The sequence below is a fragment of the Pagrus major genome, chromosome 1, assembly GCF_040436345.1.
Source record: "Pagrus major chromosome 1, Pma_NU_1.0".
NCBI lineage: Eukaryota > Metazoa > Chordata > Actinopteri > Spariformes > Sparidae > Pagrus > Pagrus major.
In genome coordinates, this window is record NC_133215.1 from 15,409,796 (window position 1) to 15,552,551 (window position 142,756).

The window sequence follows — 142,756 nt, forward strand, 5'->3', positions numbered from 1 at the left end:
AATTCCTAATTTGTTCCCTAGTAACTACTCGAAATTTTGCATCTTTTATTGTAAAGTGTTGCCATTTATAATAATACAAGATGCTTTGGTGATGATGCCTTTACTTTCAATCATTTTATTTTTCCTCCTGATACCACTTATGTAAGCTTTTAAATGCAGGACTTTCAGTTGTAACAGACTATTTTTAGATCATAGAGAAGCATTGCTACCTTAACTTGAATTAAAGATCTATACTTAAACTTCTTCTTTCACGACATAACAGAGAAGCTGTCAGACTTTCTTTTCTTTCGCTCTTCCTGTTTTCTTTTTATGTTTCATCTAGGACATCTTCTTGTTTCCTTGCAGCCTGAGATGAGAGCTGTCTCCTCCTTTTCACATCGTGACATTTAAATTTCCAGCACAGACCTCTACCAGCAACAATTCAAGGACTAGTCCAGTCATCAACTTCAGCTCAATTTAGTGAGCAGGAAGCTGATACAGATGTTGTGTTGACGCAGATCTTCATCCATTGCCTGTATAGGAGGAGGGTCATTGAGTGCTTTCCCTCCGTGTCCTGATACTCAGTGCTCCTCATTTTGCAGGAAGGATGCTTCAGAATCCATCGTCCTCTCCTTCAGCTCTCCTCTTTACCTCCGAGAAAATACAACAATTAGACACAAAGCAACACAAAGCCTAGACAACCACTACATCACCTCTTCTGTCCTGAAACTAAATTCACTGTCTCATCTTGGCACAGATCAGAAGGTCTGTGTTGTAGATAATCACGACAAAGAGGTTTCTTCATGCCAGTGCAGTTGATGCCATCTCCTCTGGGTCCTGGTGAGAGGCGGCAACAACAGCTGTCACCTCTGTGGTGGCAGATGGCTCTCTAAGACCTGAGGACAGCCGGAACGATTTGCTTCAAGACGTCACTGTGATTCATTTGTATTCGCCCCTTGAATGGAAAAGCACTGAAACAGGAAATCTTGTGTGTTTTTGAAAAAGATTGACTTTGTTTTCACATTGTTATCATGAAGTGACTACATTACAAAGTAAGTAAAACGATGGCCTCTTTAATTTACCTTCAAAAACAAGAGATGTCAAACAACCTTTATCGGCTCAGTGAGTTTGGATTGTTTGACAGAACCCTTAAATTTGGATACAGCAGGTTTAAAGTTTTAAAGTCAGCTCTCTCATCTCCTGAAGATGAGATCAAAACAGGTTGAGTCACAGTAAGATCTTAGAGCGATAGCTCAATGAACTTCCCCTTAAATCCCTCCTCTAAAGTGTCTTAAGGAGATTGTACTCAGAACGGTAGTACATACACAGTTTCTACAGTATAGTTTCAGTAGAGGAAAGTATTCCAACATCTTTTTTTCAGGTAAAACAGCTGAAGTCATGAGATCAAAACTCTGTTTGATTTGAATGAGGAATTTCTTTAATTTATTTAATATACAAAGGATTTGTTTATGGTCATGTTTTCACCTTTGCCCATTTTTTTGGTTTGTTGGTTTTTCAGCATGATTACACAAAAACTAATGAATGGATTTCCACGAAACTTGGATGGAGGATGTGTCTCAGCCCAGAACAGACCCCATTAACTTTTGATTTGGACCCAGATAAAAGGACTGATCCAGGGATTATTTCTCACGTTCTTTGAGATTGGAAGACATTTTGATTAATTTCTCAGGGAATAATACATGAATCCTGATGAAAAAACAGGTTTATTTAGGCTGGCATCTTTGAGTGAGTACAATTTAATATGCATCGGAATAAAATTCTGGATCTAGCAGGTTTTAAATATGTTTTATTTGATATTGGATTAGACTTGAAGGGGACTGTTGGGCATTGGCAGAGGTATGTGCTCTTCTGAGTGCCATTCTAGTTCGTTTCTGTTATTTATCTGGAAAGATTAACAGACTTCATTTCAACAAAAGTTCAGAATTTAGTTTTCATGCCTCTCGTGTTGTTGGGGCGTTAATTATTATTAGATGCTATGAAGTCAAGTTTGTGATTTACACAGGCTTGTATTAACAACTGATTTATGTAAAATTATGTTTAAAAACACAGTAAACATAAAACTCATGGGGCCAAATATTGTTGTTGGTCGGTCAGATTTGGCTGTTTGCCTACGGCTGATCAAAAACCTTTGTTATTTAGATTTTAATGCCATAAAAGTGTCACTGATAAAAAGAACCGGCACATTTTAAATTGGCCACTTCTTCAGCTAACAAAAAAATGAACTACACTGGTGGCGGTGACCACCCCAGAGCCAAATGAAAGGATTCCCTTTTTAATCTCTAACCTATAAACTTTTTGTTGTCATGTAGTAGCAACATCCTGTGCCTTATTCTTGAAAGATAGCCAATCTAAGCAGCGTGCACGTTCAGAGCTATCCTGCAAGAAACCAGAAAATCCCCATATGACAAAGCTGTTCATTATTTAAGCTCTGAGATGGATTTATTATGTTAGACAATAAAAATGCTCTTTTCAGACCAAACAAGGCCAACAAGCAGAGCTGCAGCCTCATCACGGCCAATATAAATCTATTTTTGACATGAGTTTTATAAATGATCACTCAACATGCAGCTATAATCATCACTGAACCATTTCCTGAACAGTCTTAGTCTTAAAACGAATATGGTTCACTTCTTGAACTCACAGTGAGTTTTCTGTGACATATAAGAGCATGTTATCACGGAAAATATTATAGTGAATGTTTTTTTTTATTTAATGTGCTGCATTTATTAGATAAAGCACATTAATTATTTCTCTGTAAATGTGCCAGTGTTAGCTGCTCAGTTATTTTCTTCAGCTGAAGTTTTTTTGCAGGATGTTCTTAAACCGATGAAGTGACCGGTTAAGAAATACAATTATACAGCGTTCTTAAAATAATGCACAAAACAGGAAGCAGCCAAAACACTGATGCAATGATAATAACATCCACTATTCAGTGCATGTAGCAATGTGTGATATGAAGCAAACACTGAGATACTGTTAACAGCCACATTCTGCACATGCAGCATGAAGCAGTAAGACATAAACAGAGAACAATGTAAACAACCAAAATATTAATCTGAATAAAATGCTTATACAAGCGATTTGAAAGTGTGAAAAATGTTCAGTATCATATGCCAAACACACAAGCCATGCAGCACAGAGTTATGAGGCACAGCTGTGACATTAATGATTTGCCACTGACCTTCCAGAATATGATCAGTCTCACGACGGACTCAGTTTTAAAACGAAAGAGGATCAGAATCGATGCAGCAGAATCAGAAATCTTTCTTAATTCCACACATTCTTGTTCCTTGTCAAAACCAGGTGCCTATACATTACCCACAATGCAGCTAGACCGCCAAGAGTTTGGTTGGAGTCTCAGATGTGTTAGCTTGTAGTGGCTTATGTAGTTTAGAGGTCTGGTAAGATCACTTCTTCCTGACTCCAAACCCTTCAGATTTTGTCGTCTTGTAGTCTTCAGACCAAACTGGCATTGACTCGAGTGACATCACTCAAGGCAATCTATCAGATTAGTGCACTCTGGAGACAAAAGCCTTTATACTACACGTTTCACATGTAGTGACGTAAGCCTAGTAGCCTACTCCCCAAGACCTGTGAACAGACTTGGATTTGATAAATCTGAGTTCCCGTCTGAGTCATTCTTAAAGTGACTACGAGGAACTTTTAAGTGTTTATGAAACAGTCTGGTGATTCCTCTGATGATTATAAATGACCTGTAACAGCAAACGAGACCATCAGAGAAAAGACTGCTATTTTTATATAGTTTATATACGATCTTTATGACAGCAGGCACTTGTGTCGTGCCGCTTTTGTCAAAAGGGGCCACTAGAATCAACAACTGAAAGTTCCTCCTAGTCACTTTAAAGCAAAGGAATATTTTCTTTTCTTAGTCTTATAAACTTGATATATTTGGGTATAGAACTGTATTCACAATGTTCTGACTCTTTTATTATTATTATTTTTATTAAACAATTAATGGAGTCATCAACAAAGTTTTCTCCACATAAACTGACAAGGAAAATAGTTGATAGTCGAAGCCTACAAACGGTGTCCAACCTTTATACCACTTTTGAGAAGCTCTGAGAGACTGGCTGAAGGAGTTGGTCCAGCAGGGGATTACTCAGTCCCCTCTCAGAAGAGACCTTGTGGATTTGTTGTTTGAGCTTTTCTGGCACACTGGTGTGGGATATTGCCATTTATTAAACATCACAACTCAAACATCACATCAATTGACATGTATTACGTAAAAGAAACACAGTCAGGAAGTTGTAATGTAGGATTATAGAGACAGAGAGAGGCACAGACACACACAGATAAAGTTAATACTCAAATAAAATCATTTTGAAATTGAATATAACTATTCTGCAATCAATTTAACATAAAGACTTCACACCATTGAGCCTCACAGACACCTGAAGTCCTACATACATATAAGAGGAATGTGACTGTTGTGTTAATGGTGGGACCCGTTATGATGGGAGCCAGGCCATAGGTTGCTCTGAATAAAAAAGTGCATGGCATGCGAGGAGTCGCCTGGAAATAATGTCTCCTCGCTGATAGGTTGTTCAGCCACACCGCGCCACACTTGCGCATGGATTGGCCTACTGCTCTTTTTTCTCCCAGTTTCTCATTGGCTTTTGGGCACCGACGGTTCCCTGCCATCATTTGCCCGTGCAGTTTTCAATGAATATTGTATGTTGTCTCTGGCTTTTTTTTTTTTTTTTTTTGGGGGGGGGGTGGGGGGGCTGATCATTTGAATCCGCGCGTCGCGACGAGGAAGGCACCCTGGATGAGCAGCAGCGCACCAGATGATGGCATTTCTCCCAGCAGAGACCGCGGCAGCTGCTCCTCTTCGCCCAGGACCGTGTCCCTCCGAAATTAGATAAGAGAGAAGAGCCAGCGGGAGATTTTCAGCGGGGAAGATGTTCTGCGCGAAGCTGAAGGAGCTGAAGATCGCAGGAGAGTGTCCTTTCTCCAGCAGCGCCAAAAATAATCATGAGCTCGGAGACTTTGAGGAGCGCTCAGCGGATTTACTGCCTATTTCTAAGGACGTGCACGGAAAATCAGGTGAGGATCTACCTCAGCAGAAGAGCAGCAGAGCCAAAGTTAACCTGCATACACTTGGGGAGAGCATCCGCAAATTGGCATGTCCCGAGGTGAGTTAAAAACACGTTTACGCATTAATATTCAGCTCATGCAACTAAAAAAAAAAATGCAATTATTGTCGTCGCACGTTTTCCTCCATGCCTCTTTATCCACTTGAGATACAGATATGGTAATCCTGCTTTTCTATGTTTCATCTGTAATTGAAGCTTTGCCAGACGATGACCTTTAACTCGCTCAACACTTTGTCATACAGTTTCAAAGGCTGCACACTGCCCTGCAACGAATGATGAGACTATCAGATCACACCAGGGACTCTGAAAGGTAACACGTGTGTGTTTTTTGTAAATACAGCTGCCACATAGGCATCAATAACAACCTCACTACTCCTCCTAGTCTGCTACAAATAGACTACAATTACAGGCCTTCGCTGCCACTGTCTGTATCCCAAAAACAATCATGATGTGACAGATGTTGCAGCCTCATCCGGAGCCTTAAAAATGTCTTTTCCCACTCTCACCATACACTGATAATAATGAAGATGACAACAATATGGTGTGGTGTAGACTCAGGCTGCTATGGATACCCGGAGATGGAGAGAAATCCCTAACATATCTGCTGAAAAACAAACAGCAGACGATGAACCAGCCTCCACACTTGTCTCAGAATGATCACAGTCCGATGCGGAGCTAAAAAAGTATAATAATCGATGAATCATTTCAGTTGTTTTTCAGGCAAAAATGCAAAAACATTCACTGGTTGCTGTTTCAAGATAGTGGGAATTTGCTGCAAACAAAACAAGACATTGAAAGACTTGGCACTCGGGCTTCCAATGTCTTGTTTTACACCTTTTTTTGAGGCAAAATAATCAATTCATTCAGGAAATAATTGGCAGATTAACTGAGAATGAAGATAACAGGTATAGCTGCTCTAGTCCGAGGTGTTTCTGTGAAAATGTGGCCCACTGAGCTGTGGTTTATGTGTCTGACTTTGATATGTGTTGTCTTCACAGTCCAATGATCTGCTGTACAGACCATCAGGGTTGCAGTGACAAACCAGAGCATTTAGTAGAAATGATGAACATGTACTCAGCCAAAACAGGTAATGTCAAATCTGAAGTATTTCCACATTAAAAAGGTCTCGTGTGTGGGATTTAGTGGCTTCTAGTGGTGAGGCTGCAGCTTGAAACCAACTAAATACCCCTCGCCTCACCGTTCCCCATGGTGGCCACTGAAATAAGTGAAAAAAACGTGATGGTCCTCTCTTGAATCAGTGGTTGTTTGCAGTGCAGCAGTCAATAAAAAAGCAACCCAATCACCAGAATAAATGTTAAAACTGAAGGATTCTCTATGTCGCAACCTTAGGTCTGTTTAGGATGAATTAAAAAAAAAAACTTTTTTGTCACAATGCTGTGCTTATGCTCTGGTTTACTCACAAAGACGACTTGGTAAGGCAACTAAAACAGGTATTTCAAGCCAAAACATGATCTTTTCCTAGTCCTAACCAAGTGGTTTTTGTACCTAACCAGTGTTGTCACAACATAAAATTGAAAATTCAACCTAAAGAAATGTCAAGTTTGCAGAAACGTACCCTGCCAACATTTATTCTGGTGATTTAGTTGTGGTTTGTCCATTCTTGGCTACCCTAGACACGTCTGACTCCATGATAGAGGACCCGCTCCCTCTGTAGATATAAAAGACTCATTCTATGGTGACAAAGACATTTTTTTTCGTCAGGTAATTATACACAAATAAAGACATTTATTAAAGCTGGGGTTGGTAAGACTGTAGAAACCAGCAAAAGCGAGCTAAAGGAAGGTGTTCAATCGAAAAAATCACGTCACAAAGGCTACAAGCACAAGAGTTACTCCAGGTTTGTTCTTTATGCTAACATTAGCTGCTGAAGGAAGCTATTGCTGCCACCGCAGCTCTGTTAAGTTTCTGCTCCTAAATCCCACTAAATCCAACACACTGGACCTTTAAAAAAATGTGTATTTTGGGCTTCACATCTTCACCTGTTTCCCCTCATGTATCCGACAGCAATCCAGATGGAAGCCGTGAGAGTAGCTCTTGGCGAGGAGCTCTTCAACATGTGTTATGAGGAGGACGGACACATTTTGAGAGTGGTGGGGGGAGCCCTCCACGACTTCCTCAACAGCTTCAACGTCTTGTTGAAACAGAGCAGCCCGCTGCCCAACCCGGACAGAGAGGATTGTGTAAACGAACCTTCGGTGCTGTGCTTAGACAAGGATCTGGGTCTGCTTACTGTCTATTTCTTCAACCCCCGCCCGACCACTGAACTCTTCTTCCCTGGAGTCATCAAAGCTGCTGCCCGTCTGCTGTATCACACCACTGTGGATGTGTTGATGGACCCCCCCGGTGCTAAAGACTGCATCTTGCAGTCCAGCCCGCAGCCCAGTCTTCTGTACACAGTTGTAGTTAAGGATGCTAAAAATCTGAGCCCCAGTCCTCTGCGGGCGACCTCAGCTGGGACCCTTCCTACCTCTCTGTTCTCCACCATCTTCCCTTTCCATCTGATCCTGGACCAGGACTTGGTTCTGGTACAAATAGGACACGGGCTCAGGAAGAGACTGACCAGGAAGGATGGACTGAGGCGGCCTGCCACCTTCCAGGAACACTTCTCTATAGTCTCCCCTCAGATCAAATGCACCTTTCAAGGTATTCTGACCATGCTGAACACACAGTTTATCATCCGGATCAAGCACGGAGTCTCCACCACAGATAACACAGGGAAGGTACGTCGACGTATCTAACTCGAAAAGTGACGTCACTGCCTAATGAGGCGGAAAAGGTCTTCCAGTCATGTCTTGGTATAAAATCGAGTAAGACAGGGAGAGAGAGAAAAAAATCAGGCTGTTTATAAGCAGTCGAGCTTATTAGCGGTGGACTCGGGTGCACTTGGCCTGAGGTGGAGATCAACATTATACCCCCAGCGGAGATCAGAAGCAAATGTCAAACCATTTCATCCATCAAAGGCACAGCCATGCTCGTGCTATTTATGTGAGGGTGCACCGCAATCGGTCGCCATGACAAGAGAAAAAAAGTATCAGTGAGTAAACACAGCAGTGGTAAAATGACTAATGACATTCAGCCAGAGATGCCTCCACTCAGCCTTCCAGTGGTAGTGTTAACATTAGCAACCACAGAGTCCAATTAAAACAGGCAAAAAGTGAGCTGGAAGGAAGAGTCTCAGTCTCTTTTCCATCTGGGCCTTATGATGTATTATTCAGCTGACAAGTCCACTCTGCACAGCCATCACTAATATGTCAACAGAAGCGGCACCTTCAACATTAATTATCACACATTTCAAAATGCTCCTTTAGCTGTATTTTATACCTACAGATATTGTTGATATGACAGCTGAGAAAAACAATGCTGCCAATGTGAGGCTAAATAAGAAAACCAAACTATTAGAGGGATTCAAATATTTTTTCATCTTTAGCAGTTTCGGTGATGTAAATGTAATAACTGGCATGAGGGTGGGAGGATATAGGATTTTATCGCAGATTGGGATAAAAACACTGGTGAATTTCCATTATCGGAATAATTGTGAATTTCCTCCCATGAGTAACCTCGAGAACGTGCAGTCCTATATTAATTGCCGGATTTCTTTTGAATTGCCCGAAGTGGACGTAATCATCGATCCAGTCATTCAAAAATTCAAAAAGTCCGTCAACATGACTGAGGTTTCAGCTCGCCCATTGTATCCCATACAGAAAAAGTTGAATTGGATGTGTGTAGAAACGAAAGAAAGACAGCAAGATGAGATTAATTTGTCATTATTTTTTCCCAAACTTTATTTTATCACTCGTTAATGACAAAGTATAACATTAATACATAAACAAGGAACATAGGCATCATGACAACATACAATACATGTCTCTGTAGTGTAATAATGATGTAATAAAGATCAAATAAATAAATATATAATACAAAATAATAACTTAATAGAGACAGCATGTATTATGATTATATTTCTTCGATAAGTTCTTGTAACATACTGACAGTATCAGCACATTTATTTATGTATGTATGTTTAAGAGCTATTTTAAGAGCTATATGCATATTTTGATGATTTTCGTAACAATATCCTGAATCGCAATTATATTTGCCAGGATAATGAAATGGTCATGTCTTCCCATGTCTATGTCAGAATATTACAATAAGATAAATGAAAAGGTAAGGGGTATGTGTTTTGACAAATACACTTTTAAAAAAAAAAAAACTTGATATACAGTCTTTGGTTTTAATACTGAATCCTCATAAGCTTCCAGATGATTTTTTAATGAGAAATTAGTAGGTTTTTATTGCTCATGTATTATTTATTTTAGGACTGCCTGATGTGGCATAATAATAATCATAGTATTAGCGATTATTTTGATGGATGTTATGAATGCGATATGATTCATGATTAGTGGAATTATCATTTTTGCTTTAGAATTGTTTTATTTTCAATGAAAAATGATCAAAATCATGATGATATGATATTTGTTGGGGTCTGTACAAAAGAAAAATGTTTTCTTACATCTGGAGAACAAGATTTGTAGGCTAGGGTTAGGGTTAGGGTTAGGGTTACAGTCCTTATTAATGCTGTTATTCATTGCAGCTTCTGAGGACATTGTACACGGTCATATTGATTGATATTTATCAGTCTAGCAAGTTAGCATTCTCTATCATTCCAAGTACACTAAACACTGATGGTGATGTTTAGCAGTTGAATTGTTGACCATGTCAACCATCTTAGTTCAAGGTTAATATTCCTATATTAGCTGTAGACACAAAGCACAGTTGAGGCTAAAGGAAAAGTCATTCATTTTGAAGGTATTTAGTACTAAACAGGACAAATTTAGATTTTGACCTCATGATGGCGCTTGAGGAAAAGTCATGGGATCATCTAAGTTCGCCAGTTGTGGTGGCGCTAAAAGTCAGAGGATTACCACTGTCACTGGGTTTCATCCTCTGGGAACCATGAATGTCTGTTCAAAGCTTCATGTGATCCGTCCAATAGTTGTTGAGATAATACAAATGTGGCTAGTGAAAATTGTACTTGACTACGATGGGATAGTAAGTTTTCCCAGTAGTGCTGCACAATTTTTAAAAAATTATTATCGAAATTGCGTTATGGCCAAGTGCAATATCCAAATTGCAGGCTGCAATTTTTTGATAAAGGTAAAATGTGTGACAGCATTATAATGAAGAACTGTAGCACTGCAGAGATGTCCTGACATAACAAATGTCCCATCATCAGGATTTTAAAAGCTTTTTTCAGTGAAAATACATTCCTTGTAATCGTGAATCAAATTGCCATCATATTATTCGTCTGAGTAATAGCAATATGATTTTTATTTACCAACTCGTGCAGCCCTATTTTCCAGTTTCCACCCCACTGGAACATATATAAGCCTTCGGTCTGTGTTTACTGGTGTGGCTGACAGACAAGTCTGCTTTTCCTTATGTCAAATGTTTAAGTGTCCATATATGTCTCGAGAGAGTTTATGTATGTATAAACTGTATATTTACAAATGTGCTGTTGCCACTGAGAGAAAAAACATAATTTTTCTTTGTGGGACTGTGGGGAATTTACACTTAAAATAATAACTTTAACTCCAGGATGTATCCAATACAGTTATTCAAAATCAAAGTTATCAGCTAGGACAGGCTATGCAAAAATTAACTTCTCTCATCATCTGTTTTTTTTTTCACTTCAGCTCATGGACCTTAAAGGTCAGATGATCTACGTTTCAGAGTCTGACGCCATCTTATTCCTGGGCTCGCCATGTGTGGACAAGCTGGAGGAGCTCACAGGCCGCGGCCTCTACCTGTCAGACATCCCCATTCACAACGCACTGCGAGACGTAGTGCTTGTGGGTGAACAGGCCAAAGCCCAGGACGGTCTGAAGAAGCGTCTAGGGAAAGCCAAGGCAGCTTTAGAGCATGCTCACCAAGCACTGGAGGAGGAGAAGAAGAGGACAGTGGACCTCCTCTTCTCCATCTTCCCCGGCACTGTGGCACAGCAGCTGTGGCAGGGCCAGACAGTCCGGGCCAAGAAGTTTAAGCGGGTTACGATGCTCTTCTCTGACATCGTGGGCTTTACGGCTGTTTGCTCACGCTGCACCCCGATGCAAGTGATCACCATGCTCAATGAGTTGTACACCAGGTTTGACCACCACTGTGGAGAGCTTGATGTTTATAAGGTAGGTTGAAGGATCAGAGGAGCACATTGTTTTGATTTTAGTTTAAATTTAACATTGAAGCCCATGATTAAATTAGTCCTTTTGTTAGCTGTAGCAACTGCTAAGTTAAAGGATAAGTTCATCCCAAAATGAAAATTCAGTCATTATCTACTCACCCCCCTCCCGATGATAAGTGGGGTGAAGTTTTGTAGCCCACAAAACATTTCTGTAACTTCACAAAAAAAAAAAGACAGTGTTGCAGCATTCTCCTGCAACTGAAGTAGATGGGGACTTGATTTGAAAATTTAAAAAACAGCTGAAGGAAAACATGAAATGGCTCCATACAACTCCCAAATTGATTTGAAAAGTCATTATTTACACCCTTTTTTAAGCTAAATCCATTAGCACGCAACTTGTCAAAGCAGAAGCCTTTTTCAAATTAATTCATGATCTCAAGGCTTCTGGAGACGGGCTGTATACGGAGACATGGTTGGTTGTTTTTCAGTTGTTTTCTTAGGTTTTAGTCCCATCTACTTCAGTTATTTAGGAGAACGCTGCAACACTGCTTTGCTGTGAAGCTCCAGAATGTTTTGTGGACTATGGAACTTCACCTGACTATCCATAGGGGTGAGTAGATAATGACTGAATTTTAATTTTTGGGTGAATTTATCCTTTAAGAATTCCTGGGACATTTCAGAAGTAGCTGACATTGGAAAGCTAAGCTCACACAGTCCTGCCACAAAATCTTAAAAATGTAGAGATACTGGCACCATCAGCAGCTGGTCAGTCTTGGCATTTAAACTATTGTGTATCTTATGGCAAAGTGTAAATGACACGATACAGTATGAAGTAAAATTTGACATCACAATATTTATAAAAACACAATTTAAGAGAAAGTGGCAATATTTTTAGGGATTTTTACGCATTGAAACTGAATTTAAACTTTGTAAATGGTATTTTCTGCTTAAATATTTTTAGTTTTAACAATTATATTGAAAGTTAATTCTCATTGAAATCTTATTTCAAAAAATCACAAAGTTTAAGATTTTATGTGTTCATTTGTAACAGTTAAATTTAATTTTTCTGTAAATTTGATCTTCCATAGGTTGTGTTGTCATGCCAGGAGGTATGACATATATATTTCAGAGATCAAAATATATCTATTAATCATTTGATTAAAAGATGTATTTTTTATTTCTATATTTTATTTATTTTATTATTTATTTTTTATCAACTGATATTCTGATTTTTTTGCCTAAAAAAAATTACGTCAGCATCCTTGATGGTACAGCAACTATGGTTCTGCCTGTGGCTGAATAAAAACACCTAAATCTGCCTTTTGATTTATAATTTTTCTCAGGTAACTCTAAAAAAATATATATATATCAAAACATTAAGAATTAAAAAAAATATAAAACCACATTCAAACAGACACTTTTTCTGTCTTATGACAACTAAATAATTGAGCACATCAGGTAGTATCACAAGGTTTATAAAGTCAAATAATTTGCATCATATGCCTTCACATATTAAACATGTTTAACAAAATTACTATTCACTACAAGTGCAAAAGACAGAGACTATTGCTCGACCAGCTCTCCTAGTGTCTGCCAAAGGCTGCTAATCTACAGGGAGGTTGGATAATGTAATCAAACTGTCACCGAAGCATAACAGAGAGAGCAGCATGTTTGACAAATATCTCGTAAAACGCTAGGAAGTCAGAGGTTCCTTCAGGACCCTGTTTCCACTCCACGCATATGAGCCTAAAAATAGTTTCACTTTGTCTCTGCCACATAGCTGCTGAGTGCTCTCCGGTCCAGATTTACACGTACAAAAGTATATGAAGAAAAAAACACTTGGGGACTTTTTAAAAATGACGAGGGATCAAGTACTTTTACAATTTAAGTTTTATGACTCCTCCGTTGTGTCCTCTACTACAAGACGGAGAGCAAGTCAGATTGTGAAGAGATTTTGATGAATACCCACTTCAAATGTCTTTTTGCTTTTTTGTCTTGACATTTTAGATAAAGTTTAATCTTTCAGGTCAAACACTGAATAGCAGCACTGATAAGGAAACCCTTGACTTTGGGCAGGAGCACCATCAGCTTTTAAATCCTTTCTTCTGTCGCAGTTGACAGGTTAGAAATCATTTTAATGATCATTTCATGTATTCAGGTGGAGACCATTGGTGATGCGTACTGTGTTGCCGGTGGCTTACACAAGGAGAGCGAGACTCATGCACTCCAAATAGCACTCATGGCCTTAAAGATGATGGAACTTTCAGACGAAGTTATGACGCCAACTGGAGAACCAATACAGGTGAGGGTCAAGTATCACTTCTTGTAAAACTCATTTTTCAACTTAATGATGAAGCCTCCAACAACACATGATCCCTTCTCTCACAGAACAGAACCAGGTTTTGCTTGGAAAGCAGTTATGGTTTTGACTTTGACAATTTTTAGCCATAACATTATAAAGTCTTAGAATTGTCATCTTTATCTCTAGAGTCCCTAGCGAAACACTATCGAATAAATACATCAAGAAATCTACGCTATGCTGCAGCAAGACACTGTGGTATGACAATTATTTAATGCAAAGTTATCAAGAACCAAAAGTAATAAACCAAAAGAATTAAGAACTGTTGACTACATAGACTACATACATCTTTTGCTATAATGCTATTTCAAAGTATATAAATCTATTTTTATCTAAAATGCATGTTCAATGCGGTCATCTCTCATATCACATTAATATTAATATTAATAACAAAACTTTTAGTAGCGTTAGGTTGGAGAGCTAAGTTACCTGTTTGGCTACAGCCAAGTTTAACCAAAACTAGCAGTTAGTCCGAGATGCACCGTTTATTAGATGTCAAAGACGCTAGCGAAGCAACACAGTACATAAATTAAGCACAGTAGAAACGTCAGAGAGGTCAGACTGCTGTGTTTTACCATATATCTTTAAATGTTACAGTTAGGCTAAAAATGTCAACACCGACCAAACAAGTTTACCGATTTAACATGTGTATCTACACAATGCAAATCAACAGCCAGTCTTCCTACCCGGAAATCCGAATTCATCACTGAAACCCACTGAAAACATTGCTCCATAGCGCCATGAGTGGTCAAAAACGGCACAGGGTGCCTTTAAACAGGAGTAAATCCTGTATTTGTTATGACTAATTTCAGGTGCACTTGCTAGTATTTACAACAACAGGGTGGTGCTCATGTGGTATTGTTTGAAGACTTTAATTTTCATGTGATTTGTTGACAATGACAAACCAGTCATCCTTTAAAAATATTTGTTTTATTATGTGAAACCGAAAAGAGCTGTGTTTGCGTTTATGTTAGACTACAATCATAAATGGTTTAAAAGTGGACACCGTTCATGCACTCCAGTGATAGTATTGATGAATAAAAGACACGCAGAGGCCTGGTTCATGTTGAATGTTGCATTTTTTCCACAGATGCGTATCGGCCTCCACACTGGTTCAGTGCTGGCTGGTGTAGTTGGGGTGAGGATGCCACGCTACTGCCTTTTCGGGAACAATGTCACGCTGGCCAACAAGTTTGAATCCTGCAGTCAACCAAGAAAAATCAACATCAGCCCGACAACCCACAGGTGACGTAACACTGCCAGTCAATGTTACAAATACTTATCTTACTGAAAGACACAAAAGCAAGTAAATGTCAACCACATGAAATCACAGTTGTTAAATTTTAATGAGCCAATACTGTATACGGAATTATTTCTAGAAGTGGTTATTGCAGAGAAAAGACGTGCTCTCGACAGGAAACTTAACTTTTAGACGAACACTGTTATTCCTCTCGTGTCAAATAATTTGCCACATTGTTTTTAGATTCATGTTTTATTTGCGTGCTCTTTGTCTCAGATTGCTGAAGGATCGCCCAGAGTTTGTCTTCGTTCCCAGGAGCAGACAGGAGCTTCCGGCCAACTTCCCAGAGGACATCCCTGGTGTTTGTTACTTTTTGGAGGCCTCCTTCAAAACTTCAAAACTGACTTTGAAATGAAGTCAAGCTGCCGCGGAGCCCAAATAACACATAAGACCTGACGAAACATAAACGTATCCAGTGAAAACAGTGCGAACACCTTGTATAGTTTGGTTTGGGTTGTTTAGATATTGATGATATTGTCTTTCAGTCAAACTCTCACAGCTGTTTAATCACAGCGCTGTCAAACATGAGTCTCGTCTCTGTACAATTATCCATTTGTACAACTGTAGTTTTTCATCTGCAAATGTATTTGATACAAAAACTGTCTTTCTTTCCAAAGTCTCATCAACGATATTTATATTCACTGTCAATGAAAGGTTTCCAGACTGTTTTGTTGATTTGAACTTTTAAGAAGTACAAAACATATGAAACGTACACGTTTCAAAAGTAGTCAATAGTTGCTTCCTGTTTCTTGTGAAGACATTTAAATATATCATCATAATGTTGATATGATGCTGAAATACATTTTGGATTTCGATCCCGAAGAGTGGTTCATTTCCACAAAATATCTGACTGGTCCGTTCACATCTGTCCAAACTGGTACCTGCTAAAGCACCTTGGCCTGTTGGTACGACAGAAGAGATCAAAACTGAATTGGCTTTGTGTGTTTCAGTTAAGAATCATGTTACGAATATTTTGGAAAAGCTGAAGCAAATGATGAAGATTTCGGAGAGCAGATTCAGGTGCCTTATAGGAAAGTATACAGGCAGGATTACAGATGTTAAGACTTTCAAACAAATTATTTGTAGTTATATTTACTTTGCTTTTTTCTATTTAGATGTGGTGGGACATAAAATGATTTCTTCCAGAGGCTTGTGGCTCCAGCTCAGTATATATTTGTAATATTGTGTAACTTAGACTTCCATTTATTAGACATTAAGCATTCCAAGATTACATTTTCCTAATATGAGTAATGTAAATGTATTTTTTACTTTTTTCCACTGTACACATGTTTATACTATATTTATTACATTGGTTTTGTTGCACTTCTTTCCTATACAGCAGGAATACGACACAACAAGAATATAATGAATGTTCTGCTATCACTCATAATGATGTGCTTTTATCATTAATGTAATGTTATCAAAGCACAATAAAACGGTGACATTAACAGACTGAAGTGACTGACTCAGCAGTGTGTGGAATATACTGTTAGTATATAGTGTTGTGTTAAATTAGGCTATTGACACAACCCATAAGGGTATGATATGATATCAAATTATGAAAAGTAACTAAGTAGATTTACTCAAATTAGACTACTTATATGTTTAATTATTTTAAGGTATACCACACTTTGCTGTAGAACTTTTATCATCTTTTATGATCAGCTTATTAAGGCTGCGATGTTTTATTAGTGATTAAGCAGCCAATAAGGAATATAAAGCTAGCTTTTGACCTGCCGCATCATTAAATTGTTATTTACATGTTTGAGCATAGTTAACAGCGATGCAATACTAAATGGGCCTATTTACTGTATATGTAAAGTCCTTATGTATAGGCCTAATGAATACAGAATACTACATTTCACCGACAATACTTCTGTATTTTTACATATATTCAATAACATTTTTAACGCAAGAGTCTTACTTGTAAAAAGTAGTTTTACTGTATGTTATTGGCATGATGAACTAAGTACATTTACTGAAGTGCTGTACTTTGGTAAAAATTTTTAGGTCCTTTTTTGTTTTTTTTAGGTATTTTCTACTATTTTTATACTTTCACCCAAATACTCTTTGTTTACTAGTTACTTTGCAGATTACATGCTGCATTACATGAGCCAAAATAGTGCATTTTTAGATTGATTCATTTTTATCAGGAAAAAAAAAAAAAAAAAAAATGCTGATTGCTGGCCAGGCTGATAATTGGTCAACCAGTATGCAGTATATATATGTACAGGTATATCTATACATATAAATATAAGTATAATTTACTTTTACTTTTACTTTTGATAGTTGACAGAAAATTATTTTTAATGCTTACTTAATTACTTTTAATATCAATACTTGAAACTTTTACTCAAGTACTATTTATGTGGGTGACTCACTTGTAAGTAATGTTTTACTTTTACTTTTATCTTTACTTTTACTCAAGTTTGACCTTCTGGTCCTTCCTTCTTACAACACTGGTTATGGTGCTTTTATTACACCACCACAATACTGATGAGAAAATATACGTTTTTGAAAGGATGTTCTCATACAAATTACGTTTTGCAAAATAACTGCTTTTGCACTTAGATAGTTTATGTATGTGTTACAGTACGTAGATGATAATAGTTGTAAAGTTCAGGGCGTAAAACATGATGAGAAATAGCAGAAATTCAGCTTCTCTCCTGCGGCGACTTCAGCTTCACCAGCAACGACTGTACAACGCAGCTACGCTCTGATTGGTCAGGGATGGCTTACGTAAGCCCCTCTCTGCTCTGCTATTGGACAGACTAGCTGTCCGTCAGCAGCTGAGGAGAAACGGGGGGGAATGGACGCAGAGACACTCAGCATCTGTACCAAACGATGAATGTTGTGTCAGATTAAACGGGTTTTTCTTAAAAATAAGGAGAAATAAGAGCAGCTGCCATTATGGTACGTACATGAGGAGTTTGTATGATGGTTTAATGCTGGTGAAATTGTCTGTTTGTGACGAGACATGGCGTATTTGTGTTTGACATTTCCTGATAGGAGGGTTACCGCTACGTATAACGCAGCCCGTTATACAATAATTTCTGTGTTTATTGTGAACTAACAGGTGAACAGAATATGAAATGTATTGTGAGCATATACTATGTCGTGTAAAACACGTATATGTTGCTAGGCACCGGGTATGTTTCAGTAAAACTGTCAGTTTTGTGTGAGATAATGTTGACGTTGCTCGTGTTTGTCCATACATTTGCAGTATGGGTTTGTGAATCACGCCTTGGAGCTCCTCGTTCTCAGGAATTACGGCCCGGAAGTGTGGGAAGACATCAAGTGAGTTTTCTTGATCATGTGTTTACTATTGTTGGTATCATAGGTTACACTGTGTGACCAACCAGACCTCAGAGACACTTGTACTACTGGAGTGAAGCTCACTATCAGCTCACACACTGCCAGTGTGTTTCCAGTAGGGATAGACATTTGCTTTTACTGTAATTATTAACCTCCATCTTCTGCAGGCTCACACTGAAAGTCAGATTAAGTTAAGAGAAATATGTCACATTTTAAATTCTGCCTCACAGCAGCTTCACTCTTAGTCAAAATCTTCAATAATTGGCTGAAACATGTAGGCAAAAACATTTGTTTAATGCTGGATTGGTAACAGAAGTATTCAGAGCCCTTAAAGGGGCACTGTATAGTTTTGGAGAAGAAATTCAAATACAGAATTTTAATATTTACAATCAGATTTTTTTAAAAAAATTTTTTAAACTGAATAAACAAGCAGTTTTGTCCTTTTGTTTGTTTAATTTGTTTAGGCATGAAGAATCAGTCAGTGAAGAGCTTTCTCTTCTGATAGAAATGTCTTCCTCAAAACTACATAGTGCACCTTTAATTAAGTAAATATATGAAGGTATTACCACCAAAATGTACTTAATTTTAGTTTGTTTAAAACAAGGACACTGCATAATCAGTGTCCAGATGTCCGGATATATCATAATGCCAATTTTTATCTCTCATCTCTTTACATGTATACGATTGACATATAGCAGCATGAAACGATAAACAGCACTAATAAATACACCTGTGGGACAGAACAGTGTGTATTCATGTAGAGGGACATTATCAGTATATATACTACATTTTTGGGGCCGATGCCGACACCGATATGAGGGTGTACAACTACTCTGATATTGATATATTGGCCGATATTCATAAATACACATTTTTTGCCATGATCCAACAAATTGCTATATCAAAAACTTGTGACCAAGATACATATGTAACAGAGGCAGGATATTTCACAGTTTCACAAGAAACTTTATTGTCCAAAATGACATCAGTGCATTGAAATAATGAACTTTACTTGGGAATTTAATATTTTTAAACTAACCAAAGCATTTTTATTGCATTATCAAAAAACGGCACAATTAAAAAAATAAGTACATATTGGCAAATATCAGATACAGATTTATCTGTGATAGGGCAATATCAGCTGACAATATTGGCAAACTGATTATTTAATGTTGGTTTTAAGTGATTAGAACTAATACTTACAAGTACCCTAAGTAAAAGTACCAAATTATGAAAAAAATGGTCCCTGTAAGTGTTATTATTTGATTGTTATAACTAATACAGTATATCTTTTTCAGGTAGTTTAATCTAAAACAATCAGATTTTATAAAATGGTAATATGTTTTTTATGTACTGCAAAGTAATAACTATTTCCAGCTGTCAAATAAATGTAGTTGGGTAAAACATACAAATGTTCCCTCTGAAATGTGCAGCAGAAAGCACAAAGTAAATAGAAGCACTGGAGTAAAGTACAAGCGCCTCAATCAGGGCCGTAACCAGGGTTTTAGAAATACTGAGGTCACGAGTCCAAGCCCCCCTCACCATCAGAAAAAAAAACAGATATCTAAAATAAACTCTCATATTTATTTTTCATGATTTAGGATTTTTAGTATTTTATTTATTCAATTAACTGTCAAAGTTTTAATAACTTTGATTTTGTAATTTTTATTTCTAAACATGACTCTTCAAAACAACGAGACAGACAGCCCTTTTTCGCTTTGTTGCACTGCATTTTTTAGATATATAAAGTTAAATGGTGGGGGTTGTTAATTGGTTTAATTAGGTACAGTAGGTAGTAAATTTTTTATCAACCCATTAAGTATAGCTCCATCCCTACATTTTTCAGAAAAATGGAGAGACATGTTTCTTTTCACTGGACAGGGACTCTGCAGACTGCAGGAAAGACAATTCTTGTGGGAAAATAAAAGAATCCTTCATTTATTTGTTATTTGTGGGACATGACCTCAGCTACAGCCCTTCCTCAACAAAGTACAATTACGTTACATTCCACCACTGACAAGTCCTGCAAACCTATTTAGTTTTTGTATCATATAGAGGGAGAATGTGGTACATATATCCCATTCCAACAAACACCCACGGTGAATGCAATTCCCTGTCCACCACTATAGTATTAACATGTAATTTTTTCGGCATGTTGAAATGTTTGGCTCAATCTTCGTTTATTTTTCATGTGTAGTCTTAACTGCCCTAGACTTGACCCTGCCTAAAAAAAGAAGCATTAGAAAAAAACCCAGCAGCAGCTGCCTCCTGTAAAGTTCTCAAAGTGGTCAAAACTGGAGCTCCCTGCATCATCTCTGCAAATGTAACTCATTGTTATTTATTGCACAATTCATCATGTTTTTTCTAAAAAATGAACACTTATTTTCTTTACAAATGCTTTTAAGGTTTGGTATGTTGTTTCAGCTGCTACACATTCTGATAAAATTGGGGTTTCTGATCAGGCTTGTTAATCATTTCTGTTTTCTTAGTTAAACAGTTGTAATCAGAACCTCATTATGTTTTCTGACAATTTTGTGTAAAATGGATTGTCAAATGTATAAATAGCAAAGCTCAATGTGAGCTGTGTTTTTTTTGTCAAAGAACCTGCAGTAAAACTAAACCTGGTTGTCTGTACGTGTTTAAAACCATACATCCACTTTAAAGCAACTTTTTTATGTTACTGTAATATAAATCAAGATGGCTTACACTGACTGGGCACAAATGAGACCTAACTTGTTATTGGATTATTCCTGTGAACAGAAGTTGCCCTGTGATTTAGGCAACATAAGAAAAGCAATTCCAAGAAGGCAAAGCCATTGGATGCCTGAACACGTTGCCTACAATGACTGTTTACTTCTGCCTTAGACATTTGCTGTAGCTCATGAGTGATGACTTCACTTTGTTTTCAGGAGGGAGGCTCAGCTTGATATCGAGGGTCAGTTCCTGGTTAGAATCATATACGAAGATGGCAAAACATACGATCTTGTTGCTGCTGCAAGTAAAGTTCTCAGTAAGTGATTTTCTTAAAAATGTTAAAATAAAAATTGTTCTATATGTGGTTTATGATAATAAAAAAAGTGTAGCTTTAAACTATTATAAGAATTTGTGTCACTGATGTGATCCTTCCTGTATTTCAGAGATTGATGCAGGAGAGATCTTGCAGTTGTTCGGGAAGATGTTTTTTGAGTTTTGCCAAGAGTCGGGATATGACACCATCTTGCGAGTGTTAGGATCGAATGTTCGGGAGTTCCTGCAGGTAGGCTGTCTCACCTCTTTGCATGGAAATAGTTGTATAATGTCTTCAGTAGCTCCAGAGCAGCTGTGTAAATTCTCAGAAAGGTCCTTTTTACACAGAGATTGTGCAATACCGCCACAATTAAGACCGTTCGTAAAGCTGCCTTTGTGTTTTTACACTGAATAAAACTGAATAATGCTGGCCCAGTGTGTGATTTAAAAGGTGCAGTATGTAAGAACTGGCCACTTGTGGGATTCATACTCAGAACAAACAATAGGGCTTCATATTACCAAAGTAACAGCTAATGTCTGCATCTAATGTGATTTTACATTAGCGTCGGGCAGCGCTTTCCAAACAAGCATAACGTGGCAAAAACAATCAGTTGCTGTCCCTGATATATGTTTGACCTCATCCTTCTTCTTTGAGTAAGCTGCTGACTGCTAGCTGCTTTTTAAAATCTCTTGATGGTCAGTCACACACATAACACGTAGTTAACATGTCACATCCCTGTCTCGCGCCTGCCTGCTCACTCTTTTTACACTTTTTACTATCTCTCCTGTCATCTCAGAGGTGGAACAACAGTGACCCCCCGTTACATCTTCGGACCTTATATACAGAACTGCAAGGCAGAATAAGGCACAACAGTCCTGTCTTGAACAGGCTGTGTCAAAGGCTCTATGATAACCCCTGATGATGTGAAAGTGATGTCATCAGGGTTGGGCTTGATACTTTGAATTTTTCACAGAAAGCTGAAATACGTGAGCATTTACTGGGCAGGGAGGGTCTAATGAAAGACGCTTTTTTGTTGCATTATGGGAAGTGTAGGATGCAGCATTTGTAGATACTCAGGACTCAAAGTCAGGATATCTTAGCCTTTACTGCTTCAGCTTGAAAGAGCTGGAAGACTTCTTTAAGGTCTCATGTATAATGTACAGTTTCATCATCCAATTAATTTTACCCTCAGCCAGATTTAATTAACTGTGCAGTGATTGAATGTTGCATATTTAACTTTTCAGAATCTGGATGCTCTACATGACCACCTCGGTACCATCTATCCCGGGATGAGGGCTCCCTCGTTCCGCTGCACAGATGCCGAGAAGGGCAACAATCTGATTCTTCACTACTACTCAGAGAGAGAAGGCCTGCAAGACATTGTGATTGGCATCATTAAAACCGTCGCTCAACAAATCCACGGCACAGAGATAGAGATGAAGGTCTGCTCTGCTGTTTTTGTTCCGTCTTCATGCACACTGAACCCGCAGCTCTAATGGCCCGCTCTGCTGCTGATGATGAATGAAGATGACTTTACAGTTTTCCCCCATTTCTCTCTAATTTATTCTATTCAACATTCCATGAAGCCTTTTAGTCCCTGTAATGTTTTGACTTGAAATGTGTGCGCTCGTGTCTGAGAATATAATTGAAGAGGTTATAATGTGAAGATTAAACAACAGAAAGTTCCAAAATAACCAGACAGGAGCAGTGCTGCGCTGTGACAACTGCAGTTCAGTGCTGAGTTTTTGGCTAATGTCTGTGAGTCACAGGATATTTTTAGATCTAAGTTATAGAGTCCCAAGCTTGGGAGTCTTTCAAGGAGTTTTTTTTTCTTCCACAGTTTTATTTTAACTTTGTCAAACTGTCGATGAATTTAAATTGTTTATCCCGGATCCACATTTTTTACCTTGGCTCATTCACTCCACAACGCTAATCAAATTTTGTCTAAACCAGTATGAATAACTTGATATCATGGACCGCCATTGGTATTTTTATTTGTATGTTAATGTGCAGCCCACAAATCGCGGCCTGTAGACGTCCCCTGCACTTTGCCTGGAGCTTACTCTTTGTTTCATAACATTCGACATTTTCTCCGAACCTAATCATATTGTACAGACAGGATAATATTTTTCAGCAATTGTGTGTGTAATGAAAGAACAGTAAATGGCAGACGCTCCAAATGTGACACCCAATTTCTGGATATATTAGCCTCTGTTGCTGTGGCAACAGGGCGCAGAGACAGCAGCTCGACGTCAGCATGCCTTATGCCCACAAACCAACTGAATAATGTCATTTATCACTGTCTTAATTCTATATTAGTAGATTTGAGGTCAGGAATATTATTAATTGGTTTATATTAATGACACTGATATTGCGTGGGTGAAATATTTAATCAAAAACATCTTACTGCTGTAACCTGGTGACACAATACAAGCAGGTTTAACTTAATTTCAACTTAATTACATCAGTTGTTTAACTTCATGTGATGCAGATGATCCAACCGAAAAGCGAAGAGTGCGACCACATCAAGTTTCTGATCGAGGAGAAGGACTCGGAGGAAGAAGCGTTCTACGAGGACCTGGATGGCTTCGAGGAAAATGGCACACAGGAGACTCGGATCAGCCCGTACACTTTTTGCAAGGCATTCCCATTCCACCTCATGTTTGACAAGGACCTGATGCTCACACAGTGTGGGAATGCCATTTATCGGGTCCTGCCTCAGGTGTGCATTTTGGATGCAAAAGTCTGTTTTCATGCAGCAAAGTCAGCAATTAATTATGTTTTAGTAAGACTTACATTTTATTCCCCAGCTCCAGCCTGGCACCTGCATCCTGCCTTCAGTTTTTTCTCTGGTCCGTCCTCACATTGACTTCAGTTTTCATGGCATCCTCTCCCACATCAACACCGTCTTCGTTCTGCGAAGCAAGGTAGATTCAGTTTTTGTCACAGTGCTGTTGGCTAATCACATCAGTACTCTTCAGATATTAACATACCTTTCCTGGAGGCAAGAGGCACTTAAACACACTTAAGTCTAAATGATCAAAACATGGTTTGATTGTATATGACAGAATGTGTTTATAGTCTTATACATTAATATTTATGAGTTCACAGATATTTTTAGCAGCTGCATAACATTTTGACTGTTGGTTTCATTAAGGCTGTTAATAAGGATAAAATTGTTTACACGCAGGGATCACAGAGCATGTAAACAATGAATCATTTAAAAAAAGTGATTTTAATACTGCAGTTTATGCATGGAGCAAAGAGTGCAAGTGTCTTAATGTCCTGAAAAAAAGAGCTAAACATAAGATAGTTCTGGGAGAATTGAGAAACTGGACAGAGGACAGAGTGGAAAGGTAAAGATATGTGTTGAGGAGTGAGAAATCAAATGGAAACTCAAGAGGGAGGAGTACGTAGTAAGAATAGGAAACAGTTGAATTTGCATTTTTGTGTGTACTCAGTATAGACGGTGTGTACTCAGTGTAGACAGTAAATGCTGAGGTGTTAAAATAATAGCTGCAGTTCCTTGAAAATCCATGAAAACTGAACTTATTGTCTCCAATTGTGGATGAAGTATGTAACACTATAGGCACAAAAAAAAACACAGCTTTAAAAATTAGCGTGAACTGAACTGTTGCCCAGTTTTGAAGCAGATTTGGAGGAGAACATATAATGAAATATTCATAAGTGTGATGTAATCCTGACAGGAGGGCCTGCTGAATGTGGAGACTGTGGAGAACGAGGACGAGCTGACTGGGGTGGAGATCAGCTGTCTGAGATTGAAAGGACAGATGATTTACTTGCCCGAGGCGGAGAACATCCTTTTTCTTTGCTCACCCAGGTAACCCCGCAGTGCAGTCTGTCCTGACGGAAGCACAGACTGAATTTTATAAACACCAAAACAGATTCTCTTTTTTTTCACTGAATGCAAACACACCAATTTCTGGCATTTTAAAATCTCAGGTGTTGATTTATGTTGATGAGTGTCATTGCCTTTTTGTGCATAGAAGAAAAAAACCCCACTTTATATATAAATAATAATTTTAAGTGACATTGAGAAGTTGTTACAGTTTGCAACAGTGTTTACAGTTTCTTCTGTACAACTACATTGATAATATTCATGAAGTCTTGATACTTCTCATTCCTTGCTCTATTTGGGATGTTGGATCGTACTGAAGACCTAAATCTGAAAAAACAAAACACATTCTTAAATATTTCAAAATAAATAAAGTCACTCAAACACGAGGAAATAGGGGACTATGTCATTTATGATAGTAAACAAAGAGTCTTTGGGTTTTGGTCTGTTTGTTGGTTGGTTGCAGAAGAGATAAATTGAAGATGTCACTTAGGGCTCTGGGAAACTGCAGTAAGCATTTATAACAATCTTATAGACTAAACGAGTAATTAATTAATCATGAAAAGAATCAGCAGATTAGTCGATTATAAACTTAAAACGTTAGTTCAGCCCTACAGGGCACTTTTTGTGGGATAGACTCAAATTAATTACAGTGCTTTTGATCAATATAATAAGGGGACATGTGCAATGGTGTACCTCATGTAATTGTTTTTCAAAGGGTATTCCAGCAATTTAGGATTGCAGTTTCCTGTCTACTACAAGACTTAAGGAACTTCCTCTTGAACCAAAGAAGAGATATGTGGCATGAAAAATTATCTTTGTGTCTAAAATTGGTGAAGTACCCCTTTAGAAATCCCTTTAGCCCCCTAATGTTCTATAGCACATAGTCCATATACCATCCTAGGAATATTTTTGATATCAGACTTTGGCTTCACAAACGGTATTTGTAGGATAAATTCATTGTTAGTTTTCATCTTTTATAAGGATTTACTGACTAACTCGTAAGAACTGGGTTTGTCAGAAAATCGGGCCGGGTTGGGCTATGTTCTGGTTATATATATATATATGTATATATATTTATTTATTTATTTTTCATGGCACGGGCATTTACACTTGACATATCTATAATTAGGGTAAACAGGCAAGCTGTAACCATGGTAACAACTTTGTGAAACACAAACTCAGTGCTTAGTGCTTTGGACATAAAAACCTCAGTTAGTCAGTTAGTCAGTTACTACTCTCTCAGACTCCATCAGGTTAGACAGAAAAATGCGGCCGTACTCTACTGACAATAATAAATAATCTAAAATACTGCCGGATTAATCCTTTATGGCATATTTTTTTTAGTAATCACAATATTCTGTCCATGTAAATGCTGTAATGGCAGCAGATAAAAGCATGAAAGATAGAATGGAGAAAAGATTTAGACAGAAACATTTTTCTGCTTTGCTTGTAAGTCAGATATGTTCAAAAGGGCAATAGGTTTATGTATTTCATGCAGTTACATGGTCAGATAATCTAACAATTAACAGGTCAGCTCAAATGTATTTTGTTTCTATGCTTTCAGAATAAAAATGTATAGCCACACGCTTAGAGAAAGAAAAAAACACAGAGAAGCAAAGACACCTGTGAGCTGGTAATTACACTGGTTCTGCTGCTGTGACCTCCATTAGCCTCTGAGGCCTTTTTATAAGCAGCGTGAAATATCGGATGCAGGGGAGCAGGGTTCAAGAGATGTTGTCCTGACAGATTGAAGGCACTTTGCAGAGGATGAGATCAGTGTTTTCACAGAAGATTGCTGCCTGACAGGAAATAGCAAGGGCTGAAACAGAAGCATGCTCATTCAGCTGAGGAGAAGTCTCAGGAACATTTATCTGGAGACAGTAGGCTCAACCCTGAAAGAACAATGGTGATCTCATTGCTGCTGCTTGTTCTGTTTAATTTAAGCTTATTCCTGATGTAAGAGGGACCAAAAGGAAGAAGTCTGCAGTTTCCCTTCTACCCACAGAAACAAACATTTTCAGCAATTTCGCTGTGAAAATAACACTATAACACAAACAGTAATCAATGAGTATTTCATTGTTTTCTCCTTTATCTGTTTTTCTAGTGTTATGAACCTGGATGATCTCACACGGAGGGGGCTGTACCTGAGTGACATCCCACTACACGATGCCACGCGTGACCTGGTGCTGCTGGGTGAGCAGTTTCGTGAGGAGTACAAGCTGACCCAGGAGCTGGAAATCTTGACAGATCGGCTGCAGCACACGCTGAGGGCCCTGGAAGATGAGAAGAAAAAGACAGACAGGTTGGACTGGGTTTTTTTTCTAGGTTTTTCCACTAGGTTTTAATGAAAAAAGAAATCCAGTGAAACTGTATTTTCAGCTTTAATTAGTTCCAAACTCTTAACTTATCGTGTGATGATAACAGAAGAAAGAATTGTGACCACACATTAATGTATTGTGCACATTTTCAAGAAATGTTAGATATTCATATTATCTTACCTCAGCAATGCAAGATCTGTAAATATAATTTAAGGGCCTGATCAGACAGAATGCAGTTTTTTGTGCTGAGAGGGGTCTTCTCCTGTTCCTTTCTATTGGCAGTAAGCATTTAGCTTGCTGTTTTTAGACGCTGGGAACGCCTCACATTTTTGCACAAGTATATATTTGAATATACTTTATATAATAACTTACATTTTCATTTACACACAAACTTTTCCCTCGAGTAAAGGATTGAGAAATATTGTGCAGCCATGTCATTATCTGTAGGTCGTAGGTCAAACTACAATAAATGTCACAATACTGCTTTTATCCTTGTTTTATTTTCCTTTGTCGGAAAAATAGGTAGCAGATTTTTAATTAGTCGATCTTTCAGTGAGATAAAAGAGACGTCTCTTTAAATATTCCCCTTTAAGGACGGAATTGAGACAAGAAACACTGAAGACACTGACAGGTCTCAGTCCTCTACAGTTGTTGTGACGCTACGTTACAGGAGGACCACCTCGGGTCAAAATCTATTGTTACACTCAAGTTGCTACTTGCCTAAGCTACTCTACTGTCTCTGATGTGGTGAAGACACCAGCTTTCAGAAAAGGGCCTGTCATAGTAATTTAGCACAGCAGTGTGTGACAGCTGGAGGGGAGCACAGAGATGGAGCATGGGCTTTATTAAGACTTCTGTAGCGGCCCTATATTCTCAGAGGAAAAGACTTCCACTCTACTGGTGGATCGCTATATTATTATTCTCACTATTCTCTGGTGCCAAAGTGCCTCGAGCTCCGAACATTGATTAGAATTCACGGCTCCTCTCTAAATATTTAAGAGAACTACTGCTGCACTGCCATAGCCTTTAAAGAGCTTGACATCAACATACATTTATGTTGTTTTTGCTGCTGTTTAGGTGTGCTCCTTACTAAGAGAAAAACACTGTACCCCATGTGTGTCGATTGTTAAAGATATTACAGATAAATACTCCATTTACATGTATAGCTTTCTGCGTGGCGACCATTATCTCTTCTGTATGTATCATGTGTCCTCAAATTATGATGCATCATGGAAAGTATTTTGCTTTGAACAGACAGCCATGATCTAACCAGTTACCATAGAAACACCACCCTCCCATCTGAGATCAGCTTGCATAGCGAAATGACCAAAAAGGTGGTGGGTGAGCAAATAAAACGCTGATCCAAAGGATGGACTTCAGTCTGGCAGCGCTGGCCCATTACTCTGCCGCTCGAGTGCACCCTAACTGCGCCTTCGCTCAAAATGTCCATTCCTCTTCTTCCTTTCAGATTGCTCTATTCCGTTCTGCCGCCATCTGTTGCCAATGAGCTGCGACACAAACGGCCCGTCCCGGCTAAACGCTACGACAACGTGACCATCCTCTTCAGTGGCATTGTTGGATTCAATGCCTTCTGCAGCAAGCACGCCTCGGCCGAGGGAGCCATCAAGATAGTCAACCTGCTCAATGATGTTTACACACGTTTTGACATCTTGACAGACTCTCGGAATAACCCTTATGTATACAAGGTTGGAAGCACTAATTTTTCCATGACAGTGTATCATACATTTGTGTACATTTTTCTCAGTAAAGGAATAAAAAGAGAAGGATTAGTGCAGCAAAGTGATACTGATAGAAAGTGAGTCCATGATCTAAATTTGAGAATTTGCGACCTTTTAACTACTCTGTTCTTTTCTGCTTCTTTGGGAGAGGCACACCGACTCGCTCGGTGAATAATGTTGCGCAATTATGCACATACAAGTCAGTAAGAGAGTATTTATATCAATTGACTTGAGTTTTTCACCATAAGAAGAGTAGTACTGACTTCTAAACACTGCAGTTTTACAGAGGCTCTGCACCACTTTATAGGCCTCATGCAGCAGATTTACACTCCAGGCTTTCAGACAAGAATGCACTTTAAGAAGTCAAACAGACCTCGGCACTTCCAGGGGATCGGCTTCAGGCACTGGGTCACCAAAAGAAGTAATATTTACTCTACAAGCTGAATGGCTTGGTGGTCCTAGGGTTTTAGCATGGCTCAAAGAGGCCCTGAATATTTTAAAGCTGATGTAAGTGTTTAAGTGTTTATTTCAGGGTGTTTCAGTTTATTTCTAGCTGCACTGTGCGCAGAAAATCCCTTTGTAGCACAGTGGGAGCAGATGATTTTACAAGAACCAAAAGTAAAGCAAAGTAAAAAAGTTGTGATATAATTCATGTGAAGAATGACAAAATGCTTTTCTTTATACAGGTGGAAACAGTGGGCGATAAGTACATGACAGTGAGCGGCCTGCCAGAGCCGTGCACACACCACGCCAAGTCAATCTGCCATCTCGCTCTGGACATGCTGGAGATTGCTGGACAAGTCAAAGTGGATGATGAACCAGTACAGGTGTGAGAAGATTTCAGTAACGTTTCCTGTATTTTATGGATATATGTTTGAGTATTATAGTAAACACCTGCCAAGTACAAACAATATTATATTTCTTAATCATTTCTGCAAAATACATCCTAAATGTAATGTTAACCACTCATACACGTCACACTTTAATGAGTACAGCTGCATGGAGAACACAGTTATCGTGCTGAGAGATGGAGACAAGATGGAGACACAGTACTTCTGCCCACTTGAAATAATTCAGTCAATCAAAGTATGTTTATGCTTCAGGTTCAAAGAAGGTGCTAATGTTGCCGCAGAACTTTTGGTTTGATTGTGCTCTCTCTCCTCCAGGTGAAGCTTATTAGAGAGGTACCGCATTGCTGTCTGCAGTCTGCCCCAGTTTAAGGCTGTTTTCACATAAAGTCCTTTTAAAATGAAACAAATCCTGTCTTCTTTTGGACAGAAAAGGGACCCAGTTCCTTTTGTGTTCACATAGTTTATTTGAAAGTCTACTGAGTTCTCTTTCTGTTCCTGTTCAGCTCAGATAGGTCCTCAGTCCTCTTTCTGTTCGAACTTTATTTCTTCTGGAGCTCAGACCCTTCTTCTTTGGATTATTGGTAGTTTTCGCTTGGGAAAAAGACGGCTGTGGATTCTACCTTTATTCTCATTTTATCATGTGTGGAAAAGTGCTTTTTTCTTCACCTTGATGTGGCACTGCAGTGCAGTCCTGTTTAAGCCTCTTGCTTTCATATGAACAGAAAATTGGAGGTAAACCTTAGAGTTTCTGTGCATTGTAGACAGCTGCTGTTTAATATGTTCTTTGCTTCATGTCCGGGCAAAGTATTCAGACAACCCCCTGAGGAGGCCTGAGTACTGTTCGTTTTTATTTTTTCTCACATATTTAAATATTTTGCAGGTTTTTTTTGGAAGGTGCCTGTTATTATGACACAGATTATTTATTATTTTTATTATTTTATTACATTTTGGAGTTTTGTAAGTTTTCTGATATTGCTTTGAAAATTCAGACTGCTTCTGCAGCTGACAAATAGGGTTGCAAAGATTATGGACACTACACTACAGATGTATAAAATCAAATCAGCATTTTTATTCCGAGGTTTTTTATTTGTCCCCACAGCATTTCTTTGTTGGCTTTTTTAAATAGTTGCTGCCTTTGGAAACAAAAATAATACAGTGGGCAAATAATACAATTCAAAATAACTAAGAAAAATAAACAAAAATGTCAGGTCAAAGTGCAGTTTCAGTAGAAAAGTAAAAAATAAATAAATTGTTTTGGTGAGTGTTGGTTTATCAAGGTTGCAATGATCCTCCTCGTTCTGTGTAGGTGTTTACATTGTAATGAAAGCCAAACCATTCTGTGAAAAATAATTTTCAATAATGTCGCCTTTTAAAAAGTGTGAACAGAAAGACCGTAACATTTCAAACCAAGTTAATGGTGATATCGACACTGTCATCCAGCCTAATATGACCAACACTTTACCCTCAAGTATGTGTGCTGATTGATTTTACAATAATCTGTGCATCTGGACATATTTCCAGGCTGAGGTAATGAGCAGTGAAAAGTTGGATAAAAAACAGCAGACTTTTGTTTAACTGACTGCTGGAGATTGTTATTGTATCGATGACTGTTGAGACTTAACTTTGGAAAATGATGTCTGTTTAACAAAACGCTGTTTATTTTTGGACATGGCACTGGCTGAAGAGGAGTCCGTTTCAGCAGCAGAAACAGACTCAAATCATCTCACGATTCTGCGTCTAAAAATAGATTCTCATTTGTCCCAGACACTCACAGCGTGTTCAGGCTCCGAACACAACAAGCACTGAAGTGCCTACAAGTTCAAGTGTAAATATTAGTCTGTAGATTGCCTGGAGCTACTTTTGGAATCGCTGGTTTATTGCAAATCTAAAAAAAAAAAGAAAAAAAGAAATCTAATTTTGTGCGTGGAGCGCTTTCTGGCTAACTTAATCTCATATCCACCCACCATCTGTTGCACCTTTTTGGTTGATAGCTTTAAAAATTTGTGCCAACAGACTAAGAGAAGCATTCAGCTGGATAGTTCTTGCTGTCTGTGGAGCACAAATCATTTATCCAGACATCAAATTTTACATCTACACGGGTTTATTTAAATGTAGAATAAATCAGGTGTGTCATGGTGCTGGAATCAATTTATGGCGGATAACTAATGATTGGTGCTGTTGATATCTTACAATAAATATTTAAATTTGGTTTTGCCAGTATTTGACAAGAAATGGCGATATCTTTGCCATGTTTATTAACTTTGGTGAAATTATAACTGACATGTATGAAGAGTCTCCTTTTTCATTTTCCTTTCTCTCCAGATTACTATTGGGATCCACACAGGGGAAGTGGTGACTGGGGTGATTGGACAGAGGATGCCCAGATATTGTCTTTTTGGAAATACGGTCAACCTCACAAGTCGTACAGAGACGACTGGTGAAAAGGGGAAAATAAATGTCTCAGAATATACTTACCGGTAAGTAGAAGACAAGGCAAGTGTATTTATAGAACACCATTCAGACACAAGGCATTTCAAAGTGTTGTACAAAGGCAATGAAATACATGAAATTTACTACAAAGAATTTTTAACTGGTTATGAAACAGTCTCAATTTAGTACTGATGCCTCTAAATTACCTACATAAGCAAATTAGACCATCAGCAAGAAGATTAACTATTTCTATTGAGTTTTTCTTAACGCCTGCTGAAGGGTCGGCGTGCAGACTGGAAGAGCCTGTGTTTACATTTTCCCAGGCAAAGTTACAGTGAGTAGAATATTAATCAGTTAAAAAGAAGCAGGAGGAGATTTTTCTTCAGAGAATTTTTATTTTGACATTATATTTTGTGGATTTGACAGTTGAAACACTACCCCTTTTGTCCACAGGGGCCTCAAAAAATCAAAACAATATCAAAGTTCCTTGTTGTAGCTTTACAATAAGACATTAAGAACATGTTAAAATTGTATTGAAAAGACAGTAAAAAACCCAAAACAAGCAAATAAATGCTTAAAGATGAAAAAATAAATAGCATTCACAGGGCTCCAGACTAACTTTCTACACTGGTGCGCATCACAGCCCATCATTTAGGCGCAGCCAATAATAATATCCAGTTTTTCTTTATGTAAATCACAAAACATGTGACGAGAAATCGCAATAAACTCAGTTGTTAACAAAAACTACGAAGTGCTGATGTTTAAAATGCTTCTCAAACTCAAAACTTATTGGGATACTGGTTATATTTGTAGTGCTTGTGGAAGCGTTTCAGGATTTGTTTTGGTTTTTGTTGTCTTGTTTATTAAAAATATTTTTTATGCATATTTTTTTATCTGACCTGCTGACCTGACCTGTGCATGTGCGACCAAAATGGGTGCACCCTGAAGCCCTGATTTAGAAGACAATAGTTATGATGATTTCCTTTGACTCACAGGAAGCCAGTGCAACGATTTAAGGACCAGTGTAATATACCTCCTTAGATTTGATCACAGGCTGTAGAGAAATTGTAGATAGCAGCTTTGCAACTTGTATAAACAGAATTCAAAGGGATTTGTCATTGGTTAAGGAAATGCCAGTATTATACATGAAGGACAAGTTGGAATTCATTTAAAGCACAAACCAGGCGGCATGTTGTTTTGATGCGAGTGAGAATAAGATACAATACCCCCATGCAGCATGAGTGATTTGTGATGGTGTTGGCATTGTATTCCAGGTGTTTGCAGTCCGCTGAGAACGCCGACCCTCAGTTTCATCTGGAGTACCGGGGCCCCATCACCATGAAAGGAAAGAAGGAACCGATGAAGGTGTTTTTTCTGTCCAGGAACCCCACCGACTCAGAGTCCACCATAGTTAAAGCTTAACAATCAAGATTCAACAATAATACACCATGAGTGACGTCTAGAGGCTTCAGTATGACACTGTCTACAGTCAAAATGTCTTTATAATTACACAGATCTTGAAGCAGGGATGAGAAAATATCTAACCATAGACATGATGATATTTTTAATATAATGTTAATTTGAACTTGTATCGTTTCTCTCCCTGCTTGTTTCTTCCTGACCACAATCTATCATGACCTCACTATATTTTTGTAGCATAGACACAATAGTGGAGTGTTTCATGAATCATAGAGGTAAGATCTTACATTGAAGTTTGATACATTTTGGACAGAATATTCTCACACGGTTGTTGTATATAGTATCACTGAAGTTTTGATAAGCAAAACATTTGTCCATCTATGTTTTTAGCTGCTAATTTTGTCATGTATTTGTTCCACAGCTTGCCAAAAAAAGTGAGAATTTAGTATTTACCAGCCGAAATAACTAGTTTTACTTAACATGAATAAAATATATTTTCACCATTGTCTTTTTCACTTTTAAGGGTGATAATGACAACATATAGATTTAAAATGAAAGATTTGACTAAAGATTGATATCATGTTTGTGCGATTACATTACATTACATTACATTACAGTTTGAGGGACCCGTTTTTTGCTCATTGGCTGTAAGAGTTTTTGTAAGAGTATGAGGTTTTACACTGAATATGTTCCTCTGGCATCAAGATCATCAAAAGAAATATAAATTTAGATATTATAGCTGTTGTATTTATATAGATCTATATCATCATGTTCAAAAGTTCTTAGGCACACAAGCGTCACCAGATGTATGTATTACAAGTTTTGTCATTTTTTGAAAAGGCACAAATGATACATGTTTTGCCATTAGTAAACCCTTTTCATCATGTATCTATCACTGAATTATTGAAATAGTCAGATAACTACACACTATTTAATATATTTATTGCACCCCTCTACTTATTGCACACTCACTTTTTGTATGTATGAGAGAGAATACTATTTACTAAATGTCTTCTAAATGTTGTTGAGATATTCTTAATGATCTACCAGAGCATATTTATTGTTAACATTATTTTAATTGATATTTATTCTTTTTTTGTTTCATTATAAATGTTACTATGACCTTTAGAAAACAGAATATACAGTGGGAAAAAAATAAAAATAAAGAAGACTTAATAATGGATACAACTACAGTTTGTGCCTATATAAGCTAAACTATGTGCTGTATGTGTTTGATAATTTCACATGAGTAAATGTACAACGCTTTTATTTTTCCAACGTCATTATTATTTAACCTTGCATTATGTCCTCCATGCAGCTTCCTGTGTAAGAAGCAAACAGGTGCCTCTTGTTCTGTACGAGTGCATTTCTGTGCTTTTAAGACATGATTGCTTTATGTTAACAATGTTTCTGTTGGGAGGTATCTAATAAAATAGTCAAGAGAAGTGTTGGTTACTTGATTTATAAATGCAGAGAAAAATAATGCATTGTCTTTGCCTTACCTGAGAAGGTGTTCATGTATTTCAACATGTACAGCAGGTTCTTTTGTGAAGAGCTCCCTCTGGTGGCCAGTCAGAAGATTACGTCGTCACAGTACAAACATCCATTTTTTTTCTGTGGATTTTTTGACAGTGATGGAATGTAAATAAGTACATTTACTGAAGTACTGTACTGTACAATTTTGAGATGCTTCTTGTTCTGTACTCGAGTATTTTCATTTTCTGCTACTTTATACTTCAGCTATACTTTTGAGGCAAGTATTGTACTTTTTACTTCACTACATGTATTTGATAATTTTTAGTTACTAGTTACTTTGCAGATTTCATGCTGCGTCAAATCATCTGTGGATCCATAGTAGAGTATGCATTCATGTTGTGTATATATTATTTACTTTTAATTGTACTTTTGAGTACATTCATTGCCAGAAAATGACTTTTGATTTTAAGTACATTTAATATCGGATACTTTAAGACTTTTACTCAAGTACTGTTGGTATGTGTGACTTTCCCTAAGTAATATTTTAACACAATGGGTACTTGGGTACTTTCTACAACACTTAATTTTTGACACACCTGCTGCTTTTACTGTCACTAAAGCAGGATTGTTCTCCTGTACATATTACTTAAAATATACAGTAGGGTAGATTTGCAGCATGTATGTGAGGCTCATAATGCACGCTGTTTTGTACACAAATTAAATGTGATCATAATTTCGAGCTTGAGACATTTTGAGCCTCAGCGGCTCCCGTCATTAATCGTCGGCGGCCGTTTCCAAAAGCTCCCAGGTAAACTAGCTGCTAGCCCGAGTTTCATTATTAGCTAGCGTTAGCATGTTTTTGAGTCACAGGGTTAACTAGTCTCTGCTAATTTACGCAGAAGGACGTTTAAAAAGCACTTAACACTACCGGCATTTTAATCCAAATGTACTCTTCCCTCCGCCTCGATGAGAAGTATACAAAAAAGTGACTTTAATTAGTTTTCCAAGATGGTGCCCCGCCGGCTACCGTAGCCTTGACGCGGATAAAAATAAGGCTTAGCTGTAGCACCTATGGCTAGGAGTAAAAGGAGAGATAATTAGTCAATTGAATCACTAGTTGGAACAGAAAGGTGACTGTCAGCTGCTAGCTACCAACAAAGCACCAAAGAGCTAACATTAACTTGGTTAGCTAGTTAAGTGTTTACATTTAGCTAACTCAAGAATAATATTTACAACAAAAAGACTCGGTGGAGCTCAAAGAGGAGTGATATTTCATCAAATGGCTACGAAGAAACTCAAAATGAACTCTAACCTAATGCTGCTGTGCATCTACTGGATGGGTAGGTCAGACAAATGTATGCTAACAAGTTAGCCAGAACAACTTGACTAATTTTCACAGCAGGCATTCTGGTATGTACTTTGTCATATTGGGAAACTAATAATTACTCATGGATGAAGCCCATTTAGGGCCAATAAACAAATTGCAGTTCCCTGCAATGGTGCATGGTGATTTATTGGGCATATACACAAGTGGAATTGAGCCATAATTGTTATAAATTACACTTGCCATGATAAGTGAAAATGTCAAGGCCTTACAGGCTGTTTTGATGTTTTCTTCCCCCTAGTGGCCAAAAAGGCAAAAGCTGCAAAGTCTGCAGTATCCCAGGACCACAAACTGCCTATTTTTGGTTATGATTCCTTGATTTATCCAGTTTTGTTGAGAGCTTTGTTTGTTTTCTTCTTCAGGATGGCGCCTTTCACAGTTAAAGTTGGAAGGGTTTTGTCTGAGGACCTCAGCTTGTGCACAGGTAAGTAAAAATCAACTCTAAAATGTAACTAAGAGCCTGGCCAAGTTATCCTAAATCAAATGGGGAACGAGTGAAGTGATTTAACCACATCCACACGAGCAGCACTCTTTCAGGCTTCCAATCCAAGTTTATCCTGCCACGGATCAAACTTTCTCCGAGGCCCTGAACCCCATATGTTTGGATTAATGCTAAAAATGTTGTTGGATCCACAGTGTGTAACACCTTTTTGGACTCACTGCATTGACCTTTAACATTCTTCCTTTCATACACTATGTTATTATTTTGCACGTTCTGTTATATCTGTTACTACAACAAGGAGATAAGATTGTAGGATGCAATTGTGTTAAAGATTAGCTTCAACAGGACTTCAAATCAAATAAGCCTCAAGCTCACAGTCAATTACATCACTGCAGTCCTAGTAGAAAGGTCTCTGTGTGATAAGAGGCAGATTCAACGAGGGGGAAGTAAGGGTCAGGCAAAGGTCTCCTGTGCCACATAGTAAGATGAGGTGAAACTCTGATAAGAAGGAGAATTGGCATGTTGTGCATGTTTCATTGCACCCTCTGTGAGACTCTGGCAGGATTATTCAAGAAGTACTGTTTTCTGTGCATTTTTTGCGGCTTTTTGCTTTGTTGTTGACATTCAAGTTAGTAGTTTGTAGTCAGTAAATTGTCTTTACATCATTCTGTTGTCCCAAATTGACCTTAAATACAACATACAGAATACTCAAACAACCAAACTAATAAAACATAGCCTGATAAAAAACCTTTTCTCATGTCTTGCTTTGTTTAATCACAGACACTATAAAAGACATCATAATCAGTTGAGTGTATCTTAAGGACACAAGGTGGCTGACTATCTTCAAATATCAAAGGTCTCGTTTATCAGGATTAAGGTCAAAGGCCTTATTGGATACCTCTGAATTTGCACAAAGCAATTACTTTTATTGCAATAAAATATTGGCTGAGAAGTTTAGCCAAATTACATTAGAGATAGTAAGTTAAAGTAGTGCAAAAATTGTGTTCACAATATGCTTCAGCAGTTCTTTTTAATTATTTTTGTCTCAGTTTGAGGTTCAGGTACCCAAATATACATTAAAAACATTAATGTATTTCAAGTTAGATTAAAAAATACGTTGGAGTTGTATTTTTTTGTTGCATTGAATGCTGCATGCTCACTTCCTGTAGTTCTGCAGTGAATACTGTGGACAAGTTATAACCAACACCCTTTGCAAACAGAGTTACAGGTATAACAGGATGTCAACCATTCTGTTGGCAGGCTTTTTTTTATCCAACACAGGCACAGTTCTGTTTACAACCATGGCATTGCCTAATCAGCTGCAGCTCTGGACATTGCCTTGAAAAAAAAAAGAGCTTTAAACGGCCACATCAGCATTCAGACAGATGGCGAGATAAGAGGGGTGTGTGCTTTAAAAGGAGCGACGGACTTCGAGTAAGACACTCCTCGCTGCAGAGTTGTCCAGTTCACCCCTCAGAGCCACCATGACCTTCAACGGCAACTGGAAAGTTGATCGCAATGACAACTATGAGAAGTTCATGGAACAAATGGGTGAGTGATATAAACTGCTGATAAAACGCTGAAGACTGTGCAGCATAGATTTTTTTTTTTTTTTTTAATATGTGTAATTAGATGCATTGGTAGAAAAATCACAGTGTCTCTCATCACCATATATGCTCTCTGTGTAAAAAAAGGACAATAATATGATAATATAATGATAAGTACAGCTAGTCAGTGCAGTTGTTTCAGTTGTTTAGTCTTAGATTACAGGTGTTGATTAAAATATCGGTTATGCCGCAAAACTGATAATCATGCAAATGTTTAGTTTTTTAGATTATTTAAAATGAGTGCATTGCAATAATCTTTAAAGTCTTTAAACACTTTAATGGGAGACAGAACCACATACTGGAGCTAAGGTCTTACTTGGAAACACTTGATGGCACAATGACCTCTGTAACATATTTGTGATTTGGCTTTTCTGCCTACTTAACCTCTGCACACACACAAACTAAGGACCCACCTATGCATGAAAAGTGATTAAATCCTGACCAACATCCTCCGATTGTTCAGAGTTCTATTGAATATATTCCATGTGTCTGTTGATAGGAATTAACATGGTGAAGAGGAAGCTGGCTGCTCACGACAACCTGAAGATAACCATCGAACAGAATGGAGACACTTTCCATGTCAAAGAGGCCAGCAATTTCCGCACCCTGGAAATAGACTTCACCCTGGGAGTCACCTTTGACTACAGCCTTGCAGATGGAACAGAACTATCGGTGAGCAAAAGTGGCATCTCATGGGACACCTTGTAATGAATCAGAAGCTTACCTTAACAAGAAAAAAGATCAAAGTCTTGGCTGTTTTCTTTATTCATTCATTATGTTGTAAATACTAAGATGGGCTAGCATTTCAGTCCCTTTAGACTTTGAACCTTTGAGCCGCGTAAAATGATTGATTTGTTGGCAAAGAAAACATTCCACACATCAAAGCTGGACTTTTTTTACTGTTGTAACCCCTTGTGCCCAGCTGATTTCAGCCACTAACAGTTCAGCCATGGCTGTGACTGTTTGTGGCTACTACTACAACGGACTAACGGTCACAGCAATAAAATGGTCAACCTCTGGCGCTTTGTTCATGGATGAGTTTCATGTTTTACTCTGTAGGGTTCATGGAAGCTGGAGGCAGACGTGTTGACGGGGACTTTCAACAGGAAGGACAACGGAAAGCAACTGTTAACAACCAGGATCGTCCAAGGAGATGAACTTATACAGGTAGGGGGATTTTATATCTATGCAAATTATGGCACCGAAAATCCCAATTTTATTGGCGAACAGTTGGAAAGCTGTTGTAGAAGGTGGTTAAATTAGATACTGTAATACGATTTAAATACTCATGCACAGTCAATATGTCTATTTACATATATTAATATGTAAACCCTCTCGATAATTCAGCCAGATGCAGACGCTATGATGATTTTTATTAACTGTATCTGATGTCATCTTTCACCAACAGAGCTACAACTATGAAGGTGTGGACGCTAAGAGGATTTTCAAGAGGGCTTAGACCAAACTGATCACGAGTAATACGTTTGCCTTCAGCATTACATACAGTATTGTGTTGAATCATCAACTACTTATACCAGTATAACCTTTAAAAGGTGCACTACTTGTAATGCCTGTACAGTGTATGAAACAGGTGTGAATTGCACACGATTTTGATACTTGCAGTAATAAAGCCATTCTATAACTGCCTGTTTTCTGTGTTTTGTGTTTTCTGTGAAAACATGTGGAGGTCTGTGTAAAGTTGACAATAAAACATACACAGTCAAGAGACTAAATTAAGAGTGATACAATAATTTAAACTTTATTCAACAATGAATAAAAATAAATATATATTATCTACAAAAATATAAAGTGTAGACAGATTTGTTATGTTTCTTTAAATTGATCTGTACTTACATAAATCATGAAGCATTCACTGAAGCACCAACAACTCAATTCAACAGTAATGTCAGGCCAAATCCTCACCACACACACAGGCATGACAATAGGATTTAGTGAGGCATACAGTTCCAACACATCAGGCCACATCAGCCAGGAACTTATCAGATATAATCAGTGAGATAATGTGGCAAGTTTTCTTTTGTTCCTCAGTGTTGATGCAATACAGTCTAATTAAGTTCTGTCCCCATATATTTAGCACAAGATAAAAGATATGGACTGATGCAATGCCAAGTGTGACGTTATGTGACACAGAACAGGAAGACCTATTGTCAAACAGGCCTCTTGAGCATATAAGGTACTGTGACTGAAGACTACAGATCGTGGGTTAAAGAGGAAAATCAATTATCGGCCTCTTTTTCCAAGCTCGCACACAGACACACAGGCATGCGCAATTAATAACTCTTTACCACTAAAAAAAAGTCTTTCAGTTTTTATACATTAAGGCTCTTTCAAACTAGGAAGCTTTGCAGCCTAGAAGGTGGGAAGCACTTGCCACTCAAGAGCCCAGATTTTCACATTTTCTGCAAAATGTCAAACTTTTGCGAATTGAAGCTGAATGGAGAATGAACTGCTGAGATTGCGGCTGTGGTTGTAGCTTCCAAGTCTGAAAGGGCTTTTAGGAGTACTGGGCCTGGCACAAATCCCCCCCCCCCCCCCCCCCCCCCCCGCCACTCCCACACACACACACACACACACACGCACACACACACACTTGTAGTAAAATGGTGCACACAGAGGCGTGTCATCAGATATGTCACTATTAGCATTGCATATTTTTAAATTTTGCATGACATCCCTTTCATTTATCGCCTTCATTGTCAAATCGTGGTTTCAATCACAAAAAACACTGAAAATACCAAGGCACTCTTGATACAACTGAAGACACAAAGTTCAGAATGCAAAATACAACTTGTGTGAAAACAATAGAATTCTTATTTTTTACAGATGAAGAAAATAATTAAATAACAGGACAAATACTGTAAATAAATGATATAACCGTTAATCACATAAAAAAAACACAAAAACAAACTTTGCAGGTGAGACAACATTAAGATAATCTGGTAAATATACTTTGACCAAGCTTCATCTAATCCGAGAGTTTAGCCATTTGGATTTCTTTATCCAGTGAATATATTAGATATCTTAAAAAGGAGTAAAACGAGTGATTTATATTTACTAAAGCACAATCAACATATATAAAGGCATCCTTATGTTATTTGAAACATTATACTGCTCAGCTAAAGAAATTCTTAATAGCTCAGCTACATTTTATGCCTTCTTTTTCTTCAATTTGAACAGTGTCAATAAATAAATCATGACAAAGTAGATGCTCAAATTACAAGTTTAGGTGTTATTCTCATATATCTCTAAACACCATCCTTTGGTGTCGGACAGCACAAACACAACACATACAAACACAGCAAATTTAGTGACTAAATGTGTGCGGTTAGAATAGTCTAGAAATACCTGGAGAAGAGGTTATTGTGGTGAAAAGTGAAAAATGAATAAGTGTCAGGATGTTTAGGAAAAAATAAAATCTAGTGAGCACAAAATAAATTGTATACTTATAATGACAATTGCACAACACGCTGATTTTTATGTGCTCTCGGGAATGTCAAGTGTACAGAATACAAAGCCGTAAAATTACTAAAATCTGCTTTAATTTTTTCATGAATGCATAGTATGTCTTGACTGTCTGCTGTTTTCTAGTGTATTGTTTGCATCATATGTTTATATTTACAATGAATGCATAATCCAATGTATGTGTCCTTGCATGAGCAAGAGGAAGAGAACAACATTCAAGTGTTAAAAAAGTTTCCAAATCAACTGTAGTTACAAATTGCTATTTAATGAATTGATTTTATTACAATTACATAAAATCCAATAGAATTTATGTCTGTTGGACTCAAAGTCCACTGTTATCATGCTCATGCTTATGCTGTACACACAGCTAGTAAAACTTTGTAAAGGCCACATGCAGGTTTCAGAACATTAGTCTTATGAACATGAATAATTGTTGTGTTGTATGGTCAATATCAGATAGGCATATTATTTATATTGGCATCATTATGAAAATACCTGCAGGTACAGACCTGTTTAAATCTGTCTACTTGAAAAGGAAGACTGAAAAAATACAATTTGACATCACTGTGAATTACAAAAAAGGATTACAAGAACCAGCACAATCGAAGGTAGAATACATGAGGTGACATGGTTGTACAGTATATAGTGACCTATTGAATAACCTGAGGGCTGCCTCAACTACACAACATCTTAGTCAACCAATTATCGGATTTGTAGACTGCCCGACACCGAACGCAGTCAAGCAAAAGCGCAGTTCTAGAAATCGTGTATGTATACGTATTTATGAATGAATGCATGAAAACTGCCAATGATTTTATAGAGAGTTAACTCATTTTGAATCAATGAGTTATTAAGAATTTCACAGCCCAGGAGACTAACTGGTACGGGGCAGCCCTCAGTCATTCATTAACACATAAATGTTGTAAAATAACTTATAAATGATAAGAGTTGAAGCAAATCGTTAACTGAATAACCGTAAATGTTGCAATGTCTGTTCCCTGGTGACCTAAAGCCCTCGATATGCATAAAGTCGGTAAGCTGCCCAGATATTACTCCTCTGACAGATGTAAATAAATGAACTACCCTTAAACCTGCTGCTGAAGGTGCAAACCTTCGGCCTCTGGGTTTTTATTTTGTTGTGTAGAATGACATCATATTCTGATCAAGTATCCATAACATATCTTATCATTTGTTGTCACATCTCCTTGTTTCATTTTCATATAATAACTGTACAGACCACTGCATAATCAATCCAACTGTGGCTCATCACATTGTCTCATGCCTTAATTGCAATACATTAATATATCTTAATTTCTGCAACACTTCTGCAGAACTATTGCACAAATAAAAAACAAACATTTTAAAAATAATTTTTTTAACTTGACATAAGGTGACAAAAAGAATAATAAAGACTCAAAAACCCTTTGTGCAAACTGAAAACAGTCCAATCAGATTTTGGTTAAAACAAAGTCTCCTTGCAGCAACACTGCAGGACAATGGAAGACGGTACAGTATACGTGATAGTTTAGAGTCCGTCAAACAATACGCAACAGCATTTAGAAATAGGTTTTACTTATATGACAAGCTTGCATAAATAAATTCCACTCAATCTGGAGATATCGTGCCTCAGAACATATTTCCATTCCATTCTCTACTCTTTGGCATCCAGTTAGTACTCTACTGACCACTGTCCATCTGTGTAAACAAACCTTACCAAGTAACGCTCATAAAAAACCACGTTCATCCAGTCCTTTGGCTGTCACTGGGTTCCATTTTGCAGTGGGTTTATTGCTATTATGGCCTGTAAGGAAACAAATAGAAAAATATTGTTTAAATTAGGTTTCATGGTTCACCCTGTTTGTATATTTACACCACAACAGAGAAACCAAAATAAATCGTGTTATTTTGTCTTTTCCAATATTTTCTATCGTGATATTAATACATATGGTGAAATCGTAAATTGTCTTAATTGAGAAGCTGTTAATGGATTCAAAATAACCAGACAGGAATGTCTGTTTTTAGCAGCACATTTAATACCTGACAAATCAGGATCCTTCGTTACATTGAAACATAAATTTTGCAGTACAATAGTCCGGCTGATTTTTATTCAACACTGACAGCTGAATTTATTTAATCTCAAAGTATATACAGTATATTGTCATAATGGTTAGCTAAGGGTGGGCGATCTGCCGATTTTAGATCATGATCGATCTTGAAGTTGTCCACAATCTACTTTTCAGGTGAATCATAGAAGATTGCGTTAATAAATAGCCACTTACTTCTGTTTCCAAACTTCACATAACCTCACCGACTAGCAGATAGATACCAATAGAGTGATGTAGCCATCTAGATGGCAATGCTGACTGGACAAATAACTTCACGTGGCTCTTCCAATTGTTAGGTACTTTAAACAATGCAACATTAGTTAAAGTTAGTGAAATAGTGGAGCTTGCAGCTAAAAAGAACTGTCTTTAATGCAATATTGTGTTTTAATGGTGCAAAGGAATACATTCATAGGCTATTTCAAGTCTGGCTATAGTCTACAGGGCATTTCAAAATGACCATAACTTAGATTGTGGATCATTATTGTGATTCAATAGATCATGATAATATATTTTGGCCAGATTACCCACTCCTATGGTTAGGCCTACGTTGCGGTTTGCAAGCGTATTTAGAGAGGCTTACTTGTTTCAGGTCTGGCTTTTGGCACATCTTGTGAGTATGTGTCAGTGGGGAGTGTGTGGCTTGTATCTCTGCGCTCAGTCACAACCACTGTCCGTGGCACCGTGGCAGAGAGCACAAGAGGCCTCTGGTTGTGGTACTTGAGACGGTATGTTTCCGTCATACAGTTATCCACATTGAAGTATGTTGTCAGAGAAACCTCTTGAGCTGGCACTGCCTGCTCCACTCTGCAACCAGTTAGTCTTTCCTCACTTTCACACGATGATGGGGTGCTCCTCTCTGGGTCAGAGCCCGACTTGGAGCTCGCATCTGAGAAGGTTCTGAGGCCTGAAATGTCAGGCTTCCTGTGAGGACTGACATAGGATGTGGATGAAAGACGAGGGCTTGATGGAAAAGGTTCTTGAAGCATCCTCGGACGAAATGCTGCATGGCTTGTTTCACCCTGGTGTGGGGGGATCCGCTGGGTTGGTCGAAGGTGAGGAGATACCGTCGTGCCGAGCTGACGCTGATTGTTCAGTTGGAGAGGTTCTGCAGTCACGTTGCTGGGAGGGTGGTATGGCAGCATTATGTGAGGACACTGGGATTCGGAGGCGACAGCCTCGCTGTTGCTGGAGCGGTATGCGTTATCTCTGTCTTCGGGCTCAGAGAGAGCGAGATCATCGGAGCTGTTCCACTCTGAGCTGCTGGTTTTTGTGATGTGCCTCAGGGCAGTACTTTCTCCAGTGTGCCCTCTACAGTTTGACAGCTCCTGCTGCTCACCCTGCCTGTTATCTAAACCAGTTGAGTCCCTCTCTGAAGACACTGCTTTTCTGGAGTTACTAGAAGTGTACTTTGATTTCCGTCTACAAGAGAGAAGTGTTGTAGAGAATGTTGGGAATAATCATGAAATATAATAGAAATCCAATTAACGAGTCCTTATATTACAATACATATTAGAACAATTTATATATTATTTATAATTATGGGCACTACCTCGAACTTGGACTGCACTTTAGATGTGAATGTGAAACTTGGTCATGGTTCTTTCCCTGAGGTTTGAGTTGATGTTTACCTATAAAATATAAAACAAAGGTGATCAAAACATAGAGATAGCAAACGATGCAATGTTAAAAAAATGAAAACGTAAATACAAATAGCAGTCTTACTCTATTGGGGGAAGTAACTGTTACAGACTGTAATTAATGCAAAAGGTAATGTATTTTTACCTCCTGACCTTTCCTTTTAAAAAAGGGAAGACTGAAATGTAAACTACACTATGTCAGAAGATAAAAATATCAAAATACAACAAACAAGTAGACATTAGGTATAAAGAAGATGATTAGAGCCTTGTGAAGATTTTAGTGCTGAGATTTATAGTTTTCGCAGAATGTTTTTTATTGAATTCAGATTCCTGAGAATCCTGCTAAATCGCAGATTTTAATCTCATAATTCAGATTTGTTTTTCTCTGAATTCCGAGATTAATATCAGAGCTCAAACACTTTTTTCACTGAACCCCTGATCTTCTTCCCTAATTATAAACTAGGCAGATAAAGATGCAGACAAGTACAATAAAGCAAAATTAATCAAAAGTAGAGACCAAATGGAGACATAATCATCTACAAATCTGACTATGAAACTGTTGTCCTCTTAGGGCACAAGGTGGCAGCAGCAGAGTGTTAATCTCACTAGACTTTCTCACAGCGGGATGAGCCAGTAAGCATGCTCGCTCTGTGCACCAGCACAGTGAGAGGCAGCCTGGTGCTGAATTCCTTCCCTTTAAAAATAGATGTGTCATTTTTTTTCTTTGCTGTTGCCCTGGAGAGGTCCATGCAAGGATAAAAGCTTTAACTGTTGGTTGGAAACACTGGCTCGAGATGCACATAGCCTCGATAAAGTATCAAGTGCAGCACACTCAAACTACTGCATGAAACAGAAAGATATTTATGACAATGCCGGCAGCCATGTCCAGCTGTGCTATCTGAATGAGCTTTGTGGGATTATCATCAGATTAATGCCTGTGCAGGGCTGACTGGGTGAAGAGGTGAAAGAAGCCAGTCCAAGCTCAGAAATCAACCCAGGCATCAGTCTTCAATTACTCTCACATTATCAGAGACAGCTCACACTTCATCTGTTAACTAACAGAAATATAAAGAAAGAAAGAAAGAAAGAAAGATAAGAAGGGAACAAACTCCTCCTTTGGAAGGATGTGTATTTTGTATTTACAAATCTGATCTAATGTAGGACTTAATTTTTCCTTGTAAATCTTTTCCTGTAAATTTTGCAGATTAGATGTGAGATGTAATCGACCCTGTGCAGTGACATATTCCTTTATGCTATTAATCATGTTTTCATTTTCACATCCATTTACTTTTGTCACTGGCTTTATGTTTTTACAATTGATTTGATGTGAAACATTCGCATACACATTATCAGGCTGTGTATCTACTCAGGCTGGGAGATATGTCATTATCACGATATGAGACTATATATCTTCTCAGAATGTGAATATCATTATATTCTGATATGGCAGAAGTGATGTAATTTTCTAAACTAAGCAGACTGTTTTCCTTGTTCTGATACTTGCCTTTACCCACTTAGTATTAATTCTACACTACTGATGAGTATTTATCAAAAATCTCTTTGTTAATAAACACAATTTTGTTGCAATATCAATATCGAGGGTCAGAAAATTTGTGATATTTAGTTTTGTCATCCAGTCCTTTGAAAAGATTGAGAAATATATTATGTATTGCAATTAAGCCTAAAATTGTTGTGATAGGCCATATCGCCATGCCCTCATATATATAAACCGTACCAACAGGTTATTTGTTAATTTTTAGCAGGGGAAGTCAACCTTGACCCTAACCTGATGGCCCAGATGATTTGTTACACAGAACCATTGAAGAAGGCATCCTTGGAAACTGTTTGGAAAAAGGACAGGCACTTTCATTTACAATATTTGCCAGATGATTGGATGAACCATCCATTCACCACGGGTTTACTTCAACCAATCAACAAACTATATGACAATGTAGGAGACCACTACCAGCAGTTGGTATATAAACTCTTACCAAAGGCAGTCAGGAGAAGAGCGTTCAATGTTATTCTTTGCTCTAGATGATATAGCAGCATCTACGCTAACCTCAAGGAGCAGCCATTTTCACCCCATCATCACACCTAAACTACGCCCCCAGCTGCAACTAGTTCGTCATTGGACGCTGACTGATCTGAACGACTGTGGCTCAGCCTTAAGCGCATTACTAGAAGCCTGGCAAGATGGATTCATGTGTGATCTCATGACTCCAGCTATCTCTCAAGGTAACCCTGACCCTAAAGTAAAAACATAATCTGTTGTCATAAAATATTTTGTTACAGAGGCAGCTTGGTCTGGGATGTATTATCAGCAGCACAGATGCTTCTAAATAATAATAAAAATATTGTAGGAATACTACAGGTAGGTCTCCATGATCTTCTCACTTTCTTGTGACTACATATTGCTGCACTTTGATCATGAAGGTGAAACTAATCTAGAGTATACAGTAAAGGCTACTATATTTAACTGAGTTTTAATGTGTACAGTTTAGAGAATATTATAGACCCAAGACAAACTGGCAGAAGGGTGGGACTGAGAGAAAAAATAGGCCCTTGCAACTCCATCTGCTACTTCAGCGCCATGGATTTAGCACAGTTAGACTATTGATATCTCAGAGCCATGAAAAAGGATAAACGTGTAAGACAGACTAGAATAACATATCCAGCTAAACAACTCTGCCCCTTCACTCTCTCTGCTAGTGATGGAGAGGGAGGATGACAGATGAACAAGAGCGATGCATTTTTGTCATTTTTATAACAAGTAGCAGCCTCCCTTATCCTTCCTCAAATTGCCTACTGAACCGTACTAAACATATTACAGTATAAAGACTCATAAATTACACCGATTACTGAAAGAAAGCTATAACCAGCCAATTGGTTCTGTTCATTCCAAACACATTTATTACATTTATTAAAAGCAAAAGCATTTACTTTTCCTGGAAAACCTAAGGAAACCCTTGAAATCTTGGAACTCACCATTGTGTGTTGGTGAGGACGATATACTTGATTTGGCATCGCCTCCTTTTTGGTGCAGCTGACTGAAAATAAAATACTAAAATTATTCAAAGCAAGTTTTCAGTCAAACAAAAAAAAAGAAACATTCATAGTCTTTTGAGGCACTGGGTGAATAATGCAGAACACTTGAGAAAAAACAGTGGCAGAACAGCAGAAATGAAGGAATTTCAAATTTACTGTCTACTCAGGTTCAGCTGGATTTTAATGTCCTGAAAATGTGATATGTATTGATTTTACTAGTGTTATTGTTGTTATAAAAGGTCTTGTGTAGAGCTCCATGTATTGGTTACTGATTTTGTCACAGAAAGCCTTTAAACGTTTGATAAAGTTATAGATATTTAGAAATGTAATTTTGATAACTATACAAGAATGATATACATAATATGAGAACCCTAATATAACAGTAGTATCTCATAAACTGAAACTTAACTTCTTTTAACTAATTTAACTAAATCCCACCTTAATTACCAATAACTACTTACGCATTTCCTTTGAACTTTATTTAAAGGAAAATTATACCATGGATACTTTTACGTATATATGCCCTCAGGTCCAGTACATGTTAGGAATTCATGAGATGTTACAATTTACCTGTATGCACAGTTTTGTGAACATGCAGTGTGTATTATCTGCCCTATTGTCTCTATTGGGGAATGACTTGGTAATTTATTTTTCCTTGTAGTGTTCCAACATCTTTGATGTTAAAACTCCATTTGTCTTAAAAATGTCAATCGAACAATAAAGAAGTTGTTTCTTACCTTTGCAACTGTGCCTCAGGTGTTGATCTCTGGTCTTTAACAATGAAGCCATCAACACCAGGTGAGTCAGGATTAGTGGAGCCACTGCTGAGTCTATCGCTGCTCTCATAGCCAGACTCTGTCCTTTGAATAGTCCAGGTATCACTACGCAGCAGTGTCTTGGGGCCACCCTTAAGTCTGCTGCCCCTCTGTTGGTTGGCCCTGCTTTCTGACTCTACAGAGCTATGGCTCTCAGTCTCAAGCCGCTGTTCGTCCTCATAAATCGTCATTAAACACTTCTGCTTCCTATCCTCTCTAGTTCGTACATACTCCCGCTCCCGGTCTCGGCTTTGTTCTGTGTGCACTCTTTCCTGCAATGAAGGCCTACTGTGCCGCGGGCTGTCGTGTTGCTGTTGACGGCGCTGCTCCAGTTCGTTCAGCACAGTGTCCACATTTAACACCTCCCGAATGGGTCTCCAAGTGGACTTAGATTTATTGCGGCTTCCTTCACCTCCACCTTTTTCCCATTGTTCCTGGCAGCTCTCCTGATCATAGCGATTCGGGGAAGTGTTGTTTCTCCGGCTATGCCCACCACCCTGTGTACCAAAGGAGTGTCCACGTGACTCCTGGGATCCTCTGCTTGAATGGTTTGATGACTTCTCAGTGCGTGGATAGCTTTTGAATTTTTGGTCCACAGGAGGCCTCGGTCCATTCTCTGGTGGAGATGAAGATCTTGCATGTGCCATCGCTAGAGAGAGTGGAAATAGATCATTTTTGGGGCTACCATTTCAAATATGACATACAATGGTTGTATACACCTTGTATGTCTTTGTGTTTGCCTTGTTATTGTCATAGATTCCCTGATACCAATTATGCAGAAACAACGCTTTACCTTTGTGTTGTGATGGGTCCGTTTTCCGATACCCTCGATCCTTTTTGGATGTTTCACTTGGCCTCTGCAAACTCTCCATGAAAGGTTCCTGGAATTTGTTAGGACTGCCAAGCGGATGTTTCACTGAGGGGAAAAAAAAATATTGAAATGGTATAAGAGTGGTTGCTCTACAATTGTGATTTATTTTGTGGTTTCTCAATAGCCTTAGACTGCTGACATCAGTGAAGCAAATAGGAGATAATTGTTAGTTGGCCTTAAAATCCCCTTTACATTCATAATGCATCACTGGGTATGAACAGCCAATTAGGGTGTGACATAACTGTTTTTTGTTATATAAGCAAATATCAACAGGTACAGCCTGCTTTTCTTCCACATATGAGGTTTACCAGAGGTGTTGGAGCATATGTAATAGATCTACACCTTGTCCTCAAACAAAGTGTCACTGTGCACTGGAGGTATTTAGCTTTAGATAACAGGTTCAGCTCTTTGACCATGAAGGCTACCAAGCTATATCAGCAGACCTTGCTGCAAACAGGGCAAGAAACACACATTGCTTTTTTTTTTTTAGGTTTTTTTTTTGTACTAAAGAACAGATGCCAGTACATTATTAGCAATGTTAAAAAACACTAGTGCTGCCACATTTGCCAACCCTGTGGTGTGTTCCTCTGCCTCTGTAGCAGGCAGGTCACAGCGAGAAACGAGAGATGCCGTTAACTGCGAACATCTGCCTCCAAATCAACACATTCAGCCAACAGCTGCACTGCCTTGCACATTTAGTCCTCAGCTCCTCCTTTCAGCATGTGAGTTTCACTTTCTGGCGCATTGTTCTTTATATTTGTGTTTTTATTCAATAAGCACTGTACTTCAAAAAGATGCTCTGTATTTTTGTCACGATTTACAGTAAAACATAACAGTTTAATAAATATTCTCCCGCAAACATGAGGCAAAATCGCACAAAGCTGTGTCTATGTGCATGGCTCCTGGATGTTACACAGTGATGAGTAGTAGCAGTGAGTAAGCTGTAGTATTATGGATTTCCAGATTTGTTATGTAGCCTAATGCTGACATTAGAGTAGTCCCACTGAAAGAAGAATACTAGATTTAGATGAAGTGCACCATACACAACTACCAAGTAATTAACCATTACTCTCTTCATCATGTTGCCTGAAGTTATACTGAGATTCTCAGGCTTAGTAATGCAGTATTATACTGAAGGGCAGTTAGTAGATATGACCACATCCACTGTGTACTGCAAAACAGTACTTCAGTTGACCTCAATATAAAGTAATTTAACAAAATAGACAAATGTTAATAATGCATACAATACATTAAAAATCAGAGCCATATCTCATTCTAAAACAAAACTAATCGATTACTTACACATATTTTCATAAAAACAAGAATCCAGTCCCATGCCAGTCAAAGTATCTGGACACAACACTAAAACAGAACAATCCATCTAAGCGAGCAAGGTGGCATTGCCAAAAAACCCAAGCAGATAAATTAATGGAGGCAAACATCGGAAATGTTTCGGGGAGGAGTGAGAACTGTGGGGCAGGAGCAGAGTGCGCTTGGCCACAGAATCAGGGATTAGGGAGGAGGCGTGGGTGGTAATCTGCGTGCAACAGAGGCATCATCCTCATGCCAAGTTCAAGCCAGCACACTGAGCAGGACAATCTTTCTGCCTGCGGTTTAACAGCACTCTCGCAATCCCACTGCAAACCATAACTGTAATTTGTGGAGTGAAATTGTTGTTGCCATAGGTAATGACATTGTTTGATGTTTAATTTTACTTAGTGACTTACTTTCATAAAAAATGTCCAGATGCTATAATAAACTAGGATTGATGTAAATGAAATTATTAGACGAATCGAAATTGATCTTCTGATCCCTATAATAATGTCTTATTATTAAATACGCTATGTTACAGTTTAATTTCACTTTGAGTTCCTGACACATCACAAAGGATATTTCTGTGCTGCTGTCAATTAATTTACCCTACTGTATATGTATACGACAATAAAATAATATAGTAACTTCAGCATTTTTATCCAAATATGATGTCAAAGTGCACTTTTTGAGAAAAAAAAACAAACATTTGTAAACTTGCTCATGAGTGTATAGCTGCATTCACATACAGCATTTTATTATGTACATAACCTGAAGACTGACGAGGATATTAGCTGTCTAATGTTTCCTCTCGCTTTTGGCACCATTTTTTGTGTTATAGTAAGACTATATCTGCTCGCACACTCAAGAAAAAATATTGTTTTGTGGCATTTGAATGAACATACTATTTTCAATGCAGACAAACAGACATGGGATAAACTTTAAAGAGATCTGTCTCATGATTGCACAGTTTAGTGTGGATTATGCCTATGTTGATTCAGCTCAAATTCTACTTTCATTCATTAATTCCTTGTCATGTTTTGCATGCAGTCCAAAGCTTTCAACAAATATCAGTGAGTGATTTATAAACATTTTTTTTGGCAGCTGACTATGGTCTAAGTGGGATAATCCATGACAAGGCAGTAATGCATGACGAGGTGTCCTGAGATAAGAAAATAATGAATGAACTGGAGGAAAAGTGCAATTTGTGTGTTGTTTGTGGCCTCAGAGCCAGGCGTAACAGTGTGGAATATTACATTTTTACTATTTTCAAAGAAAAGTGAGACATGTTTCATGTTTACATGTTTGAATCTCCATCTAGTCTTTTTCAGAGTTAGATTAACTTGCTTAAAGGGGAGTGTGGGTTAACTGGTAGCATATTAACTAGTAACTAACTGTAATGTTTTTCTGCTGTGGTTATCTGTTGTTTAATACAAGCTTAATTGATTTAGAGCCATGTTCAAGATGCCCCAGTAATAGTTACATGTACTTTTCAACCAATTAGAAACAAATTATGAATTTATTCAAAGTTAATAGTAAAAGAGAACAGCTTTATTACCTATCGCTCTGTTTGATATAGTAGTAAAGTCTTTCTGAGGCCTTTATACCTAAATAATAATTTTCAAAAATGTCTAAATATACAAATCTTGAATGTCTTACAGACGTGCGAGGGTCAGGTGTGCTGAGTGATAACTGGAGGATTGTCCTACCTATTGCGTCACCATTTACTTGGGCTTTGTAGCGAGGACACATGGTAGTTTGTCGTGGTGCATCTTCATTAGACACTGGAGATCCCTCAGGATTGGTGTAAAATAAAAGAAGTGGCTGGAAATGTCCCCTGATACATTTAGAAGCAACATCTTTCCATTTGGATCCAATCTGAGGAAAAAGGCAAGTGTGACATAAGAGCATGTAACACACAGTAACAGGTAGTTGACTTTTGAACAGGGATAAAGCAGATTAATGGCAGAGTTCCTAACCTCCTTTACAGTAGCATCATCAAAAAACATCCATTTTGAAGATTTGGTGTGATAGGCAAAGGCTGAGTAATGTTTACTCGAAAAACAGATCATCCCCACCAGATGTAGCTCACTCCGTTTGGCATTTTCATCAGTGACACGGTTGAAAAGCTGAAAGAGAGCAAATTGAGACAAGTTTGATCCCCACATATTGCTTTTTGGCAGATTTTAAATTAAATCCTATGAGAATAAAATCTGTGTTTTAGATACCCTGAAGTGGTGTTTTTTTTTTTTTTTTTTTTTTTGGAGAGAGATTACAGCTCACTGACCATCATTATATGGACAAAAGTCATCAAATAGTTATGATCATTGAAATGTTTTACATGAGTACATGAATCCTTTGCAGACTTTTGTCAATGTGGGAGCACATCTAGAACATTTAAACTGGCAGTCCTCTGTGTTGCAAATAATACATTTCTGTTTGTCATCTGGTGAGGTTTTGCTTCGGCTCTTACCCCACATAGGTTCAGATTTGGGCCGAGTGACCGAATGACTTCATCCGTAAGATCAGACTGCTCAGCATCCCATACAAATCCTATAGTGACAATCTCTGGACAGTTCATGAGCACACGGCGGATCTTGATACTTTGACCACAGTTGCTCTGCAAAATATGAAGAAAAACATATGCAGGTCCACAACAACATTTCAAAATCAGTTTTATTTCCAAAATATTTGTCTTTATTTAGTACCTATAGTAAAAGAACATTTCAGAGGCATTTCAATAAAAATAAATAGTTTAAGCATTTTTTTAAAAGGTATTTTTAATTTCCATTTCTGTTTTTTGACAAACAACAGCTTGGCCAAATACATTAAATCAAAATGTCTGGCTTTTGTAACACTAAACAAAAACCCTGCAGACTCCTGGATGTTTTGGTGATGAGATAAACAGTAACATTAAAAATACGCAAATACAGCAACAAGACAGAAACCAATGCACCAGACTTATCTAAATCTAGTGCAGTGTATTAACTTGATAGGATGTCATTGTGTTGAATCACGATTATGGAGTTGCTGGAAGGCATATTTTGTTGTTCACTTTTGGCAGTGGATAACTGTTCCCCTGCCTCTAGTGTTTGTGCTAATGTCAGCTAAAAACCTGCTGGACCGATATCACAACTGAGAACACGGAGATAAAATCTTTACTTTTAAGTCTCAGTAATAAATAAATTAGCAAATTTCCCAAAATGTCAGAGTAGTGGGCTATGGCTTTCTCTCTCTCTCTCTCCCTCTCTCTCTCTCTCTCTCTCTCTCCCCCTCTCTCACACACTCACACTCACTCACATACACTCACTCACACACACACACACACACACACACACACACACACACACACACACACCTAGACATGTGACTTATCACTTCAGTATATCATATAAAGGATGATTGAAGGAAAGAACCAAACAGCATGTATTATCAGCACATCAGTATGATAAAGTCAACACTGGAGCTCACATTATGGGTTAAGAATAATGGGTAAAGGGAACAGAGCACTCAGCTTCACCAAACTGATGCACACTGAAGAGGAAGACAGCGGTAGCAAATACAGATGAGAGAAAAACAGTGGATATGCCCTTACTGCTATTTATATCTCAACACTAGTCTGGCACTGTCTCCTTCCCGCTGCTTCAAGTGCAGTGTCACAGCACAAAGCACAGAGTGTACTCTGCATAACTACAAGAATCGTTTTAATCAACCATTTTACAGTAACGTTGTTGTTCGGTTAAATTATTCATCAATAGGTGCCTGCAACAAATCTACATTTACTAAAGAAAACAGCAGAATGGTTAAAGATATTGAGCCACTGCTTAGTAAACATGTCTCATTGGTTAAGAAAAACGTCACATCAAAATGACAATAAATCACATACCGGGCAGCTTCGGAGGTCACCTGTGTTGTTTGCTGCCTGCAGCAATTCTCCAAACATGTCTGACCTGAGCCGCTCGTTCTTCCCCAACATGCGATCAACCTGTTGGCTGTGAATAAAAACAGAGAGTATTTAGCGTAAATAATTGGATTTAAAACATGTTGAAAAAGTCCTTAATATTATGTTTTTCACTTAGTGGAAATACAATATTCCATCATTGCAATCCTTGTTTATTTGATGTAGGAAATGGAACAACTGAGATAAACTGCGTAATCAGAATGACATGTTTTAAACAGAATATACACTAACCACGCCTACTTGATTTAATGCCAATCAATACAACAAATCTGCCAATTCTACATTTAGGAAGAGCATATTTATATGTTAAATTTTATAGGGGTACCTAATACAGTGGCCACTGAGCATACATATAAAATCCTGAACTGTAAATTTAAAAAAATTAAATATTTTGCAATATCTGTTTGTGCTACTACTTGCTACTTGCTACTGTGTTGATCAGGTGCCCAAAAATATGCCATCCATGTCAAGGTCAAATTCATGATTAAGAATGTTCACACTGTATGTACTTCAACAAAAATAATGAACAATACTAACAATATTTATTAAGATACTCAAGCTGTCCCTGTTAAAGGACAGGAAGGAAATAGAATAAAAAATCCAATCAAATAATTTTCTCGTAACCTTATTTAGTACTTTGACATTTAAATCAGGATTAGCACTCTGGCCTGATTTTTGTATCCCATTTTTAAAGCCATGGCAGAAAATCAAGTACTCACCATAAAGCAGTGGTTGAGACATAATGTACGAATTCTGTGAATGGGTGTGGGTCTGACGATGCACCACAACAGCGACACACAAACTGCAAAGGAAAAGTTGCACATTATTTTACAGATTAAATGTTAATATTTTAGAAGTAATTTTGTAATTTAAGTAATGTTGTCTTCATTATTATTGTTATTATTATTATTCTACAGTAAAAAAAAGCCACATTTACTTACTTATTACTGGCCCAATATATGTCACATTAATACACATCTTATTTAAGTATTGCATTGTTTTTTTAACACCATTAAGCAGATAAAATGATATCATAATAAAAACTTAGTTACCTGTTCATAAAGCATCATTGCAAATTTCTGATGGGTGATGCAGGATTTGGATGAACAAGCATCAGTTGAAGCGTCTGAAACTATGTGTAAATGAATTCGCTCCAGGATGTTCTCCTAATATATAAGAGACTAGATCAGATACAGTACCAACATTGAATACATGCAAACACACTATAGAGCACTCTTAAACAATTAGAAACACAAAAAATGAAAGATTTTGGAAGTTTTAACTGAACAATTCAGCTTGACAGTGTTCTAATTTTGAGAATTTTGGATGATCTAGGCACTATGCAGACCAAGACTACACCCACAAAACTCAGTCAAAAGGCAACCTTAATCAACTAAATCCAAAATACAATCCTAACAGGACTTAAATATGCTAAAAAGCAAGAGGCCACATTCATACTTTACATACAGTAGATAAAAGAGATGGTTACACAGAGCCTAGGTATTTTGTCAGTGGCCTCTGCTTCTTTTTACCTTCAGTGTCACAGAAGAGGAAGCACCATAACATTATTTAATACACAGTTACCGTGGAAAGGTCTTCCTCTGAGTATTACTTTGATTAAAAGCCAAAGGCACAGTGTCAACGTACAAAGCACTCAGCAGCGTCATCCATCAGGCCAAGTTGGAAGCGCTGCTCATCCTTAAAAGTTTCAGCTAGGGCATTGCGCAGGCTGTCGGAGGGGAGCACACGCTCTCTGCTCTGCTGAAACTGGCTGAAGATACTCTGAAAAAGAAAAACAATGGTTTGTTACTGTATTAAAAATGACCTTTTTCGTCATCAAATTATAATTTGTGACCATTTTTTGCTTTTGTGGACAGTTATTATAGCATCAAATATTAATATGTAAAAGATTAGGGATTAAACAAAAAAAAAATCAACAATACTACAAATAATTCCAGGTTCAGCTCAAACCTTTAAAGCGCAGAAAATGCAGGCATCACCAAGACAGAAGTGACCTGAGAGCTGTCTCAAACTTCTCCTGAAAATGTCCAGCTGCCAAAGCACCTGTAAAGGTTTAACAACAGCACACTTAACAAAATACTGACATTAACTGAAACCTGTTTAATTTTTATTTAAGTTTCAGAGGCTCAAATTGAAAGAAAGATGTATAGCAATGTTTTTGATGTGATGTAAAAGAGTGGCGAGTACTGCCGAATTCACTGAAAATGAATACTCGACACTGCAGCTTTCCTCAGCTTTTAGTCATTTTCAGCTCATTAATTTAACTATTTTAGATGAAACCAAGTCTACCTCTTTATGAAGAAAGACTTCATGGCTGTGACTCCATGGAAACCGCATTCACACAGGTCTCGCAAAATACAGCAGCTACAGTAGCTTTGAAAATAGCGATATGCGGCACTGAATTTGATTAATTTACTGCTAGAGATAGCTAGCTAGCATGCTATTTCCTATTGGTTGTCTGGTGTTAAGTAATGGAAAATGTTACTTCCGAAGGGTCAACAGTAAGTAAGAATAGTTACATTATGTGTCACTTGGAAAATAGAGATATTGGGCACTGAATTTGATGAATATACTGTACAAGAATCAGCTAGCTAGAGTTGACATGACAGCTACTGAATTAATGTAACAGAGAAAAGAATTAGCTAGCTAGTGTGCCATTACCTAACTGTAAGTTCAATGTGTGTCTGCTGTTGAGTAATGGGAAATGAGGCTTGAATTAGAGAACTAGCTAGCTAGCTTTGACAATACAGCAACTGAAGGGCTGTAATAGGAATGCAGTCGTCGAGGCTTTCATCATATGGAAGTGGTTGAGGTTTAATCTAAAACAGGTTAGGAAAATGACATTGGCAGGTGGAAAAAAAAACTTGCTGAGTTGGTTCGGGGTCTACTTCTGCTCTCTGGTGTTCAAAAACGTTTTATTTAATGCAACCATTTCAACAGAGCAAAGATGGTAGAATGAGAATTTGTTTTTTTGAGCATTGAGATGTAATTTAAGTACGTTTTTTTTGTAATTTAGAGCTGGTAGAAAATGGTTCTCACCTGAACGGCACTGTTTAGGAAACAGCTGTTTTGCCCGGGCTCATTCAGCAGGCCTTTGGTAAGCGCGAGAGATAGCATGCTCCCAGGCTGGTAGGATTTCTTCAGGCCTCCTCCAGGTTTTTTGAACATCTTCACCCATGACATGGAGTTACCGCCTGCAACTGATAAAAAAATTCTCCAGTTGTGTCATGTGTCACTTGTGTGGTATTTCACTCAGAGGGTGCTTGTCATTGTCTTCTTTAAAAGCAACCCATGTGTAACCTTTAAAAATTACATTACATTATATTATATTATGTTATATTATACCATATATCACATGTTGTGGATGTTTTTATTAAACAGAAAAAATGCTACTTTTGATTAGCCACTCAAAACATACCAAACATGTATACTACACTCATGATTCAAAATGTGATTATTATTGCATGGCATGGTGGAGGCATAATAAACAACCCTGGGTGAAAATTTAGTTCATCTTGGACACCGTTTCCATTACATCACTAATCCAAATGACTGATTTGGTTGGACGCCAGATGAATCATGTCATCTACCTTCTCCAGAGTTGGGGGGAGACTTGCTGCGGCTGGACATGCTGGGAGGTGGGAGCTGGTGCGTTGGTCTGGCCATGGGCTCCATCCATTTCATCCCCACGCACCTCCAGAGCGGTTAGTTGAAAGCATTGTCAAGATCAGCCACAGGGCAGCCTCAGCCATGTGCTAATGGACATTGAATAGCAACTGGACGATATCTGAGGACATAAATGTACAAGTCCACAGTGCAGTCAGTGACGAGCAGGCAATTAATGCTTAAGAAGCAGTGAAGTAGACATTTCCTGCATACTAACATACAGCAAAAGGGCAAACAAACACAAATCCAGCATGAAATTCACCAGAGTTGATTCTCATGTAATTAATTGTAAATACTGTTTTATATTTTAACTTGTTCGGAAATTTTAAGACCTGAACTTTGAGTTGTACAACACTTCTATAATCTGAAACCTTCAAAATCTGAATTGTGACCACAATGATGCAAGTACATCTTCACTGTTTTTTAATACTTTAACATACTTAACATCTGCTCATAGAGAAAAAACAACCTAATTAACTTTTGGTCTGAAAACATCATTGCATTCTCATTAAAAACAACTTACAGATACTCAGATACCTTTAAATCTGTTTTTATTTGTACTCGACCTGTCATTGCCTGATTGCTGCAGAAAAAACAGTTCAATATACAAAGTAGGGTAAGAATCATGATGCAAGGGACAAAACTACAATAACTTCATTATAGTTATTATTTTTTAATGTATCTTTTATCAGATTTGCAAGGATAGTGTTGCTCTGGAGCACATTATTTTCCTCTGCATATGAAAATGTGTCATCATAATAAATAGCTGCATTAGGATTAGGCGAACAATCAGTGTAAACAGCAGTTTGTCTTCTTTGATGCTCATTCACATCAAACTTTACGCCAACATTTTTGATACAAACATAAACAAGGGGGCTCAACCCACCACCCAAAACATCTGAACACAGAACTGAAGCCCATAGCTTGACATGTGCAACAAGGTCCCACATTAGACGACCACTGAATTCATTTTGTTTAAATCTGATGCAGCTCTGCTTTGTTTACATTCACCATGTTCATACATAGGGAGAGGAAATCAATATTTCCATTAATGATTAAATGACAAAGAGACATGACTGTTATTTTGCAACAGGATTTCAACTTCACCAGAGATAGTATGTTTCATTTTGTTACTTGTAAATATTTGTAAATGGCTTTTTTGTGTGCTAAAATGTATTTGTATTTGTTGTTGTTGATCACAGACCTTTAAATTAATCTCAGAGTGATTTCAGATCACAAAATGACCCGTTTCATTAAAATCCTAGCGTTTTCATCATGGGAATTTACATGTAAAGCCTTTATTTGGTATCATTGCCCACATGTGTTTCTGCAGCAACCTCTCTGACACCATGTGATGCCCATATAGGCCTATACGGTCTGACATAAGCGCCCATCTTTGCAGTAGGTTTCATAAAGAGGACATAAATCCTATAGTGGACGAGATTGTATGACCATCCCGTGTTTCCCTGCGTCAAAAAAACAAAACAAAACAACACAACGCACCAAAGCCTCGACAAGCGCGCTCCCACAGCAGAGACACACACGCTGCCGGCGCTGCACCAGCCTGACGGTGAACTGTACATGGGAACAGCGCCCGGTCAGCTACAGTAGCATAAATATGCCGCAACTTGCATTCAGGCATGCAGAAAACAAGTGCTGTGCCGACTCACCTTAAAGGGAAGCGGACACTTGGTCGCTCGCCTCCAATGAAGAAGGCGCAGGGCGGTCCAGCTGTCAACGCGCAAATCCCAACACTTCTCTCCGAAATCCTTGCGAATAAAACTGCCTAGAAATGACTGCAGATATGTCCAGACGCATGTAACGCACTATCTGTCATAGTGCAGCATTCCCCCCCGATCCCTCCGACACGCACACAGGCTGCAGCCCGAGCCTCTGTATGATGCCACACAGACTCGGTCGGGACAGTGTTATTTCGGTGAAAATTCGTCCCTTTTCTGTACAAACGGGGCCAGTGATGGCCTGTGCCAGAATTTACGACGCGGATTAGTGATGTTTTCAGACTTGAGAGGTCAAACTCCGCCCCTAGTGTAGCCTCAAGTGCACTGCTGCTGTATTGCAATCTTCAATCCCTGCATGGCAAACTGTGTGCTGCCTGGCGGAAGGTCAGACTTCCAACTTGTCATGATGATGATGAGAGAAGACATCACATGACCGCACTGGTTTCATAATCATGCAGCACTGTGGGGACTAAACCCTGCCTGTTTTTATTTATTTATTTATTTATTTTGTTTTTTGCTCTCACTTGAATGTCAAACAACAGAACAGAATACCATTTTATATTTTGATTTTTAGTCCATATGAAATACTACATATGTGTAAATATGTCACAATTTCCATTACAAGCAACACTGGACAAAGAAGTTGTCATGCGTTCATCTTCTTTGTTATCATTTTGTCACACTGGTGCAAATAACACGTTATATTTAGCATTCATTTTGATCAAATGGCAACACAGATCTGCCGTGTCTGTCTCCGCAGTAAACAGGACATGAAATCACACAAATCAGGGCAGATGGAGGGCCTGGAAGGGGAACAGCCCGCAGAGCTGAGCAGGTTTTAAGTGTAGACAGGACAACTGAAAGAGGCTGATGGTGCGCACAAGCCAGAGTCAGCAAAAATGACACTCATTGGTGTGTCTCTTCCTGTTTTTAGTGGATCTGTCCAAAATAGAACAAAGTTTTTCTGTGATGTCTGGCCTCATTATACAGTACACAAATAATTCTGAGCTCGATTTTCGGATCCATTCTACAAATTGGAGATAAAATGACACAGTGAACAAGAGCTTGGTGATATGGCCTTAGAATAATAATGCCATATTTTTTAGGCTATATGGGATAAATTATATGTCTGGATATTTTGAAATGTGTTCAAAAGCACGCTGTAAATGCTTGGACTGGCAACAAAATCAAATATCACAAAGTTTCTGACCAAATACCTTGATATTGATATTGCGAGAATGTTTTAGGAATTACTATTGGTACTTTTACAAAATATTACCACATTGAGATTTTGGTAAGTTTAGAAAATTACATCACTTCACTGTAATGCAGTCTTAAAATCAGGAAAAGACAACACTTATGCCATATTATGATACTTAACAATATCCAAAAAATAAGGTGATATATAGTCTCAGAACACAATACCAATATAATATTGATATATTACCCGGCCTTACAGTTAACCCAGTGCTTACCAGCCTCATGCCCCATGCCAAGTGCTCATCAGCTGCTGCCTTTCTCATTCACTTCCTTTGAGTATAGTGTGTCCTAGTATATTGTGTTCAGTACTGCATGTGTGCTCATTTGTGTGTGTATGAATGTGTGAGAGTCCACAGCATGCCGGCCAGCCTGTGAAAAATAGTGTAAATTCACTCTTCATGAGTTGTTACACTGAGAAATCCTCACTGCTTTTCAGTCCAAGATTGAAATCTGTTTGCGAATATTAAACAGGCAAAACGTCTATCACAATCACAGAAACAGTGTCAGTGACACACTGACTGTAGACAGTTACTATATATATATATATATATATATAGATATATTTAAAGTTATACAAAGCATGGACCATGTGCAGTCTATAGAATGTGTATATAAATACAGTGTGTGTATGGAGCATTTCTCTGATCCTGTCTCTGCTCCAGCAATAGCACTGAAACCTCCCTTGAGACACATGAAGAGTTTTTGGTATTATTTATAAAATAGCCTGGAAAAATAAGGCTTCAGATTTCTCCCTCTGAATGTTGCACAGCTGAGTTGTGTGGAGCTGAGCTGTCAAACTTGACTCTTCTTCATGTTATTTTTAGAGTCGATTTTTTTTATCTGTTTTGTTCTCTCTCTTTTTTTAGTTTCCAGTGAGTAGTAGTTCAGCCTTTTCTTAAAAAAAAGTGACTTAGATAGACTTAGAGCAACTATAAATATCAGTGTGTTACCACCAGATTCAGAAGCTGTGAGGACAGTTTGAGTTTATTCAGTAGATTTAATTCAATTACTTCTATCATTATTTGGTTTTTGGACTTGTGTCACAGAGAAACTGCATCCAACTTACAGTTAACCCTCTGTATAATACAGGATGTGTATGTCAGTGTCACATACTGTCCACTGTACAGATATTCAACCATGAAATTTAAACATCACCTGCAATTGTTCTTAAGTTATGATAAAAGTCAGGGAACAACATAATCAACTCCCAAGAATTTCTCGGAATACTTATTAACTGTATTAATGCATTTAAAATGATACAGATTCACATTTCTTATCATGGTAGCAATTAAACAGCTGACAAAATCAAATCACTTTTGCACATCTCACTTGATGGATTGCCCACATGTCATTCTTTGTGAATGCCATGCAAATTCTTTGGCTTATGATATCCATGTTTTAAGTTTGCTCATGAGGTCCCACTGGCCTTGAATTCAATCCTGCCAAAATTTTCTCTCCTACATCTCCCCCTCTCTTTTTTCCCAGCTGTCTGAAAAGCAGATTTTGTAAATTGTTCCTTAATCCAGGGCATATGGGCAGTTACATTCAGAAGCATAAAGATGATGTGAGTTAAATTAGTTGTTAAACGTACAATGTACAGCATGTAAGTGTATGTAGAGGAAGGCAATACACTTAAACTGTCTAGAGGTAAAATACAATGAAGTACAGCAGAAACATCAAATATCACTCGCAGACATTCAGTGAATTTTGCAATCATTCACAGTATTACCAGGTTTTGACATTGTAAAGTTACAAGTTTTTACTTGATCCGCGACTAGAAACAACACAGAACAAACTTTTACATTTTCTCTTTAGCAGCATGACTACATCCATTTTGTATTCATCTATGAATTAAAATGTATTTATAAAATTTTCGTGTTGAATTTTGTATGAAGTTAATTGGTGGCTTAATTTTAAAAACTTAATCTTTGTCACTCTAAATGATTTTTTTTCTTAGGATTATATCTATATATATGATGATAAATAAAAAGCAATGAACAATATCAGTTTATTTTTCTGTGACATCATTTTTTACAGTATATAGACTTGAAATACTCACCAATAATAACTAAATGTGACTTACTGCATGTTCCAGTTTTGTGCCACCAATAAATTACGTTTCATTCTTTATTTACATTACATATTCATCAGTTCATTGACCATTTATAAAAGTTACAATTTTGCTTTCAGTATCGGTTGAAACTCTTAGACTTCTTGAATTATGCATAGCAAATTCATTTTGTTATTTACATGATTTTCCTTTGAATATAATTTAAGTGTACACCAAACACTCTAGCCAACAAATGCATGAAACATTTTGTGTCCATTGGAAAATAAAACAAAATGTGGGGAAGGAATTGTGACTGAGCTACTAATTGACTGTTATGCCGTCATCACAGGCAGGGCCAACATACTATAGCCTACAGCCGACACCATGTTGCCAGATTACATATAGTAAGACCATCTACAGGTCATCAGACTCTGGGACTGGGATGGGCTCCAAGGTAATCGTGGGTAGGATCAGATGGGTGCCCTCAGATATCCATCCCTGGGCTGATCTGTTGAAGGTGGGCCGTTTCACACCTGGGTCCTGCAGTTCTGGGTAACTGGGCGGGTTCAGGTCTATCTCAGGGAGCTTGAATGTGATTCCTCTGGGTGCTTTGTCAAAGCCACCAAAAGGAGTAGCCACCCTGTAATTAATATTGAGTATGAATGGTGCTCTTCATTGTACTATTTCTCAAAAAAAGTGGTTTCCACATGTGGAAATTCTAATCCACATGCAGAAGAAAGCCAATCATGTGTGAATGTGTGTAATTCATGTGTGAAAATATGAATTTCTTTAATTTATGAAAAAAGAAAATATGATTTATATGTAAAAAGGCAAATTTTCACATGTGACATCTTCATAAGGGCGTTGTTTTCTCACCGGTTAAAGCATCTGTACTCAGGGAGATCTGGTCGTGGGTCTGGTGCTGGCATTGTCAGTTTGAGGGATTCAGCGAGGTCGGGGTCACTGAGGATCGCCTGTTCCCACGGGGAGTGGTAGGACTTGGGCATAGCTGATGCGTTCTCTGGAGTTGTGTGTGTTAAGAAGCAAACAAAAACAAAAAGGCACACATGAAGGTCATGTTGAGGGAGAATTGTCCCAACATATCGTAGAACAGCTTCTACACCAGAGCCATAAACTTGAACACTGTTAAAAACTGATGTTGTGTGACTATCAGCACTATATTACACTCACTAACCCTAAAACACTACACGCTGCCACTCATTGTGTCTACTTTATAGCTGCGTCACTGCATTGATATACAGTATTTCTAATTTGATATAGGGCCACTGCACTTTCAGCAAATGTGCAATATCCAGGAAGTGCAATATCTTAGCTATTGTAATGTATCATGTGTATCATATTGTTTTACAGGCTATAGCAAATATACTATTTTTATACTTAGCACCTTCATGATCTGACAGTATGGTTTATGCAGTCACGGGTTTATGTTGAGCTGTTTTCTCAAGCCTTTTTTTTGGGAGGCTAAAGTTTTAGAGTGGATAGGATTATGAATAGAGACTGTGCTTAGAGAACACTTACACGAGGCAGACTGAGTTGTCCATCATTGCGATCTGAGGCCTTAAAATAGCACATAGTTGAAGTGTGCACTCATCATATAAAGTGTCCACACGGGATGACACCCTACTGGAGCATTTAAGAACAAGCACAGGACTCTGTTCGCTATTAGAATAAAATAAAATAAAATAAAATAAAATATAATAAAGCATTTAAAGCTGCTCAGTCTGTATAATTAATCATAGTTCTGTTATGGTGTCAAGCTATTCAAATTAGTTGCCTTAAGATCAGACCGGCTGTTAAGACTGTATGTGATACCAGTTGTCATTATTATGACAGCATTACATAATCAGTTGCTCTTATTTTACTGTGCAGCACAAGGGCTTTATTTAAAAGACAGTTTGACAGTGAAAGAAATAGTAGCTACAGGATTCCTTTTTCACTGACTAAACATTCAGTGCTAATGTTAGCATATTTATTTTTACTTATGATCTTAAATGAGTTTAAATCCTGAATAATGTTTTAAATCATAATGCTCCATATTTGATTAATCAAATACAGCCACACAAACTGGACAGCAATATTACCCAAAGCAGTGTTTTCTTGATTAGCAGCATTTCCATCAGCTGGTGGATCCACTTTAATTTCCACAGAGTGTGTATTCTCAGTTAAAATATTATTCTGCAAAACAGAGCAAAGTACAGGACATGTATTGAGTTTTAGTTATCAATTGAGTGACAAATCGTGAAGTTGGCACATTCATAGCTGCTCCTGTATTTGATGCACTCTGATTCATGTGTACACAAACACTCGTAACTACGCAAACATACCCACACGTACAAACACACGCAGGCACGAACACACACACATGGAGGAACACATCTACAGGCACTGATAAACAGGGGAGCAGCCTCTCAGCAAAGTGCCTGACCAGCCTCTCAGAGGATTCGGCTGGAGGATGCAAAAGACACGAGGCACATGTCTCTGTTATCGTCCATGTGGTGTAACACTTTTTTTTCAAGAGCGTATGTCCTGATAAATTTGCTTGATGATTAATACACAGACAATTTTACAAGTTTTCATGCAGGCAAAACTCCAAATAGTGACAGTTAATATTGTTCAAGAGCATAGAAGTGTTTTACATATCCAATTATTCAAATATTTGAAGTGACTAAATCACACACACAAGTTGACTTACATTTAGCTGTGCGTTTGCCTCATTTTGGATACTTTCAAATGTATATTTTTCAGATCTCCTCTGGCGCATTTTGAAAAGCCGGGAACCTCTGTTGGAAAGCAACGATAACTCCTCCAACATAATGTCTTTAGGAGTGCTGAGTTTCTTTCCCAGATCCATTATGTCCCCTGTCAGGCAAAAAACATTGTGAAAAAGTACATTTATTCAGATATACAGTTTATTATAGCAACATAACAATAGGCCTATATCATTCAGTCAAGGTACATTTTATAATTTGCTTTATAACCAAGCAAAAACACTAATTAGTCATTGATGTTATTGGGTTGCCAATAACGAGCAGAAGGGGGGAAATTCCTCAGGGGTCCGAAATGCTGGCATGGTGTGGCAATCATGATAATTGATTAATGTAAATGGCAAAACAAAAGAACAACATAGACTGAATTGTTGAGCGCCTCAACGTGGCATTTTAACGTCATCCACAGATATGTATTTCCAAGTGGTATTAATTTTGGCACTGCTGTCGCAATGACTGCTGGATCGTTTCCGTTTCCTCAGAGCACAACTCCCAACAACACAGGACTAAAACATGAGTTCATTCATTCATTCTAGTCTATAAGGGAGAGGTGAAAGCAGATAGACATGGTGGCAGGCTGCCATCTTGACTGGATCCCTAGTAAGCCTTTATTTTGTGCTTGCAATGGCAGACAAAATTACATAATGAAAGCAAAAAGGTTTATAGGGAACTGACATAAATGCCAACGGTATCAATATTCTATAGCCATACATTGTGCAATCAACAGTTACTTTATAATGATAAAGTTAAGTTAAGTTAAAGCAAAAAGACTTGTCTATGGCCAGTTTAGATAAATTGCCTATAATCAAATAAGTGGTGGAGGAAGAGTGGCAGGCTTTGTTTTTGCCCAAGGACCCTCCAGTGAGTTACTCCAACCCTGCTTTTAGATCTTGAAAGTGCTGGTTACAGAATATAAATATACACTCAGAAATGTCCCCTGATATCATTTCATCAGCTGAACAGGTTTTAGGGAGCATCCATAAATGACATCAAAGGTGTCAAAAATTCATATTGTCCATTTTGTAATCCATGTCATGGAAAATGAGTTATCATTGTACTTGAAAATTAGTTTCGGATGCACATGCTGCTTCCTCATCCACCATACGGAATGTACCCCAGCTGTCATGGACCTTCACATAACAAACAGCTACACGGTCCAGAAATAGACTTTTGAAAAGGACAACGACAAAGGATCAGCAACCATAGGTAGTAAATCAACCCATTAGCTTATTTATGGCGAGTGCTAGAGAATAGCCCTGACATTTTGAACCCAGATCAGAATGGATATTCTCTTGCAGCATTGTGTTCTTCCTCTGAGCCTCAGCTATAACATCATACCATTGGTACCATGGATCTCTTGGCATATAGCTGCTGCACACTTCTTCCTCTGTCCAACTGGCATTGTACAGAATTGTGACATTGTGGCTTTGGCAAGGTTGGCAGAGCTCAGGAATACTGGAAACACATACAGGACACAGGATGTAGTTGTTTTGCCCAAGTCATAAAACTGTGACCCCCAACATCAATGCAGTGCCCTTATGTTGACAGGTTACAGCTAAACACAGCTGTTTGCTGTGCAAGTGTAAGGTCATCTTTCATCAGTCACAGGAGAAAAAAACCCAAATCTGTAATAAAGTCCATCTCCCATTTATTGTTATCAACTATCGGTATTTGAAGATGATTTCAAATGTTCCCCGTCAAATAAATCTGCCATATCAGTGTTTGTCATGTTACAATAATCTCTGTAGAGGTTACATTTCACAAATGACAATGGATTGCATAATCCTAAAGCCCCATTGTACTCGCACTGGTACCACACACGTAATTCTTAAATCTGGCCTCGTCACTGGATCAATTTTTGCGTATGTGAGCTAATGTTAGTGGCATCTCCCGTTAATGTTGTCACAAGATAAATCGCTCGTTTAAAGGTCATGGGTGAATATTGTGTCTGAAGTTTGTGTGCGTTACTCGACATAGCAATTGTCCAGCAGTATAAAAAAGTGCTCTAACATAATAACTAAAATATATTTCTCACATTTGCATTGGTCAGCACAATCAGATATATTTAGATTTGTTGTCAAATGCAGAACATGGTGGTACAACTCTACATATACTTTTAAAAAATCAAAAAATAACTCAGTTGTGCCCATCTGCCAACTCATAAGCTATATGTGTGACAATTTTAAAATGATTTCCATGCACTCCAAAGCAAAAGCAAAGCAATAAATTACTAAAGATAGAAAATGTATGTGATTTACTGATAATCTGGCAACAGTTGCAATTCCTTAAAGTCATAGGAAAGTGACATATATTCATATAATTCATAGAAAATATTATTTTTAGATTCAGCTTAATTTATTTTATCACAACACACTGACATATGTTCTAACATAACGAGAATACAATTCAAACATAACACATATTCACAGAATACACCTTGACGAGTCTCATCCGTACCTGTGATGGTATCCCTAGTGTTCAACCTGTATCCTTGAAGGGGGACACGGAGGCTCAGGGGTCAACCTACAGTCGGTAGTTTGATCTTCCCTGATCTTCACACTCCTGGACACTAAAGCCAAACTGTGAGTGTGTCTCTGTGTCTGTTGTGAATGGAATGCAGCTTACATCAATAGGCTAAATTTAACCTGCCAAACACTCAAAACCACTCTCAAACACCATGGGGCATGAATAGCTACCAGAGAGAGAGAGAGCAAGAGAGTGAGAGGATGAACAACACACACATGCCCACTGATGTTCCTTTAGGCAAGGACTCCCCTCAAGAGACACGTTCCCCTCCTTGTGTTGAGTCTTCAAAGTCAGCGTGTCTCTGTGGGTTGATGTACCCTCCAAGCATTCAAGTGAGGGAGGTTGTCAATGCTGGGCGCAGCTGCAACTTGTAAACTCCTCTCTTCAAACTGAGTTGTACTGTTCTTATGTGTGATTACTGACTGTGGATAATGATATACAGACCAGTGAGGGGCGTTAAGGGGAGTGTGGTCTCATCCCTGAGATGATGGTCAGCCAAAAAGATTTTTATGAAGTAACATTGAGGTCATTACCCTGGCAGTTGAACCTGTTCTCATACTTCAGGCATACTGAACATTTAATCCCTTGTGAAAAAATACTCTTGATACATGAGATAAGTTGCTCAAAGTTTAGTTACTCAAAGTTAGTAAAACATTTACTCACACTTGTAAGGAACATGTATATCATGGCAGTCTTAAGTTCCAATGATTTCTACAGCTCTCTCTTCATGGAGTTTGGTTCAATAATGAATTCATTATAGGTCTTCTGAAAATCTGCTAGGTCAAAAATATACACACAGCAACTTCAGCAATCAATTTTGTTGATTATAGAAAGTTGTGTGAATCACATTTTCCTTGTAGCATGGCCCATTAACTTCTTCTGAGTGATTATGTTTAATAACGGCTGTTGGCTTTTCTGGGCCCATTTTAATGGGGCTTGTTTGACACACCCCTTAAACTCAGCCACAAACACTACAATGGGAAAGTCTAAAGAGCTCAGCATTGATCAAAAAGAGTGCATTATTGATTTGAATAAATTAGGAAAGTCCCTTGGAGCCATTTCCAAGCAGTAACAGGTCCCAAGATCAACTGTACAAACAGTTGTTTGTAACTGTAGAGTGCATGGGAAAGTTGTGTCACTGCCACGATCAGGAAGAAAACACTGCTGAGAGAAATTGGTCAAGATGGTCAAGAGTCAACCAAATACCAGCAAAAAGCAAGTCTGCGATGAATTAGAAGCTGCTGGAAGACAGGTGTCAGTGTCCACAGTCAAGCATGTTTTCATTGCCAGAGGCTGCTGTGGAAGAAAGAATTAATGCACTGGCAAATTTTGAGATTTTGGGCTATTTTGCTTCCATAACATGTCTTATTTCAGACTAGTGGAAAGAAAACTTCCAAAATACAAGCTTAAATGTTTAGTTCTGATTTCTGTTCTTGACAGTCATGCAAATGCAAAAAGTATATTTAATCAGATATTATCTCATTTGCATGTTTAAACATAACATTTCAGAAAATTTGTAATACAAAAAATATTGTCTTATGCAAGAAATCAACTGGAGTTTGATTTTCGTGGTGATATCTGTTTTAGTGTTTACCCTGTTTACTTGTAGTGTCACACTTTGTTGTAGAAAACTGCTGGAAAATATGAATTTCAAACCATTATATTTCATACCACTCCATTTTTAAACAGTAATATGCATTGTATTTGAATACATGAAGAATTGTAACAATCAAAGATTGAATCAAAAACAATGTTTTTTCTGCAATAAAACGTTTCATTTTTTAATGTTAGCATAATGTCAATGGACTTCAAGCATAGACATAAAGCCCCCCCCCCCCCCCCCCCCCCCCCAAAAAAAAAAAAAAAAACCCACAACAAACACTTTTCACAATTTTCATGTATTTTTAATTTTTCCATTTGTGTGTGAAAGGTGTGAAAAGTAACATTTTACTCAAGAAATTGATCAAACACAGGTTAAAATGTCCAAACATTTAGGCTGATAGGATAGAAAAAATGACTCCATCAATGGCAGAAACACCACACAGTGTATGATGAAATGTGGGACACTGCAGCTTCCTTAGTGCAGATAGATATAGTATTTATGTAATTATTAAAAATAGATAAATATAATTACTCACTCTCTGAATATACTTGTCATCACTACTGCTATAGTAGTGAGAGAAAGAAAATAAAAAAAAATTATAATGTTTGTAATGGTTTAAATGGTATAATGGTATAAACCATTGTATGAAACATTTAGATGTAAAAGAATATGCATAACTCCAACCTGAAGAAGTGATCACAAAGCCACAGTGAGTTACAGATACAGCAGCAGTTAATGACTGAAAAGCCACACATAACATTTCTTAAAGTGCCTTATTTCTCTGCAAATATTTATAACCAACAATGTCAAAATTAAAAGCATCTTCAGTTAGCAACACCACTCGACTTAAAAAAGGCAATCTGCCAAACATTTCTTTCATCTACTTGTACTTCAGCTCTCATAACACATTGCTTAAACTTTCCTTGACTGTAGTGGTCCACGTCTGTCCTAAATCTGTCTCTCAAAAAAATAGGAAAAAAAAGAAAATCACAAAATTAATCTGAAATGATTGCTTGCCAAAACTCCCATCAATGCTTCACGGGGTTATATCTCATTTTCAGCAACACGGCACAATAGTATTAGTAAGTTGTTGTGTCCTTCAAAACAAGTGACCACTCGTACTGTGAAGAGTGACTTTTTTCATGCAAGACCAATCACTGCCATAAATGATAAATATAACATATTATCTAAAATAAAATTATCTAAAATAAGTCTTAGACTTTCTGAATAAGTCTGAAGCAAAACAAGCCAACAACAACAACCTAACTTTTTATCGCAATAGATTGAACATATTCCCTCTCTTTTGGCCAAATTTACTTTATCTTTCATCCTCAATATACTTAGCATGATCTTCTATACCATATATCATTTATGTCGGTATAAATGTATATTTCTCTTAAACTGACATAGTGGTCTTAACTTCTCTGGATTGCACTATACAAGGGAGAGTACTTTGTTGTACTCATGCCTTGTCCCATGTATCCAATACTGGCCCTGCTGGCAGGCCTTAAAGGCTGTGCAGGTCTGAAGGGAGGCCCGTAGAAGGCTGGTTTCTCAGGTGAAAATGTCCTGCTCATGGACGGTGCCTGAAAAGCTGGGGCCGCATGGTAATGACCCATACCGACAGCTGCAGGATCAAGAGACACCCTGCGCTTCCATTCATCAGGAGGCTCTGGCAGAGACCTGCGGTGTCCTGCAGCTTTGACATTGGAGGCAACAGATGATGGGACAGTCTGAAACATAAAGGCCTCATCAATGGAACCAATGGGGCTTCTGGATGCTGCCTCCCACGGTGATGGTGGCTTGTAGACTTTTTCTTGAAAGGATGTTTGCCTCTGTGTAGGTAAAAATGATGACTGGATTCCAGGTGTGCTCACAGGTGACAGAAGTCCATAAGAAGACACTGAATTCAGTCGCCTGGGCAGGCTCAGGGAGCGGCTTCTACCAAATCCCTGAAAGAAAAGCACATCTTAGGTGACTGGTGTTACAGCTGTGCAGACTTTGCTGCCACCCTCTGGCTTCATGGAAGCTTGGATAATTAATAATGTTCTAGATTGGTTATGTTTTATTTTAAATTAACTGATGACTTTTAGAGAACAAAGGGGTGCAAACAAATATTTGATAATTCTGCTAAAATAAAATGTACAATTTCTTGGAGAAATTGCCTGCACACTGAATGAAAAAGTAGAAGCTCTTAAGATGCAAAAGAATACATTTACTTCATGTGAAAAAGTGACGCTTAAAAAATGTGACAAAAATAAATGGTTTGGAGAAAGGACCATTGTGAGCACATTTTAGATAAGCAACCTTCTCCTGATTGATTGTGTTAACGATAGTCCTTTGATCAAAATATTTTTTTTAACATCTACATTTTTGTTGGTTTCATTTTTCTATGAAATGGGACTGCTGATTTTTGCTACACACACGACTTTTTTGAAACCCTGGTTTCAACAGCAGAAACCCTACACAATTCTTTGTCAAAATTAACTTCCAAAATGTCTGATTTCTAGACCAGAGTGATAGAAATATACAGGGTCTTGTGTAAATGTCTTGAAACAGTGTTTGAGATCATGACAAATATTGAAAATAAGTGAAGTTTTAAGTACTTACCTGCTGACGGTTCAAGAAACTTAAAATAAGTACAGTGGCAATGTTACTGCATTAAAGACCTTTAAAAGATTGTAAAATATAGCTTGGAACTATATCTGTGCCAGCTTGTCTCTGCTTCATCTGCTTTTGGGAAATCCACCCTAAAATAGAACATTTTTAAAGGCCCTTGACACTCAAAAAGGTGTGTTCACTTTTTCTGGCTGATTAGACCTCTGCTCACACTGAAGGCAGGAAGGGCAAAGTTGGAAATTATGTGACATCACAGAACTCCCTGTTCTAGTAATAATGGTAAAAGTTTCATTTTTCTCACACTGGACCTCCAATCAACCAAAAGAAGAGATATCACCTGTGTGGGTTTTAATAATGTTTGAATAATCAATACTTGACAACCAAAACAAAAAGCTTTCTTTTCTGCAGTTTGGATGTGTGAGTTGGAACACTGACAACCTAATTATTAGCTTGTCGACCTAGCAGCCTTCAGCAGCTATTATATGACACAATTATTTAGCAACCATATTGCCACAAGAAATTGCTGTAGGCCTGCGAGTGTTGGTTGTTTCTTTTGAAATTCTGCTTAATGGTGGATTTCCTTAGGCTATGAGCACTGTCCTAAAGCAGTGTCTTTTGAGTGCCAAGATCATAGTTCCAAACTTTTCAGAGCTAAAGGTAGACTGAAGGAAATGCTTTGAAAACAAACAGTCATATTCATCAGTGACAGCATTAACCTTCAGCAATTTATCATTTTGGATTAATTTGAGCAATTAATGATTGAAAATGGCCAAATCATGTAGTGGATCTTCAAAAACTGATATTGCTGAAGGTGAGTACATTCTGTGTGAAAGTGTGAGGCAGTGAGAGAGATGAAGGAGGAAATATGGGTGACTCAGAAAAAGTATTAAGACAGTACAAAAGAATAGAAGCTCATGACGCACATAAGAAGTACACAAGTAGAAGGAAAGAGAAGTTTAATAGCATGATTGTGCTGAGTACAAGAAGTGCAATCAACAGTGATATGTTTGAAAGACAGAGACAAAGAGACGAACAAGACAAGTTTCCTATTTTCATTTTGAGAAGCTACTGGTAATGTGAATCAATAGCGGAATAGTCAAATCTCTGTGATAAGTTGCTATAGTGTTACATCAAGGATGAGGTTACAGAATGTCTGATGACTTTACTGACAATTAAATAACTGGCCATGACTGACAATTGAATAAATCCACATAAAAAAGACATTTAAAGTCGTCAATGTTAATGATCACAACTAACTTGCTTTTAGCTGTTGTGATACCATCAAAGTTTGGAATGAGACTGAAGGAATTGCAAATTGAATGCATCCAAACAAAAGAAGTGCATAGACAGTTTCTCCCCAGACACACCAAATGACAACAATATAGTAGTTGTTGTTATCCCAGTATATTTTTAATTTAAATTTAATAAATAACTCTATAATAAATATTATTGTCTAGTTTTTGGGGTTAATGGATATAATCCATGTAATCTTTTTTCTTACAAAAAAAAACTAAAAGAAAAACAACAAAATAGAGACCTTAGTTGAAGGCTCTCTGCACACATTATTGCACATGTAATAGCACTTCCTGAGAATCACTCAACATTATTTAGTCTCACATTTCCTTTTTCAAGCACACATGCACCTACAAAGTTAGAGGAAGATGATACAATGTGCTAAGTTATTTCTTTTAGTTTATATCCCATTGTTTTACAATTTTAAGCTAGCTTTGCCTTCTCATGCGTTTCTTACATTGCCAGATGAAAATATCCTTGTAGCAAACTGAATTATTTTGGTAGTGGCCTACATTTAGACAGTGCAAAAGTCTATACATTTCCACCTGTTGAGTAAGACATTTTAGATGCTATCAAGTTGCAGATGTAATTGTGCTCTACCATCTCCGTGTTGACTACACCAAAGCATGACCATATACAGTATTAGAACTAATGAAACATAGCAACAGGCTTCCACTGTGTGCTTGTCACCATTGGCTTCTTAGCAGAAAATCTTGGCCGTGGTGCCATTTGACGTGCACCTCTAGCAATAAGAGATGCAGGAGAATAAGCTGAAGCTATGCTGTCACCAACAGATGACTGCTGGGAGGATGTGCTTGCGGGTCGGGGGCTTGAAGCTTGCTTGTGATGAGCTGCAGGTGTGACAGTGCGCTTTTCATCCAAGTGCTCGCCTGTAGCAAGAGGCTCAGCTGAGCTTGTGTCTTGGTGGGCGGAACATTTTTGGGAACTTACCGAAACAGAAGACTTAGCAGGGACTTCTGCTTTGCTTTGAGCTGCAAGCTCAGGGGCAGTATAAGTAGAATGAGAAGGGGCAGATTTCTGTTTACGGCTTTTGGCAGCCTCAAACTTTGATGCTGGAGTTGGTTTGGGGCTGGGGCTGGGGCTGGGGCCTTTGGCTTCAGGGGCTGCATCATACTTGAACAGTGAAGAGTCCAACTGATAAGGCTGGTGTTTCATAATATCTAAGGCGTTAAGGTGCTTAGGGGGAGCTTTAGGTTTTTCTTTGGTCTTAGGCTTGATTTTGGGGCTTGTGGAAGGAGGTTGCTTGGCTGCTGATGGAGGGTAGAAAGGAGCAAGAAGGGGATTATATGATAAAGGAGGTGGGGCACGAACAATAGAAGAATACCTCCAACTGTTAGGGAGAGATGAGGTTGGGGAGGGGGATCTCGTTTTTTTAGCTTGCACTGTTTCAGCATCAACAACAAACTTCTCCATACGGGATTGTCTTTTGGCAAACAACTCTGCACCTTTTCCTGCCATTGTTGAACCTTCACCAGCGTGATTGATACCTCTGCCTGAGACTCGACCTTTAGGAGAAGCCTGTGATGCTTTGGATGCATGGATGTATGGCTTCCCTGCTTGTGGGGGGCAAGAGGTAACTGACTGAGGAGCACTGTCTGGCTTACTCCTTGAGGGTGAAGGTGGATGATGTGGGCTGTAAGTAGGGCTGCGGGCGTGCATACTCACAGGGGATCGTTGCGACTGTTGACTCCAGCTATTTGTGGTTGGCTGAAGATGAAGCTGAGAGGAGGAGTTGACCGGAGCCCAGGCATTGGCAGGTGTTTGAAGTGGTGCCTGAGTTTGATCTGGTGCCCAATGGTTGGCCATGTGTTGACGTTGAGCCCAATCTTGCTGCTGTAAGTAATGCTGACTATGAGGCCCTGCAGGACTGTGAGAAGGTTGTGAAACCGGACTTCTTGGGGGAATATAGGGCTCACCAGAGGGGCTCCTCCTCATCCAAGGTGGACAGTTAGGGTCAATGGTAGGTTTTGGGGCAACTGGAGGGGGATTCTTGAGTTTTATTGTTCTCGGTTGCATGAAGTTACAAGCTTCAGCACCTAGACTAAAACAGTCTTCCTCTGGCTCAATATAAGACCTCCTATCCCCTTTGTTTTGAAGGTGAGCATCTTGTGCCATCATAGATGGCTGTTTATTAGCGATTTTCCGCTTTGACTCTGGTAGGATGCCGGTCTTGATTGCTGGCACGGATATTCGCTCATCTCTTGAGGCTATGATGTCACCAGTTGGGGACCAAACGTGTGGGTTAGTATTAATAGGCACAGGTACTCTGAATCTTGGTTCATGCGTCTTTGTCACTGGAGCAACGCCACCCAGCATGACAGGAGCAGTTTTTCCATCTTGCAATTTTAGGAAAGGCCTTGCAGTTCTGTTTGGCACCAAGGGTCTTGACACATTGGATAGTTGGTTCATCTGTTCAAAATTTTCTTGGTATTCTACGTGCTGTTTGACATTTACATCCATGTAGTTAGCCTGGTCAGTATGCACATACATTTCCTTAGTGTCATATATATTCTGTGCTTCTTTAGATTCAGGTTCTGTGAAATTCTCCACAGGATTTCCTTTACTCCTCAGCTCTTCATGCTCTGACACAATTTCATCCATCCGTTTGCGGCGCTGGGCAAACATCAAAACACCCTTCCCTTTAGTTTCTGGAAATGCTTCCATCTCTCGAACACTTCCCCAGTTCAGACTCAAATTATACTGCTGGTGATGAACAGAATACTCTTCTTCTAACTCAGAATCACTAAAGTTATACCCAGCTGATCTGACTTCTTCAGTTTCCTCCTCTATTTGGTCTTCACTGTCAAGCGTGTTATCACCAGTCCCGTAACTCACAAGTGTATACTTCTTGACCCTCTGGCGCCTTTTTTTAAACAGCAAGGCTCCTTTATTTTGAGGGTTTGGTGCATTAGTCAAAAGCCGAGCAATTCGCTTACATTTAGATTTGGTCTCCTTGACCTGTCTTTCTGATTGGCTCTCGTTGTGACAGAGCCCTGAGACAACAGAAGAGAGTGAGAGAGGGAGAGAGAGAAAGAGAGAAGGGAGGGAGGGAGGAAGATGAAAACATTCAAATCTATACTTAAGCAACCATTGTTTTATTTAGATATTCTGTCAGTCAATGGAAATTTAAGAAACAGTTTTTAAGTAATTTATAAGTCAAATAACTGTGGGACAAATTACATTTGCTTAACATTTGGGGGTTTTCTTTGAAAGCAAACTAAACACAAGAAAGAGAAATGTTGGAGCTGCCCCTGCTGAAGCAAGCACACTAATAAAAGCATCATATTTACTTACAGCTAACTTAGGGGGGGCCTATGAGGCAAGAAAAGTGATCAGCTCACTTTCCATTGCAAGTCTTACGATTGGAAAAGGGATCGGGTAACAGGCCAGGGTAACACATGCTGGTGTCCGTCAAGTTTGTTTCTGCCAGCCTCATCATATGGTCATATTTTATTCTTATCCTGCTCTGACTATTAAAGCCATGGGAATTCTCCCTCTAAGTCCACCTCAAATAGACCCCGCATTACTGCATGAAAATAACCAGCACCCATAGTGCATTGCACAAGTTATTTTTCAATTAAATAAGGTCTCTTGCTTCAAGTAACACCTATAATGATTACAGGCAGAGTAAATGTAAGGTTATCATCAAAAGTTAATTTGTGCCTTTGAAGCAAACACAAAATTCTATCTCATCTATTAATAAATCACATTTTTTCAATTTAGAAAAAAAATACATTTACTATATGCTGTACAGTTTGAACTGCTAGCTTCATATGTCCATGAGTATAACAAGGGAGGGTACTTACGTGTGTGCCTTGCCCTGAGCCTGTCCGGTCTGCACAGATCTGTGTCAGACTCAGAGTTCCACTTCTCTGCCTGCTCAGCACCCTCATTTGAAATTCCAAAGAAGACAGAAGCAGGAGGTGCTTCACTGCTCCCTCCTTCCTCTGAGGATTCGACCCTCCTGTTCCCAGTGCCCAGGCCATGTCTATTACTGGCTCCCAGGGGTTGTTCTGTGGTCAGGGTCAAGGCCAGGGTCATATCAGCAGCATGGCCAAGAGAGGAGGAGGATGACTGGGAATGCGGCCTTGATATCTGGCCAGTTTTAGACTCTGCATCAGGGTGCTGTGGGTGTTGGGACAGTGATGTTCGTGGGGTTTGGATGTGAGGAGTTTCTGTGATGGACTCTCTTGATTCATTAAGGTAGATGTCATCCTCTTCTTGGTATGAAACATCCTCTTCACTTCCACTGAACTCAGGCAGGGACTGTTGCTCACCGGCAGATTCCCAGTCTTGTGATTGAAGGTGTTCTGTGGACTCAGACTTGGGGATATGAGCAGGCTGATTGTCTAAAGGGTACTCTGCGTCACTGGCATCATCTTCATAGTAGGACTCTGCCAAAGACTCAGAGACACAAAGTTCCTGGGAACCATCTGAACCTGACCAAGGGACCAAGTTATCATTGTTGTCTGGGTCTTCAGCTTCTGGTTCCATCTCTAATGTTGTTTCACAACGTCTTGGGTATCACCAATAATACCTTTATTGAGACAAAGACAAACAGAGTCAGGCCAGGGAGCCCTGTAAATTGACTGTAAACCCATGATTTAAAGATTTACAGAAGTAAACACTTCAATGCTCTTGCAAAAATACTCAAATTATAACAATTGTGACTGTAAATCCTTACGAATTTGAGTGTTTACTGTTCAGATCAAGACATTTCAGCATTAGTACACTTCGTAATCTTTCTAACTATCATGTAATTGTCTAAGTTATTCCTATCCCCAATAGGTAGCAGAGCTTTGCTTTGGCAGTTGCATCAGGGCTGCCATCGCTCTAAATGGAATGGTATGTAATATCAAGGGAGAAACAGCATGCACATCCAAGAGCATAAGCAAAACAATTGGATGGCTGTTTTCCGAACCCTGTTTATATAGCAAGCTTTCTTTCCCCCTTCTGCTCTCATCTATCACAGCAACAAATATCAGCACTGCAAAGGCTGTCAGCATTTCCATTTAAGAACTAAATCTGTGAGACTATTTGTTTTATACATAGTAGAAATACTAGGCCTCAACTCAAAGCCAGTGTTTGTTTTATCACTGAAGTTAAATTATATCAACATATCAAATAGGCTACCAACTTATTCTCTCAAATTATTCTGGCAGTCAATCGTTGTATCAAAGTCACTGATAGGAAATGATTTATCCAATGCAAAATGGCTGTCAAGTTTTTTTTCCATCGAATCAATTATTTAAGCCAGAACTGACAAATTCAGCAGTTTTCCTACTTATACCTTTTTTAGGTAAGTTTATAGATATGAAATGAAAACAATGCCTTTATAACCTAGTATGAAACTGGTCAGCAGTCAGCAGCAGTCAACAGTTTTCTCGTCTGGCAAACAGTTCAAAACATGTAGATTTTACTGCAAACCAAAGCCCTTTATTCTCAAACACTGCATTACCAAATATCCACCACATGGTGGTGCCCTAATATTATAAACCAAACGAGTACTCTCACATAAATTCACCTCCTGATTGTTCACCAGATTATAAAATAAGACATGCAATATGCTGTAAAAACTTGACAATGTGTATTTTTACACTCTATAATTTATCTGTTCATAGTACTTATATCAAACTCCTTAATTTCAGTTGTGTGCAATAAACAGATTTTATGTGTAAGACAAGATCATTTAACTAAAGGCATTCTGGGAAAAAACATTTGCCTTAATTTAAACATGAAGATAAATGCAGTCAGTCATCAGCACTCAAAAGTCTAAAGCCATGCAAGCAGCCATTGCTTGTTGCAAAGTACTTTATTGGACAGTATTGGACAGAACACACTAATGATGGCATTTCATATTGGATAAGGCTTGTTAGAATCAAAGGGGGGTGTTATTCTAGTTGTTTATTGATCACACAAGCTCTATCTTGTATTGGAATGGAAAATGTAAATTTGCAATATAAGAGGACAAAGGGATGTTATTGTTTCATGAGATCATTGCCATAATTGCCACAAACAAATTTGAATTCTACTTTTACAGATCAAGTTTACTACCTAGGCTTATTTATTACATATTACCTGTCTCCCAGATTAAATATTTGCTGACCTTGTTTTTATTTGTAATTGACTGTCCCTTCCGTCATGTATACAAACTGAGCTGGCAGGTTCCTATTTGGGTGTCATATATTCGATACACTGATTTCATCCATTGGGACTGAAACAGTAGGATATTGTAGCTGTTGCTGAACAATGAGTGACAGAACAGCAGTGTTATCAAAAAGCAATATTCAGCAATAAATAAAACTGCAGTGACAGTGCTATGCATCATTGCACACATTCACTCATTGATGGCTGGAAGTCTGTTGGATAAATTGTTTTTGCCAACACGACTTCTACTGCATTTCTACTATACACCTCTACAAAGGCCCTATGACACATGCAGACACAGGCTTACTAAAAGGTCTGGACTCTTGGAAACTTGTCCCATGCCCTTGCTTCTCTTCACACTTGGTTCCACTTCATTTTGACACTCAACCATCATTAATCCTTACTTTGGTGCTTCGGGAGTTTCTGATTCCTATTATGGCAGTAACTTCAGAATGTTGACTCATTACCATGGAAACAGGCAGTCAGCATCCTTGACGGACGAGTGAACTCTTGGTCTGGGGGATGACCCCCGCGAGGACTGGGCTCTAGCGGATTAGATGTTTCCATGTTATTACTAATTAGTCTGTTTTTTCCTCAACCACTATTGAGAAGCATTCACAGGAGCCATACAACAGAGCAAAAATCAACGGAATATATCCCAGATGGATGTTACAAACAATACTTATACAAAGCCAGATTTTTTTTTTATTTACATTATAATGTAATCCATGCAGCCTACTCTAGGATAGTTGCTCGTACAGAAGATAACCATAAAATCCCAATGTAAAGAATGAAGCAATCAAAGATATTACCAACAAAATGAAACTGTGATATTAAAATTTAACCCAGTCTTTTATTCCAATACATAGAGGCAGCCATCAAATCCAATAGCATGAAGACATTAAGAAAATCTCACTAACTTAAATTTCTAACATTAGGGTTAATAAAACAAAGAAATATGACTTCACTGCAAATTAAATTTTACAAGAAAGCTGCTCTTGAAGGAAATAAGGAAGTAGTTACACTACTCACAGTGTTCATCCTTGAATCAAGTGTAAAAGATAAAATGTTTGTCCAGAAAATGCCTCATCGATATCCAGCATAGTCGACTAGATATCCAGCTGGTTTCGGTGCACGACCATGGCAAAGACAATCTGAGCACTTGTTATGGGTTGCAGATGTTCAGGTTACCTACCAGCTTGCTCATAGGACGGCCTTGCTCATTCATGTATGCTACTGTATTTAAAGAGAGACCAGAAAGGGTATTCCTGCCCCCAGTCCCCTTCAGACACAGCTCAGTTAGCATCGTGCAGCTGCAGCGTTTTGACATAATGAACTTGTCCTTAGAAAACTTTAAAGATATTTTTAGAGTGATTTGAAATGCTTGTAATCTATGGAGGTTATATGCTTTTGATGATAATTTAATGTCTTCACAACACAAATAAATACAATGAAATGTACACACTACTTTACACAAACAAATATACTTTTTCAACCACATTTGCATCAAAAGATAATTTGCTAATTGCTGTCAAATTGGGCTATGAAATAGGGTTAATAAAATTCAAGGTAAAATTACACAAAGCTACTGTACAGTAAATAGATGAGGTAAGACTGCTGTTCTCTTTGACAGGATGCCCGTATATGGAACTAAATCTGACTTTAGCAAAAAACCCTGGTCTGCAGAGATAATATGGGAATGGAAAGACTACTGTACAGTACAGACACTGATATTCACATTCAGTCATTATTTCCAGTAGATACAATTTTGATTCATTGTTTATTTTACTAAAACGTGTCATTCATGTTCAGTCTTTGGGGCAGTCTTAATGTAATGCTGAGCGTGTAAGACAGAATTTAACCTAAACTTCCCACAACCCGTCCAGGTATGAAGCTATATCTGAATATGAATGTATTAACCTCCCTGGCTCTTTGATAGGGACAGTGTACCAAGGTCGCCGCAGCACATGCAACTAAGACCACTATATTTTCCTGCACTCTTAGCATATTGCAAAGTGGCTGCTACTTTAGGAAAAGTGCCAAGATTAAACATGGTGCAATCCAGAGTAGCTGCCAATCCAGCCCTATCTGTGCTTTTCATGATATTTAGTATCCGTGCAATATTGAGCTTATTCAATGTTCTCTCATTTGGAGACTCCCCCTCTGGAAATATTGTAAATGAACATGAAATGTTGCTTTTGTTGGAATATAAACAAGCATGTACGTGTTAAATTTGCATCTTCTTAATTAATCAAATAACAGTTTTGCTATGAAATGTCCGAAAATAGGAAATAATACTAATGATAATTCCAGAAATGAAGTATTATAAATAAAAGTGAAGTATTTGAAAACAAACATCAACTACTTGTCAACAGCTTGGTTGCTTTCTGGCAAAAGTGGTGTTTTATTTTTAGGTCTTGAAGGAGCTTTATGTAAAAATTTGTTGAGTCATAGAAAGAGAGACATCCCAGGGGGAGTGAATAGATAATAAGAATGGTTGCAATTAAAGTTGTATTAAGTACTCTTTCATATCAAAAATCTTAAGATATGAGTTGGAAGTACTGTCCTTGAGAATGCATTTTATCAAAAGCTTAACGATGTCATGTGATCTGCTACTTCAGTACACTATAAGAACAAATATTACTGGGAACACTACAGAAAATTGCAGATTAACATTTAATAGCTTGTAATTCACAGTATAGACTCTACCACTGGCTATCCGTGTAACAATTTATAGCACATGGTTTCGCCCTAGTCTTGTTGACAGACAGACTGAGTTAATTGCAGTTATTGGGTCCAGTGAAATGCAAAATTCGTTCTTTTGCTGAATAATAATTAACAATGGCGTGAGTAAATTTGTCACCCAACTCCACTTCGCTGTTGCAACATTTAGCTTCCTGTTGACTCTGGGAGCAGAGCAAAATGAAATTCGACAGCATACTGTCAGAAATTAATGGGTTTGGGAAATTTCAAATCAAGCTAGTCTTGATTCAGCTGTTCTCTCGAATTACTTTACCATGCCACTTCCTGCTGAATAACTTCATGGCAGCCGTTCCCTCTCACCACTGTAACATCACTGCTCTGGATGATGGGGGCGACTTCAGGAATTTAACTCTGGAACAGAGACTGGCTGTTGGTATTCCGACAGAGCAAGATGGCACTCCGAGATCCTGTCAAATGTTTTCTAAGCCGCAGTATCAGCATCTTTCAGGCTTGAACAGTAGTGAGGATACATTTACTGTTCAGTGTCAGGATGGATGGGTGTATGACAACAGAACATTTAAATCTACTCTGGCAACAGAGGTAAGTGTCTTTGATAACAGCATTATTTCATGTTATGTTGCCTATATTTTAATTAAATGTTATGTTCTTCAAAGACATTAAAGCCAAAATACTTATTTCTTGATATCATATTAAATGTTTGTTAACATCCTTTGTAGTTGAAATGTTTAAATGAAATAAAAGCTAAATAAAATGGAAAAAGAAAATGTGATTCTGACCAAGCCATATTTCAACTTCAAGGACTGACAACTGCAAAATTAGTTATTTTAATACTTTCCATGTTGTTTTTCTTTGTAGTGGGATCTCGTTTGCAGCAGAAAAGGGATGAACAAGGCAACAGCCACCATTTTCTTTATTGGTGTTATGTTAGGTGCCCCTTTATTTGGATACCTCAGTGACAGGTAAGATTGTTAATGACAAAACTCAGCATGTCCTCCATTCGTCTACAATGTCACTCACACTCTGTATCAAATGTCAGATCAGATTAAATATTAAAACATAAGTAGAGTGTGTAAAAAACAATAATATTGTGTAAATAAACTGTTTATGTTACAAGCCTGACTTGTTGAGAACTATTAGTGATAATAAGCCAAAAAGTGTGCAATGTGAATAAATAAAATAATTAAAAAGCTAAAAGAAACATAAATAATAACAATAATTTAAATAATGTTAAATTATAACTGATTAGAAGAACATGTGTTTGCGAATTGAATACATTTGTAAAATGTATCTCAATAGTTTTGAACACAGTCACTGATTTGAGCTTTTCTTCTCATGACTAGGTTTGGCCGACGGCCGCTGCTCTTGGTGTCTTATTTGTCATCCATGACCTTTGCAGTCCTAAGTGCATTCTCCACATCATATATAATGTTTGTCATCATGAGATTTTTTACGGGGATGTCACTCGCGGGAATAAGTATCATCTCTATTGTTTTAAGTAAGTATGCTAATGCTCAAACAATGCTCATCTCTGAGATGAGAAAAGTATTTGATCACATTTGTTCTCACAAAAATTTCCCCAGATGTTGAATGGTTCAGCGTTGAACACAGGACCTTTTCTGGTGTAATTATAAGCCTGGATTGGACACTTGGGAACTGGCTTCTGACAGGACTTGCATATTGTGTTAATGAATGGAGGATGCTCATTCTGGCAGTGACCTCACCCCTCATACTGTCTGTCATTGCTTGGAGGTATTAAGTATCACATTTTAAACACTGTGGCATATAAAGCTTCTATTAGAAGTCAATGAGACACTGAACTCACTGTGTTTGTTGCTTCAGGTGGCTTCCAGAGTCTGCAAGATGGCTCTTGGCAAAGGGGAAAGCAGATGCTGCTCATCATTACATCATGAAATGTGCCGAGATGAACGACAGTGTCAAGTGTATGGCCTCGGTCACACCAAGGGTGCAATTAATTTAGTTGTTTACACTTTGGTTAACCGGAAATCTCACAGTGATATAAGGACAGAAACTACTGTAATGTAAAGAAGTGTTGTGAATAAACAGTTTGTCTTTTCTGCTTTCTCACAGGCATTACTGGAATCTGCACAAGCTGAAACTAAAGATAAGAAGTACTCGTTTGTAGATCTTTTCAAGACCCCAAATATTCGGAAACGTTCTGTTTTCTTAGGGATAGTATGGTAAGTGTCAATGTCATGCCATGGGTTAGAGGAATACTTCAGGATTTCTGAGAGTTAGATATGATCAATGTCAATGTCACAGTTGTGAATTAAACATACTACAAGGAACTTTTAACTGGTTACGAAACAGTGTCAATTTAACACTAATGCCTCCATATGACCTACATTAGCAAACTAGACCACCAGTGAGTAGATTGGCTGTTTCTGTATAGTGATTATAGTTATTGTTTTTGACACCTTTGTTCCATTTTGTAGGTATGGAGTTGCATTTACGTATTATGGGATAAGTCTGAACATCACAGGGTTCGGATTAAACCCATACCTCACGCAGTTAGTATTTGCGTCCATCGAAATGCCAATGAAGATCGGTGTGTATTTCTTCCTGGAGAAAGTTGGTAGAAGACCTGGTCAGATGGTAGCTCTGCTGTCAGCTGGTCTCTGTATTTTCATCAACATTTTTGTTGCAAAAGGTTTTTGTTTCTTTTATTAAATCTAATAATTTAATTTTAATCTTTTAATCAACATTTCTGAAAATTCAAATATCAAATATCTTATCAAATATCTAAACATTTTCCCTCAGATAAGTGGGTTATTCGTACTGTTGTGGCAGTCATTGGAAAAGCTATGTCAGAAGCATCATTCACAATTGTGTTCCTCTTCACAACTGAACTCTTTCCTACGGTCGTACGGTTAGTCAACAACAATCTTATGTAGCAAGATTGACCACAATGATCTTCTATTTGGTTGTGACCCCATGTACCCATTTACAGTTTTGCATTAACCTCAGCCCTTTGATTTTCCAGACAGAATGGTTTAGGCTACACTTCGTTTGTGGCACGGCTGGGCGTGTCCATTTCTCCGCTCATCATGCTATTGGAGGACGTGTGGCATCTCCTCCCTGCAGTCATTTATTCCGCAGTGGCAGTCGGATCTGGTTTAGTGGCCTCACTCCTGCCTGAAACATTAAACACCAGATTGCCAGAGTTCATCGAGGATGTTGAGAAACCAAGGTAAAGAGGAAATGTGTAAGAGAAAGATTGCAGAGAATTCAATATTAAAGGAACCTCAGTAACCTTTGCTGCTAAAGAATAATCTACTGAACCTTGCAAAACCAAGTTAACTCATTTCAGTACATTATGCAGTTTGTATAACATCTTCCTGAATAATTTACATGCTTTAATCATTTCCCTGAGACGAAAACATTTTTTTGTTGTTGCCTGAATTCAGTAATCCATGCATGATAAAATGACTAACCTGAGTTATGTCTATATTGCAGGGTGCAGTCAACAAGAAGGAAGGAGATTCAATGAAAATCACATTTGTTGATAATGAGAATGATATTTAACCAATCCACAGTATATTTGTTACACAATTTATTAAGACATTTTGATTTTCACATTTAAACACTGCTGAAATCCAAATAAACTGCCTGTCAGATACAAAGGTGTACCGTTGAAATCAACAATAAAAGAAGCCAGAAGAAGAAACCCAAGAGAAGTGGAAATGTAAATGTACCTGTGGTTGACAATAAAGTTGAATTAAATGAGAACACAACTATTGATTTTATTGGAATTAGACATTTTATAGTCACATGCATGTTTAAGTGTTATATCCTGCTTTCATGGTACAGGGTATATTGTATATCAGACCGCGCTGGTGATCTGCCAAGGTAAGCATATATCGATAATGGATGGATGGAGGGGTTGATGTAATTTGCCTGGAGTAAAGCTGCAGTAAACATTACTGTTTACTGCAGGTTCTTAAGGATAAATATAAAGTGCACTGGGACGAGTGACAAGTAGAACAATGGGAGGTAAATCCAGCAAAAACCAGGAAGCTGGCGTAGGAAACCTATTCTATTTTAGCCTACTTTCCTATTTCCTATTTAACTTGTTTTAATGTTTTGTTTTAATGTATTTTAAATGCTTTTTCTGTAATTGTATGCGCCTGTAAAGCCTGTAAAGCGCTTTGAGTTGCCTTGTGTCTGAATTGTGCTATACAAATAAACTTGCCTTGCCTTGATTATGTTCTTATGAATACAATAATTAAAGAATAACACATGACTGAAATTGTATGTTCTTATTACAGTTTCCCTAATACTACCCTAATACAACAATCAGATCAGATTAAGAGTACAGTGTGTAGCATTTAGGGGGTTAGAGTTATGTTGCAATACTACAAAACAGGCAAACCAAACACTGGCACTAGAGAGAGCCTTTCGTGTACAAACTGGACCTTTACACACACTGATATATTCATATGTATATTAATGACAAGAGGGTAAACAATGATATGAAAAAGGCGGACAGTCCATATTCGCTGAATCTGTTTGTGTAGTGTGCCTGACTCATTGATCCTTTATCTGAGGTTTGTGAAAGTCAGAATATATGGCCCCAATCATGGTTCTGAAATATCAATAGCCTAACTGCGCTGTGTATTAATAAATCCATGATACCGTCCAATGTGCTGAAGTAGCATCAGATTTGTAATTGTCCCTTTTTCTATTAGTCCCACCCTTCTGTCAGTTTCATCTTGGATCTATAATATCCTCCAAACTATATACTATAAATGTTCAGTTCTATACTATATTTGTCACATTTTCTGAAAGTATTTTGAACAATTTTTTCAATACTCTTAGCACAAGAATGAAAAACATTAACTATTTTGTCAAAACCCCACAGATTTCTTGCAGAATGAAACGCTGCACTCAAAACCATGTTATCTCTTGTCAAACTGAGTCTTTACACCAGAACAACACACACAGCTATCACAGGAATATCTCTTACTGAGCACCAATTTAATCACTGGTTTGATACATTTAAAACACTACCAGCATCATAATGCTGACATATATATGTTTTGACTTCATAAGGTTATGTCACATATTCAAGTATATATAAAATTGTTCGGTTTGTTTTCATCTTCTCCTTTTTGAACATTTAGGGGTTCAGGGGTTCATCCCAAAAAAGGATGCAATTCTATGGTACATATAGTATAAATGCGGCTGTTGTATTGTAATACAATTCTGTGAATACATTATATAAATATTACATAGACACAATCATTGTAGCAAAATAGGGTATGATACTAATTTGTCTATCCAGTGAGCTCACAACCCAGCACACTGTAAACTTATAGTTGATACTGCAACATTGTTTGAGTTAAAACCAAAGTTGCTTTGATTCCATTACAAATCACAAGGGTGTGGTATTTTGAAGGCCAGGTTTTTTTTTCCAGGTGAACAAAGTGTCTTAAATTATGACATTTGTGTTTAGAAGTTTGCAAAAGTATGATTTAGAAATTCTATTTGAGTCAGAACAATGTGGTCTCTTTTGTTTTTGATACATGAGATTTGAGTTTTCAGACAGTGTGCATAGTTCCCGTTTTTATCTATATACAATGGAGAATGGTTACACTTTGGGCAATGTCCCTGTTATAAATTAACAAATGATTTCTTGTGAGACTACATATGCAGCCATCCTCTGAGCGGACCATTGACCAACAAGGTTTAACAGAGTGCAAAAGTGGCTCCTTCTCAAACTATTTTGCACTTTTGTGCTTTGTGATATATGTTTATATATTTTTTTTTTTTGATATATTTATGTTTCTCCAAACTGGAAGTGTTGCATTATTTTCAAGATGAAGTTTGATAATATCCTGGCTGAGGTGAATGGCTTTGGGAGATTCCAATTAAGGACGATCCTGTTGATGTTAGCTGCTCGTATGACTTTGCCTTTTAACTTTATGCTGAATAATTTGATAGCGGCTGTTCCCTCTCACCACTGCGACATCACCTCTCTGGATTATGGAGGTGTTTTAAGCAATTTATCACACAAAGAGAAACTTATTGTCAGTATTCCAGTTCAGGAGGATGGGACGCTAAACTCCTGTCAGATGTTTGCAGAGCCTCAGTATCATATGCTGATAAACTCCTCCAACATCACTGACCTACCCACAGTGCCGTGTCAGAATGGATGGATGTACGATAACACCACCTTCAAGTCTACTCTGGCCACAGAGGTAATAATTTAATTTATATTATATATAATTTAATAGTTTAATTTCTTTCATGCTTTACTTTTCTGTATTTTTCTTTGTGTGTTTATCTCGTAGTGGGATCTTGTTTGTGATAAGAGAAGAGTGAACAAAGCCACAGCCACTATCTTCTTCACGGGGGTCATGCTTGGAGCAGTTGTATTTGGTTACCTTAGTGACAGGTGTTCATGCCTTTAACTCTCAGACTCTCAAATCAGACACATTTCCATCTTGGGGTGTTTAATCACATTAATATATTCAAATTTTTTTTATACAAAAGAGAAAATAATAATGTTTTGTCATTGTTTAATTATTGTTGTTGTGGTTTTAGTTTGCATCAGTGATATCCTTAAAAATTAATTTAATATGCTGATAGTGCACTTACGAATAGAAGAGCTTAATTTGTTCAGTCTGCTCAAAATTTAGATGCACCAAAGAAAGAAGCAAATCTAGTTCTTCTTATTAAGAAAGTCCAAAGTTAATACTCAGCTATTGACTGACAGAAAGTTGATGTACACTAAAGTATAATTGATTGCAGAATCTGAACATATTTCTAACCTTTACCACAACCATTAAATGAACCCTAACACACACATGTAATGACTTCTGTATAGAAGACACTGTATAAATAGGAATGTATTGTTATATATTATAATAGAGTGTTAATCACCTTCCTCTGAGATATTTTGTCAAACTATTTGTACATGACCTTTCCCATAGATTTATCTATAATTTATCTCACAGGTTTGGCAGGAAAAGAACACTTCTCATGTCCTATGTGACAACCACCTTCTTTGGATTTGCAAGTGCTTTCTCATCTAGTTTCGCCATGTTTGCTGCCATGAGGTTCTTTGCTGGTTTGGGACTTTCTGGAATAAGTATAGTCACCGTGGTCCTTTGTGAGTTTTATGTCCTAGTATGCGTCTTTAGTAGAATTGTCAGAAAACAAGAAAGAAAAAGTAACATGCAAACAAATATATACTAAATTACATTAAATATCTTCCTTTTTACCTTTTCATCCATTTTGTATTTTAACTTATATTAGCATTTGTATTTTATTGATAATAAGAGAAGATATAACTTTTTGATGAAGTGTTAATTTATCTACAATAAGTAACGTCAGGTATGTTTTAATAGATTTGATTAATTATTGTTGCTTTTTATAGGTATTGAATGGGTGGACATTGAGCATCGCACTGCAGTGGGCACTTTGATAAGCTTGGACTGGAGTATTTGTTCTGCTCTACTCCCTGTTGTGGCCTATTTTGTGAATGACTGGAGGTACCTGGTGGCCACAGTAACCTCTCCACTGTGTCTGGCCATTGTTTGTTGGTGGTAAGCAAAAATAGATTTCCTGCCTTTCAGTTGTTACAGTATGAAGCTGCCCTAGATTTACGTATTAAGTTGTTTAATGAGGCAGAGGTCTGACTCTGGATTTTCTATGAAAAATCACAGGTGGCTCCCTGAGTCTGCCAGATGGCTGATAAGTAACGGAAAGGTGGAGAGTGCTCATTTTTACCTGACCAAGTGTGCAAAAGTCAACGGCAGAGAGCAGTTCATGGCTGACCTAAAGCCTGAGGTACAAAACTTTAGAGTCTGATCATTTCTTGTCAGATATTGATAGCAACTTCCATTCTGACAAAACGTTTACGTTTTACTCTCCAGGTTCTGTCCAAAGTAATACTTGTAGAAAATGAAAACAAAAAATATTCCTATTTGGACCTTGTGAGGACCCCCAGAATGAGGAGATTGGCTCTACTCACTGGCATTGTGTGGTATATACATTTGTTTGTTTTTGCTTTTAAACAGCCAATCTGAATGATCCACTGTCCATATATCACTTGTTCGACCTAAGAACAGCACATTTTAAGAAAGGGATGACAGCTTGAACACAGCTCCTCTGTGCTGCAGTTATCATGTAACCATGATTATACACTTCCAGATGTCCTGAAATAGAAAAATCTTAGCACTATATTATCATGCGGTGTTACCTAACTCACTTACCTGCAGTGACCTTGCACAATGATTTAGATCAAATGTTCAACTTTTAACAATTGAAGTAATTGGTCACAAAACCTGCCAGCTAATTAGAAACAATATTTTTTTCGGGGCAAATGTGTAACTTTTCCTCTCTTTTTGTTAATAGGTTTGCAGTGGCCTGTACGTATTACGGAATCAGCTTGAATATTGAGGGCTTTGGTGTGAACATTTATCTCACACAGTTCATCTATGGCGCAATTGAAATACCAGCAAAAGCCTTCATCTATTTCAGCTTGAAAAAAATTGGCCGACGGTTTAGTCAAGCTGGAGCACTCGTTCTGACTGGACTTTGTATTTTCTGCAACATGTTTATCCCTCAAGGTAAATCAGTTTAAGTGTGTGTCTCTTTAGCTGTGTTTCCACTGCAGGAACTTTCTCCAGGGACAAGGAACCTTCAGAGGAACTCAGGGCATTTCCACCACAAGGACCACAGTCTAAATTAAATTTATTTTACCCCTGAACCTTTTTGATTGGTCAAGTACTTGAAACATTTATTTCAGTCATCATTTTATAAAATCTGCAGCGGCATGCCGTAACAGAAGAAACAATACAACAGATGGACTGACAAAGAAGTCCAGGCATTGTTGAGTATAGTGGTGAACAAGAATGACAAGTGAAAACAGCCATCAGGTGACTCATTTGCCTAAACTTTGCAGGTCTTTAGGCCACATTGGAAACACAGACAACAGTGGGCTAAGGGAACCTTTGTTGAAAAGTAGTTTGTGACTGAAAGTTGATTTGGAATAGCCAAAAGCTCTTCTGCAGCTGCACATACAGGAGGTGAATGAGAGAAAATTCCTGTCCTGTGGAAGTCAGTCAGGTTTGTGGCAGCTGAGAGAAAGTCAGGTTAGTTAAGAAAATTTGCCGGAGAGAGTGTAGCAGTTTGAAAATATTTATTCATATTAATGTCCCTCCTGCTGTGAGTATCCTTTATGTTAGATCTATCAAGCAAAACCCTACATTCACCTAATCTTGCTTCTTGTTCCATGTTTAACATGTCTCATTTTATTTATTTATTTAGTCATTATTCATTTAGTATGTTTATTATATTGATTACATTAGACTTACATAAATTGAAAAGCAAGGTGAAGTTATACAAATAACCACCGGGCCTGTCTGAGCAGACAGTTTGACTGGTTGGGTGGGTTGGGAAGTGTGTCAACACAGGCTTCTCAACCCATGCCTACTCAATCCTCAGCAGGGAAGACAGACACAGGAGTCCAACAATTTTTTAAAGATTCACAGGAATTCAACAAGTGATAAAACTCGGAAAGAAATCACACATCATTCTGCTGGTGTCCAGTGTATTGTTAAACATTTTGGTGAAAGTAGCATAGAAATTAGATGAAATAAAGAGATGAGCATAATGTACATATGTGACCAAGTTATCTAATATTACTGCAGGCAAGCCATTGGACCAATCTGACACAATTCTAACCACTTGATAGATATAGACATTTATTGTTTTTTCATATTTTTGAAAAATACACAGTGATGAACCTCTGAATTGACAATAACAAGCGAGGCATCATCTTGTATGTGCACCTGCAGTTCTGAAAGTTTGGCTTACATAACTGTTACGGCGCAGGCTGCGGGGTCAGTTTTATATGGAAGAAAGAAAATAATAAAAATCAGAGCGATTTCAATGTTGGCTTGGACTCCTATAAAGTTGAGGTTAAAATGTCCTTTCACAACTTTTTCTTTTCAGATAAGGGGTCATTTCGGACGGCTGTGGGAGCTTTGGGAAAAATGTTTGCAGAGGCAGCTTTTACAGCTGTATTTCTGTACACAGCAGAGCTTTACCCCACAGTAATGAGGTCAGTAAGCTATCGAATATTGAGCTTAGATTATCTACATTTACAAACAGCATCTATACAGAGGTCTTTTCCTTTGTATAGATGCTTAAACACCTGGATTACTAAACACCCTGATTAGGTCTATATACATGAAGGAGTTGCAGTCGTATTCTGAAACGGGGGTTTCTGATTGTTACCGGAATGTTGTGTTTCTGGTTACACAGGCAAAATGGACTGGGTTTCTGCTCCTTCATGGCCCGTACAGGCGTGGCTGTGTCTCCCTTGATCCTTCTTGCTGGAGAAGTGTGGGGTCATTTACCGAGTACTATTTTCACCCTGGTGGCTTTTGCTGGAGGGCTGTCAGCTTCTCTTCTTGCTGAAACACGAAACGTCCGTCTGCCAGAGACTATTGAGGATGTGGAACAGACAAGGTACTTGTTTCTGATTGCATCCAAATATTTAAATGAGAGATATGTTATGAAATAAAGATGTTTTTTGTGTTTCAGAAGAAGATCAATCTCCACACCAGAGGATAAATCTCAACTCTGAATTTTGTCTAATTGCAGTTAGAAGACTCATAATTTGAGTTGCAGGGAATATAAGAAGAAAAGAATAAACAATGTGTTACCTTATAACATACCTACCTGTATAACTCTTTTCAACTCTAAATGTCCTTGCAAGAATAGTCAAGATTCGAACCACTGATCTTACAGTCCTGTGTACATGAGCTTTATGCTCATATACCAATTATCCACTGAGGAGGACAGCTATGTGTATGTCAGTATGTGTGTATAAAGCTTAATAAACATCATAATGTGTGAGTGATGTGGCCTTTCGTGGTTTTATTGTGATAGTACAAGAAAGAGTGACAGGAAGTGGAGAGAGAGAGAGAGTTTGTGGATGACATGCAGTAAAGAGTTATAGGATGGATTCAAACCCCGGGCCACTGTGACGAGGACACAGCCTCTGTACATGGGGGACATGCCCTAGCAATTGAGCTACCAGGGCACTTCTAAAATGTGGAGTATTTGAACATGTGTCGGCCCTGTAGTATCTGTCGAACCGGCATTGAGAGTCAGCTGAAGGTCTGACATAGGACTTCTCCAGTTGTAGTAGTACCAGTTGCAGCAGCAGTAGTACAAGTAATAGCAGAGGTATAATGACTGTAGTAAAAGTAATAGTGGTAGTAAAGGTTGTAGTAGTAGCCGAATGCAGGATTGAAACCGCCAACCTTGTGATCGTGTGCTTTCCATTCATTCTCTATGGTAAAATTCTGTTGAAAAAAATTTAATATTTTAGTACAAGAGGTATAAAAAGCACCCTTGTCCTAAAAAGGCTGAAAATTAGATGTTTGAATGGTTTTATAGCAGAAAGCACGCAGGTCTTGAAACGTGCCAAAAAATGCAAAATATTAAGGAAGGTCGCCCACTTGACAATCCAATAGTGTGAACCGACTCAATACTTGCAGGTGACTTATTGTAAATTTCTTGTATCTTGGAAAACAATTCCTCTTTCTTATCGTGTTTTACAAGTAAGACTTGGTGTGTGATAATTAGAAGGGAAAAACATAGCAAGCAACTGTAGTGTCCTCACTTCAGCTTGAAATGTTTAAATTTCAACTACTGAAGCTTCCAAAAATAATGAAGAAGTATTATTAAAGGATGATTCAGTGATCTAATGTTCAGGCAGCAGTAAACACAGCCATCATCTGGAAGTCAGAGAAATGCATCCTATTGTTGACAGGTGTGGGTTTGATGTGCACAGGATCCACCTTTATTGCTTAAAGTAGACACTTAAGGTATATTGATGTGCTTAACTAGTACTCTGTGTAATTGAATGTGTTTTATTAACTGCGTTGATGTTGCCTGTCCTGCACTATGAGCACACCAAGACAAGTTCTTACAAGTACAACAATGTTTATTGTAATGTCAATAGAGTTAACTCAAACAACCACTTCATGGCAGTCCATCAAATATTTCTCACAACAAAACACAAGATGTTAGTTTTTGAACCCTAAGACAATCATTTCTTCCTCATTGGTAACCAAATGTTAACTTGACAGGGTTTTTTTTGCACTGTAGTATAGTGGGCTCATTAGTAAATGATTTATTTTTTACAACAGGTCACAGTGATCTGAGAGCAGATGCAATCTCCTTTGTTAACCAGATGACCCAAATACATCCTCTGTGTTAACCTGCAACCCATCCACTAGTAGCAAAGACGGTACAGGGGCAGAGACGTTATTTAGCTGGATATATATTTTAAAGTTAGAGTGTGTAGACAGCCATGATGGCTCTTAATTATCAGTAGCCTAACTGTGCTGTGTATTGATAAATCCATGGTGCTGAAGTAGCAGACAGATTTGTAATTGCCCCCTTTTCTCTCAGTCCTGACCTTCTGTCAGTTTTGTCTAAACTCTAATATGCTTGTCAGCCTACAACTGAAGGGTCCCTCAGGGTGTGCGTTGTCTGTCAAATTGTCTGAAAAACAACATACATTTACCCAGGATTGTAGAATCCCAACCACACGTCATTGTTTCCATAACTGCAGGCTTTGAACCAAAACAAGTCAGTGAGATGGTGATAAAATGCCATTCTTTGATACAGGCCGCTACAGATGGACACACACACACACACACACACAGTAACAGCCGTGAGAGATGGATTGTTTATGTTAAAACTAACAAACTCTCTCACATTGCCCCCAGATTCAAAATACTACACAGTCATTGATTTGTGTTCAGCCTTCTTTTCAATCCCGTTGTTAGAGATAGCCAGTATCTGTTTGCATTCACATTTAAAGGCCAGCAGCTGGCTTCTTTACAGAAATTGCAGTATTGTATTGGTCATGTGTTGAGAGACGGTCAGCGACTGTTGCCATGGCATGACTAACTACTGTCGTCATTGGATTTGTGATTACGCTGCAATGGACTCTGTGTTACGAGCAGCCACAGTGCTAAACACTGCAGTGGAATGAAAACATGAACACTGCTTTCCAGGATCTGAACGCCGCTCTTCAGGCAGCTCCGGCTTTGGGCCTCCCCGATTACATACAGAAATTTCACCTTCATGTCTGTGAGAGGGACGACTTTGCCTCTGGCGTTTTGGCGCAAAAGCATGGGTCGTTTTACCGCCCTGTGGCGTACTACTCATCCAAGCTTTCTCCTGTTGTTCTGGGTGTCTCAGGTCGGTGGCTGCTGTTGCAATCATGATAGATAAATCTGCTCCTGTTGAACTGGCCAGTGACTGTGTTGTACATGTTTCACATTCAGTGCTACACATTTTGAACACTTCCGCAACACATGACAGCTGAACGTTATTCAGGTTATGAAGTGATCATTTTGTCAGAATCAGAAACACCAACGAGGAATATGTCTAGGTAAATAAGGTGCATGCATTGAAGACAATAAACAATAAACAAACAGTAACTACAAGCCACACATCACTGTAAAACACTCACCACCTCTAAATCCAGCCACATTTCTCCCTCACATAGAGTTTGAAGTTGAACGCGACTGTGATCTAGTGATTGAAACCAGCACAAGCTTGTACAACTTTTAATTTTCACGTGCCACTATCAGGCTAGTGCCAAATGTTTGATTGTGCATGGCTGTGAAAGGTTTTTTTGCACTGTGGTATAGTGGGCTCATTAGCAAATGATTTATTTTTTACAACAGGTCACAGTGATCAAAGAGCAGATGCAATCTCCCTTGTTAACCAGATGACCCAAATACATCCTCTGTGTTAACCTGCAACCCATCCACTAGTAGCAAAAACGGTACAGGGGCAGAGATGTTATTTAGCTGGATATAAATTTTAAAGTTAGAGTGTGTAGACGGCCATGATGCAACTATAAGACGCCATCATGGCTCTTAATTATCAGTAGCCTAACTGTGCTGTGTATTGATAAATCCATGGTGCTGAAGTAGCAGACGGATTTGTAATTGCCCCCTTTTCTTTCAGTCCTGACCTTCTGTCAGTTTTGTCTTAACTCTAATATGATTGAACTATATGTGCAAATGCTCAATCCTTTAGTATAGTATATTATATATACTCTATAGAGTACTGTCATCTTTACTAGCAGAGTGACAAGTAGCAAGTTGTAGTCACAGAAGAGTAAGTAGAGACACACTGTTGCCTGTAGCATTCCTATAATATTTCTAAAATACATCCCCCAGAGCAAAACACCCCTGTAACAAACCATGACTACAGATTGGTGGTTAGAGTTAGTATTAAGCTGGCTTACAGTTTGGGTCATACCCCTGTTATAAATCAACAAATAACCTACTGCTTGTCAGACTACAAATGCACATATTCAGTATATAACAGTATTTAACAGCACAGAAGTGGCTCCTTTTCATCTGTAGTGGGAAAATACTGAACATGAGACAGTGACTGACAGTCTACATCACATCAGGCTTTACAGCAATGTGGGACACAAAACTCTGGTTTCTATATGGACATGGGTAAGGAGTTTTTCTGAACGAGCTGGTTAGGGTTGTTTTCTTGTTTCTTATGTTACCACCCCCTGCTCTTAATCTTGGCTTGAAGCCACAGAAGGTACTTGTGTCGAGAGTGGTGAATGGTGAATGGTCTCGTCCGCTATCCAGCCGAGGCCAGTTCATCTCCAACGATCCTTTATTATTCAGGCTTCATTTACACCAAATCCGGCGGTGCTGCGAAAACGCAGATTTCCTTATTGATTTTAATGAGGGCAGTCTGTTTTGGCTGAGGGTCGCCAGGGGCTCCACAAAAAAAATGAAAAAACGGAGTTGACTCAACTTTTGGGGAAACAGCCTGACGTCACCTTGAGGTGGATAATTACATACATGATGTAATTTATGTAAGGATACTACAGAACAGACATTCTGTGTAGCCTTTAGTTTCACTTTCACTGGGGTTGGTCTCGTGCCCCAGTTTAACACACAGTAGTGATCTGCCTCCCATCCTGGTTGTTTACTGTAATTTTTAATCCGTTGATGAGGGATAGCAATCACTAGTACATCCCAAATGGGTTGTCCCATTCGGTGGGTGGAGCTGTGGCCGAAAACTAGGGTGCCAACATTGAATATGCAGTCTGCTGCAGCTGTACCCTACTCTGCAGACAGGAGACAGAGCAAGCCCTGGGAGAAAAATGCACAAAATAATCTTCAAACCTTGATTAATCAATTATATCAGTGCTAATAAATTACTTCTCTATGAGGGACCGAGCTGTGAGATAACTTCTGTCGAGTTATTTTTGCCTTTGGAAACTCTGGTGAGTTGAATCAATGTTCCTCTGTTGTTTTGCTTGATACTGTGAGAAGAAACCAGATCATTCATGCTGCTGAAGTTCAGATACACTTAACAACAAAAAAAAACAGTTGGAGTAATGAGAAGGTTGTCTGATGTTTCCAGTGTACTTTGGTGCATTTTGTAGTGAATGCTGATCGCTAAGATAATTGCTAGTTCTGGTCAGGGGCCAATGCATTGTTCAATTCGGAGCGGAGGTGAACGTGGGCGGGGCCAAACAGTTAACTCCGCCCACGTTCTTCACGCTCGCCCGTCTTCTTGTACTTCCGCTTCTGAACGTGACTCGACTCGTTCTCATGCGCCACCTGGTGGCGGAGCCCATCCAGCACATTCACAAACACCAATACTACATCAAGTACCTAACTATGAACACAGCGGCCTAAAAACATATTATACCACAACATTTGAAATATAACATTGCCTCGATATAAAGGAATAAGGATGCAATTTCACACTGACCTGGTAGGTGAATTTAATTAACTTAACAAGGAGAAAGTTGAAACAGTCAGATGAATAAAGTGCTATTGTTTTATCAACTCTGTACTGATGTATAACACCAGTGTTTGAGTTATAATTGCGGAGGTCACATAAATAATTAATATGAAGTGTCGAGATAAATACCTTACTCAAAATTATGAGTTAAAAATCCGAAATTATGACATTATAAACTCAAAATCAAATAAACAAATTACAAAAAATAGAAATTATAAGATAAATACTATAATTATGAGATAAAAGAAACAATTATGAGACAAAGGTCAAAATTATTAGATTAAAAAAATGTAAAAATATGAGATAAAAGTAATTTCAAAACAACAAGTGACATTTTTTACATAAAAAGACCAAATTATGAGAAAAAACTTACAATATGAAAAATAAAATGATGAAATGAAAGTTACAATTATTGGATAATAGACGAAATCATCAAATAAAATGTAAAAACTCATTATTTGACTTTTTTTAATCACATAATTTTTACTTTTAATGTCATAATTGGTATGACAATCAGAAATCCTAGGTGCTGGGCGATAAATCGACATTATGGATTAATTCGAGTTTGTGATTTACGGAGATTTTTAATATTAAAAATCGGTTTTCTCTTTGACTTGCTCCGTCGCCGCTCCCCATGGGCTCCCGTAGTTCATAGTGGGCACCCATAGACATATATGGGCACCGCCCTGCCTCGCGCATGTACTTTCCACAGAGAAACAAACAAACAACAACAACATGGCAGCAAGCGAAGAGGTTGTCCCCAAAAGGCACAGTCTCGTCAGTAGTTTGGGTTTGTGGCGTCAGTCCTCGAACACACCACGGTCCGCTGCAAAGGTTGTTGTAACTAAAGGCAGCAGCACGACCTGTTTATTTCAGCATTTCAAACAGAAGCATGTAGCAGATCTGGACAAATGTTGTTCACTACGAGATGCACAAGACCGCGGCAGCCCACAAACACATGCTAAAAAGCAGACAACATAAACGGAATCATTATCATTGTATCCCGTATGACAAGAAATTATCCACATGCTGAAAACTTTCGACCCCAGGTGAGGCATGTCTCAAGCCAGAGGTAGTAGACAGGCTTGTCTTCCTGGTCACAAATGTGTAGAAAAAAATGAAAATACAGAAATGTCGAAACTAAAGACAGCAAGCACACACCTCATGTCCTGCACATCTACCAACATGTGATGTTTACTATGCAATGCAGTGCATGCATATGTTTAATTTTGTTTACATATCTTCAGGGATACAAACTACTTTTTGTATACAAAAAGCACCTTTCATTTATCTGAAAAAAAGAAAAAAAATGTGTTTAATGAAAGTTATGATCACACTTCATTAATCCCAATGGGGAAATGTATCTGTTTTTGTAATAGCATGCAATCTGACATGTTAAATTTATGTTTACAAAAGCATTCCATCAAAAAGGGACACTATATATTTTTTTTTAAGAGGAGGCACTTTTATTTATTTTTTCAAGTGAGTTTGAAGGTGCACTGTTTACAGTGGCAGGGCCATTTTGTTTACAGTAAAAGCAATACTTTCAATAATTTCTGTACTATTTGTGTAGGTTGGTTTTTTGAAGGACCAGATTTACAGACGAACTTGGTGGTGGCGAGCCCAGACCAGCGAGACTGTGGACGGTCGTGGACGCGGTGTGGCCTTCCGTAGGACCTGCCTACAGACAACGTTGGATTTGCTTGATTCATTCACTCTGATCCCAGATCAGAACACATAGACACTATTAAATTAGTAGCAGTAACCAACACTGAACACACTTCAGGACGCCAAGACACCAAAAACTGAACTGAAACTTTCATAAGTCCTAAGTCAAAGGAGCTTTTGAGTTGGAGAGTCTCACTCAGAGAGACTTATTCTTTTATTTTTGTTTATTATTTTTGAAGCGCTCTATTTTATTTTATTTTCATACAAACTGCAGTACTGTGAATGTTTTGCTTATTGCTGAAAAGGCAATAAGATTGTCAACTGTTCAGCCCAATACCTACTCCCTTGAGTTATTTAAGGTTTACTCCTATAGGACCTAGACAGATGCTAGTATCTCTTCTACCCCACCCAGTTAGGACTTGAGGTGCTACATGATATTTTCTATCATTTCTGCGCGGTTGCATCATTTATTTTCAAGATGAAGTTTGACGATATCCTGACAGAGTTGAATGGCATGGGGAGATTCCAATTAAGGATGATCCTGTTGATGTTAGCTGCTCGTATGACTTCGCCTTGTCACTATCTGCTGAATAATTTCATAGCGGTTGTTCCCTCTCACCACTGCGACATCACATCTCTGGATTATGGAGGTGTTTTAAGCAATTTATCACATGAAGAGAGGCTTATTGTCAGTATTCCAGTTCAGGAGGATGGGACTCTAAGCTCCTGTCAGATGTTTGCAGAGCCTCAGTATCATCTGCTGATAAACTCCTCCTACACCACTGACCTACCCACAGTGCCGTGTCAGAATGGATGGATGTACGATAACACCACGTCTAAGTCTACTCTGGCCACAGAGGTGAGTATAATTTATTTCCATTTACAATAAATTTAGCTATATCAATCCCAAGTTAACCACTTTATTCTTTACTTTTCTGTGTGTTGTCTGTGTTAACATCATAGTGGGATCTGGTTTGTGGTAAGAGAGGACTGAACAAAGCATCAGCAACTATCTTCTTCATTGGGGTCATGTTTGGAGCAACAGTATTTGGTTATCTGAGTGACAGGTATTCATGCCTTTAACTCTCAGATGTGGTTAAATTACGCTAATTTATTCTGATTGTATTTACAAAGAAAAGAGAGAAACTTGTACACGGAAATACATTTTTGTTATAGTATAACTGTTAATATTGTTTTAGTTAAGTCTCTGAGCTTTCCTTAAAAACTCATCTTACTATTACGATACTTACGTTGGTGTGCTTGTGGATAGAAGAGCTTAATTTGTCCAGTGTGCTCACCAAAGAAAGAAGCTAATCTAGTTCTTCTAGGTTGATGTACAGCGAAGTATAACTGTGTTGAGCTGCACAGACTGAACCTGAACATATTTCTAATCTTTACCCCAACCATAAAGTGAACCCTAACCCATGCTTTTAATATCTCATGAACAGACTACGTATTATTTTACACAGTGTAGACACTGTATAAGCAGGAATATATTGTTGAATATTATTATAAAGTGTCATTACACCTGCTTTTGAACGGGATGTTTTATCAAACTAAGTGTTTTTACACTTCTAATGGAGATTTGACCTATTCCATAGATTTATCTATAACTTGTCTTACAGGTTCGGCAGGAAAAAAGCACTTCTGGTGTCCTATGTGACAACCACCGTCTTTGGATTTACAAGTGCTTTCTCATCTAATTTCGTCATGTTTGCTGCCATGAGGTTCTTTACAGGATTGGGACTTTCTGGAATAAGTTTAATCACTGTGGCCCTTCGTAAGTTATATGTCTTGGTTTGTACCTTGAAAAAAATCAGAAAACAAGGAAAAAGACAAAGTAACATTGCAAACAAATATATAGCGAGTTAAAATAAATCCCCATTAGATGTGGGATTTTTGTATAACCTCAGAGTCACTACAGTCAGTACAAGCTATAACTTAGCATTATAAATAAAGTAAAAGTATAAATAAAGTGTTTATCTAAGTGTGTATGTTCCATAAGTATCGTCAGGTATGTTTGAATCAATTTTATTTATCATTATTGATGTTTTTTATAGGTATTGAATGGGTGGACATTAAGCATCGAAATGCAGTGGGCAATTTAGTGGGCATGGACTGGAGTATTTGTACTGCTCTACTCCCTGTTGTGGCCTATTTTGTGGATGACTGGAGGTACCTGGTGGCCACATTAACCTCCCCACTTTGTCTGGGCATTATTTGTTGGTGGTAAGTAAAAATAGATTTCCTGCCTTTCAGTTATTACAGTGTGAAGCTGCCCTGGCATCAGTCAGACATATTTACAGTGTTTAAAGAAGCTTCTTCTCATTAATAGTATGACTTCTAGTTTTAATGAGGCAGAGGTCTGACTCTGGATTTTCTATGAAAAATCACAGGTGGCTCCCTGAGTCAGCCAGATGGCTGATAAGTAATGGAAAGGCGGAGAGTGCTCATTTTTACCTGACCAAGTGTGCAAAAGTCAACGGCAGAGAGCAGTTCATGGCTGACCTAAATCCTGAGGTACAAACTTTACATAGTCTGATCATTTCTACTAGGTATTGATATCAACTTCCGCTTTGACCAAGGTTTCCTTTTTACTCTCCAGGCTCTGTCCAAAGAAATACCTGTAGAAAATGAAAACAGAAAATATTCCTATTTGGACCTTGTGAGGACCCCCAGAATGAGGAGACTGACTCTACTCACTGGCATTGTGTGGTATATACATTTCTTTTCTTTTTGGTTTTTAACAGCTGAGATTTTCACGTTCTGACAAATTAAATAATGTATAAACAGTCCACTGTCCATATTACAATGAAGTCAGACAGTATGATTATTTCACCTCAAGGTGTCCTGAAATTGAAATATCGCCACTCTATTATCATGTGATATTAACCTATGTACCCACAGCTGCCTTGCACAATGATTTAGAACAGAGGTTTAACTTTTGACAGTTGAAGTAATCTGTTACAAATACCTGCCAGCCAATCAGAAACTAGTATTTTTAGGGGCAGATGTGTAACTTCTCTCTTTTTGTTCATAGGTTTGCAGCGGCCTGTACGTATTACGGAATCAGCTTGAATATTGACGGCTTTGGTGTGAACATTTATCTCACACAGTTCATCTACGGCGCAATTGAAGTGCCAGCAAATGTCTTAGTCTTTTTCTGCTTTGACAAAATTGGCCGAAGATTAACTCAGGCTGGAACACTCGTCCTGACTGGACTGTGTATACTCTGCAACATGTTTATCCCTCAAGGTAAATGAGCATTAGTCAAGTGTGTCTCTAGCCACATTTCAACCGCAGGAACTTCCTCCAAAGACCTGGAACCACTCCGGTGCCCAGTGTCGTAATTAAAATCCAGGTACATTAATTTATTCCCCCTAAAAGTCCCTACACAGGGGGTATTATTTTGCAAAGTACAGGAACTTTCAGGGCTTGCAGCGCTCAACATTTCTGATTGGCCGTGTACTCGCAGCATTTTAATTCTATCGCCATCACTAAAAAATCTGCAGCTGCAAACCAGTTTATTTTTTGCTCATTGTGTTCATTTTGCTTTTACACATTAAAAAGTAAGTAAGGTGACTAATTTGCCAAAACTTTGCGGGTCTTTAGACCATGGTGGATGCGCAGATAACAATAGGATAAAAGAACCTTTCAGTTCCATGAAAAGTAGTTCCAGGTACTTTGGGTGGAAATGTTGCTTTTGAAACAGTAAGTGTATATTGAGACCACTTTAGCTACTACAACAACAATAGATCACAGCAACAAAGGACAAAGCTAAACTCTGAATAAAATGCTATACATTTGAATTTTCTAATTTCCTCAGTAAAAAGTAAGTAAGATAAAAACTACCATGGGGAGTTGCCATAGTTGTGCAAAGTCAAATTCTACACGTAGCAGCTTTAGATATATTAAAAGTTCAGGATAAAATGTCTTTTACAATTTTCTCTTTTTAGATAAGGGGCCATTTCAGATGGCTGTGGGAGCTTTGGGCAAAATGTTTGCAGAGGCAGCTTATACAGGTGTATTTCTGCACACAACAGAGCTTTACCCCACAGTAATGAGGTCAGTAAACCATCTAATATAGAGTTTAGATAAGTGAACACTGATCAGGGGCCTCATTTATAAAATGTGTCCAAGACTGGTGAACTTTGTATTAGCTTTATGAACATCGTCCAGCAGCGTCACACACCAAAGCTGCAGTTTTGGCTTTGTCTCGTACTATTTAGTCCCCCAAATGATACGTGCTGCCTGGTTTCAGTCTCTTCTAACATTACAGGGATCCTGTCTGGGACCATGGCTATTCCATTTCTGCTGGCATTAGATATGCAGATATCACAATGCAAGACAATAAAGTTAATTTGAGATTTATAGATCATAGGTGCGTAAGGTACAAGTTGGATTCCTAGAACCTGTTTAAGCAAGGTTAAGAACATGTTTTATAAAAGAGGCTCCGGGTCTTTAGACATGAGGAAGTTGCAGCCATGTCCTGGAGCTGATTGCCCCTAAATGTTACACATTTGTTGTGTTTTTTGGTTACACAGGCAAAATGGAATGGGTTTCTGCTACTTCTTGGCCCAAATCGGCACGGCTGTGTCTCCCATTATTAGCCTCCTTGAAGAAGTGTGGGGCCATTTACCAAGTACTATTTTCACCCTGTTGGCTTTTGCTGCGGGGCTGTCAATTTTGCTTCTCGGTGAGACACGAAACATCCATCTGCCAGAGACTATTGAGGATGTGGAACAGACGAGGTACTGGGCTTTGTTTTTGATTGCATCCAAACATTTAAATGAAAAATATGTTACAACAACAAAAAATGTTTTTTGTGTTTCAGAAGAAGCTCAATCTCCACACCTGAGGAGAAATCTCAACTCTGAATTTTGTCAAATTGCAATCACAAGGCTCATAAGTTATGTGCAGGGAATATAAGTGGTGATAATGTGTTTCGACAATGAAAGAATAAACAAGAGTTACATATCTGTATAACACTTTTCAACTAGAAGATGGATTTCCTGTCGAAAATACAGTGTGAATGCTGAAATGCCTGTTGCTGGAAATGCAGAAATTGCCTTGCACTGCCATACCAATAGCCATGATATGAACCACTGATCTTGCAGTCCTGTGTACATGAGCTTTATGCTCATATACCAATTGTCCACTGAGCAGGACAGCTATGTGTATGTCAGTATGTGTGTATAAAGTTGAATAAACATCATAATGTGTGAGTGATGTTGCCTTTCGTGGTTTTATTGTGATAGTACAAGAAAGAGTGACAGGAAGTGGAGAGAGAGACAGAGAGAGAGTTTGTGGATGACATGCAGTAAAGAGTTATAGGATGGATTCAAACCGCGGGCCACTGTGAAGAGGACACAGCCTCTGTACATGGGGGACATGCCCTGGCAATTAGTAGTGTCTGTCGAACCGGCAAAGAGAGTCAGCTGAGGGTCTGACATAGGACTTCTCCAGTTGTAGTAGTACCAGTAGCAGCAGCAGTAATACAAGTAATAGCAGAGGTATAATGACTATAGTAAAAGTAGTAGTAGCCGAATGCAGGATTGAAACCGCCACCTTGTGATCGTGTGTTTTCCATTCATTCTCTATGGTAAAATTCTGTTGAAAAAAAAATTATATTTTAGTACAAGAGGTATAAAAAGCACCTTTGTCCTAAAAAGGCTGAAAATTAGATATTTGAATGGTTTCATAGCAGAAAGCACGCAGGTCTTGAAACGTGCCAAAAAATGCGAAATATTAAGGAAGGTCGCCCACTTGACAATCCGATAGTGTGAACCGACTCAATACTTGCAGGTGACTTATTGTAAATTTCTTGTATCTTGGAAAACAATTCCTCTTTCTTATCGTGTTTTACAAGTAAGACTTGGTGTGTGATAATTAGAAGGGAAAAACATAGCAAGCAACTGTAGTGTCCTCACTTCAGCTTGAAATGTTTAAATTTCAACTACTGAAGCTTCCAAAAATAATGAAGAAGTATTATTAAAGGATGATTCAGTGATCTAATGTTCAGGCAGCAGTAAACACAGCCATCATCTGGAAGTCAGAGAAATGCATCCTATTGTTGACAGGTGTGGGTTTGATGTGCACAGGATCCACCTTTATTGCTTAAAGAAGACACTTAAGGTATATTGATGTGCTTAACTAGTACTCTGTGTAATTGAATGTGTTTTAAAACTGTGTTGATGTTGTCTGTCCTGCACTATGAGCGCACAAAGACAAGTTCTTACAAGTACAACAATGTTTATTGTAATGTCAATAGAGTTAACTCAAACAACCACTTCATGGCAGTCCATCAAATATTTCTCACAACAAAACACAAGATGTTAGTTTTTGAACCCTAAGACAATCATTTCTTCCTCATTGGTAACCAAATGTTAACTTGACAGGGGTTTTTTTGCACTGTAGTATAGTGGGCTCATTAGTAAATGATTTATTTTTTACAACAGGTCACAGTGATCTGAGAGCAGATGCAATCTCCTTTGTTAACCAGATGAACCAAATACATCATCTGTGTTAACCTGCAACCCATCCACTAGTAGCAAAAACGGTACAGGGGCGGAGACGTTATTTAGCTGGATATATATTTTAAAGTTAGAGTGTCTAGACGGCCATGATGGCTCTTAATTATCAGTAGCCTAACTGTGCTGTGTATTGATAAATCCATGGTGCTGAAGTAGCAGACAGATTTGTAATTGCCCCCTTTTCTTTCAGTCCTGACCTTCTGTCAGTTTTGTCTAAACTCTAATATGATCTGAACTACATGGTGCAAATGCTAAATTCTTTACTATAGCATTGCATATATACTCTATAGAGTACTGTCCTCTTCACTAGCAGAGTGACAAGTGGTGTAGTCACAGAAGAGTAAGCAGAGACACACTGTTGCCTGTAGCATTCCTATAATATTTCTACAATGATCCGTAGCATCCCTGCTGCTGAAAATACATCCCCAGAGCAAAACACCCCTGTAACAAAACATGACTACAGATCGGTGGTTAGAGTTAATATTAAGCTGGCTTACAGTTTGGGTCATACCCCTGTTATAAATCAACAAATAACCTACTGCTTATTAGACTACAAATGCACATATTCAGTGTATAACAGCTTATCAGCACAGAAGTGGCTCCTTTTCATCTGTAGTGGGAAATACTGAACATGAGACAGTGACTGACAGTCTACATCACCTCAGGTTTCAATGCAATGTGGGACACAAAACTCTGGTTTCTATATGGACATGGGTAAGGAGTTTTTCTGAACGAGTTGGTTAAGGTTGTTTTCTTGTTTCTTATGTTACCACCCCCCCTTTTAATCTTGGCTTGAAGCCACAGAAGGTACTTGTGTCGAGAGTGGCGAATGGTGAATGGTCTCGTCCACTATCCAGCCGAGGCCAGTTCATCCCCAACGATCCTTTATTATTCAGGCTTCATTTACACCAAATCCAGCGGTGCTGCGCAAACGCAGATTTCCTTATTGATTTTAATGAGGGCAGTCTGTTTTGGCTGCGGCGGTGCGGGTCGCAGGGGGCTCCGCGAAAAATGAAAAAAAAAAAAAGTTGAATCCGACTCAACTTTTGGGGAAACGCAGCCTGACGTCACATTGAGGTGGATAATTACATACATGATGTAATTTATGTAAGGATACTACAGAACAGACATTCTGTGTAGCCTTTAGTTTCACTTTCACTGGGGTTGGTCTCGTGCCCCAGTTTAACACACAGTAGTGATCTGCCTCCCATCCTGGTTGTTTACTGTAATTTTTAATCTGTTGATGAGGGATAGCAATCACTAGTACATCCCAAATGGGTTGTCCCATTCGGTGGGTGGAGCTGTGGCTGAAAACTAGGGTGCCAACATTGAATATGCAGTCTGCTGCAGCTGTACCCTACTCTGCAGACAGGAGACAGAGCAAGCCCTGGGAGAAAAATGCACAAAATAATCTTCAAACCTTGATTAATCAATTATATCAGTGCTAATAAATTACTTCTCTACGAGGGACCGAGCTGTGAACGTGAAGGAGATAACTTCTGTCGAGTTATTTTTGCCTTTGGAAACTCTGGTGAGTTGAATCAATGTTCCTCTGTTGTTTTGCTTGATACTGTGAGAAGAAACCAGATCATTCATGCTGCTGAAGTTCAGATACACTTAACAACAACAAAAAAAAACAGTTGGAGTAATGAGAAGCTTGTCTGATGTTTCCAGTGTACTTTGGTGCATTTTGTAGTGAATGCTGATCGCTAAGATAATTGCTAGTTCTGGTCAGGGGCCAATGCATTGTTCAATTCGGAGCGGAGGTCAACGTGGGCGGGGCCAAACAGTTAACTCCGCCCACGTTCTCCACGCTCGCCCGTCTTCTTGTACTTCCGCTTCTGAACGTGACTCGACTCGTTCTCATGCGCCACCTGGTGGCGGAGCCCATCCAGCACATTCACAAACACCAATACTACATCAAGTACCTAACTATGAACACAGCGGCCCAAAAACATACTATACCACAACATTTGAAATATAAACATTGCCTCGATATAAAGGAATAAGGATGCAATTTCACACTGCCCTGCTAGGTGAATTTAATTAACTACACAAAGAGAATTTACTGTAAGTCAATCTTGGTGTTGTGTTGGTGTTGTTATTTGTTATGTTATGTCCAAATGTTTGGACAGATGCTTTGGCAACATTGTTGTTAAACTTTTTAAACATTTTTGACATAAAAAGTCCAAATTATGAGAAAAAACTTAAAATATGAAAAATAAAATGATGAAATGAAAGTTACAATTATTGGATAAGAGTCGAAATCATCAAATAAAATGTCAAAATTTTACTCATTATTTGACTTTTTTTAATCACATAATTTTTACTTTTAATGTCATGATTGGCATGACAATTAGAAATCCATAAAATAAAGATTATGCATTTAGTTTCATAATTGTAGACATAATTGTAAGGGTTAAGAAATGGCCATCGGCATAAACAATATACATTAAGAGCCATAATTTTTTAGCAAATAGCCTAGAACAAGTCTAATGAAGCCACTTTGAAATTAAAGGTTGAATTAGAAGATAACTGGACTGTATGTAGACCTTGGCTTAACATTATTATATTAATCAAGTTGGCAAATTTCTCCAAATAAGATTGCCTTATTTCAAGCGATTGGATATCTTAACTAACGTGTCAATAGTCAATAATGCAAAAATCGGGTGCAGTAGCATAAACTAATGTAAAAATAAACGTAACCACTGCGCTAAAAATTGCATAATGAAGCATAATGAAATGGTTTGTAGTATAACTACATGGGGATTTAGCTTATTCTGGTTGTAAAATGCACATGTTAAGTGAATTTGTAATAATAATTCAATTCATAGTCGTGTTCTAAGTGTAAAGTATTACAAATGTGTATATAAAGAGTTAAAAAGGAGGAATTTTATGATTAAAAGAGGTGTAAAAAGATAAATAATTCATTTGTTTGCTAAAATACCTTAACATATGGTTACTCATGGCAAGTAATTCATTTTTGTTGCTAAAACAGTTACTGTTGTGATACATTGCAATTTAGATAGATAGATAGATAGATAGATAGATAGATAGATAGATAGATAGATAGATAGATAGATAGATAACTTTATTAATCCCCAATGGGAAATTAGGTTACCATATCAGCTGGTACATTCAAGTACAAATACAGTACAAGTGTAGAATAAGAAGCAATAAAGTACTATATACAATATACAAAAAACAATAAAATGCTTGGGTAGTTATAGAATAAAATAAAATACTGAGGTAAATAATTTAAAATAAAATAAGATAATATGCTGAGGTATTGAGGAGTAAAGTGGAACATAAGGTGCAAGAGAATAAGGTGCAGTTTTATATACAGTAATAATAATTTAATAATTTTCCTGTGCCATTCCTTAAGGCAGCGGGGTTGAAGGAGTCTGTTGCTGAAGCTGCTCTTGAGCTTGTCCAGAGTTTTGTGGAGGGGGTGAGAGACATTGTCCATGATAGCCAGCAGTTTTGCCAGCATCCTGTCCTCCGCCACCTCCTCCAGGGTGACAAGCTTAGAGCCAACAACAGACCCTGCCTTCTTTATGAGTTTGTTCAGTCTGTTAGCATCCTTCGTTTTGATGCCCGCACCCCAGGACACCACAGCGAAGAACATGGTGCTCGCAACAACAGACTGATAAAACATCTGGAGCATCCTGTTGCAGACATTAAAGGACCTGAGCCTCCTCAGGAGTAAAGCCGGCTCAGGCCCTTTTTGTAGACTGCCTCCGTGTTTGAAGACCACTCCAGTTTATTGTCCAGCACCACACCCAGATATTTGTATGAGTCCACAATGTCAACATCAGTCCCACCGATGCAGACTGGAGAGGGCGGGGGCTTGTTCCTCCTGAAGTCCAACACCATCTCTTTTTCGTCTTCGCCACGTTCAGCTGCAGGTGGTTCTCCCCACACCACTTAACAAAATTGCCGACCAGGTCCCTGTACTCACCCTCCCTCCCACCTTCTACACGCCCCACAATGGCCGTGTCATTAGAGAATTTCTGCAGATGACACGACTCAGTGCGGCACTTAAAGTCTGCAGTGTAGGTGGTGAAGAGGAAGGGAGACAGCACAGTTCCCTGGGGGGTGCCGATGTTGCCTATCAGACGGTCAGACACACAGTTCTGTAATCTCACAAACTGCGGTCTGCCCGTCAGATAGTCATTGACCCATGTGACGAGGGGAGAATCCACCTGCATGTTCTCCAGTTTGGCCTTCAGCAGCCTGGGCTGGATGGTGTTGAAGGCGCTGGAGAAGTTGAAGAACATGACGCGGACAGTGGTGTTGGGTCTATCCAGGGAGGAGTAGGCTTCCTGCAGCAGGTATATGATTGCATCATCTACCCCAACATGGGGCTGATATGCAAACTGTAGGGGGTCCTGTGACTATGGGTCTAAGGTGTGCTAGAACCAGCCTCTCCATGACTTTCATAATATAAGAGGTCAGTGCGATCGGCCTGTTATCATCCAGTGCAACAGGACATCCTTTTTTGGGCACTGGGACGAGGCAGGGTGTTTTCCACAGCACTGGCACTCTCTGAAGGTGGAGGCTCAGGTTGAAGAGGTGCTTGAGAACTCCGCAGAGCTGGCTGGCACAGGCCTTCAGCATGCGAGGGCTGATGCAGTCCGGTCTGGCAGCTTTCCTCTCCTTGAGCCTCTCCAGCTCTCTCTTCACCTGGCTGGTTGTGATGTTATGTCCGGTCTGGGGGGTAGGGTGTGTGGCAGGGTCTGTGGTGGGTGGCAGCAGGGGGGTGAGGGGTGGTGCAGCATGGTGTCTGCTGCAGGAGTTGGTAGGGGCAGTGGGGGGTGTGCAAGTGTCCTGGGGGAGGGGGGTGTGAGAGAGTCTGTGGTGGGTGACAGCAGGGGGGTGGGGGGAGGGTGGAGGGAGGTGGTGATAGCTGGTGTCTGCTGCGGGGGTTGGTGTGGGGCTGTGTCCTGCAGTGGTTGCTCAGAGGAGCAGCAGGGGGGCTGCTGGGGGTGGGGGAGCTAGAGTCAAACCTACTGAAAAACTGGTTGAAAATCTACTTCCGGGCGAGCGCTTCCAGTTCGTCCATCTTATTTGCCAGGGACCTCACATTTCCCGTAATAACTGCGGGGATGCAGGGTTTAAACTTCCTACTCTTCCTTCTCCGTTTAACACCCACTTTGCAGCCTCGCCGTCTCCTTCTTAGCTCCTCCGGTATTGTGGGTCTCTCCCCGGCAAAGAGGGTTGCAGGCTTCAGAGCAATCAGCTGGTCACGGTTGTAAACAATGCCGGCTGTATTGCAGGCCTGGCTTCCAGTCATCAGGAGAGACCCAAGTACGAGAAAAGTTAAAAGGAGATGTCCAAACCGATGAAAAAGCATCTTGATGTGTGGATAATGTAAAAATCCACAGCGCAGTGTGAAGTTATGAAAGAAAAACAAGCTAAAAACACAATAAAAACTTAATAACAACTACGAAGTACCGGGAGCTGCTACGATAGGCTGCCACTAGCACGGCGCCATCTTGGATGGTAATTTTATTTCATTGCACTAGAAGTATATCGTTAGTTTTTGGTTGTACATTGTAAGATACACTAAATGGAGAAAGAAGTTAATGAGAACTTACAATTCTGTACTATTTGTGTAGGTTGGTTTTTTGAAGAACCAGATTTACAGACGAACTTGGTGGTGGCGAGCCCAGACCAGCGAGACTGTGGACGGTCGTGGACGCGGTGTGGCCTTCCGTAGGACCTGCCTACAGACAACGTTGGATTTGCTTGATTCATTCACTCTGATCCCAGATCAGAACACATAGACACTATTAAATTAGTAGCAGTAACCAACACTGAACACACTTCAGGACACCAAGACACCAAGAACTGAACTGAAACTTTCATAAGTCCTAAGTCAAAGGAGCTTTTGAGTTGGAGAGTCTCACTCAGAGAGACTTATTCTTTTATTTTTGTTTATTATTTTTGAAGCGCTCTATTTTATTTTATTTTCATACAAACTGCAGTACTGTGAATGTTTTGCTTATTGCTGAAAAGGCAATAAGATTGTCAACTGTTCAGCCCAATACCTACTCCCTTGAGTTATTTAAGGTTTACTCCTATAGGACCTAGACAGATGCTAGTATCTCTTCTACCCCACCCAGTTAGGACTTGAGGTGCTACATGATATTTTCTATCATTTCTGCGCGGTTGCATCATTTATTTTCAAGATGAAGTTTGACGATATCCTGACAGAGGTGAATGGCTTTGGGAGATTCCAATTAAGGACGATCCTGTTGATGTTAGCTGCTCGTATGACTTTGCCTTGTCACTATCTGCTGAATAATTTCATAGCAGCCGTTCCCTCTCACCACTGCGACATCACCTCTCTGGATTATGGAGGTGTTTTAAGCAATTTATCACATGAAGAGAGGCTTATTGTCAGTATTCCAGTTCAGGAGGATGGGACTCTAAGCTCCTGTCAGATGTTTGCAGAGCCTCAGTATCATCTGCTGATAAACTCCTCCTACACCACTGACCTACCCACAGTGCCGTGTCAGAATGGATGGATGTACGATAACACCACGTCTAAGTCTACTCTGGCCACAGAGGTGAGTATAATTTATTTCCATTTACAATAAATTTAGCTATATCAATCCCAAGTTAACCACTTTATTCTTTACTTTTCTGTGTGTTGTCTGTGTTTACATCATAGTGGGATCTGGTTTGTGGTAAGAGAGGACTGAACAAAGCATCAGCAACTATCTTCTTCATTGGGGTCATGTTTGGAGCAACAGTATTTGGTTATCTGAGTGACAGGTATTCATGCCTTTAACTCTCAGATGTGGTTAAATTACGCTAATTTATTCTGATTGTATTTACAAAGAAAAGAGAGAAACTTGTACACGGAAATACATTTTTGTTATAGTATAACTGTTAATATTGTTTTAGTTAAGTCTCTGAGCTTTCCTTAAAAACTCATCTTACTATTACGATACTTACGTTGGTGTGCTTGTGGATAGAAGAGCTTAATTTGTCCAGTGTGCTCACCAAAGAAAGAAGCTAATCTAGTTCTTCTAGGTTGATGTACAGCGAAGTATAACTGTGTTGAGCTGCACAGACTGAACCTGAACATATTTCTAATCTTTACCCCAACCATAAAGTGAACCCTAACCCATGCTTTTAATATCTCATGAACAGACTACGTATTATTTTACACAGTGTAGACACTGTATAAGCAGGAATATATTGTTGAATATTATTATAAAGTGTCATTACACCTGCTTTTGAATGGGATGTTTTATCAAACTAAGTGTTTTTACACTTCTAATGGAGATTTGACCTATTCCATAGATTTATCTATAACTTGTCTTACAGGTTCGGCAGGAAAAAAGCACTTCTGGTGTCCTATGTGACAACCACCGTCTTTGGATTTACAAGTGCTTTCTCATCTAATTTCGTCATGTTTGCTGCCATGAGGTTCTTTACAGGATTGGGACTTTCTGGAATAAGTTTAATCACTGTGGCCCTTCGTAAGTTATATGTCTTGGTTTGTACCTTGAAAAAAATCAGAAAACAAGGAAAAAGACAAAGTAACATTGCAAACAAATATATAGCGAGTTAAAATAAATCCCCATTAGATGTGGGATTTTTGTATAACCTCAGAGTCACTACAGTCAGTACAAGCTATAACTTAGCATTATAAATAAAGTAAAAGTATAAATAAAGTGTTTATCTAAGTGTGTATGTTCCATAAGTATCGTCAGGTATGTTTGAATCAATTTTATTTATCATTATTGATGTTTTTTATAGGTATTGAATGGGTGGACATTAAGCATCGAAATGCAGTGGGCAATTTAGTGGGCATGGACTGGAGTATTTGTACTGCTCTACTCCCTGTTGTGGCCTATTTTGTGGATGACTGGAGGTACCTGGTGGCCACATTAACCTCCCCACTTTGTCTGGGCATTATTTGTTGGTGGTAAGTAAAAATAGATTTCCTGCCTTTCAGTTATTACAGTGTGAAGCTGCCCTGGCATCAGTCAGACATATTTACAGTGTTTAAAGAAGCTTCTTCTCATTAATAGTATGACTTCTAGTTTTAATGAGGCAGAGGTCTGACTCTGGATTTTCTATGAAAAATCACAGGTGGCTCCCTGAGTCAGCCAGATGGCTGATAAGTAACGGAAAGGCGGAGAGTGCTCATTTTTACCTGACCAAGTGTGCAAAAGTCAACGGCAGAGAGCAGTTCATGGCTGACCTAAATCCTGAGGTACAAACTTTACATAGTCTGATCATTTCTACTAGGTATTGATATCAACTTCCGCTTTGACCAAGGTTTCCTTTTTACTCTCCAGGCTCTGTCCAAAGAAATACCTGTAGAAAATGAAAACAGAAAATATTCCTATTTGGACCTTGTGAGGACCCCCAGAATGAGGAGACTGACTCTACTCACTGGCATTGTGTGGTATATACATTTCTTTTCTTTTTGGTTTTTAACAGCTGAGATTTTCACGTTCTGACAAATTAAATAATGTATAAACAGTCCACTGTCCGTATTACAATGAAGTCAGACAGTATGATTATTTCACCTCAAGGTGTCCTGAAATTGAAATATCGCCACTCTATTATCATGTGATATTAACCCACGTACCCACAGCTGCCTTGCACAATGATTTAGAACAGAGGTTTAACTTTTGACAGTTGAAGTAATCTGTTACAAATACCTGCCAGCCAATCAGAAACTAGTATTTTTAGGGGCAGATGTGTAACTTCTCTCTTTTTGTTCATAGGTTTGCAGCGGCCTGTACGTATTACGGAATCAGCTTGAATATTGACGGCTTTGGTGTGAACATTTATCTCACACAGTTCATCTACGGCGCAATTGAAGTGCCAGCAAATGTCTTAGTCTTTTTCTGCTTTGACAAAATTGGCCGAAGATTAACTCAGGCTGGAACACTCGTCCTGACTGGACTGTGTATACTCTGCAACATGTTTATCCCTCAAGGTAAATGAGCATTAGTCAAGTGTGTCTCTAGCCACATTTCAACCGCAGGAACTTCCTCCAAAGACCTGGAACCACTCCGGTGCCCAGTGTCGTAATTAAAATCCAGGTACATTAATTTATTCCCCCTAAAAGTCCCTACACAGGGGGTATTATTTTGCAAAGTACAGGAACTTTCAGGGCTTGCAGCGCTCAACATTTCTGATTGGCCGTGTACTCGCAGCATTTTAATTCTATCGCCATCACTAAAAAATCTGCAGCTGCAAACCAGTTTATTTTTTGCTCATTGTGTTCATTTTGCTTTTACACATTAAAAAGTAAGTAAGGTGACTAATTTGCCAAAACTTTGCGGGTCTTTAGACCATGGTGGATGCGCAGATAACAATAGGATAAAAGAACCTTTCAGTTCCATGAAAAGTAGTTCCAGGTACTTTGGGTGGAAATGTTGCTTTTGAAACAGTAAGTGTATATTGAGACCACTTTAGCTACTACAACAACAATAGATCACAGCAACAAAGGACAAAGCTAAACTCTGAATAAAATGCTATACATTTGAATTTTCTAATTTCCTCAGTAAAAAGTAAGTAAGATAAAAACTACCATGGGGAGTTGCCATAGTTGTGCAAAGTCAAATTCTACACGTAGCAGCTTTAGATATATTAAAAGTTCAGGATAAAATGTCTTTTACAATTTTCTCTTTTTAGATAAGGGGCCATTTCAGATGGCTGTGGGAGCTTTGGGCAAAATGTTTGCAGAGGCAGCTTATACAGGTGTATTTCTGCACACAACAGAGCTTTACCCCACAGTAATGAGGTCAGTAAACCATCTAATATAGAGTTTAGATAAGTGAACACTGATCAGGGGCCTCATTTATAAAATGTGTCCAAGACTGGTGAACTTTGTATTAGCTTTATGAACATCGTCCAGCAGCGTCACACACCAAAGCTGCAGTTTTGGCTTTGTCTCGTACTATTTAGTCCCCCAAATGATACGTGCTGCCTGGTTTCAGTCTCTTCTAACATTACAGGGATCCTGTCTGGGACCATGGCTATTCCATTTCTGCTGGCATTAGATATGCAGATATCACAATGCAAGACAATAAAGTTAATTTGAGATTTATAGATCATAGGTGCGTAAGGTACAAGTTGGATTCCTAGAACCTGTTTAAGCAAGGTTAAGAACATGTTTTATAAAAGAGGCTCCGGGTCTTTAGACATGAGGAAGTTGCAGCCATGTCCTGGAGCTGATTGCCCCTAAATGTTACACATTTGTTGTGTTTTTTGGTTACACAGGCAAAATGGAATGGGTTTCTGCTACTTCTTGGCCCAAATCGGCACGGCTGTGTCTCCCATTATTAGCCTCCTTGAAGAAGTGTGGGGCCATTTACCAAGTACTATTTTCACCCTGTTGGCTTTTGCTGCGGGGCTGTCAATTTTGCTTCTCGGTGAGACACGAAACATCCATCTGCCAGAGACTATTGAGGATGTGGAACAGACGAGGTACTGGGCTTTGTTTTTGATTGCATCCAAACATTTAAATGAAAAATATGTTACAACAACAAAAAATGTTTTTTGTGTTTCAGAAGAAGCTCAATCTCCACACCTGAGGAGAAATCTCAACTCTGAATTTTGTCAAATTGCAATCACAAGGCTCATAAGTTATGTGCAGGGAATATAAGTGGTGATAATGTGTTTCGACAATGAAAGAATAAACAAGAGTTACATATCTGTATAACACTTTTCAACTAGAAGATGGATTTCCTGTCGAAAATACAGTGTGAATGCTGAAATGCCTGTTGCTGGAAATGCAGAAATTGCCTTGCACTGCCATACCAATAGCCATGATATGAACCACTGATCTTGCAGTCCTGTGTACATGAGCTTTATGCTCATATACCAATTGTCCACTGAGCAGGACAGCTATGTGTATGTCAGTATGTGTGTATAAAGTTGAATAAACATCATAATGTGTGAGTGATGTTGCCTTTCGTGGTTTTATTGTGATAGGACAAGAAAGAGTGACAGGAAGTGGAGAGAGAGACAGAGAGAGAGTTTGTGGATGACATGCAGTAAAGAGTTATAGGATGGATTCAAACCGCGGGCCACTGTGAAGAGGACACAGCCTCTGTACATGGGGGACATGCCCTGGCAATTAGTAGTGTCTGTCGAACCGGCAAAGAGAGTCAGCTGAGGGTCTGACATAGGACTTCTCCAGTTGTAGTAGTACCAGTAGCAGCAGCAGTAATACAAGTAATAACAGAGGTATAATGACTATAGTAAAAGTAGTAGTAGCCGAATGCAGGATTGAAACCGCCACCTTGTGATCGTGTGTTTTCCATTCATTCTCTATGGTAAAATTCTGTTGAAAAAAAAATTATATTTTAGTACAAGAGGTATAAAAAGCACCTTTGTCCTAAAAAGGCTGAAAATTAGATATTTGAATGGTTTCATAGCAGAAAGCACGCAGGTCTTGAAACGTGCCAAAAAATGCGAAATATTAAGGAAGGTCGCCCACTTGACAATCCGATAGTGTGAACCGACTCAATACTTGCAGGTGACTTATTGTAAATTTCTTGTATCTTGGAAAACAATTCCTCTTTCTTATCGTGTTTTACAAGTAAGACTTGGTGTGTGATAATTAGAAGGGAAAAACATAGCAAGCAACTGTAGTGTCCTCACTTCAGCTTGAAATGTTTAAATTTCAACTACTGAAGCTTCCAAAAATAATGAAGAAGTATTATTAAAGGATGATTCAGTGATCTAATGTTCAGGCAGCAGTAAACACAGCCATCATCTGGAAGTCAGAGAAATGCATCCTATTGTTGACAGGTGTGGGTTTGATGTGCACAGGATCCACCTTTATTGCTTAAAGAAGACACTTAAGGTATATTGATGTGCTTAACTAGTACTCTGTGTAATTGAATGTGTTTTATTAACTGTGTTGATGTTGTCTGTCCTGCACTATGAGCGCACAAAGACAAGTTCTTACAAGTACAACAATGTTTATTGTAATGTCAATAGAGTTAACTCAAACAACCACTTCATGGCAGTCCATCAAATATTTCTCACAACAAAACACAAGATGTTAGTTTTTGAACCCTAAGACAATCATTTCTTCCTCATTGGTAACCAAATGTTAACTTGACAGGGGTTTTTTTGCACTGTAGTATAGTGGGCTCATTAGTAAATGATTTATTTTTTACAACAGGTCACAGTGATCTGAGAGCAGATGCAATCTCCTTTGTTAACCAGATGAACCAAATACATCATCTGTGTTAACCTGCAACCCATCCACTAGTAGCAAAAACGGTACAGGGGCGGAGACGTTATTTAGCTGGATATATATTTTAAAGTTAGAGTGTCTAGACGGCCATGATGGCTCTTAATTATCAGTAGCCTAACTGTGCTGTGTATTGATAAATCCATGGTGCTGAAGTAGCAGACAGATTTGTAATTGCCCCCTTTTCTTTCAGTCCTGACCTTCTGTCAGTTTTGTCTAAACTCTAATATGATCTGAACTACATGGTGCAAATGCTAAATTCTTTACTATAGCATTGCATATATACTCTATAGAGTACTGTCCTCTTCACTAGCAGAGTGACAAGTGGTGTAGTCACAGAAGAGTAAGTAGAGACACACTGTTGCCTGTAGCATTCCTATAATATTTCTACAATGATCCGTAGCATCCCTGCTGCTGAAAATACATCCCCAGAGCAAAACACCCCTGTAACAAAACATGACTACAGATCGGTGGTTAGAGTTAATATTAAGCTGGCTTACAGTTTGGGTCATACCCCTGTTATAAATCAACAAATAACCTACTGCTTATTAGACTACAAATGCACATATTCAGTGTATAACAGCTTATCAGCACAGAAGTGGCTCCTTTTCATCTGTAGTGAGAAATACTGAACATGAGACAGTGACTGACAGTCTTTACATCACCTCAGGCTTTACAGCAATGTGGGACACAAAACTCTGGTTTCTATATGGACATGGGTAAGGAGTTTTTCTGAACGAGTTGGTTAAGGTTGTTTTCTTGTTTCTTATGTTACCACCCCCCCTTTTAATCTTGGCTTGAAGCCACAGAAGGTACTTGTGTCGAGAGTGGCGAATGGTGAATGGTCTCGTCCACTATCCAGCCGAGGCCAGTTCATCCCCAACGATCCTTTATTATTCAGGCTTCATTTACACCAAATCCGGCGGTGCTGCGCAAACGCAGATTTCCTTATTGATTTTAATGAGGGCAGTCTGTTTTGGCTGCGGCGGTGCGGGTCGCAGGGGGCTCCGCGAAAAATGAAAAAAAAAAAAGTTGAATCCGACTCAACTTTTGGGGAAACGCAGCCTGACGTCACCTTGAGGTGGATAATTACATACATGATGTAATTTATGTAAGGATACTACAGAACAGACATTCTGTGTAGCCTTTAGTTTCACTTTCACTGGGGTTGGTCTCGTGCCCCAGTTTAACACACAGTAGTGATCTGCCTCCCATCCTGGTTGTTTACTGTAATTTTTAATCTGTTGATGAGGGATAGCAATCACTAGTACATCCCAAATGGGTTGTCCCATTCGGTGGGTGGAGCTGTGGCCGAAAACTAGGGTGCCAACATTGAATATGCAGTCTGCTGCAGCTGTACCCTACTCTGCAGACAGGAGACAGAGCAAGCCCTGGGAGAAAAATGCACAAAATAATCTTCAAACCTTGATTAATCAATTATATCAGTGCTAATAAATTACTTCTCTATGAGGGACCGAGCTGTGAGATAACTTCTGTCGAGTTATTTTTGCCTTTGGAAACTCTGGTGAGTTGAATCAATGTTCCTCTGTTGTTTTGCTTGGTACTGTGAGAAGAAACCAGATCATTCATGCTGCTGAAGTTCAGATACACAAAAAACAGTTGGAGTAATGAGAAGGTTGTCTGATGTTTCCAGTGTACTTTGGTGCATTTTGTAGTGAATGCTGATCGCTAAGATAATTGCTAGTTCTGGTCAGGGGCCAATGCATTGTTCAATTCGGAGCGGAGGTCAACGTGGGCGGGGCCAAACAGTTAACTCCGCCCACGTTCTTCACGCTCGCCCGTCTTCTTGTACTTCCGCTTCTGAACGTGACTCGACTTGTTCTCATGCGCCACCTGGTGGCGGAGCCCATCCAGCACATTCACAAACACCAATACTACATCAAGTACCTAACTATGAACACAGCGGCCTAAAAACATATCATAACATATCATAACATATTATAACATATTATACCACAACATTTGAAATATAAACATTGCCTCGATATAAAGGAATAAGGATGCAATTTCACACTGCCCTGCTAGGTGAATTTAATTAACTACACAAAGAGAATTTACTGTATATAATTTATGTAAATCAATCTTGGTGTTGTGTTCGTGTTGTTATTTGTTATGTTATGTCCGAATGTTTGGACAGATGCTTTGGCAACATTGTTGTTAAACTTTCATGCCAATAAAGCCCCTTTGAATTTGAATTTGAATTTGAATTTGAGAAAGCTGAAACTTAAGTCAGATGTATAAAGTGCCATTGTTTTATCAACTCTGTACTGATGTGCAACACCAGCGATTGGGTTATAATTGTAGGGGTCTCTAAAATAATTAGTATTAAGGGTCGAGATAAATACCTTACTCGAAATTATTAGTTAAAAAGCCGAAATTATGACATTATAAACTCAAAATAAAAAAAACAAAAGACAAAAAGTAGAAATTATAAAATAAATACTATAATTATGAGATAAAAGAAACAATTATGAGACCAAGGTTAAAATCATGAGATAAATGTCATTTCAAAACAAGAAGTGACATTTTTGACATAAAAAGTCCAAATTATGAGAAAAAACTTAAAATATGAAAAATAAAATGATGAAATGAAAGTTACAATTATTACATAAGAGTCGAAATCATCAGATAAAATGTAAAAATTTTACTCATTATTTGACTTTTTTTAATCACATAATTTTTACTTTTAATGTCATGATTGGCATGACAATTAGAAATCCATAAAATAAAGATTATGCATTTAGTTTCATAATTGTAGACATAATTGTAAGGGTTAAGAAATGGCCATCGGCATAAACAATATACATTAAGAGCCATAATTTACTAGCAAATAGCCTAGAACAAGTCTAATGAAGCCACTTTGAAATTAAAGGTTGAATTAGAAGATAACTGGACTGTATGTAGACCTTGGCTTAACATTATTATATTAATCAAGTTGGCAAATTTCTCCAAATAAGATTGCCTTATTTCAAGCGATTGGATATCTTAACTAACGTGTCAATAGTCAATAATGCAAAAATCGGGTGCAGTAGCATAAACTAATGTAAAAATAAACGTAACCACTGCGCTAAAAAATGCATAATGAAGCATAATGAAATGGTTTGTAGTATAACTACATGGGGATTTAGCTTATTCTGGTTGTAAAATGCACATGTTAAGTGAATTTGTAATAATAATTCAATTCATAGTCGTGTTCTAAGTGTAAAGTATTACAAATGTGTATATAAAGAGTTAAAAAGGAGGAATTTTATGATTAAAAGAGGTGTAAAAAGATAAATAATTCATTTGTTTGCTAAAATACCTTAACATATGGTTACTCATGGCAAGTAATTCATTTTTGTTGCTAAAACAGTTACTGTTGTGATACATTGCAATTTAGATAGATAGATAGATAGATAGATAGATAGATAGATAGATAGATAGATAGATAGATAGATAGATAGATAACTTTATTAATCCCCAATGGGAAATTAGGTTACCATATCAGCTGGTACATTCAAGTACAAATACAGTACACGTGTAGAATAAGAAGCAATAAAGTACTATATACAATATACAAAAAACAATAAAATGCTTGGGTAGTTATAGAATAAAATAAAATACTGAGGTAAATAATTTAAAATAAAATAAGATAATATGCTGAGGTATTGAGGAGTAAAGTGGAACATAAGGTGCAAGAGAATAAGGTGCAGTTGTATATACAGTAATAATAATTTAACTACAGTAGTAATAATTTAAGATTATTTGTGCGTTTTGGAGTGAGCGTTGTAAAGTCTGATGGCACCAGGTAGGAATGATTTCCTGTGCCGTACACAGGACACCCCAGGACACCACAGCGAAGAAGATGGTGCTCGCAACAACAGACTGATAAAACATCTGGAGCATCCTGTTGCAGACATTAAAGGACCTGAGCCTCCTCAGGAAGTAAAGCCGGCTCAGGCCCTTTTTGTAGACTGCCTCCGTGTTTGAAGACCACTCCAGTTTATTGTCCAGCACCACATCCAGATATTTGTATGAGTCCACAATGTCAACATCAGTTGCACCGATGCAGACTGGAGAGGGCGGGGGCTTGTTCCTCCTGAAGTCCAACACCATCTCTTTTTCGTCTTCGCCACGTTCAGCTGCAGGTGGTTCTCCCCACACCACTTAACAAAATTGCCGACCAGGTCCCTGTACTCATCCTCCCTCCCACCTTCTACACGCCCCACAATGGCCGTGTCATTAGAGAATTTCTGCAGATGACACGACTCAGTGCGGTACTTAAAGTCTGCAGTGTAGGTGGTGAAGAGGAAGGGAGACAGCACAGTTCCCTGGGGGGTGCCGATGTTGCCTATCAGACGGTCAGACACACAGTTCTGTAATCTCACAAACTGCGGTCTGCCCGTCAGATAGTCATTGACCCATGTGACGAGGGGAGAATCCACCTGCATGTTCTCCAGTTTGGCCTTCAGCAGCCTGGGCTGGATGGTGTTGAAGGCGCTGGAGAAGTTGAAGAACATGACGCGGACAGTGGTGTTGGGTCTATCCAGGGAGGAGTAGGCTTCCTGCAGCAGGTATATGATTGCATCATCTACCCCAACATGGGGCTGATATGCAAACTGTAGGGGGTCCTGTGACTATGGGTCTAAGGTGTGCTAGAACCAGCCTCTCCATGACTTTCATAATATGAGAGGTCAGTGCGATCGGCCTGTTATCATCCAGTGCCACAGGACATCCTTTTTTGGGCACTGGGACGAGGCAGGGTGTTTTCCACAGCACTGGCACTCTCTGAAGGTGGAGGCTCAGGTTGAAGAGGTGCTGGAGAACTCCGCAGAGCTGGCTGGCACAGGCCTTCAGCATGCGAGGGCTGATGCAGTCCGGTCTGGCAGCTTTCCTCTCCTTGAGCCTCTCCAGCTCTCTCTTCACCTGGCTGGCTGTGATGTTATGTCCGGTCTGGGGGGTGGGGTGTGAGAGAGTCTGTGGTGGGTGACAGCAGGGGGGTGGGGGGAGGGGGTGAGGGAGGTGGTGATAGCTCGTGTCTGCTGCGGGGGTTGGTGTGGGGCTGTGTCCTGCAGTGGTTGCTCAGAGGAGCAGCAGGGGTGCTGCTGGGGGTGGGGGAGCTAGAGTCAAACCTATTGAAAAACTGGTTGAACTCATTTGCTCGTTGTTCATTTCCCTCAGCTGCTCCTCCACCTTTCCTCTGGAAGCTGGTAATCTCTCTCATCCCACTCCATACATCCCTGGTGTTGTTGTTTTCCAGTTTGTGTTCCAGTTCTCTCCTGTAGTTGTACTTATTCTCCCTGATGCTATGTTTGAGCTCTCTTTGAACACGCTTGAGCTCTGCTCGGTCCCCTTACCTAAAGGCCCTCTTTTTCTCATGAAGTGGGGCCTTTAGGTCACTGGTATACCAGGGTTTGTTGTTGGGGTAGCAGCGGACCTCTTTAGTGGGGATGGAGTTGTCCATGCAAAACCCAGTGTATTCAGAGATACAGTCAGTAAGGCCATCAATGTCCTCGCCGTGTGGTTTGTACAGGACATCCCAGTCAGTGGCTTCCAGGGCCCCCTGCAGTGATTCCATGGCCTCAGGAGACCATTTCCTCACAGTCCTCACTGTCACTGGTTGCTGCTGAACCACAGGCTTGTATGATGGAGAGAGCAGGACGAGGTTGTGATCTGACCTCCCCAGGGGGGGAGGGCAGTGGAGCTGTATGGATCTTTAACATTTGCATACAGCAGATCTATTGTCTTATCTTCCCATGTAGTGCATTTAACAAACTGGAGAAAAGTTGGGAGTGTGGATGAGAGAGTTATGTGGTTGAAGTCACCTGTGATGATGATGAAGGCTCTGGGGTATTTCGTCTGAAGTCCCGCGGTCACAGCGTTGATGACGTCACATGCTGCTACTGCATTCCCAGATGGCGGAATGTAAACAGTGATGGCGATGACACTAGTGAACTCCCGTGGCAAATAATATGGACGTAGTCCGATGGCAATGAGCTCGATGTCCGGGCTGCAGACGCGCTCTTTCACAGAGATGTGCCCGGGGTGACACCACCTGTTGTTAAGGAGCATGGCGAGCCCTCCTCCTTTTTTCTTGCCCCTTGCAGTGGTGTCTCTGTCGGCTCGGGGATGGTGGCGTTGGAGTCCGGTATCTGCTTGTTTAGTCACGTTTCCGTGAAACACAAACTACTGGACTCTCTGTACTCCCTCTGCTTCTGGGCGAGCACTTCCAGTTCGTCCATCTTATTTGCCAGGGACCTCACATTTCCCGTAATAACTGCGGGGATGCAGGGTTTAAACTTCTTACTCTTCCTTCTCCGTTTAACACCCACTTTGCAGCCTCGCCGTCTCCTTCTTAGCTCCTCCGGTATTGTGGGTCTCTCCCCGGCTAAGAGGGTTGCAGGCTTCAGAGCAATCAGCTGGTCACGGTTGTAAACAATGCCGGCTGTATTGCAGGCCTGGCTTCTAGTCATCAGGAGAGACCCAAGTACGAGAAAAGTTAAAAGGAGATGTCCAAACCGATGAAAAAGCATCTTGATGTGTGGATAATGTAAAAATCCACAGAAAAACAAGCTAAAAACACAATAAAAACTTAATAAAAACTACGAAGTACCGGGAGCTGCTACGATAGGCTGCCACTAGCACGGCGCCATCTTGGATGGTAATTTTATTTCATTGCACTAGAAGTATATCGTTAGTTTTTGGTTGTACATTGTAAGATACACTAAATGGAGAAAGAAGTTAATGAGAACTTACAATTCTGTACTATTTATGTAGGTTGGTTTTTTGAAGGACCAGATTTACAGACGAACTTGGTGGTGGCGAGCCCAGACCAGCGAGACTGTGGACGGTCGTGGACGTGGTGTGGCCTTCCGTAGGACCTGCCTACAGACAACGTTGGATTTGCTTGATTCATTCACTCTGATCCCAGATCAGAACACATAGACACTATTAAATTAGTAGCAGTAACCAACACTGAACACACTTCAGGACACCAAGACACCAAGAACTGAACTGAAACTTTCATAACTCCTAAGTCAAGGGAGCTTTTGAGAGTCTCACTCAGAGAGACTTATTCTTTTATTTTTGTTTATTATTTTTGAAGCGCTCTATTTTATTTTATTTTCATACAAACTGCAGTACTGTGAATGTTTTGCTTATTGCTGAAAAGGCAATAAGATTGTCAACTGTTCAGCCCAATACCTACTCCCTTGAGTTATTTAAGGTTTACTCCTATAGGACCTAGACAGATGCTAGTATCTCTTCTACCCCACCCAGTTAGGACTTGAGGTGCTACATGATATTTTCTATCATTTCTGCGCAGTTGCATCATTTATTTTCAAGATGAAGTTTGACGATATCCTGACAGAGGTGAATGGCTTTGGGAGATTCCAATTAAGGACGATCCTGTTGATGTTAGCTGCTCGTATGACTTTGCCTTGTCACTATCTGCTGAATAATTTCATAGCAGCCGTTCCCTCTCACCACTGCGACATCACCTCTCTGGATTATGGAGGTGTTTTAAGCAATTTATCACATGAAGAGAGGCTTATTGTCAGTATTCCAGTTCAGGAGGATGGGACTCTAAGCTCCTGTCAGATGTTTGCAGAGCCTCAGTATCATCTGCTGATAAACTCCTCCTACACCACTGACCTACCCACAGTGCCGTGTCAGAATGGATGGATGTACGATAACACCACGTCTAAGTCTACTCTGGCCACAGAGGTGAGTTTAATTTATTTCCATTTACAATAAATTTAGCTATATCAATCCCAAGTTAACCACTTTATTCTTTACTTTTCTGTGTGTTGTCTGTGTTTACATCATAGTGGGATCTGGTTTGTGGTAAGAGAGGACTGAACAAAGCATCAGCAACTATCTTCTTCCTTGGGGTCATGTTTGGAGCAACAGTATTTGGTTATCTGAGTGACAGGTATTCATGCCTTTAACTCTCAGACGTGGTTAAATTACGCTAATTTATTCTGATTGTATTTACAAAGAAAAGAGAGAAACTTGTACACGGAAATACATTTTTGTTATAGTATAACTGTTAATATTGTTTTAGTTAAGTCTCTGTGCGTTCCTTAAAAACTCATCTTACTATAACGATACTTACGTTGGTGTGCTTGTGGATAGAAGAGCTTAATTTGTTCAGTGTGCTCACCAAAGAAAGAAGCTAATCTAGTTAAAGATAAGACAAGTTAAAACTCAACTATTGACTGACAGATAGGTTGATGTACAGCGAAGTATAACTGTGTTGATCTTCACAGAACCTGAACATATTTCTAATCATTACCCCAACCATAAAGTGAACCTTAACCCATGCTTTTAATATCTCATGAACAGACTACGTATTATTTTACACAGTGTAGACACTGTGTAAGCAGAAATATATTGTTGAATATTATTATAAAGTGTCATTACACCTGCTTTTGAACAGGATGTTTTATCAAACTAAGTGTTTTTACACTTCTAATGGAGATTTGACCTATTCCATAGATTTATCTATAATTTGTCTTACAGGTTCGGCAGGAAAAAAGCACTTCTGGTGTCCTATGTGACAACCACCGTCTTTGGATTTACAAGTGCTTTCTCATCTAATTTCGTCATGTTTGCTGCCATGAGGTTCTTTACAGGATTGGGACTTTCTGGAATAGGTTTAATCACTGTGGCCCTTCGTAAGTTATATGTCTTGGTTTGTGCCTTGAAAAAAATCAGAAAACAAAGAAAAACACAAAGTAACATTGCAAACAAATATATAGCGAGTTAAAATAAATCCCCATTAGATGTGGGATTTTTTTATAACCTCAGAGTCACTACAGTCAGTATAAGCTATAATTTAGCATTATAAATAAAGTAAAAGTATAAATAAAGTGTTTATCTAAGTGTGCATTGTCAGGTATGTTTGAATCAATTTTATTTATCATTATTGATGTTTTTTATAGGTATTGAATGGGTGGACATTAAGCATCGAAATGCAGTGGGCAATTTAGTGGGCATGGACTGGAGTATTTGTGCTGCTCTACTCCCTGTTGTGGCCTATTTTGTGGATGACTGGAGGTACCTGGTGGCCACAGTAACCTCTCCACTGTGTCTGGGCATTATTTGTTGGTGGTAAGCAAAAATAGATTTCCTGCCTTTCAGTTATTACAGTGTGAAGCTGCCCTGGCATTAGTCAGACATATTTACGGTGTTTAAAGAAGCTTCTTCTCATTAATAGTATGACTTCTAGTTTTAAGGAAGCAGAGGTCTGACTCGTGAATTTACATGAAAAATCACAGGTGGCTCCCTGAGTCAGCCAGATGGCTGACAAGTAACGGAAAGGCGGAGAGTGCTCATTTTTACCTGACCAAGTGTGCAAAAGTCAACGGCAGAGAGAAGTTCATGGCTGACCTAAAGCCTGAGGTACAAACCTTCACATAGTCTGATCATTTCTACTAGATATTGATGTCAACTTCTGCTTTGACCAAGGTTTCCTTTTTACTCTCCAGGCTCTGTCCAAAGAAATACCTGTAGAAAATGAAAACAGAAAATATTCCTATTTGGACCTTGTGAGGACCCCCAGAATGAGGAGACTGGCTCTACTCACTGGCATTGTGTGGTATATACATTTATTTTCTTTTTGGTTTTTAACAGCTTAGATTGTCCACTGTCCATATTATTAATAATGATAATAATAATAATGCATTTTATCTAAAGGCGCCTTTCAAAGCACTCAAGGACACCACACATAGCAACAACAGTACATCAAAAAAGAAAATCAGAAAACATTTTAGTGCAATTATGAAAGATAAATAAATAAATATGAAGATGGGATTACATAGTGCAATAATAGAGAATAGGCAAAGGTGTGATTGTATGATTAGTCTGATACAGAATAAGCTACTCGGAATAAGTGTGTTTTCAGGGGGGGATTTAAAGGTGGAGACAGTGTCAGAAGTTTGAATGTCTGGTGGGAGAGAATTCCAAAGGCTGGGGGCAGATTGGCTGAAAGCTCTTGACCTCTTGAGGTGTGTGGATTTGGATAAGTTCATCGAGATATGATGGTGCCAGGTTGTGAAGGATCTTGAAAGTGAGGAGTAGAATCTTAATTTGATAGGGAGCCAGTGGAATTGCTGCAGGGCCGGAGTGATGTGTTCAGTAGAGGGAGTTCTGGTGATGATACGAGCAGCTGCGTTCTGGACCAGTTGGAGTTTATGGAGTGATTTCCGAGGAAGACCATGGAGGAGAGAATTACAGTAGTCCGGACGGGAAGTAATCAGGGTGTTTACGAGAATAGCAGTGCAGGTTGGTGTAAGTGAGGGACGGAGACGGTTGATGTTGCATAGATGGAAGTATGCAGACCGGGTAACATTATTGATGTGGGCTTCAAAGGTTAAGGTGCCGTCCAGGATGACACCCAGGCTCTTTACCTGAGGTGATGGTGGGACAGTGGAATTGTCAATGGACATGGAGAAGGGGTTGTGTTTTGCTAGGGTGGATCTGGTACCAATGAAGAGGACCTCGGTTTTGTCGCTGTTCAGTTTAAGGAAGTTGAGTGAGAACCATGATTTAATTTCCAGTAGGCAGTTGGATAGAGCTGTGAGTGGTAGAGTGGAGTTAGGCTTGGTGGAAATATAGAGCTGGGTATCGTCTGCATAGCAGTGGAATTGAATATGAAATTTCTTGAGAATGTATCCAAGGGGCAGAAGATAAATAGTGAACAGGAGGGGGCCAAGGACAGAGCCCTGGGGAACACCGCTGGAGACTGGGGAGGAGCCAGATCTTAGGTTCTTGAGTTGAACAAATTGGGTGCGACCAGTGAGATAGGATTTCAGCCAATCCAGAGGGATGTCAGTGATTCCAATGGAGGCCAGTCTGTCCAGGAGCTGAGCTGCAACAGTTCTTTCGAGTATTTTGGAGAGAAATGGCAGGTTTGAGATGGGACGAAAGTTGTTCAAATCATTCGGGTCTGCACCAGGTTTCTTGATAGTTGGAGTGATTGCAGCAGTCTTTAGTGATGATGGAACAACACCAGAAGTCAGTGAGGAATGAATGATGTCAGTTATGAGAGAGGACAAGGCAGGCAGGCAGGCAGCTTTTTACCAGGTAGGTAGGTAGGAGGGTCTAGCTGGCAGGTGGATGATTTGGATTTATATTACAATGAAGTCAGACAGTATGATTATTTCACCTCAAGGTGTCCTGAAATCGAAACATTGCCACACTATTATCATGTGATATTAACCCACGTACCCACAGCTGCCTTGCACAATGATTTAGAACAGAGGTTTAACTTTTGACAGTTGAAGTAATCTGTTACAAATACCTGCCAGCCAATCAGAAACTAGTATTTTTAGGAGCAAATGTGTAACTTCTCCTCTCTTTTCGTTCATAGGTTTGCAGTGGCCTGTACGTATTACGGAATCAGCTTGAATATTGGCGGCTTTGGTGTGAACATTTATCTCACACAGTTCATCTACGGCGCAATTGAAGTGCCAGCAAAAGTCTTAGTCTTTTTCAGCTTTGACAAAATTGGCCGAAGGTTAACTCAGGCTGGAACACTCGTCCTGACTGGACTGTGTATACTCTGCAACATGTTTATCCCTCAAGGTAAATGAGCATTAGTCAAGTGTGTCTCTAGCCACATTTCAACTGCAAGAACTTCCCCCAAAGACCTGGAACCACTCCGGTGCCCAGTGTCGTAATCAAAATCCAGGTACATTAATTTATTCCCCCAAAAGTCCCTACACAGGGGGTATTATTTTGCAAAGTACAGGAACTTTCAGGGCTTGCAGTGCTCAACATTTCTGATTGGCCGTGTACTTGCAGCATTTTAATTCTATCGCCATCACTAAAAAATCTGCAGCTGCAAACCAGTTTATTTTTTGTTCATTGTGTTCATTTTGCTTTTACACATTAAAAAGCAAGTAAGGTGACTAATTTGCCAAAACTTTGCGGGTCTTTAGACCATGGTGGATGGGCAGATAACACTAGGATAAAAGAACCTTTCAGTTCCATGAAAAGTAGTTCCAGGTACTTTGGGTGGAAATGTTGCTTTTGAAACAGTAAGTGTATATTGAAACCACTTTAGCTACTACAACAACAATAGATCACAGCAACAAAGGACAAAGCTAAACTCGGAATAAAATGCTATACATTTGAATTTTCTAATTTCCTCAGTAAAAAGTAAATAAGATAAAAACTACCATGGGGAGTTGCCATAGTTGTGCAAAGTCAAATTCTACATGTAGCAGCTTTAGATATATTAAAAGTTCAGGCTAAAATGTCTTTTACAATTTTCTCTTTTCAGATAAGGGGCCATTTCAGATGGCTGTGGGAGCTTTGGGCAAAATGTTCGCAGAGGTGGCTTATACAGGTGCATTTCTGTACACAACAGAGCTTTACCCCACAGTAATGAGGTCAGTAAACCATCTAATATGCGGATATCGCAATGCACGTGCTGACAATAAAGTTTTTTTGAGATTTATAGATCATAGGTACATAAGGTACAAGTTGGATTCCTAGAACCTATTTAAGCAAGGTTAAGAACATGTTTTATAAAAGAGGCTCCGGGTCTTTAGACATGAGGAAGTTGCAGCCATGTCCTGGAGCTGAATGCCCCTAAATGTTACAAATTTGTTGTGTTTTTTGGTTACACAGGCAAAATGGAATGGGTTTCTGCTACTTCTTGGCCCAAAACGGCGTGGCTGTGTCTCCCATTATTAGCCTCCTTGAAGAAGTGTGGGGCCATTTACCAAGTACTATTTTCACCCTGTTGGCTTTTGCTGCTGGGCTGTCAACTTTGCTTCTCGGTGAGACACGAAACATCCATCTGCCAGAGACTATTGAGGATGTGGAACAGACGAGGTACTGGGCTTTGTTTTTGATTGCATCCAAACATTTAAATGAAAAATATGTTACAACAACAAAAAATGTTTTTTGTGTTTCAGAAGAAGCTCAATCTCCACACCTGAGGAGAAATCTCAACTCTGAATTTTGTCAAATTGCAATCACAAGGCTCATAAGTTATGTGCAGGGAATATAAGTAGTGATAATGTGTTTCGACAATGAAAGAATAAACAAGAGTTACATATCTGTATAACACTTTTCAACTAGAAGATGGATTTCCTGTCGAAAATACAGTGTGAATGCTGAAATGCCTGTTGCTGGAAATGCAGAAATTGCCTTGCACTGCCATACCAATAGCCATGATATGAACCACTGATCTTGCAGTCCTGTGTACATGAGCTTTATGCTCATATACCAATTGTCCACTGAGCAGGACAGCTATGTGTATGTCAGTATGTGTGTATAAAGTTGAATAAACATCATAATGTGCGAGTGACGCTGCCTTTTATAGCTTTATTGTGATAGGACAAGAAAGAGTGACAGGAAGTGGAGAGAGAGAGAGAGAGTTTGTGGATGACATGCAGTAAAGAGTTATAGGATGGATTCAAACCCCGGGCCACTTTGGCAAGGACACAGCCTCTGTACATGGGGGACATGCCCTGGCAATTGAGCTACCAGGGCACTTCTAAAATGTGGAGTAGTTGAACATGTGTCGGCCCTGTAGTGTCTGTCGAACCGGCAAAGAGAGTCAGCTGAAGGCCTGACATAGGACTTCTCCAGTTGTAGTAGTACCAGTTGCAGCAGCAGTAGTACAAGTAATAGCAGAGGTATAATGACTGTAGTAAAAGTAGTAGTGGTAGTAAAGGTTGTAGTAGTAGCCGAATGCAGGATTGAAACCACCAACCTTGTGATCGTGTGCTTTCCATTCATTCTCTATGGTAAAATTCTGTTGAAAAAAATTTAATATTTTAGTACAAGAGGTATAAAAAGCACCCTTGTCCTAAAAAGGCTGAAAATTAGACATTTGAGTGGTTTCATAGCAGAAAGCACGCAGGTCTTGAAACGTGCCAAAAAATGCGAAATATTAAGGAAGGTCGCCCACTTGACAATCCAATAGTGTGAACCGACTCAATACTTGCAGGTGACTTATTGTAAATTTCTTGTATCTTGGAAAACAATTCCTCTTTCTTATCGTGTTTTACAAGTAAGACTTGGTGTGTGATAATTAGAAGGGAAAAACATAACAAGCAACTGTAGTGTCCTCACTTCAGCTTGAAATGTTTAAATTTCAACTACTGAAGCTTCCAAAAATAATGAAGAAGTATTATTAAAGGATGATTCAGTGATCTAATGTTCAGGCAGCAGTAAGCACAGCCATCATCTGGAAGTCAGAGAAATGCATCCTATTGTTGACAGGTGTGGGTTTGATGTGCACAGGATCCACCTTTATTGCTTAAAGTAGACACTTAAGGTATATTGATGTGCTTAACTGGTACTCTGTGCAATTGAATGTGTTTTATTAGCTGTGTTGATGTTGCCTTCATGCCTTCAGCAAATGTTTTTAAGGCTGTACTGTACATCCTCATCCTCTTTTTTGCAAAACACAGTACATTGTGTCTACAGTGGAATTAGCATGTCACTCAGAAGACAGTCTCATTTGGAGCAAAACACAGGGACACTAAATTGACAATATCATGAATAAACGTAAACAAATGCAACAACATGGACGGACTCAGGGCCATCCCTATCATCATCAGAATACGTGATTTTTATTCAGTTTCTTTCCTCTGAGACAATTTTAGATGAAACTATTATCAGTCTAGTTCAGGAAATTAAATAAACATTAGTTACAGTGGATGTTAATTGCTATTTTCACACTTGCAAATAATCAAAACAAATCTTTGATGCAAATCATTTAAGAAGATACATGAACTGTATACAAAATGAATTTATGGTTTCTCATTACTCTCATTTTCCCTTGAATTTATCACACACTATGCCACATATAAAGCAAGAAAAGAAATAGTTGTTTTCCAAATTACAAGAAATTTACAGCAAGTCCCGTGCCAGTCTTGAGTCAGTTGATAAGCCCACCAAATCTCCAGAGGGTTCAGCAGCTGAATCTGCCATCTCAGATCCCCCTTTCTTTCATCTCTTTGCCCTTGCTCCACTGTTTTATCACCTTATAACGACCTATCAAATCTCAGACTGTCTTCTGGTTTTTAGAATCAACTACTGCCTCCTCAGCTTTTACTTTCTTTCAGGAAAAATCCTCTTGTTACTGAACCCAAAAATCAGTCATGAATCAGTGGCATGATAAAATATTTAATTACATTTATTGAAAAAGTTATACATGTTGTACATATTTGAGAAACACTTGCATGTTCAGTCTTTTGTTGTTTAAACATATAACCACTAGTTACACCGATCAGGCATAGTATTATGACTACTGACAGGTGAAGTGAATAACACTGATTATCTCTTCATCATGGCACCTGTTACTGGGTAGGATATATTAGGCAGCAAGTGAAGTTGTCCTCAAAGTTGATGTGTTAGAAGCAGGAAAAATGGGCAAGCGTAAGGATTTGAGCGAGTTTGGCAAGGGCCAAATTGTGATGGCTAGACGACTGGGTCAGAGCATCTCCAAAACTGCAGCTCTTGTTGGGTGTTCCCGGTCTGCAGTGGTCAGTATCTATCAAAAGTGGTCCAAGGAAGGAACAGTGGTGAACTGGCGACAGGGTCATGGGCGGCCAAGGCTCATTGATGCACGTGGGGAGCGAAGGCATTAAAGACAAAACTCAGGATGGAGATTTCTCCTCAGGTGTGGAGATTGACCTTCTTCTGAAACACAAAAGACATCTTCATGTTATACCATAACTCTCGTTTGATTGTTTGGATGCAAATCAAATTAAAGCCCAGTACCTTGTCTGTTCGACGTCCTCAACAGTCTCTGGCAGACGGACGTTTTTTGTCTCAGGAAGAAAAAAAGCTGACAACCCAGCAGCAAAAGTCACAAGGGAGAAAATAATACTCGGTAAATGGACCCACACTTCTTCAAGAAGAATGATCAGGGGAGACACAGCCACACCTAGCCGGGCCATTAAGGAGCCGTAACCCAATCCATTTTGCCTGTGTTACCAAAAATACAACATTCAAGTAACATTTAAGAAACAACCATTTCCAGGAAAGAACTGCAACTCCTTCATGTATAAAGGCCTGCTCAGTGTGTTCAGTTAGATGTGTCAGTTAAACTTGCTTCTTGAAAAAAGTCCTCTGTATAGATGTTGATTGTAAATGTGCACAATCTAAGTTCTATATTAGTTGACTGACCTCATTACTGTGGGGTAAAGCTCAGTTGTGTACAGATATAGACCTGTAAAACCTGCCTCTATCACCATTTTGCCCAAAGCTCCCACAGCTGTCTGAAACATCCCCTTATCTGAAAAACAAAAAGTTGCATGAGGACATTTTAACTCAAACCTTTATTATATGTAAAACCACTATGTGTAGAGTTTGTCTGTTCACAACTATGACTTCCCCTAAAGGTAGTCAGGTACTGTCAATTTTATAACTACGGCTTTTTGTATATCTGTTTAAATGTGCCATTATGTTTGCTGCAGTAACATACTATGAGCATAGAAACGCTTAAAATGACTGAAAGCAGCCTCTATGATTGTTAAAGCAGAGTGCATGCGTGTTTTGAACTCATCTATGTGGGTGCATCTTACTCTCCAAATATGAGCCCTTTACATAGCAAGAAAAATACTGCACCTTTGACTTCAGACAAGGTTTTTGTTGGTCTATGGTGCAGTCACTTTCGGCTGCCTCAAGATAGAAATGCGGCATCTTTGTTTCTGACCGCACCTCACTTTACACATTCAGAAACACCCCGAGTTACTCCAAAGGTCCCTGGAGAAAGTTCCTTCGGTGGAAACACGGCTAAAGAGACACACACTTGAACTGATTTACCTTGAGGGATGAAGATGTTGCAAAGTACACAAAGTCCAGTCAGAACGAGTGATCCAGCTTGACTTAACCTTCGGCCAATTTTTTTAAAGCTGAAATAGATGAAGGCTTTTCCTGGTATTTCAATTGCGCCGTAGATGAACTGTGTGAGATAAATGTTCACCCCAAAGCCATCAATATTCAAGCTGATTCCATAATACGTAAAGGCCACTGCAAACCTATAAACAAAATGAAAGTCCTTTTTTTTTAGTTAAACATTCGCCCCATAAGATAGTAGTTTCTAAATTGGCTAGCAGGTATCTGTTACAGATTACTTAAACTCTCAATGTGCAAGGTAGGTTGGGTTCAGTAATACCATGTGATAATACAGTGTTGCACCTTATTCTAGAGTACTCCAAGAAGAAGTTATAAACTGTATTTTTTGTCAAATTAAGCAAAAACTAGAAACAATATGGTCTTTAAAAAACAGCAAACAAAGATAATCCTACCCTAAGTAAACATATTCCTTGTTAGTTATTTTTTTCTTAACATCAAATTCGAGAAAACAGTTACACCCTAACTATACTGAATATATACTCATAATTAGAGACCAAATAGGAGATCCGAATCCACTATTACACACTATTTTACAAGATTATGCAATTAGAAATCAAATGCAATGCCATATCAGATCCAATCCACTGAAGACAGTGAAAACAAGAAGACAGTGGATTGAACAAATAATACACACACACGTATATGTGTATATATATATATGTGTATATATATATATATATATATATATATATACATATATATATATATATATATATATATATATATATATATATATATATATATATATATATATATATATATATATATCTCAGTTGTTTAAAACCCAAGAACAAAGAAATGTACTGTATATACCACACAATGCCAGTAAGTAGAGCCAGTCTCCTCATTCTGGGGGTCCTCCCGAGGTCCAAAAACGAATATTTCTTGTTTTCATTTTCTACAAGTATTACTTTGGACAGAGCCTGGAGAGGAAAAAGAAGTTGGTATTAATAACTTACTAGAAATGATCAGACTCTGTAAAGTTTTGTACCTCAGGCTTTAGGTCAGCCATGAACTGCTTTCTGCCGTTGACTTTTGCACACTTGGTCAGGTAAAAATGAGCACTCTCTGCCTTTCCGTTACTTATCAGCCATCTGGCTGACTCAGGGAGCCACCTGTGATTTTTCATAGAAAATCCTGAGTCAGGCCTCTGCTTCCTTAAAACTAGATACTATTAATGAGAAGCAGCATCTTTAAACATTGTAAATACGCCTGGCTGATGCTAGAGCAGATTCATACTGTAAAAACTGAAAGATCAATTGTTAATTCTTCCTTACCATGTACATATAATGGCAAGGCACATTGGACAGGTTGCTGTGGCGGTCAAGTACCTCCAGTCATTCACAAAATAGGCCACAAGAGATAATAAAACAGTAGAAATACTCCAGTCCATACTTATTAAAATACCCACTGCAGTGCGATGCTTAATGTCCACCCATTCAATACCTATAAAAAAATCAGCCATAATAAATATCTGTTTGAAATCTGTCTACAAAAACAACACTTCAACAACAGGTCATATCTTTATTTGTTTAAGTTAAAACACAATGTAATGGTAAAGAAGAAGATTGTATCACCTCTACAATTTTACTTTTTATCTTTTTCATTTTTGTTTTCTGAGAATTTCTTTAAGAAAAACACTGGCATATAAAACTCACAAAGGACCACGGTGACTATACTTGTTCCAGAAAGTCCCAATCCTGTAAAGAACCTCATGGCAGCAAACATGATGAAACTAGATGAGAAAGCACTTGCAAATCCAAAGACGGTGGTTGTCACATAGGACACCAGAAGTGCTCTTTTCCTGCCAAACCTGTAAGACCAATTACAGATAAATCTATGGAATAGGTCATGTAAAAACACGAAGAAGGTGTAATGATACTTTATATTAACATATAACTATATATTCCTGCTTATACAGTGTCTACACTGTGTAAAATATGTAGTCTGTACAGTAGATATTAAATGTGGTTAGGTTAGAAATATGTTCAGGTTCGGTCTGTGGAAATGAACTCCGTTTTTCTTTGGTGCATCTACCATTTTGAGCACAATGGACAAATAAAGCTCCTCTATTCATAAGCACACTGTCTGCATAGTTAGCAGATTTTTAAGGACCTAACACATGTAAACTAACACTATATTAACAACAATTACACTACAGCAAAACATACCTTCAGTGTACTATTCCTCTCTTTTGTATTAAATACAAATAGATTAGTGTAATTTAACCATGTACCCAAAGGTGGAAATGTGTTTAAGAGTCTGAGAGTTAAAGGCATGAATACCTGTCACTCAGATAACCAAATACTGCTGCTCCAAACATGACCCCAATGAAGAAGATAGTAGCCGATGCTTTGTTCAGTCCTCTCTTATCACAAACCAGATCCCACTATGAGGTTAACACAGACAACACACAGAAAAGTAAAGAATAAAGTGGTTAACTTGGGATTGATATAGCTAAATTTATTGTAAATGAAAATGAATTAAACTCACCTCTGTGGCCAGAGTAGACTTAAAGGTGGTGTTATCGTACTTCCATCCATTCTGACACGGCACTGTGGGTAGGTCAGTGGTGTTGGAGGAGTTTATCAGCAGATGATACTGAGGCTCTGCAAACATCTGACAGGAGCTTAGAGTCCCATCCTCCTGAACTGGAATACTGACAATAAGTCTCTCTTCATGTGATAAATTCCTAAAAGCTTCTCCATAATCCAGAGAGGTGATGTCGCAGTGGTGAGAGGGAACAGCTGCTATGAAATTATTCAGCAGATAGTGAAAAGGCAAAGCCAAACGAGCAGCTAACATCAACAGGATCATCCTTAATTGGAATTTCCCAAAGCCATTCACCTCTGCCAGGATATTATCAAACTTCATCTTGAAAACAAATGTTGCAACAGCTCAGAAAGGATATAAAATATCACATAGCACAAAAGATGAAAAGTAGGCACTTTTGTGCTCTGTTCAATACTGTTGGTCAGTGGTCAGCTGAGAGAATATGTGCATTTGTAGTCTGACAAGCAGAAGGTTATTTGATGATTTATAACAGGGAGATTACATATGTGTGACATATTTTTAAAAAATAAATCATTTGCTAATGAGCCCACTTTACCACAGTGCAAAAAACCTGTCTAGTTAAAATTTAGTTACCACTGAGGAAGAAATGATTGTCTTAGGGTTCAAAAACGGACATCTTGTGTTTTATAGTGAGAAATATTTGATGGACTGCCATGAAGTGGTTGTTTGAGTTTACTCTATTGGCATTGCAATAAACATTGTTGTACTTGTAAGAACTTGTCTTGGTGCGCTCATAGTGCAGGACAGGCAACATCAACACAGTTAATAAAACACATTCAATTACACAGAGTACTAGTTAAACACATCAGTATACCTTAAGTGTCTACTTTAAGCAATAAAGGTGGATCCTGTGCACATCAAACCCACACCTGTCAACAATAGGATGCATTTCTCTGACTTCCAGATGATGGCTGTGTTTACTGCTGCCTGAACATTAGATCACTGAATCATCCTTTAATAATACTTCTTCATTATTTTTGGAAGCTTTAGTAGTTGAAATTTAAACATTTCAAGCTGAAGTGAGGACACTACAGTTGCTTGTTATGTTTTTCCCTTCTAATTATCACACACCAAGTCTTACTTGTAAAACACGATAAGAAAGAGGAATTGTTTTCCAAGCTACAAGAAATTTACAATAAGTCACCTGCAAGTATTGAGTCGGTTCACACTACTGGATTGTCAAGTGGGCGACCTTTCTTAATATTTCATTGATGAGCCCACTACATCTCCAGAGGGCTCAGCATTGGCTCTGGGCTCAGATCTCCCTTCCTTTCATCTCTTTGCCCTTCCTCCACTGTTTAATCCATTCATAAAAACACAATAATCACCGATCAGTGGTTGGTAAAATATGTTATCATATTTACTTGTTTGAATGTTGAAGCATTCATACTCTAGTTGTTCGAATTGTTAATATTATTAGTCCGTCTGCACATTTTTTGGCATGTTTCAAGACCTGCATGCTTTCTGCTATGAAACCATTCAAATATCTAATTTTCAGCCTTTTTAGGACAAGGGTGCTTGTATTCAATTTTTTATACCTCTTGTCCTAAAATATTATGTTTTTTTCAACAGAATTTTGGGTGCAGAGGTAACGTTTATTTTTACATTAGTTTATGCTACTGCCCCTGATTTTTGCATTAGTGACTATTGACACATTAGTTAAGATATCCAATCGCTTGAAATAAGGCAATCTTATTTGGAGAAATTTGCCTACTTGATTATGTATAATCATATTAAGCCAAGGTCTACATACAGTAAAGTATAGTTTATGCCGACGGCCATTTCTTAACCCTTACAAATAGCGAGTCATAGCCTGAACATATAGTGTCTACAATTATGAAACTAAATGCATTTTCTTTATTTTATGGATTTCTAATTGTCATGCCTTTTATGTCTATGCTAATTCTTTTTGATGTGTCTTGCTCAATAACAAATGTAAGTTTCAGACCTCCTGTGACTACAGTCTGACTTACTTTCAAGGTAGTGTGGTGCCATGTTAAGGGGCACATTGACCTGCATGTACTTGGATGTTCTGGAGTCATTAACAAATTACTTATTTGTAAAAATGTCAATACTTGTTATACAGATGACTGAGCATTGTTTGTGTGCACTTGCCTTTACTAAAAATTCACATGTTGTCATAGCTGACCACTAATCAGAAGTATTTACATTCATACAAGAGGATAAATCTAGGTGCTGTATCGTAGGCAACTGGACTTGCGTTTAAGAGTCGTTAGGGCCACTTGTGGGTCGTTGGTTGAACCGGCCTTCATGTGGGTTTCTAAGGCTAGGTGAGCCCAAGTGTGAATGGTTTTTAAGCTGTCTGGGGCATACCTGGTGCTCAAGAGTAAGAAAACTTTAGCCACTGACAAAAAAATATATTATATATTGATGCAAGTAGAGTATTGTTGAAGGAAAAAAACACAGTAAGAATGTAGAATATTTTGTGAAAAAGTTTGCAACTTGAGAATTGTGAATGAATTCGTA

General features: G+C 38.6%; 11 protein-coding genes and 1 pseudogene across 12 annotated transcripts; 8 read left to right on the forward strand and 4 right to left on the reverse strand.

Moving 5' to 3' along the window:
- Nucleotides 1-4,922: 4,922 nt before the first annotated feature.
- gucy1a1 (guanylate cyclase 1 soluble subunit alpha 1) lies at nucleotides 4,923-15,327 on the forward strand. The gene is made up of 8 exons (XM_073466070.1): nucleotides 4,923-5,156; nucleotides 5,360-5,427; nucleotides 6,116-6,204; nucleotides 7,143-7,858; nucleotides 10,832-11,317; nucleotides 13,472-13,615; nucleotides 14,763-14,917; nucleotides 15,189-15,327. Exons 1-8 carry the CDS (start codon nucleotides 4,923-4,925, stop codon nucleotides 15,325-15,327), a joined length of 2,031 nt encoding a protein of 676 aa, XP_073322171.1.
- A 2,447-nt stretch (nucleotides 15,328-17,774) lies between these two features.
- gucy1b1 (guanylate cyclase 1 soluble subunit beta 1) lies at nucleotides 17,775-35,355 on the forward strand. The gene is made up of 13 exons (XM_073466082.1): nucleotides 17,775-17,885; nucleotides 18,196-18,269; nucleotides 21,197-21,297; nucleotides 21,425-21,543; nucleotides 22,539-22,736; nucleotides 23,786-24,016; nucleotides 24,105-24,221; nucleotides 25,002-25,135; nucleotides 27,258-27,455; nucleotides 28,940-29,177; nucleotides 29,897-30,037; nucleotides 32,384-32,538; nucleotides 33,766-35,355. The coding sequence occupies exons 1-13, from the start codon at nucleotides 17,883-17,885 to the stop codon at nucleotides 33,911-33,913; spliced, it is 1,857 nt and encodes a 618-aa protein (XP_073322183.1). The 5' UTR covers nucleotides 17,775-17,882; the 3' UTR covers nucleotides 33,914-35,355.
- A 3,234-nt stretch (nucleotides 35,356-38,589) lies between these two features.
- On the forward strand, nucleotides 38,590-40,466 carry fabp2 (fatty acid binding protein 2, intestinal). The gene is made up of 4 exons (XM_073469331.1): nucleotides 38,590-38,763; nucleotides 39,319-39,491; nucleotides 39,879-39,986; nucleotides 40,228-40,466. Exons 1-4 carry the CDS (start codon nucleotides 38,697-38,699, stop codon nucleotides 40,276-40,278), a joined length of 399 nt encoding a protein of 132 aa, XP_073325432.1. The 5' UTR covers nucleotides 38,590-38,696; the 3' UTR covers nucleotides 40,279-40,466.
- A 943-nt stretch (nucleotides 40,467-41,409) lies between these two features.
- usp53b (ubiquitin specific peptidase 53b) lies at nucleotides 41,410-61,687 on the reverse strand. Its single transcript, XM_073478652.1, has 17 exons — nucleotides 61,408-61,687; nucleotides 59,662-59,858; nucleotides 59,111-59,271; nucleotides 58,022-58,114; nucleotides 57,698-57,832; nucleotides 57,103-57,216; nucleotides 56,770-56,852; nucleotides 55,976-56,081; nucleotides 54,563-54,709; nucleotides 54,069-54,218; nucleotides 53,799-53,967; nucleotides 50,701-50,823; nucleotides 49,830-50,556; nucleotides 49,033-49,094; nucleotides 45,957-46,035; nucleotides 44,988-45,826; nucleotides 41,410-44,103 (listed from the first exon to the last, which is right to left on the reverse strand). Exons 2-17 carry the CDS (start codon nucleotides 59,753-59,755, stop codon nucleotides 44,027-44,029), a joined length of 3,159 nt encoding a protein of 1,052 aa, XP_073334753.1. The 5' UTR covers nucleotides 59,756-59,858; nucleotides 61,408-61,687; the 3' UTR covers nucleotides 41,410-44,026.
- A 3,071-nt stretch (nucleotides 61,688-64,758) lies between these two features.
- myoz2b (myozenin 2b) lies at nucleotides 64,759-67,666 on the reverse strand. The gene is made up of 4 exons (XM_073473877.1): nucleotides 67,500-67,666; nucleotides 66,869-66,982; nucleotides 65,663-65,805; nucleotides 64,759-65,426 (listed from the first exon to the last, which is right to left on the reverse strand). Exons 1-4 carry the CDS (start codon nucleotides 67,656-67,658, stop codon nucleotides 65,201-65,203), a joined length of 642 nt encoding a protein of 213 aa, XP_073329978.1. The 5' UTR covers nucleotides 67,659-67,666; the 3' UTR covers nucleotides 64,759-65,200.
- A 7,596-nt stretch (nucleotides 67,667-75,262) lies between these two features.
- synpo2b (synaptopodin 2b) lies at nucleotides 75,263-80,128 on the reverse strand. The gene is made up of 2 exons (XM_073470856.1): nucleotides 79,441-80,128; nucleotides 75,263-78,627 (listed from the first exon to the last, which is right to left on the reverse strand). Exons 1-2 carry the CDS (start codon nucleotides 80,126-80,128, stop codon nucleotides 76,262-76,264), a joined length of 3,054 nt encoding a protein of 1,017 aa, XP_073326957.1. The 3' UTR covers nucleotides 75,263-76,261.
- Nucleotides 80,129-84,703: 4,575 nt separating this feature from the next.
- On the forward strand, nucleotides 84,704-87,732 carry LOC140994170 (solute carrier family 22 member 7-like; annotated as a pseudogene).
- A 2,610-nt stretch (nucleotides 87,733-90,342) lies between these two features.
- LOC140994260 (solute carrier family 22 member 7-like) lies at nucleotides 90,343-95,144 on the forward strand. The gene is made up of 10 exons (XM_073463863.1): nucleotides 90,343-90,723; nucleotides 90,817-90,920; nucleotides 91,483-91,637; nucleotides 91,905-92,073; nucleotides 92,194-92,317; nucleotides 92,404-92,513; nucleotides 92,885-93,099; nucleotides 94,487-94,595; nucleotides 94,799-95,005; nucleotides 95,141-95,144. The coding sequence occupies exons 1-10, from the start codon at nucleotides 90,343-90,345 to the stop codon at nucleotides 95,142-95,144; spliced, it is 1,578 nt and encodes a 525-aa protein (XP_073319964.1).
- Nucleotides 95,145-101,056: 5,912 nt separating this feature from the next.
- Nucleotides 101,057-107,250, forward strand: LOC140993840 (solute carrier family 22 member 7-like). Its single transcript, XM_073463394.1, has 11 exons — nucleotides 101,057-101,406; nucleotides 101,931-102,884; nucleotides 102,989-103,092; nucleotides 103,651-103,805; nucleotides 104,086-104,254; nucleotides 104,422-104,545; nucleotides 104,631-104,740; nucleotides 105,066-105,280; nucleotides 105,982-106,090; nucleotides 106,570-106,776; nucleotides 106,860-107,250. Exons 2-11 carry the CDS (start codon nucleotides 102,504-102,506, stop codon nucleotides 106,900-106,902), a joined length of 1,617 nt encoding a protein of 538 aa, XP_073319495.1. The 5' UTR covers nucleotides 101,057-101,406; nucleotides 101,931-102,503; the 3' UTR covers nucleotides 106,903-107,250.
- Nucleotides 107,251-114,749: 7,499 nt separating this feature from the next.
- On the forward strand, nucleotides 114,750-119,499 carry LOC140998783 (solute carrier family 22 member 7-like). The gene is made up of 10 exons (XM_073469166.1): nucleotides 114,750-115,133; nucleotides 115,238-115,341; nucleotides 115,900-116,054; nucleotides 116,335-116,503; nucleotides 116,671-116,794; nucleotides 116,880-116,989; nucleotides 117,315-117,529; nucleotides 118,231-118,339; nucleotides 118,819-119,025; nucleotides 119,109-119,499. Exons 1-10 carry the CDS (start codon nucleotides 114,753-114,755, stop codon nucleotides 119,149-119,151), a joined length of 1,617 nt encoding a protein of 538 aa, XP_073325267.1. The 5' UTR covers nucleotides 114,750-114,752; the 3' UTR covers nucleotides 119,152-119,499.
- An 8,067-nt stretch (nucleotides 119,500-127,566) lies between these two features.
- On the forward strand, nucleotides 127,567-134,129 carry LOC140998455 (solute carrier family 22 member 7-like). Of its 2 annotated transcripts, none has more exons than XM_073468754.1 (10): nucleotides 127,567-128,530; nucleotides 128,635-128,738; nucleotides 129,329-129,483; nucleotides 129,751-129,919; nucleotides 130,087-130,210; nucleotides 130,297-130,406; nucleotides 132,180-132,394; nucleotides 133,095-133,203; nucleotides 133,445-133,651; nucleotides 133,735-134,129. In XM_073468754.1, exons 1-10 carry the CDS (start codon nucleotides 128,150-128,152, stop codon nucleotides 133,775-133,777), a joined length of 1,617 nt encoding a protein of 538 aa, XP_073324855.1. In that variant the 5' UTR covers nucleotides 127,567-128,149; the 3' UTR covers nucleotides 133,778-134,129. The 2 variants fall into 2 exon arrangements, with proteins under 2 accessions (XP_073324855.1, XP_073324865.1); XM_073468764.1 differs by having other exon boundaries at nucleotides 133,738-134,129.
- Nucleotides 134,130-136,383: 2,254 nt separating this feature from the next.
- On the reverse strand, nucleotides 136,384-140,569 carry LOC141002371 (solute carrier family 22 member 7-like). Its single transcript, XM_073473683.1, has 10 exons — nucleotides 140,189-140,569; nucleotides 139,981-140,084; nucleotides 139,354-139,508; nucleotides 138,973-139,141; nucleotides 138,687-138,810; nucleotides 138,509-138,618; nucleotides 137,603-137,817; nucleotides 136,964-137,072; nucleotides 136,556-136,762; nucleotides 136,384-136,474 (listed from the first exon to the last, which is right to left on the reverse strand). Exons 1-10 carry the CDS (start codon nucleotides 140,567-140,569, stop codon nucleotides 136,432-136,434), a joined length of 1,617 nt encoding a protein of 538 aa, XP_073329784.1. The 3' UTR covers nucleotides 136,384-136,431.
- Between the last annotated feature and the right edge of the window lie 2,187 nt (nucleotides 140,570-142,756).

Coding starts and splice junctions, on each gene's coding strand:
- myoz2b (XM_073473877.1), bottom strand. CDS start 67,658: ATGGATCTGGGAAAGAAACTCAGCACTCCTAAAGACATTATGTTGGAG. Junction 66,983..67,499: donor AGGCAAACGCACAGCTAAAT/GTAAGTCAACTT, acceptor TCTGTTTTGCAG/AATAATATTTTAACTGAGAA. Junction 65,806..66,868: donor GTAATATTGCTGTCCAGTTT/GTGTGGCTGTAT, acceptor ACAACTCCAGAG/AACGCATCAGCTATGCCCAA.
- gucy1a1 (XM_073466070.1), top strand. CDS start 4,923: ATGTTCTGCGCGAAGCTGAAGGAGCTGAAGATCGCAGGAGAGTGTCCT. Junction 6,205..7,142: donor CATGTACTCAGCCAAAACAG/GTAATGTCAAAT, acceptor TGTATCCGACAG/CAATCCAGATGGAAGCCGTG. Junction 11,318..13,471: donor GAGAGCTTGATGTTTATAAG/GTAGGTTGAAGG, acceptor TCATGTATTCAG/GTGGAGACCATTGGTGATGC.
- fabp2 (XM_073469331.1), top strand. CDS start 38,697: ATGACCTTCAACGGCAACTGGAAAGTTGATCGCAATGACAACTATGAG. Junction 39,492..39,878: donor CAGATGGAACAGAACTATCG/GTGAGCAAAAGT, acceptor TTTACTCTGTAG/GGTTCATGGAAGCTGGAGGC. Junction 39,987..40,227: donor AAGGAGATGAACTTATACAG/GTAGGGGGATTT, acceptor TTTCACCAACAG/AGCTACAACTATGAAGGTGT.
- LOC140994260 (XM_073463863.1), top strand. CDS start 90,343: ATGAAGTTTGATAATATCCTGGCTGAGGTGAATGGCTTTGGGAGATTC. Junction 91,638..91,904: donor TATAGTCACCGTGGTCCTTT/GTGAGTTTTATG, acceptor TGCTTTTTATAG/GTATTGAATGGGTGGACATT. Junction 92,514..92,884: donor CTACTCACTGGCATTGTGTG/GTATATACATTT, acceptor TTTTGTTAATAG/GTTTGCAGTGGCCTGTACGT.
- LOC140998783 (XM_073469166.1), top strand. CDS start 114,753: ATGAAGTTTGACGATATCCTGACAGAGGTGAATGGCTTTGGGAGATTC. Junction 115,134..115,237: donor AGTCTACTCTGGCCACAGAG/GTGAGTATAATT, acceptor TTTACATCATAG/TGGGATCTGGTTTGTGGTAA. Junction 118,340..118,818: donor CTTTACCCCACAGTAATGAG/GTCAGTAAACCA, acceptor TTGGTTACACAG/GCAAAATGGAATGGGTTTCT.
- synpo2b (XM_073470856.1), bottom strand. CDS start 80,128: ATGGAACCAGAAGCTGAAGACCCAGACAACAATGATAACTTGGTCCCT. Junction 78,628..79,440: donor GCTCAGGGCAAGGCACACAC/GTAAGTACCCTC, acceptor CTGTTGTCTCAG/GGCTCTGTCACAACGAGAGC.
- LOC140993840 (XM_073463394.1), top strand. CDS start 102,504: ATGAAGTTTGACGATATCCTGACAGAGTTGAATGGCATGGGGAGATTC. Junction 104,546..104,630: donor TGGCTGACCTAAATCCTGAG/GTACAAACTTTA, acceptor TTTACTCTCCAG/GCTCTGTCCAAAGAAATACC. Junction 105,281..105,981: donor CAACATGTTTATCCCTCAAG/GTAAATGAGCAT, acceptor TTCTCTTTTTAG/ATAAGGGGCCATTTCAGATG.
- LOC141002371 (XM_073473683.1), bottom strand. CDS start 140,569: ATGAAGTTTGATAATATCCTGGCAGAGGTGAATGGCTTTGGGAAATTC. Junction 139,509..139,980: donor TTTGGTTATCTGAGTGACAG/GTATTCATGCCT, acceptor TTGGTCTTACAG/GTTTGGCAGGAAAAGAGCAC. Junction 138,811..138,972: donor CTTGCCATTATATGTACATG/GTAAGGAAGAAT, acceptor GAAAAATCACAG/GTGGCTCCCTGAGTCAGCCA.
- usp53b (XM_073478652.1), bottom strand. CDS start 59,755: ATGAAATGGATGGAGCCCATGGCCAGACCAACGCACCAGCTCCCACCT. Junction 58,115..59,110: donor TCCTAAACAGTGCCGTTCAG/GTGAGAACCATT, acceptor AAACCTTTACAG/GTGCTTTGGCAGCTGGACAT. Junction 46,036..49,032: donor GTCCTCACCAACACACAATG/GTGAGTTCCAAG, acceptor TATATTTTATAG/GTAAACATCAACTCAAACCT.
- LOC140998455 (XM_073468754.1), top strand. CDS start 128,150: ATGAAGTTTGACGATATCCTGACAGAGGTGAATGGCTTTGGGAGATTC. Junction 128,739..129,328: donor TTTGGTTATCTGAGTGACAG/GTATTCATGCCT, acceptor TTTGTCTTACAG/GTTCGGCAGGAAAAAAGCAC. Junction 129,484..129,750: donor TTTAATCACTGTGGCCCTTC/GTAAGTTATATG, acceptor TGTTTTTTATAG/GTATTGAATGGGTGGACATT.
- gucy1b1 (XM_073466082.1), top strand. Junction 21,298..21,424: donor TGCTGCAAGTAAAGTTCTCA/GTAAGTGATTTT, acceptor CCTGTATTTCAG/AGATTGATGCAGGAGAGATC. Junction 24,222..25,001: donor TCTTCGTTCTGCGAAGCAAG/GTAGATTCAGTT, acceptor TAATCCTGACAG/GAGGGCCTGCTGAATGTGGA.